At 38.6% G+C, this 144,179-nt stretch overlaps 4 protein-coding genes and 3 long non-coding RNA genes across 10 annotated transcripts in view; 5 read left to right on the top strand and 2 right to left on the bottom strand.

Moving 5' to 3' along the window:
• LOC141596437 (uncharacterized) overlaps window positions 1-34,855 on the top strand; it is a 47,080-nt gene extending 12,225 nt beyond the window's left edge. The window contains exons 2-6 of the mRNA XM_074416594.1: window positions 1-1,307; window positions 5,432-5,880; window positions 20,400-20,853; window positions 34,098-34,265; window positions 34,349-34,855. The exon at window positions 1-1,307 is cut by the window's left edge and continues 513 nt beyond it. Of these exons, the coding sequence (XP_074272695.1) occupies window positions 20,629-20,853; window positions 34,098-34,265; window positions 34,349-34,621 (666 nt within the window). The 5' untranslated portion in view covers window positions 1-1,307; window positions 5,432-5,880; window positions 20,400-20,628 and the 3' untranslated portion in view covers window positions 34,622-34,855. The remainder of the gene's footprint in view (window positions 1,308-5,431; window positions 5,881-20,399; window positions 20,854-34,097; window positions 34,266-34,348) is intronic.
• LOC141596435 (F-box/FBD/LRR-repeat protein At5g56420-like) lies at window positions 75-37,630 on the top strand. Of its 3 annotated transcripts, none has more exons than XM_074416592.1 (2): window positions 75-1,004; window positions 37,387-37,602. In XM_074416592.1, exons 1-2 carry the CDS (start codon window positions 75-77, stop codon window positions 37,585-37,587), a joined length of 1,131 nt encoding a protein of 376 aa, XP_074272693.1. In that variant the 3' UTR covers window positions 37,588-37,602. The 3 variants fall into 3 exon arrangements, with proteins under 3 accessions (XP_074272693.1, XP_074272694.1, XP_074272692.1); XM_074416593.1 differs by lacking the exon at window positions 37,387-37,602 and adding an exon at window positions 1,188-1,308; XM_074416591.1 differs by lacking the exon at window positions 75-1,004 and adding an exon at window positions 36,080-37,267 and having other exon boundaries at window positions 37,387-37,630.
• On the top strand, window positions 31,846-32,931 carry LOC141597465 (F-box/FBD/LRR-repeat protein At5g56420-like). The gene is made up of 2 exons (XM_074417930.1): window positions 31,846-32,417; window positions 32,562-32,931. Exons 1-2 carry the CDS (start codon window positions 32,236-32,238, stop codon window positions 32,929-32,931), a joined length of 552 nt encoding a protein of 183 aa, XP_074274031.1. The 5' UTR covers window positions 31,846-32,235.
• A 26,077-nt stretch (window positions 37,631-63,707) lies between the features above and the next one.
• On the top strand, window positions 63,708-142,896 carry LOC141596433 (uncharacterized). 2 transcript variants are annotated; one of them, XR_012522486.1, is made up of 3 exons: window positions 63,708-63,885; window positions 64,017-64,372; window positions 142,789-142,896. It is a non-coding gene; the product is annotated as an uncharacterized LOC141596433 (long non-coding RNA). The 2 variants fall into 2 exon arrangements; XR_012522485.1 differs by lacking the exon at window positions 142,789-142,896 and adding an exon at window positions 66,221-66,537.
• Window positions 77,611-79,044, bottom strand: LOC141596432 (uncharacterized). Its single transcript, XR_012522484.1, has 2 exons — window positions 78,891-79,044; window positions 77,611-77,982 (listed from the first exon to the last, which is right to left on the bottom strand). It is a non-coding gene; the product is annotated as an uncharacterized LOC141596432 (long non-coding RNA).
• Window positions 106,425-110,979, top strand: LOC141596429 (F-box/FBD/LRR-repeat protein At5g56420-like). The gene is made up of 4 exons (XM_074416585.1): window positions 106,425-106,630; window positions 108,346-109,317; window positions 110,046-110,207; window positions 110,291-110,979. The coding sequence occupies exons 2-4, from the start codon at window positions 108,475-108,477 to the stop codon at window positions 110,432-110,434; spliced, it is 1,149 nt and encodes a 382-aa protein (XP_074272686.1). The 5' UTR covers window positions 106,425-106,630; window positions 108,346-108,474; the 3' UTR covers window positions 110,435-110,979.
• LOC141594148 (uncharacterized) lies at window positions 119,999-121,581 on the bottom strand. The gene is made up of 4 exons (XR_012522023.1): window positions 121,521-121,581; window positions 121,332-121,429; window positions 120,784-120,835; window positions 119,999-120,022 (listed from the first exon to the last, which is right to left on the bottom strand). It is a non-coding gene; the product is annotated as an uncharacterized LOC141594148 (long non-coding RNA).
• Window positions 142,897-144,179: the final 1,283 nt, after the last annotated feature.

Genomic DNA, 144,179 nt, shown 5'->3' with positions numbered 1-144,179 from the left:
TTGAGACGGGTTTTCTCGGAAATTTGAGCTAAGTTTTTGTTATACAATTATTGTTAGGATAAAAATCGAAAACCATGGAATCAATGTCCAAGAATAGTACCAGTTGTGAAAGTAATGATGGTATTGAAGATAGGTTGAGTGGTTTGCCTGATGAATTGATTGTGCATATACTTTCATTTATGCCTACTCTAGATGCTGTTAGAACAATGTTACTTCGCCGATTTCAAAACCTGTGGACTTTTGTTCCTGCTCTTAGATTTGATTTTCATGAAATGATTTGTATCGATGATAAACCACCAAGCACTCATGTGGCTTTTTCGAGTTTCACCTGCTTTGTCCGAAATGCGCTGTTGCTTAATAGAAGGTCCACCATTGATACTTTTCGCCTTTGTATTGGCGAATTGGGAGAAAAGTCGAAAGATACGAAGATAATTGGTGATGTTCGAATGTTGCTGAGATATGCTGTTGAAAGAGAAGTCAAAGATCTCTATTTCCATTATAATGCTCCTTTTTTCGATCCACCTGGTTGCGTTTTCACAAGTCAATATCTTGTTACGCTTACACTTGCTGGCTGTACGCTTAAGCATTATGAGCATCAGTCTCAACCTCAAATGGTAAATTTAAGAAAATTATCGCTTCTATATGTTTATGGAAGTACTAAGGCTTTCAATCAGTTGATATCTGGATGCCCTTGTCTACAAGAATTATTTATTAATACCGCTTTTGGTCCAGAGTTGTTGAGTTTGAATATTAATTCTCCAAGTGTTCGTAAGCTGTACCTTCGCGTGTACGAAGGAAGTTATAATCTTAATTGTCCCAGCCTGAAAATTCTGGATATCGCAATATGTGAAACACATGTTATACTGAACATGATTGGTGTCATATCTCTTCAAGAAGTGAATTTCAAGGATTTACCACGGGATTGCAATTCTGGTGGAATTAATGCATATTTTAGGCGAATTCAAAATGCTGAGCTTATTTCATTGTCATCTGTAGCTTTTAAGGTATGATTTACGTATTTGTTCGAAAGTTACTGAACTTCTATACATTTGATTAATCTGTTTCTTTCAGCTAATTAAGCATCATTCATATATTGATTCCATACTGATCGTGAACTTTTATACATTTGACTGGAACAAACAATGGGCGAATCTGAAAAACACGTAGTAACCCTCTTTCATTACCAGTTGTTGAATTCTAGAGTCAAGGTGAAACCCTGGTTTGCATTCTGGGATCAAATTCGGAAATTTTGAGATAATTTGTTCATCATAATCTCTTCCAACAAAAGAATCCCTCTTTTCAATCAGGTATTTGTTGTTACTTAATCACTTCATTCATGATTCTCTTGTTTAATTTTGTTCGTAATCAAGTATTATTATTCATCCTTTGTTAGTTTGCTTCCCCTGTCCCGGTCAATTATTTACGTTTTCATTTATTATTGAGTGGTTTGCCTGATGATGTGATTGTTCATATACTTCCATTGATGCCTACTCTAGATGCTGTTAGAACAATGTTAGTTCGCCGATTTCAAAACCTGTGGACTTTTGTTCCTGCTCTTAGATTTGATTTTGATGAATACTCTGATGAAATGATTTGTATCGATGATAAACCACCAAGCACTCATGTGTCTTCTTCGAGTTTCGCATGCTTTGTCCGAAATGCGCTGTTGCTTAATAGAAGGTCCACCATTGATAATTTTCGCCTTTGTACTGGCAACTTGGAAAAAATGTCGAAATATGTGAAGATAATTGATGATGTTCAAAGTCGAAAGAGATGTCAAAGATCTCTTTTTCCATTATAATGCTCTTTATTATTTCGATCCACCCTGTTGCGTTTTCACAAGTCAATATCTTGCTACGCTTACACTGCTTGGCTGTACGCTCAAGCATTATGAGCATCAGTCTCGACCTCAAATGGTAAATTTAAGAAAATTATCGCTTCTACATGTTTATGGAAGTACCAAGGCTTTCGATCAGTTGATATCTGGATGCCCTTGTCTACAAGAATTATTTATAAATATCCCTTTAGGTCTAGGGTTGTCGGGTTTGAATATTAATTCTCCGAGTGTTCGTAAGCTGTACCTTCACATGTACAACAGAAGTTACCAATCGTTGGTTGGCGCAGTGGTAGCATGGGGCTGCGCTTGGTAGGGAGGTCTGCCGATCGATCCCCACAACTGCGATTGAGAGGGGTTTAAATACCGTAATCCTTGGACACGCCCCGAAATCCGGATTAGTCGGCCCAATATGGTTCGGATTACCGGATGGTTTAGACCAAAAAAAAAAAAAATGTACAACACAAGTTGTACTCTTAATTGTCCCAGCCTGAAAAATCTGGATATCTCAATATGTGCAATATCACCTCGACCTATTCAGCTGAACGTGATTTTGGTGTCGTATCTCTTCAAGAAGTGAATTTCAAGTATTTACCATGCGACTTCAACTCTTGTCAAATCAATGCATATTTTAGGCAAATTCAAAATTGGATGAATAAAATCTTGTATTAACTAAAATTGGATGAATAAAACTGAATACAAACTCCTCTATTTTTAGTAGATTAGGCCGACTAAAATCTCCTTACATCTCTCTTGTGATTAGGAAACCGACTTCTATATGGCATAATTGCCTTATTTTGCCCTCTACTAAAATTAGGAAAGAAACAACAATTACCTTAAACTAATTAGGAAACTAATTTTAGGAAACTAAATTATGAACACAAAACTTGACGTAATTTCTAATACACGGTTTAGGAAACCGTATGGACAGCTCTAGGTTCCTTGCTCTCTCTAAGTAACCTGTGTTGCTTGCTCTTTCCGAGTATGCTCATGCATCAACATAAATAAATTATAGAATAAGAGATTGTCCACTTTTGAAAAAAAAAAAAATTAATTCATATTCTCTAATAAATAAGTTGTTCTTTATAAAATAGTTGGTTTTACTTTAGATGGACCATTTTGGTCTAAAGTAATAAGACGGAATTTTGTAACCATTTTACAGCTAAATGTGACCACTATTGAAAAACAAGAAACCATAAACTGTAACACTTATTAATTATTATACCACTAGTTTAGATCCCGTGCAGTGTATGCACGGTATATATAGAGTTTTACTTTTTTTAATATATTATTCATGAAATTTATATTAACTACTTTTTTTTTATGTTTCTGGTCGTTATATTTTGATTTGAAAAATCAAAATCAAAATCGTATCAATCATGAAATGAGTATTTCAATTAAAGGTTTTTTTTTTTTTTTTTTTTTTTTTTTTTTTTTTTTTTTTTTTACTGAGATATTAATGGTGTGATTTTATAAAATTGTACTGATAATATATTTTTAGTCGTAACTTTTTATCATAAAAAATCAATGAATTTTTATCGTATGATTCTTTAAAAAAAATCCTTTTTATATCTTAAAAAAACTGGAGATAAATTTGTATAGAACGTGAAATACTAAATGACATAAATATATAAATCTAAAAGATTATGTATATTATAATTTATAGCCCATCATACTTATAGAATATGATAAAAAAACTAAACCTTATTTTAGGAAATATGTTTAGGCTGGAAAATTTAGAGTTTCACCTATTCTTTTAGTAATTAGGGGATTGTGGTTACATTTAATCATAAAATGATCACATATGCTCGTAGTCGTCTAAAACAAGAAATTTGCGTTTATAAAATGGGTGAGAGTCTCGTGGGCCAAATAACCAAATTGGTAAAAAAAAAAAAGGGGATAAGTGATAAATTGGTAAAAAAAAACTAAGCAAATTGACAAATTGGTAAAAAAAAAAGGATGATAAGTGACAAATTGGTAAAAAAACGTTTCTGAGGATAATTTAACTGAAAATAAAACACGGTAATATTACAAATATTTTTTATTTAACGTGAATTTTGGTTTCCAAATAAGTAAACATTTTCTATCAAATATTTTTATGTAAAAGCAACTTTATCATTGTTTGTCAAATTATTTGCGTTTATTCGACAAAAAACATGATGAAATATTTTTATGTAAAAGCAATTTTATCATTAGGCCAAGTTTAAACTTTTTTTTCCATTCCTCCTTGCCAATCCGCCATGTCCTTCCTCTTTGTCTAGCCAAACAAACTACGGAGTATTAGACTTTGGAAAGGTTAACATGACCCGAAAGTTAACTCTAAAGTTGATCTGATTCGAAAGAGAATTTTTTAAAAAAAATGTTAAAATGAGGTCATAAATCAACCTAAGTATTTAGCGAAATGGAATTTACGGAGGAATTAGAATAAGAAACAGTAGATGGATCCATTCGGAAAGTTTTATAAGATGGTTTTATGGTAGGAACAATCCGGTAATAAGTTAGTCTAAATAATGTTTTATTTTTCGTCAAATTGTCCTCCGAAATGTTTATTTTACCAATTTTCCGTCAAATTGTCCTCGGAAATATTTTTTTACCAGTTTGACGCTTACCATCATCAACTTTTTTTACCAATATGTCACTTTGCTAAGTTTTTTTTTTACCAATTTATCACTTAGCCCATACTTTTTTTACCAATTTGCTCATTTGGCCGAGTCTCGTGCAATAATTACGTAAGACACGAAGACGTGACCTTTTCGTAAAATGTCCATCAAAATATTTTGTTACGGAGTACTTCCTCCATTCAACTCCACTCTACCATATTTCTATTTTCATCCATTCAACTCCACTCTACCACTTTCCAAAAAAAGAATGCCAAATAACCCTTTTGTCCTAATGACAACATCTTATTTACACAAATTGCCACTAAATAGCCCACTAAGTTTAGCCAATAAGATTTAATAAAGCAATTTGCACAAATCCATTTGTACTTTAATTACTTGTTTATTGTTACCTTAATACTTGTGCATTTTACAAATTGGTAGAGTGAAGTTGAATGGAGGAAGTATTACTGAAGAGTCTGAAGTCAAGTGTTTAAAGACTGTTGATTTGTGACTTGACAGTTGACAGTGTAATTAGACTCTTAACTTTCCTCCCTCTTAAAAATGACCTTTTTACCCTAATTTGTCATCAAAAACACCAATCTCCATTAACGATAGTTCCCATCTCCATTTTTCTTATATCTATAATCTACAGGTATGTCACTTATCTTTAATTTGATTAATTTTGCCCTTTTTTATTGTTTGTTCATAACTTTGCATGTTGATTTTGAATTTCATCCCTTACTCCCTTTGTCCCGGTCAATCATCTACGTATTTAAGTCAATTATTTAGGTTGTGTTATATAGTGTACTCCGTAGTATTTTTCCCATATAACAAACCAAAGAGAGTCTCTCACAACCCATGTTCAATTTGTTTCGTACTTGGTCTTTGTGCGAAAAGCAAACTAAAGAATTCACCGGGACTGAGTGAGTAACTAACAATAAATTTGAGATGGGTGTTCTCCGGAATTTGAGGTAAGTTTATGTTTTACAGTTGTTAGGATAAACTTGAGAACCATGGAATCAGTTTCCAGGAAGAGAAGTTGTGAAAGCAATGAGGATAGGTTGAGGGGCTTGCCTGATGAAGTGATTCTCCATATACTATCATTTATGCCGACTCTAGATGCTGTTAGAACAATGTTACTTCGGCGATTTCAAAACCTTTGGACTCTGGTTCCTGCTCTTAGGTTTGATTTCAATGAATACTATGGTAGAATGGTTGATAAACCGCCAAGCATTCATGTGGCTTTTACGAGTTCTGCCCGCTTTGTTCGAAATGTGCTAATGCTTCATAGAAGGCCCACCCTTGATACTTTTCACCTCACTATCGATGATTTCCATGAAGAGTTTCGAGATCCAAAGATAAATGGCGATGTTCAGATGTGGCTGAGATTTGCTACTGATGAACAAGTCAAACATCTCTATTTCCGCTGTGTCTCTTATTATTTAGGTCTGTTCCGGGTGTAATTCCGGAGCAGGATTGTGACCACTTGAGCTTGTAGAATGATGTCGTCGCTCGTCTCTTCCTTTCACTCTTTCCTCTAAAGATGAACAAACTGAGGGCTCGGCTTGGGGCCGAGCGTACTCACTCCGACGCTCAAGTCAGTAAACTTAGAGAGATAAGTTGTATGTTTAACTTGGCAAAGTATATTGTAGAGAGATAAGAGAGTTTTATACTAGATTTTCCAGTTGATTTCTCAATGAGAGATGTGGAGTATTTATAAACTTTCACCTTTTGTCACGTAGTGGCCAAGTGGCGTAGCAGGTGGAAAGACTGTCTTACCCTCGGCCGAGGGACCCATGATAGGCCGGCAGGCCTGGTTGACTCCATGCCGAGGGGACTGGATGTGAGTATACGGATATGCCTCTCGGCCGGTTAGTTGCCGAGCCGAGACCCAAGTGACAGGCCGACAGGCTTTGTCGGTTAGGCCGTTTTTCTTTTGACTTGTTGTCTTTTAGCTTTGACCTTGGTCAATATGTTGACTTGGTCAGCGGGTGCAGAATATGCCCCATCAATTTGCCCCCAGCGTAGTCTATGCCGTGGTATGGACCTTCGATGCGTGTTGAGCGTATTCTGCGCATGTCGAACTTCTTCCTCGGCTTGGTCCTGTTCAGGCCGTACCATATCCCCCCTTCACATTGTTGTGTAATGGACATCGAATGTGGAAAAGGAAATGGCGCTGGCCGAGACCAAGGTTGGGGGTGCCGTTTGCTTTTGATTGCCCCCGGCCGATGCTGCCAAGCTTGGTTGATCAGCTGGCCGTTGGCAAGTAGATACCAAGGAGCGTGTCGAAGAAGATGGGTCACTGTATGTCGATTGACATTCTGCGGCTGCATGCTTGACACGTGGCCTGGTGTTGATTGGTGGACGCTTCATGGGCTGTGCTCTGATTGGTCCACCGAATGGGCTTTGCTCTATAAATAGAGCAGTATGCCCCTCATTTTGCTGCGCAAACTTCTTTTTCAAGAAAAATTTCCTCTCTAGTTTTCGAAGAGTTTTCTCTCTATAATTTTCGAAGCGTTACTCGGCGTAACACTTTCTTTCAAGGTAAAAACAAATTCTTCCCCAACTTTTATTTGTTAAGTATTCGTTGCCACCATGTCTGCTGCTGACGCTCCGCCTAGTACCTCAACCCCGGGGGACGAACCGTCGCGTCCCGCTGAACAGGAGCCACTAGTTGTCTGCCCGGTAGGGTTCGGGGGTCGCAAGTCGTCTTCTCCTGAAATCGACGAGAAATCTCTCGAGGATTTTGATGATGATGAGGAGGAAAAGACCCAATCTGATTCAGAGAGGCCGCATTACTTGTGGCACGGCGAAGCCTGCTCGATTAAACCTGATCTCGTTTGGACGAACAAGTTCGCTCGTGCCTCCGGGCCTGAACTTTTCGAAGACCACTACAACTTCGGCAGGGGGTATAGAATTATTGTCCCTGTGGGTGATCAGCGATCTGTTGCCCTCTCCCGAAGGTTGTATAGGCGTGTATATTAGACATCTGGAGTATGGGCTCCGTTTTCCTCTTAATGAACACGTCTCGGCCATAATCAAAGCCATGAATGTCGCCGTGGCACAACTGCACCCGTTGGCCATTAGGACGATTATTGGCTTCGTATGGTTTTGTCTCTTTAAGGGGGAGGCCCCAACGGTGAACCTTTTCCGCCGGCTCCACCATCTTCGGCTGTCTACCCAAGGCGTCATGGGGTGGTACAGCGTGCAGACCGAGCCGGGTTACAAGACCGTCTCCAAGCTGACATCCTGCAAAGACTGGAAGGGGCGGTGGGTATATGTCGAGGTTCCGGAGGACTATCCCATCGCCCGGTCCTTCGGCGCCGCGTCAATTTGCGTTGTGAGAGTCGGGGGAGCATGAAAGATATGTCTCCCGTAATAAGATTAAGATGGACGCCAAGAAGGTTTATCTTAATGACGGCGAAGTGCGGGCAATGAGCATGTTCGAGGCTGAGAAGGATGGCACGCCGAAGGGATGGATGCCTCCGACGCAGATCGTCCTTCAAGACGAGCCGCTTTGTCACGTCGGCCTCATACCGACCCTCAGCCAGGGTGAGTGGGGTCGGTATGAGGCCCCCTTTGCTTTTATGCTTCGATATTTGAGCCTCGGTTTACTTCTTTTGCTTAACTCCTGCTTTGTTTCTTGCAGATCGATTTGGCCGGGATCTCTCTGTCTCCATCCTAAGCAAGTTGGGACTTGACCAGGACGGGAGAGTTGTTGAAGCGCACCCTAAGGCGCGTCGCGTGATCGCAGCGGGCGCCGCACGAACTCATGGAGCGGCGTTGAAAGCAATGGACGTGGGGGCGACTCAGCGAGAGATTGGCGGTAACGTGCGCGCCGGAGACCAAAAGCAACGTCTTCGGCGGCTACGACGTCAACTCCAACTCGATCTCCAATCCCCATAGTCCTAAAAGATAAGGAGGTCGTCAATGTTGACGAGGACCTCACCGTTCTGGGGGTCCTCTTCCTTCACATAAGAGGAAAGAAACAACGCCTGCTGCTGCTGTTACCGAGGCAGGGAAAGAGAAGGGGTCAGCCAGCCCTCTATCCAAGAAGGCTAGGACTGGTACGGATCTAACCCATGGCTCGGATTTAGCAGGTTCCTTATGCATTCCTGATGACAGGCTTTCTGATATGTCGATGAATGTTGACATGAACGCTTTGTCTGGGTTTTTTCTAGATCAGCCGTTGCCAGCTGTTGCTTTCACTGAACGGCAATTGGGGAAGCAGCCTGTGCATATGGGCGACAAAAATGTCGCCGTCGACACCTCGTCCAATAAGGCTTCCTTCGTTCAGCTCAGGGCGGACGGCATGAGGTTGGCCAAAAGGCTGGTGAAGTGGGCTGACGTTGCCGACACTCATCTTATCGAGCAAGAAAAGCTCGTGGCTCAAACTGCCCCTACGCTCAAACGGCTTAAGCTTGAGCTTGCCGCTTCTAGGGAGAAGGCCGAGAAGGCGAAGCAGGACTTCCTCGCTGAGCGAAAGCTTAAGGAGGACGCTGAGAAGGTGGTCCTGGCCGAGAGAGCTAAGGTTGAGTCCGCGTTGGCTGATGCCGCTAAGTTGCGGGAGGAGAGAAACAAACTTGAGGGCGGTTATAAGGCCATGGTTGAGCAGAGGGAAAGATGGAAGACCCTGCATTTGGCCGAGGCGAAGGAACATAAGGGCACAAAGGCTATCCTTGCTCAGAGGGAGAAGGATATTGAGCTGCTGAAAACCGTCATCATCCCTGAAATGTGTGCCGTCACGGGACCAAGTCGAAGATGCTACAAGGGATGCGATTAAGGAGCTCCTTCTGAAGGCACTTTTCCGTGGCAAGATTTTGACAAACTTCGGATGAGAAGGCGGTGCGAGGAGGCCAAGGCCGCGGCCGAGGCGAAGACTGCTCAGGAAGCTGCGGCCAAGGCGGCCCATGATGCTAAGGTGAAGGAGGCTAGAGAGGAGGTTGAGAAGGCAAAGGCACGTGAAGCTGCCAAGTCGTCCTCTGGTCCGTCCACCGACGGTGATGCTGCTGCTGCTGCCGGTGGCGAGCGACAACAAGCATAGGGAGACGGGCGGTCGTCACCAGATTCACCTGGCCCTTCGGACAGCTTCAGCTGTTTGGGGGCCAACTTTTGAGCCTTTCCTCCCTGCCATCCTTTTGGCGCTTCATGTCTTAATGTTGTAATTTTTGTTGTTCCTTCTTTTTTGTTAAACTTTTGTAGGTTGAGCTTAGGCTATCCCTATGGGGACGGCCGTCGACTTTATTTTGTCTCACTTGTAAACATTTTCAATGAAGTTTGTTTATTTGTCCTCGGCTTGGCCGAGGCTTTGATCTCATCCTCCATTCAGTTGTCTTCTTACGTTTTTAAACATATTGAGCGCTTTTTTCTTTTTACCTTCGGCTTAGCCGAGGCAATTAGATTGCGTATCTCAACTGTACTTAAACGTTTTTAGCATATTGGTCGTGCCCTCTGCTGCACCTGAACAGGCCGAGGTAGCAAGATTCACGTTTCCCAATTTGCTCAGCAACATGTCGGCATGTCGGTCGCTTCCTCCTCCGCTCTCGGTCTGGCCGAGGCGGTCAGATTTGCGCTTCCCAACTGCTGTTGTAAACATGTTAGCATATCGGTCGTTTCCCCCGTCACTCCCGGCTTTGGTCGAGGCAATCGAGGTTACGGCTCGACTGCATTCGTATCTATAGATATATTGATCGCTTCTCTGCCACTCCCGGATTGGCCGAGGCAGTCAGATTTGCGTTTCTCAACTGTACTTATACGTTCTTAAGCATGTTGGTCGCTTTCGCGAGTATCAACTGCATTTGTAGTGACTGCCCGTCTTTGGCCGTGGCGTCTACTTTGGTACGACTACGGAGGGGACAAGCATTTCGATGGAAAACTTGGATCACTTTTCATAAGATATAATCACGCGTTGGGGTGCCCACAACAGTCTCGGACACCTCCGCCGCTATACGAAATATTTCCTAAGGTTGTCTGTGTTCCAATGGCTCATTAGAGGCACACCCTCCATGTCTGTCAGCCGGTATGTCCCCGGCCCCATTTCTTCAACCACCCTGTAGGGTCCCTCCCAGTTGGCCGTCATCTTACCATGAATGTTTCCTTTGTTGGTTGCGACCGACTTTCTCAGGACTAGATCTCCTACTCTCAAGTCCCTTTTGTGGACCCTACGGTTGTAGGCTCTTCTCATTCGGTTTTGATATACTGCCAAGTTGAGCCGTGCCGTATCTCGACTTTCTTCGACCAGGTCTAGGGAGGCTCTCAGGCCTTCTTCATTTTCGACTGGGTTAAAGGTTTGCGTTCTGAATGTCGGCACCGCTGCTTCAATTGGCAGGACGGCCTCAGACCCATAGACTAGGTGGAATGGACTGTACCCTGTTGCTTCTTTCTCCGTGGTTCGAAGGGACCACAGGACGCCGGGTAGTTCATCAGCCCATCTTCCCTTTAGATCTTCAACCTTCTTCTTCAACCCGTTCAGTATTGTTTTATTAGCTGCCTCCGCCTGCCCGTTGCTCTGAGGGTGGCAGACGGAGGAGTATGCAAATTTGATACCGAGCTCTTCCAACCAATTCATCACCGTGTCGCTCCAAAACTCTCGGCCGTGGTCAAATACAATGACTTGGGGTAACCCAAAACGAGTTATGATGTTCTCCCAAATCACCTTTCTTACGGCCGCCGTGGTTTTGGCAGGTACCGCGACAGCCTCGACCCATTTGCTGAAGTAGTCAACGGCGACAATCAAGTACTTCCTTCCTCCGGAGGCCGTCGGAAATGGTCCTAATAAATCCATCCCCCACTGTGCAAATGGTAGGGGATTAAGTACCGGTTGCAGGTCTCGGGAAGGTGCATGTATTACCGGAGCATGCATCTGACAATTCTTGCACTTCTTGGTTTTTGCCCTGGAATCTTTCAGCATGGTAGGCCAGAAGTAGCCGGCTCGGAGAGCTTTGTGGGCTAGCGTTCTCGCCCCATGTGATGTCCGCAGATGCCTTCGTAAATCTCTGTCAAGTATAAGCTCGCGTCGGGCCGAGCCGACACATTTCAAGAGTGGTCTTATTACGGACCTTCTGTACAATTCTCCTTCGAACACTAAGTACCTTGCAGCGATCCTTCTTATCTTCTGAGACAGACTGCGGTCCTCCGGCAACTCTTTTGTCAGCTTGTATTTCATTATCGGAGTCATCCACGTCGTCTCGGCTTCGATGTCGCCCACCATGCCGACGGTCTCAGTGATGCTTTTAGCATTTCTGATATCCACCAGACGATTCGACCGACATTTTTGATGCTTGAACGGGCAAGCTTTGAGAGAGCGTCGGCTCGGTTATTCTCGGACACTGGGATGCACTTTGTATTTGGAAAGATTTCAATTTTGAGGTGTCGCTTTTACCCTCTCTAGGTACTTTACCATCCCATCGTCTCGAGTCTCATACTCTCCTCGGATTTGATTAGTCACTAAGAGCGAGTCTGTTTTCAACACAATATGCTCCCGGCAGCGCAAGCTAACTCGACTCCGATTATCACCGCCTCATATTCGGATTCGTTATTTGAGGCCGAGAAGGTAAACTTCAAGGCGTACTCAAACTCGTTTCCGTTAGGGATGATGATAAGGATGCCGGCTCCTGAGCCGTTCGCCGTGGAGGACCCGTCGGTATACACTTCCCACACGCCGGGATGTGATTCTTCTTGATACGTGCACTCGGCCGGGGAAGTCCGCAAGCACTTGCCCCTTTATCGAAGGCCTCGGCTTGTCTTGAATGCCAAAGCCGGAGAGCTCCACCGCCCATTTGATAAGTCTGCCGGATTTTTCGAATTTTTCTAATGCTTTCTCCAATGGCTGGTCGGTTAAGACCGTCACGGGATGTGCGTCGAAGTAGGGTTTCAGCTTCCTTGCGGCAACGACGACGGCGAGGGCTGCCTTTTCGATTAGTGGGTAATTTTTTTTCGGCCGGCGCAGTGTATGGTGATAAAGTAAATTGGGTATTCTTTGCTTATTTTCTTCCCCGACGATTATAAGACGACCGTGGCCGAGGTAAGCGCTAAGTATAGATATAGCGTCTCCCCGGCGTCGGCACTGGACAGGGTCGGCGTGTCGAAGGTGGGCTTTCGATTTGCCCGAAAGCCGTGCTCTGTTCCTCCCCCCAGCTAAGGTTTTTATTCCCCTTCAGCACTTTAAAGAACGAAGTGCTGTTGTCGGCCGACCGAGAGATGAAGCGGGCGAGAGCCGCCATCCTTCCGGTCAGCGTCATAACCTCTTTTCGATTTCTCGGCTCCGGTAGGTCTAGTATTGCTTTGACTTTCTCCGGATTGGCATCAATTTCCCTGGCGCTGACAAGCACGCCGAGGAACTTGCCGGCCCGGACACCGAAGTTACATTTCTTTGGGTTAAGCTTCATTTTATATTTCCTTAGTGAACAAAATGTCTCGCCTAAATCGGCTAAGTGCTCGCTGTCAGATGATGCGTGTCTTTTATATAAGGTTTTTACCTCATTTTTACACGCATTTCTGTACTATTTATGTAGCATCTAGCTACAAATACCCCCGAATATCCTACTTTGGTTCTTTTTATGTAATTTGCAGGAATTAACCGAAGAGGAGCTAAATCGAGCCTTTTACCGTCCGTTTAGCATGCATTTGGAGGAAGAGTGAATTTGGAGCGGGAATGTAGCTATTTTGGGATGCGCAAAGAAGTAAAATAGCTAGGCGAGCAAAGAAAGAACTTCAAATTGCTAGTGCCTACTTTGAAGAGCCATATCTCGAGTTCTACAACTGATATTCAGGTGATTCCAATTGGAGATGAAAGTTTGTCCTTTTAACTTTCCAACGCCACCGGAATCGCCCTATTTGCCCAAGTAACGAAGAAATGGCAGCCATTTGAAGTTCAGTGCGCAAAGCAGGAAAAGTACTCGATCGAGTAGATATATGGTCGATCGAGCACTAGCTACAACGAGGATAATAGTGTCGAGTATAATTAGATTATATCTTATGTTTATTTTATATTTAGTTAATAATAATGATACTACTTAGTATAAATAAGAGTAGTTTAGACCTAATAGCATATCATTCATTCCCTGGACTTGGTGGAGGCAGAGTAACGACGCTTCTTCTTTTCCCTCTATTTTTCGGATTAATTGTAATTTCTCCTCCCTTATTTCTCATTCATAATTAGTTTGTTCTTAATCTTTCTTACACTCTTATTTAATTTATGCATCTTAGATTAATTCTCTCTCTTATAATGCCTCTTTCAATTAATTGCTTATTTATCCTTATTAGTTTCATCATCATGTCTAGTTTTAATTATCTATTTGTTGTTATTGATAATTCAATGATCATGAGTAGCTAATTTTCTTATGCTAAGACTATAGGGGATCCATAATATGAAGGGAGAGTAATCGATTTATTAGGTTAATCTTTGTCTTGTCTTTGTTGGTTAAATGCTACAATTAATTGTAACTGCCTAATTGAGTCGACGCAATTAGACCTTTAATTCTTAGTGATCCTTGACCTGGACCGAAAGGTTGGAAAAAGGCTAGACTAGTAGCGAACAATAGAGTATTGCAGTGAGGGCGAAAGTTGAGCTGTTTACACTTTAGGGTGAATTAAGGACCGAAAGGTGACGTTCGCTACCCCTTAGACCGCATTTGCATTGACCTGAGACCTAGATTACTTGACCGGATGATTATGGTGAACCGTTGTCTTAGCTGTTCTTCTCTATCTGTTATTTCCTCCCTTTTATTTCTCTTCTCCTTATTCTCTTTAGTTTAGAAAATCATATTTAAAAACCCCCATTTCGTGACATCTGACAGATCGAGTTAAACAGATAATTAGCAAAATAGCCTCCCTGTGGAGATCGACCCTACTTGTTGCTAGCTTCTGTTAGTTGTATTTAGGTTTATTTTTGGTACGAAACGACAGTATCAAATTTTGGCGCCGTTGCCGGGGAGGCGACGCTCTTTATCTGTTTTAATTTTGTCTGTTTTTCGCCTCAAGGGAAGACTGAGTACCTTGAGGCCGTTCTAATCTTTTTCTTCAGCGCTGTTTTGATAGGCCTTACAGGTTTATTAGACAGATTTTAGGAAGAGATTGTCGAAGGGAAGGCTTGAGTACCTTCGATTCTTTTGCCAAGATGACGTCCGTCTCTCAACTTATTGCTCAGTTTGAAGCTCAAACTGAAAGATCTACTAATTGGGAGAGGAAAGAATCTTGGGGTTGTGGTAATTACTATGATGCTGCTCCTCCACCGAGGCCTAGACCACAACCGTTGCTGCAACAAGGCTACCCACTGCCTTGTTATTCTTTCTCACAGCAGCCAATTCCCCCACTTGCTAGGAATGATGAGGCTGAAGAAGTTAAGTCAATGATAAGGGCACTTGCACTACAGTATCGACAGTATCAAATTTTGGCGCCGTTGCCGGGGATTCGTTGTTGCTAGCCTGGCTATTAACCCCACATATCCAAATTCATTTTAGCCCCTTCTTACCCATTACCTCACTTACCCAAATGTAAGTCCTCGGCGTGTGTCTTGGTCATTAGTATGGTTGGAATGCATATGTACGGTTGTAGAGACTTTATTCATGTTAACTGCATGCATGTTCTTATAGGTCGAGTTAGGTGAGTGTCTTACTTATTCCTATCTTTTACATATATACTCACCTTGTTCCTGATATTGAGTGATGAGCGACCCGTGAGAGTCCGATATCTTTTGAGTCTTGCAAGGTCGACGGTTCAGTAAGTTTGAAACATTGAGTTAACTCGTTTGTACTTCTCATTTGCCACTTTGTCATTATTGCATTAAATTGGTTTTAGTGGGTGATTTGTAGCTGATGCGTTGGTCCCGTTCCACTGTTGTTTCTTAGTTGCATTCATATTTGCTTTGGGACAAGCAAATGTTTGGTTTGGGGAGATTTGATGCGTGTCTTTTATATAAGGTTTTTACCTCATTTTTACACGCATTTCTGTACTATTTATGTAGCATCTAGCTACAAATACCCCCGAATATCCTACTTTGGTTCTTTTTATGTAATTTACAGGAATTAACCGAAGAGGAGCTAAATCGAGCCTTTTACCGTCCGTTTAGCATGCATTTGGAGGAAGAGTGAATTTGGAGCGGGAATGTAGCTATTTTGGGATGCGCAAAGAAGTAAAATAGCTAGGCGAACAAAGGAAGAACTTCAAATTGCTATTGCCTACTTTGAAGAGCCATATCTCGAGTTCTACAACTGATATTCAGGTGATTCCAATTGGAGATGAAAGTTTGTCCTTTTAGCTTTCCAACGCCACTGGAATCGCCCTATTTTCCCAAGTAACGAAGAAATGGCAGCCATTTGAAGTTCAGTGCGCAAAGCAGGAAAAGTACTCGATCGAGTAGATATATGGTCGATCGAGCACTAGCTACAGCGAGGATAATAGTGTCGAGTATAATTAGATTATATCTTATGTTTATTTTATATTTAGTTAATAATAATGATACTACTTAGTATAAATAAGAGTAGTTTAGACCTAATAGCATATCATTCATTCCCTGGACTTGGTGGAGGCAGAGTAACGACGCTTCTTCTTTTCCCTCTATTTTTCGGATTAATTGTAATTTCTCCTCCCTTATTTCTCATTCATAATTAGTTTGTTCTTAATCTTTCTTACACTCTTATTTAATTTATGCATCTTAGATTAATTCTCTCTCTTATAATGCCTTTTTCAATTAATTGCTTATTTATCCTTATTAGTTTCATCATCATGTCTAGTTTTAATTATCTATTTGTTGTTATTGATAATTCAATGATCATGAGTAGCTAATTTTCTTATGCTAAGACTATAGGGGATCCATAATATGAAGGGAGAGTAATCGATTTATTAGGTTAATCTTTGATCTTGTCTTTGTTGGTTAAATTCTACAATTAATTGTAACTGCCTAATTGAGTCGACGCAATTAGACCTTTAATTCTTAGTGATCCTTGACCTGGACCGAAAGGTTGGAAAAGGCTAGACTAGTAGCGAACAATAGAGTATTGCAGTGAGGGCGAAAGTTGAGCTGTTTACACTTTAGGGTGAATTAAGGACCGAAAGGTGACGTTCGCTACCCCTTAGACCGCATTTGCATTGACCTGAGACCTAGATTACTTGACCGGATGATTATGGTGAACCGTTGTCTTAGCTGTTCTTCTCTATCTGTTATTTCCTCCCTTTTATTTCTCTTCTCCTTATTCTCTTTAGTTTAAAAAATCATATTTAAAAACCCCCATTTCTGTGACATCCTGACAGACTGAGTTAAACAGATAATTAGCAAAATAGCCTCCCTGTGGAGATCGACCCTACTTGCTGCTAGCTTCTGTTAGTTGTATTTAGGTTTATTTTTGGTACGAAACGACAGTATCATCAGACTTGCTTTTTACAATAGCATCGTCGACGTAAGCCTCGATGTTTCGCCCTTTTTTATTTTGGAACACTTTGTCCACCAACCTAGTGTAAGTTGCGCCAGCGTTCTTCAAACCGAACGACATCATTTTATACATGAATGTGCCGTGACTGGTGATGAATGCGCATTTAGGCATATCTTCCTTGGCCATAAATAGCTGATGATACCCTGAGAAGGCGTCTAGCAGGCTTAGCATAGTGTAGCCTGCCGTGGCGTCAATTAAACTATCTATTCGAGGCAAAGGATAACAATCTTTAGGGCACGCTTTATTAAGATTGGTAAAATCAACACACATTCTCTACGCCCCTGACGATTTCCTCACCATTACCACATTTGTTAGCCACTCAGGGTAAGTACAAGGCATGATAAAGCCTGCCGCTAATAATTTGTCTATTTCAGCTTTGATGGCCTCATCCTTCTCGGCCGAGGAGTTCCTCATCTTCTGCTTGACCGGCCGAGCGGTGGAGAGTACGTTCAGCTTGTGAACGATCACCTCCCGGCTTACGCCTGACATCTCGGCAGCTGAGTATGCGAAGACATCTTTGTTCTTCCTCAGTAGGTCTAGGAGATCGGCTACGAATTTTGGCTCGGTCGACAAACCGATTCGGTGCGCCCTGGGTCAATTTCCACTTACTCGGTCTCGGCTTCTTCGACCATGCCGACATTAGTATTCATCGGTTCGCCCTCCTACTGCAAGGATGGGCTCTTCCCCTTCTCCGATTTCTTCGCCACTTTGAGGGATTGCATGTTGCACCCCCTGGCAGACACTTCGATATTGACTATTTCATCTTTCTCGTCCTTTGAGACGAGCTTTTGTGCTTCCCCCCGGTCCGAGACGTACATCAATGTCAGGGCCCGGATGGACATCACTGCATCGGCCTCGCTCAAAGTGACCCGGCCTATGAGAACATTGTAGGCAGACGAACCATCGATAACCACGTACTCAGATAAAACATTTTTAGCCGCATCCGCTTGACCGAACATCACCGGCGATCCCCGATTGACCCCTGGGGGTACCGGCCGGCCCCAGAGAAGCTGTATAGCGGGTTAATGCGGGGCTCGGGTCTCCAATCTTGAGGACCGAGATTAAGAAAGCACTCCCCGAACATGATGTTCGTGTAGGCGCCTGTGTCAATCGGGCACCTTTTGACCAAGTGGTTGGCTATATCCAGGTGGACTACAAGCGGTCATTTGTGCGTGGGCGACGACTCCCTCGTAGTCCTTCTTTCCAATGGTTATATCGGGGATGGTGGAAGCGGGGATCGTTGTTTTAGGCACAAAGTTGATGGCTTGGTATAACTCATTTAGGTGCCGTTTGTGCCCATTAGCTGACCCACCGTTCTCGTTTCCCCCGATGACAACCTGGATTACTTCCATCCGTTGGAAAAGCGATTTTCTATTCGCCCGTCGGCGCTTGTTCTGGGCCTCCGGCTACATACTTGCCGAGGCCCCCTTTCGGATTAGCTCTTCGATGGCGTTCCTTAGATGTCGACAGTTGTCGGTTTATGGCGGTGTGGCGTGGTACTCGCAAAAAGCGGCTTGTGTCACCGTCCCCCTCGCCTTGGGGGCCTTGCCCACTCTGTCCATCATTCTTGCTTAGGGTAAAGACCTCGGTGGAGAGGCGACCGGGGGGTGAGACTACTGTACCGTTTCTGGTAGTATGGTCCCGAACTCCCCCCGGCGCCCGCCGAGTGCTGTTTCCTAGTAGATCTCTCAGGCCGTGACCTATTCCCGTCACGGCGACCTTCATCTACGTTGTCCCGGCGGCTCTTCCTCTCTGGGTGCCCAGCTTCACTGTGGCCTACCCAGGTTTTGTGATAGTCTTCCACCTTTACGGCTCGGTCGGCCATCTTTCTGGCGGAGTCTAAGTTGAGGTCTTCGCACTTGATCAGCTCGTTTTTGAACTCGCCTTTCGGGAGGCCTTTCATCAGCACGAAGGCCGCCAGTTCGGTGTTCAGCTCACGGATCTGCTGAACCTTAGCGTCGAATCTTTTCACGTAGCTTCGGAGGGACTCGTCTTCCCCCTGTCGGATAGTTAGGAGATCTGATGTTTCCACGGCCCTTCTCTTGTTGCAAGCATACTTGGCTATGAAATTATCTCTCAGGTCGGCATAACAGTATACCAAGCCATTAGGTAGCCCCTTGTACCAACTCTGAGCCATCCCATGCAGGGTCGTTGGGAAGACTCGGCACCACACCTTATCAGGCTGCTCCCATACCGACATGTACGACTCGAAAGCCTCGGCATGGTCGGTCGGGTCGCTATCCCCTTTGTATGATAAGGGCGGCATCTTCAACTTAGTCGGCACAGGGATCTCGAGGACATAGGTATTGAGGGGCTGTCTGACCACGTGTCGAATGACACGCGGCGATCGACTCCTCGCAACCTTAGTCCGGCTTATCTCCCTCTGGCGGGAAGGGCTTCTTGTCCGACTTTGGTGAGTCGGATTTTTTTCATTCCTTCGGGGCTGGCCTCGTTGTTGTTGTGGCGCGCATTTTGTCCTCCCGCGAGTGGGGGAAGGACTCAGGTCTGCCACTGGCACCACGGGCTCTGCTGGCGCTCTAGCACGCCCAACTCCTTGTATCGCTCCGGACAAGTTGTTCGGAGTCACTCTATGGGCCCTGGTCACCTGTGGATGCGCTGCCGTCCCCGTCGTCGTGACAGGGGTAATCAGCGTACTACCCATCAGGTCCAGGAATAGCTTTAATTTGGCCGCATCGACCACATGTCCCATGACAGTGACTTGGTCGGTAGGCAGCGGTGTTTCCGGCTCTTTCGGCATCCCGAGCGCCGTGTTAGTGACTCGGCCGGTGGAGGATCGCCGATCTCGGGAGTACGGAACGTGTCATCCTGGAAGAATGCGGTTCCTTCACTCACGATTTCTTGTTGCTTTGACATCTTCTTAGCTCATTTGAATGGTTTTTTTTTTTTTTTTTTTTTTTTTTTGGTAATGTAGGTGACTAGCTTTTAGTACGTATCCCCACAGACGGCGCCAATTGTTCCGGGTGTAATTCCGAAGCAGGATTGTGACCACTTGAGCTTGTAGAATGATGTCGTCGCTCGTCTCTTCCTTTCACTCTTTCCTGTAAAGATGAACAAACTGAGGGCTCGGCTTGGGGCCGAGCGTACTCACTCCGATGCTCAAGTCAGTAAACTTAGAGAGATAAGTTGTATGTTTAACTTGGCAAAGTATATTGTAGAGAGATAAAGAAGTTTTATACTAGATTTTCCAGTTGATTTCTCAATGAGAGATGTGGAGTATTTATAGACTTTCACCTTTTGTCACGTAGTGGCCAAGTGGCGTAGCAGGTGAAAAGACTGTCTTACCCTCGGCCGAGGGACCCATGACAGGCAGGCAGGCCTGGTTGACTCCATGCCGAGGGGACTGGATGTGAGTATACGGATATGCCTCTTGGCCGGCTAGTTGTCGAGCCGAGACCCAAGTGACAGGCCGACAGGCTTTGTCTGTTAGGCCGTTTTTCTTTTGACTTGTTGTCTTTTAGCTTTGACCTTGGTCAATATGTTGACTTGGTCAGCGGGTGCAGAATATGCCCCATCAAGGTCCACCTCGTTTCGTTTTCACAAGTCAATCTCTTGTAACGCTTACACTCTCTGGATGTATGATCGAGGAGTATGAGCAACAATCTCAACTCTACATGGGAACGTTGAGAAAATTATCACTTATATGCGTTAGTGGAAGTACCGAGGACTGGTTATAGATCGTGCTTTAGTATCAGGGTTATTGTGGTTAGATATTAATGCTCCAAGTATTCATAAGCTGTACCTTTGCATGTTCAACCACCACTGTACCCTTAATTGCCCCAGCCTCAAAATTCTGGATTTTGCTGCAGTTGAAACAACACCCGACTTTCAGCTGCGTGTGATTGGTGTTATAACTCTTCAAGAAGTGAATGTGAAGCTTTTTCCATTGATAGGCTGTTTGGGTCTTGTTCACACATTGTATCGACTAATTATAACTGCTGAGCTTTTTACGCAGTCATGTGAAGCTTTTAAGGTACGATTTACTCATTTTTTTTAAAGTTACTGACCTTGTATGTATTTGATTAATCTTTTTCTTTCAGCGAAACACTTTGCATACAATTTACCACATAGTTAGTTAAAATACGCAATCAAAAACATCTTTCATTATATAGTATTTTGATGTTTTAACCTTAATGAATCGTTTATTTATTTGGTTGACTGAAACAAAAACAAAGGACGAATCCGGAAAAGACATAGGCAGCCTCTTCCAATACCAGTTTTTTTTGCATGGGAAGTCTGTAATGCAGATTAATTGTTAGACTCATCCCCTTTTCAGTTTAAAGATTTTTATTACTATGCGAAATTTTAGAGCTGAAAATATCGTGTGCTAAAAATATATATAATCAAGTTTAATTGCAATCCAACCTCCTTTGCCTTTTCTACGTTTAAAAGAGCTGAAAATATCGTGTGCTAAAAATATATTATCTGTGTATAATCTTATGCAGGACACTACGAAGGCGAGTAGCCAAAATATTTGAAATAATTTTATAAAATGTTGAATAAAGACTAATAGGGCGAAAATGGTTTGATGTTTGAGGATTATCAATTTTAGGAATCAAAGTTGTGAACGTGTGATTTATTTCTTTTAGTAATTTACTAAAATGGAAAAAAGCTAAAACTGCTTTAGTCAAAGAAATTTCTAATGTATTCCAATATTTTTGAAAGAACTGTGCAGCAAATCTATCGGTAACTGAACTTCTATTTGCAGCCAAATTAAACACAGTTTGTTTAACCTCTTCCACACTAATATTACTTGTAAAAAAATATATTATCTTCGTCTGTAATTAATCCACTAATAGACTTAAAATCCTCATCTTCGTCGAAAAATAAACCTGATTTTTTGTAAATCTAAGTTTAAACTTGTCAGATATTTCATTCTTAATAAGGGCTTGGTCAGTAATACAAGAACCAGTCTTTATAAACTGCATAATGCCATTTCTGTAACACCCCACATAACAAGGTGCCTTACCAAGGACAACCCTAGCATATGAAGTTGCTACCATCTCGGTTGCCCGAGGTAAATATATCAAAAGTAACCATTCAAGAACAATTATTAAAGTATAAAGTTTAGTGAATACATCGTTTCAACTGAAAACCAAAGTAACAGTATATAAATCCCAATACATCAAAACAAGGTATCTAAACTCGTGACAGCGAAAGCTAGACTCAAAGTGATGACATCCCATTCTCGTCCATGCAGCTAAATGTAATCATCACCTGTCACAATCTTCTCACCATCCCCGAATGGATAACCACAGTTTTATAAAACACAACGGGGTTAGTTCTCTAAATAATCAAGATAAGCCAATCGCAAAAAAAACAACCAAGGCAAAAAACTGTCCAACCATTCTCCAACTCCAATCATATCTCATATCCAGCTACACACTTAAGCGTGTAGCCCTGTCAGATTACCCACCGCAACAGGTAATCCATACCGCCAGTGGGGGAGCGCAGCCATGCCCACCTAAGCCCCGCTCATCGCAACGAGCAGCAACCCATGTCCATTAATGTGCACATCTCCTTTGTGACGGGAACCACAAGAGGCGAATCAAGGGCGTAAAGCCATTCCCGAAAATGACTCTACTCAGCCGAGGACGCACCTCGCAAACATCGAAAAACAACAACAATTCCAACAACCGAAAGGATAATGCCAACAACGATACTAATCATGCCAATACCACAATAAACCATCTTAAATTAGTTAAACAGACAACTGAGTAGGGAAACCGTAGTTTATCACGAATCCGAATCACAAGTACACAACAAAAGCTAGAATTTTTCTTCTACGAATCTTTCACCTAATAACAATCACAACAATTCTAATCATAAACATGCCAATCTACCTTTTCCCCAAATCTAATCATTAAGGCAAAACCCTAAAAGACAAATCTAATCAAAAGGCACAATACTAGTGACTTACCGACGAAACTTATGCGAAAGAGATGAACGAAAGCCTCACGAATGATCAATTGCCTTGAAAGTGATTAAGGGTGATTAGAGGAGTGAAAAACGTAGTTAGGTTTTGGTAAAAATTAATAGAAACTTTTAAATGCGATTTATATAATCTTTAATCACCCTTAATCAAATCACGGAAATTAATCCTGTCAGACCGATTATTCGGTCGAATATCCTAGACAGTAACCTGACCAGACAACACACGACAGACTACTCGGCAATGGGCGAATCTGAAAAACACATAGTAACCCTCTTCGTGGTCAGTGATATGAACTTTGTATTTCCGTCAATTGCGCTTTGTTGTGTTGTTAGTTTATTGCAAAATTTATTCAGCAAATATCTATATGTTGATGGATATTTGTTGTCTTCTTATTCAGAAAATATCTTCCATAGAGAAAATGGAATTCTTACAAAATAGATGGAAGCGTATAGTTTCGCATCCGTAGTGAAGTCATGAAAGATGCCTCCAAGTTATCTATATGTTGATCAAAAGTTGGATCAACTTGGAAGAGCTCATAATATAATATACGCAGAAGAATCATCGGTAGGTGAGTTTCGTAAAATTGGTTCTCCTACTCCAATTAATGGACTTGTAGCATTGAGCCTTGTTATCAAATGTATGGCAGGGTAATTGTGAGTTATTTAGCCCGGGGTTATCTACTTGTGTGCTGCCACTAATTAGGACGGTCACCATTTATGGGAATCATGGCTATGAAAAATGGTGTGAAAGTCAGCTCCAAGTAATAGAATTTTTGCTGACAAACGCAGTATGACGAGAGAAATTAGTAATTACCTTTGGGGAGAATAAATTAACAACGGTCGAGAAGGTTGATTTGGTTAAGCAAGTATCAACATTCAGGAGAGCCTCCGCAAATGAAGCTGTCATCTTTTACATGAAAATTGTAGAAAGGCTGCATATGAATTAGGAAATTGGGGCCTCGATGAAAAAGTAAATGCTCTAAAGGGTTTATGAAATTAGTTGCGGATCTTAGGCTTAGTAAGGCCGGGAATCCGGGATGAAGTCTCCAACCATTTTGATTTTCATATATATATGATGATGATAGTATGATACTTGTATTAGAAGCAGGTCTTGCTTGCTTTAATGGTTGTGCAATTACGCAACTGTTGTATGTAAGAAGTTCCAGGTTCAAACCTACGCAAAAGTTATCTTATGATTTGCCTTTGGTAATATTGGCATTTGCAGTTAATGAGAAATGATATTCGGCTATGCACCCATGGCTTCCAACGATTAGATCTCAAACACGTTTGATGACAGGCCAAACAAATGCATTGTGTACTAAATAAAATGTATATTTAACATAATTAGATTCCACGAAAAAACAGAAGCTTATATAAAATGACCGTCTTTTGTCTTACACAGAGTACATCAAAAGTTACCTATGTTATTTACTGGAACAGTCATCTTTTTTGAGGGGCATATGCTATACTTGTTAGGAAAAGATTACCCTGGCAGTTGGCGAGGCCCCCGGGAAGCTCGAGACATACTTAACAAATTCGAGCTCCTCTTCTTCCTCTAATCGATCATTCATGGGGACAATTATCAATTTGTCCAAGGCAGCTGCACTTTTGAGCAAAATTTCTACAAGTTGAACCTGACTCTTCCATGATTCCCGATAGCCATGCAGAGTGATGGTCTTAAGTTGTGGCTTCACATAAGGGGAAGGAAGGTTGATATGGAGCAAATCAGCACTACTGGCTTTGAAATCCTGATATTTATTATTTATAAGAGAAAAGACTAGCCGTTAATAATTGCAGGCAAATGAATCAATTTAAACTCGCATGTTTTTACAAATGAATCAATTTAAACTCGCATGTTTTTATATATTTTAATTACAATGGTGAAGCGGCCATACAGTACTTACCTGTGTGGTGTATATAATGAGTTCCTCCAAGTGTTGTAAACTATTCATCAAATGGTAAATTCCTAAGAGGCAGCTTTCGCAGAAATCCTGTAATTCAAGAACTATACGCGTCCATTTACATTGCAAGAGCTGCAAATTTTGTATTGAATGGAGGAATTCCTGAAATATATAGAAGAAAATGAACATTATGAGGTAACAAGCAACACAGAAAGATTGACAGTTTATGTTCAGTTTAACTTAGATCCGGCTCTTTTGGGGTCACTTGACTTTATGTTGTTGGGCTTTAATTAGTCGGTGAGTATTCCGAGAAAAAACTAACAGTTTTTAGGAAGGTATGAGTTCAAAGAAGGAATCCTAATGCCCTTAAAGAATGAAAGGCGTCATAAATCGAGTTCAAACATACCTTAGAAGCATCACTTGACAGTCGAAAAACTAGAATACCTTGAAACTTTCCAACTAATACTTGATTTATTGTACGTAAAAGACCGTTACTATCCGTAAAAAAGTTTAAATATTTGATGTAGATATTGTTGACAGCTGAAACATCAACGATATCTAATTGCCATGTCTTAATTTCCAAATACAAATTTTTAAGGTTGGGAAAGTAAAGCAACAGAGGATTTCCCCATTTACGGTCGTCATTCGTAAGAACAAGAGATAATTTATCAATATTTGGAGCACTTAAACTTAGATGATGTTCCATTGGATTCGAAATAACAAGTTCCTGTAATATAGGGCATCCACATATAAATCTTTGGAAAGTTTCATCACTCATCCAAACACGGTTAAGTGACAACTTCTTTAGGGATCCTAACTCGACTTGAAATTCTCCCTCGAATTTGCAAAAACCGAGTTCAAGTGTAACAAGAAATTGACTTGTGAAGTTCGGCAAGATGGAATTATACTTGTATTTATTATGAGATATACTGATTTCCTTGGCTTGTCGACACAATGCAAACCTCGACCATATTCTTCTATCAAGATCAGCCCTTTCTCTTTCACAAGACTTGAAATCTACATCTATGTTAAGATGAAATCTGTCAATAGAGAAGTTTTGGTGAAGCATCAGTACATTGCGGACGAAACGATAAAACCACCGAATATGTTTGCCACAGCTTTTCTCACAACAAAAGTTGTTAAGATATTCAGCCATGTCAAACTCAAGGGTGTGAATAAAGGTCCAAAGGTTTCCGAAACGACGAAGTAAAACTGTTCTAACAGCATCAATGATAGGCATACATGACAGAATGTGTAGAATTAAATCATCTGGCATCTCACTTAGCCTATCTCGGTCGACATTAATATTATCCTCTGACGAACATATACGATTTTGGATCCCTGATGTCATGGTTTTTAAGTGATAACCTGATAACAATTTCAATTTCAATCTCAATAAAAGAAATTTATAGTCAGTCATTCAGATATACAATTGGCCTTATGATCTGACACGGTTTTATATAATAATATATAGAACAATTTGTCATTAGGAAACACAATATTTCTTAGTTTGGGTATAGATAGGTATTAGGATTAATATTAAGATATCTACGTATAAAAGCCAGGTTTTTTAAAGGCTTCTGATTGGCCGATAAAATTCAGAAAAGTAGCTTTGTATGGGTCCCTCCATGTTTTACATCTCATTTAATTCGCAAAATCTTATTTCAGACGGACACTTTTCCCGTCTGAAATAAGACCAATAAAATGTTGTCGTTTTTTTAATAAAATGTAAGCAGCGAATCACAAAATGTTATCACTAGAGGTGTCACTTTTTACCCTGAAAATAGTGGGAAAAATAATGGTAACATGTTATCAGAAAAATACAAACATTTTACTATCAAATGATAACATGTTGTCCGTCTTATTTCAAACCAAAAGCAATGATCTGAAGCAAGACGCACTGCATTTAATTACCCTCACCCCTCTCTAATAAATTCCTACTCTTATTCTGATTATTCAATTGTCAATTCTTAATTACTCAAATTCAATAATTAGTGAGATAATAATTGTAAACCAATTATCACTCTCCAACCCATTTTAAATAATCTTCGTGACTTTAATTTCAACAAGTCACCTGTTACATAAAAAAAACAAATTAAAAAAAAATATAGTTTTATATTCAAAAGAAAATGATGTTTAAAAAATAGTACGGAGTATAGTTATAAATATAAATTTCTTAAAAAATAATATCTTAATAAAAAAAATATCAGTTATCTAAAAATATTATGTGTATAATATTTTTCTTTGTTTTTTATATCAATTTAAATGTATTAAAATCATGTTATATTCACTAGATACTTTTATTCAATTTAATTGATCATGAATTTAAAATTTATTTTATAAACATATACTTACATTTTGCTTTTATCTTTACGGCTGACAAAAAAAAAAAACTTATATTTTGCTTGAATATATTCTCATTGTTGTTTGTTTTGCGATGTCAATATCATACTCATTTAAGTGCTCTTATATACAATGATAAATTAATAACGCATGTTATTAATTACGACCCGTGCATTTTCTGCACGGGTTTAAAACTAGTTATTATGTAATCTCGACCCACATATTGTGAGCCCGTCTATTTTATTAGTAATATGGTTTCTATACAATTTTCCAAAACAATAAAAATTGTGTGAAGTGATAATGGAAATAAGTTTAATTGTATGGCGGGATATTTTTTTACCTATGGGATTCATTTTCAAAAATCGTGTGTCGGCACTCCTCAACAAAATGGACGTGCTAAGTGTCACGGTCCGCTACTTTTGCCGGACCGTGGCGCGCACCTTTGCCTTCTCTCAAGGCAAGATGCAAGCGACAAGGCTCTACGTACTAGTGAGGGATCGCCCACTAGCACGATACACGGGTCTCGGGGTGTGAGTCGGGATCCTAGTGTCGATCCCACAAACACGGCTTGTTAGTAAAGTGAAGGCTAAGAGTCGTTCACAACAAAGCAACAACAAGCAATACGAAGGCACAAGGTAGGAAGTAGATTTTCATTCACTAGTACTCCCTAAAGAGGGAAATTTGATATTTACATCCTGGTAGCAAGGAAACATTGATTTTACAAGTTTAGTTAGAATAGCGATATACCTATTTATGGAAACCTATTCTAAAACTACTAAGAAAATACTTACTACAAATGTACAAGGAAAATGAAATTACATAAGCATAAAATAAATCTAAGGGCTCAAGTGTGCGGATCGTCACACTCTCCCCCACCTAATCTGTTGCCGCCCTCGGCAACACAAAAAATCTTGAAACGGTGCTTGGTGAGACATCCTCGGTGAGCTACGACTGTCCATGCGGTGTTGGGGATTGGCTTGTACAACTCGGCTTGAATGTGCGCTTCGTCCCAAACAATGACTGGCCTCTTCGTCCCTTCAAGGATAGGCTGGAGTTCCTTGACATAGAAGCTGCCGAACATCATGTTCTCCAAGTCCACCACGTGCTCCTTGTCTCTCGGGAACGCCCACTTTGCCGCTGCTTGAAAAGTGCTCTCTCGGGCTTTCTCCAAGTACTGGCCCCAACGGACCTTCGTCTTGTCTCTCGTCACTTCAGCACCTGCATTCAAGGGAATGTGAGATCTCCAGGACGCCGAATCAGCATTTCGGCGCGGCCCCCTGATGGTACGAGGCCTTCTCTCTTGGGTCGACTGACCCGCAAACCAGGACGTCGATTCAGCACATCGACGCGGCCCCCTGATGGTACGAGGCCTTATCTCTTGGGTCGACTGACCCGCAAACCAGGACGTCGATTCAGCACATCGACGCGGCCCCCTGATGGTACGAGGCCTACTTCTTTGGGCATCTCGGCCCTCATTGTCTACTCCTCGGTGAGAGGGTAGACTCTTCTTTCGTCCCCCAGGCCACTTAGCATCGTAGTTAGCCTGGGTCTTGTTCGCCCTCGGCTCCACCGAACCTTTAGGGAATCTCCAAGGTCGCATCCCTTGTTTCGGCGTCGGTATCACCCTCATAGCCGAAATTCGATACTGCCCCTTGTCTTCGTCGCCGTCTACCGTATTCACTACGATAGACCCCATTAGTAGCATCGATCCGTCACTTGGTTTCAATACTACCAATGCTTTCTCGGAAGAAGCGCATCCCGAGTACTAACTTGAAGTCATCCAGTGGAACGGTGGTGAAGTCGAGCTCCCCTGCCCACTCACCCACTTGAACCGCGACCTTCTTAGCCACTCCTTGGACGCGTCTCATTTTCCCATTGACCGGCTTCAGGCAGCTGTTAGCATCCCGCATAACTAGCCCTAACCGATCCGCTTCCTCTTTCGTAACAAAGTTATGGGAGGCGCCCGAGTCGATCAAGGCTCGTGCTTGCTTCCCATTCACCATCAAGTCCACGTACATGAGCCCGTTGGATTTCTTGGCGGAGGAATCTTCGTATTTCCCCATCGCGCTGATCCGTTGGAGTGAGCCCATCCGTGGTTGGTCTTCACCATCACTCGAGTCTTCGTTACACTCTTGGTGATAGTCGGCCAACGCCCCATCAAGACGTTCTTGAGCCCCTTTCGGCATTTCCTTGAACATGGCATTGAACTCCGCTTTGCTCGGACAATCGGCCATCTTGTGAGGACCCTTGCACACAAAACACGCGAACGGTCTCTTCGTCGTGGAAGCAGTAGAGTTTCCCGCCTTAGAAGACGAGCTTGAGGGCGAGTTTGTAGTGCTCGCCGATTGGGCTTGACTTCCTTGCGAGCGGAACCGACTGTTCCCAACTGAAATGGCGCTGTTTTGTGGCCTTTGTCCATTGTACCCACTTTGTAATGCGCCCATATTCCCCGTTGGTGCCACAACTCTTGGTGTCTCTCGCTCTCCGTGAAAGTCGAGTAGGCGCTCCGCAGCCGAAATGGCCGAAGACAGAGTTTTGGGATTCTGCCTCATGACCTCTTGTTGTGCCCACCTCTTCAACCCGTCAATGAACTCGAATGTCCTATCCGTCTCGGACATTTCACTAATCTCGAGCATGCACGCTGAGAATTCCCTCACATATTCCCGGATTGATTTGGTGTGCTTGATTTCCTTCAACTTCTTCCGAGCAACAAACTCCGTGTTCTCGGGGTAGAAGTGATCCTTCAAGATCCTCTTGAAGTCGGCCCACGATGTCACCGTAATCGTGCCCGCATCGATTTCCTTGTACCTAGCCCTCCACCACATCTTGGCATCGTCGACTAGATACATGCTTGCCGTGACAACTTCCGCGTCTTCGTCGAGCCCACTTACTCGGAAGTATTGCTCCATATCGAAGATAAAGTTATCCACCGCTTTCGAATCCCTCGCCCCATCGTAGGCACGAGGTGGAGGGGCCTTCACCTTATGGTTCCCCACAGATTTCCCGTCATTGGCCACCGCTTTCACGAGCGTGGCACACGTGTTCTCTAACATCTCAACCTTCCGATGCAGATGATTGATCTCTTCCTCCCGATCCTCGGGGATCGCACCACTGATCGCTTGGATGCGGGTATCCATCCCGTCTACCTTCATCTCAAGGTCACAAACCGTCTTTTGCAACTCCTCGAGGCTCGCAGCCATCCGCATCACGATGTCCTCGAGTTTGGGAAGCTTGACGTCGATTGCGTCCTCTAAGGCATCCACTCGGTCCTCGATTGTTTCGCCCATTTTCTCGATCTCGATAAACAAATGCGGCTCGCAGACGCCCGTCCGAAGACCAGGCTCTGATACCAAATGTCACGGTCCGCTACTTTTGCCGGACCGTGGCGCGCACCTTTGCCTTCTCTCAAGGCAAGATGCAAGCGACAAGGCTCTACGTACTAGTGAGGGATCGCCCACTAGCACGATACACGGGTCTCGGGGTGTGAGTCGGGATCCTAGTGTCGATACCACAAACACGGCTTGTTAGTAAAGTGAAGGCTAAGAGTCGTTCACAACAAAGCAACAACAAGCAATACGAAGGCACAAGGTAGGAAGTAGATTTTCATTCACTAGTACTCCCTAAAGAGGGAAATTTGATATTTACATCCTGGTAGCAGGAAACATTGATTTTACAAGTTTAGTTCAGAATAGCGATATACCTATTTATGGAAACCTATTCTAAAACTACTAAGAAAATACTTACTACAAATGTACAAGGAAAATGAAATTACATAAGCATAAAATAAATCTAAGGGCTCAAGTGTGCGGATCGTCACACTAAGCGCAAACACTGTGAGCTCCATTCTCTGCTTGTGCAAGCAGAGAAGGACATGAGATTGAGTGGGAGTACAAGGAAAGATGTGCTTGCGATTAATGTGAAGGGGAAAAAGCAGTTTAAGAGGAATGCAGGTAAGAAGCCCGTTCAGGTGGAGGGCAAAGGTAAAGCAATTGCGAATTGCTCTACCAAGCCAAAATCCATAAAGGGTAATCCTCTTAAAGATACTTGTAATTATTGTAATAACAAGGGACATTGGAGACGTAATTGTACAAAGTACCTGGATGACATAAAAGCTGGCATTGTGAAGCCGACATTCTTAATTCTTAATGTTGCCCGGGCCCTTCGTTTTCAGGGCAATTTGCCAAAGTCCTATTGCGGTGAATGTATCCTTATAGTTGTCTGTCTAATTAATCGTACTCCGTCCCCTTTAATTGACAATAAGACCCCGCATGAATGCTTGATTGGTGTGAGCCCGTCCTACGACAATTTACGAGTCTTTGGTTGTCTTGCTTTTGCACATAATCAAGCCACTCGGGGTGATAAATTTGAAAAACGGGGTCGTAAGTATATTTTTGTTGGTTATCCACACGATAAGAAGGATTGGAAGTTATTTGATCTTGAGACGGAATCCTTTTTTTGTCTCGCGTGACGTTGTTTTTCACGAGTCAGTCTTTTCATTTGCCTCTAAATTCTTTTAATTTCCTTCCTCTTCATTTTTTATCCATTTTCATTAATGGCTTGAGTATTACTAGTTTAGACCCTGTGCACTACATGCACGGTATATAGAGTTTTCTATATTTATAAAATCTTATATAAAATAGGTTAGCTCATAATTTTTTCACATTTCTCATCAATTTTGTTTTGAGGAAAAAAAAATTGGAACTGGAAATTAATCAACAGAATTGAGTAATAAGCCGAAATATATTTAAAGAAAATCCCTCTTTCAATCAGGTACCGCATTTCTTTCTCAATTCAAGTAAATTGATTCATTTTGTTCATTCTAGCTTATGCTTTAATCACTGCATTCATGATTCTCTCCTCTGATTTTGTTCGAAACCAAGAATTACTGTTCATGCTTTACTCCCTTTGTTCCGGTCAATTGTTTACGTATTTCATTTTTGGGTGTCTTATTCAATTATTTAGGTTGCGGTATTTAGTGGGCTATGCTTTTCCCTTATAACATTACCAAATAGAGTCTCGTACAACCCATTTGCAATTTGTTTCATACTTGTTATTTATGTAAAAAGCAAACGTAAAGAATTCACTGGGACGGAGGGAGTGACAATTTGAGATGGGTTTTTCTCTTAAATTTGAGTTGGGTTTTTTGGTTCACAGTTGTTGGAATAAAACCAGAAAATATGGAATCAATGTCAAAGAAGAGAAGAAGTTGTGAAAGTAATGATGGTATGGAAGATAGGTTGAGTGGTTTGCCTGATGAAGTGATTGTGCATATACTTTCATTTATGCCTACTCTAGATGCTGTTCGAACAATGTTAATTCGGCAATTGCGAAACCTCTGGACTTTGGTTCCTGCTCTTAGGTTTGATTTCAATGAATACTGTGGTAGAATGGTTGATAAACCACCAAGCACTCATGTAGCTTTTTCGAGTTTCGCCTGCTTTGTCCGAAATGTGTTGTTGCTTTATAGAAGATCCACCATTGATACTTTTCACCTTTCTATCAGGAACTTGGGAAATATCTCGAAAGATGCAAAGATAATTGGTGATGTTAGAATGTGGCTGAGATATGCTATTGAAAAAGAAGTCAGAGTTCTCTATTTCCGTTATTCTGCTCCTTTTGATCCACCTCGTTGCATTTTCACTAGTCAATCTCTTGCTACACTTGCACTCCTTGGATGTACAATCGAGCACTATGTGCACCAATCTCAAATCCACCTGGGAATGTTAAGAAAATTATCGCTTATAGGTGTTAAGGGAAGTACTAAGAGTTACGATCAGTTGATTTCTGGATGTCCTTCTCTACAAGAATTGGTTGTATCTGCCAGTTCAGGGTTTGAAATCTTGAATATTAATGCTCCAAGTGTTAGTAATTAAGCTGCGCATTTGCGTGTTAAACAACCGTTGTTGTTGTACCCTTAATTGTCCCAGCCTGAAAATTCTGGATATTGGTGTATCTGAGAAATCACCGTGTTTTCAACTAAGCGTGACTGGTGTTATCTCTCTTCAAGAAGTGAATGTTCACAGTTTACCAACAAGATACTATTCTGGTGAAGTTCAGCCATTTTTCAAGCTACTTCAAAATGCTGAGGTTTTTACATTGTCATGTAAAGCTTTTAGGGTCCGTTTGGATTGAAGGAATTGGAGAGAAGGGGAGGGGAGGGAAAGGGAGAGATTTAATTTCCTCTGTTTGGATAAAAAATATGGGAGAAAGGAAAAATGGAAGGGGAGAGAAATGAGAGGACTTATTTTCCCTCCTATAAAACAAATTATAATCTTTCCAAGGGTGGCAAGATTTGGAAAGAAAACATTATTTGGACTCTAATTATACCACCACCATCCTTCAATCCTCCATCCATTCTTCATCTCCCTCCTTCCTCCCCTTCCATTTCCCTTCATAATTTTTGTTATCCACACCCACATTCCATTTGCCCTCCCCTTCTCTCCCCTCCCTTCACCTCCCCTCACTCCCCCTCCCCTCCCTTTCCCTCCTAAAATTGTATCCAAACGGACCCTTAAGGTACTATTTACTCGTTCGTTCAGGGTGTGTTTGGATTGAGAGAATTGGAGGGAAAAAGAGGGGAGGGAAATGAAGGGGTTCAATTTCCTTTGTTTGGTTACAATATATGGAAGGAGGGAAATGGAGGATTTAATTTCCCTCCTTTAGACCAAATTGGAAATAGTGTAGTTCAGATCAATTAAAAAAGACACTCTGTATTCGGGCCATAGACACCCGTTGTTGTTGTTGTTGTTGTTGTTGTTGTTGATCACTACTGTTGCATTATCACCTATTTGCCTAGTGTTTTGCACAAGTAGATTGAGTTGTGTACCATGCTTGTTTTTTTCAACTACCATTTGCTCTTAGCAAAGTCCTATACATACGAAGTGCTTAGAAATTCAATTAGGCGACTGTGCTCTGTTGCCTGTGACAAAAATTGTGCTTCCGCCAATGAGCTGCTTGTGGTGTTAGTTTATTCCAAAATCAATGTAAGAATTGCAGAGAATAAAGCAACACGATCAGCACTTGTTGTCTGCTTATTCAGGAATTGTCGAATTCTTCCACAGAGAAAATGGAGTTCTCACTAAATACATGGAGGCGGATAGTTTTGCACCTAGAGTGGAATGTTGAAAGATGTCTGGAAGTTATCGTTAAGTTGATGAAAAAGTCGGTCAACTTGAAAGAACTCATAATATATGCAGGAGAATCTTCGGTAAGTGACTTCTAGTGTAATTGGTTTCCCGACTCCAATTAAGAGACTTGTAACATTGAGCCTTCTTATCTAAACAATGGCAGGGTGACGACTGTGAGTTACTTTGCCCAGAGTTAACTGCTTGTGTGCTGCCACTACTTAAGACGGTCACCATTCATGGGAATCATGGCTACAAAAAATGGTGTGAAGCTCAGCTCCAAGTAATAGAGTTTTTGCTGAAAATTGGTGTCGTATTGGAGAAATTGGTAATTACCTTTGGGAAGAATAAATTAACAACGGTCGAGAAGTTTGATTTGGTCAAGCAAATATCAACTTTCAGGAGAGCCTCCTCAAATGCAACTGTGATCTTTGCTTGAAGAACTAAGAAAGGTCACTTAGGAATTAGGATAGCTTGGACAAGGAAAAATGAACTGTCGTAATGATGTCTGAAATTAGTGGCGGATCTTAGGCTTAGTAGGGCTACAGTGAATACCCGGCCATTTTGTTTTCTATATATATCTTGATGATGCTTGTATGCGCAGCAGATATTGCTTGCTTAAATGGTTGTAAAGCTATGCAACTTTTTGTATGTAAGAAGTTTCAAGTTCAAATCTCGTTCTAGTATGTTTTGCTGAAATTCCGCCACTGCCTGAAGGTACTGCATGCCTTGGGTATCCTGGGATTTGCATTTGGTAAAATTGGCATTGCGGTTAATGAGAAATGAAAATCAGCAAAAGCTGGTACTTTTGAAAACATGTAACGACCACAGCTCTGCACCCATTGCTGCAAATTTGAGCACTTAGTTTTACGAGTACTTGTATAGTTGTATACACAATTTTTTGGATGATTATTCCACTAATGGCAGATGGGTTCTTATATAACAAAGGAATATGAGTCACTATAGGGAGAACTACGGAACTGCCCTCTAGCTAAAATTTGGTGTGTATGACTATAGATTTGACAAAATTAACATGAACCAGAGAAACCAATCAAAAATATTTGAATTGATAACCAAAGGAACACCCGATATGAGTAACCTGAACTGTATCCGAAAACCCGACTCCATCCAAATGGAACCAATATTGGACTTAATTCGACAATACTCGAATCATAATATATCTGAACTGATAAAAACTAAATCATAATATTTTAATTGTTTTTCATTAATTTTTTATTTATTACGTAATATTATTATGAATAATTACATTCAAATACTTCGTAGAAGAGAGAAGTTACATTTAAGTTAATTTTTTGACCCTCATCTCAAGAAAATTATGACAGTAAAGTTATCGATCCGGTTTGAACCATACCCGACTATAACTAGAAAAACCTGATTAAAGTTACTAACCGAAATAAACCCGATCAAAATTGAAATTGAACTGAAACAGAAACTAAGGTTAACCCGAGTTAAATCGCTCAAATTGGTTCGGTGTATAACCTGATCTGAAAACCCAAAGTTGTTGTGTTGTTGAGTTCTAGTGCCAAGGTGAAACCCTAAACGTTGGTCTGCATTCGGGGCTCAAAATTCAGAAATTTAGCAACTTTGTCCATCGTAATTCATAATTGCTCTTCTCAATCAATCGGTGTTGGAGTATAAATCCACTTGTGAGTCCCACATCGGTGAAAAAAGAGAGAGATTATCTATCTTATAAGGCCTAGGGGTGTTTCTCCCATTGCCAATTGGTTTTGGGAGATAAGAGCATTCTTGGGCTTGTGATCTCGTGTTTATTAATCGGGTATTCGTTGCATTAATCCTCAATTCATGATTCTCTATTTCTCTTGTTTTTATTTTGTTTTTAACCAAGTATTATAGTTCAACATTGACTCCGTTTGTACCGGTTAATTATTTACGTATTTCATTTATGGGTGTTTAGTCAATCGCTATCTTCGTCCAAATCATTTGTTTACCTTTGAATTAAAATACCCCTCTCAAACCATGTGCAATTTGTTTCGTATTTAGTCTTTGTGCAAAAAGCAAACGTAAAGAATTCATTGTGACATGGGGAGTAACAATTTGAGATGGGTTCTCATGGAAATTTGAGTTAAGTTTAAAATTTACAGTTGTTTTTAGGAAAAAAAACTTGAGAAGCATGGAATCAATGTCAAAGAAGAGCAGAAGTTGTGAAAGTAATGATGGTATCGAGGACCGGTTGAGTGGGTTGCCTGATGAAGTGATTGTGCATATACTTTCATTAATGCCTACTCTAGATGCTGTTCGAACAATGTTACTTCGGCGATTCCGAAATCTCTGGACTTTGGTTCCTGCTCTTAGTTTTGAATATTATGGATACTATAGTAGACTGGCTGATAAACCACCCAGCACTCATGTGTCTTCTTCGAGTTTCGCCTGGTTTGGCCGATATGCGATGTTGCTTAATAGAAGGTCCACCATTGATACTTTTCGCCTTTGCATTGGCAACTTGGATAAAAAGTCGACAGATGCAATAATTGGTGATGTTCGAATGTGGCTGAGATATGCTATTGAAAGAGAAGTTAAAGATCTCTATTTCCGTTATGAAGCTCCTAATTTCGATCTACCTGGTTGTGTTTTCACAAGTCAATATCTTGTTACGCTAACACTCGCTCGCTGTATGCTCAAGCATTATGAGCATCAATCTCAACTTGAAATGATAAATTTAAGAAAATTATCGCTTCTACATGTTTATGGAAGTACCAAGGCTTTCGATCAGTTGATATCTGGATGCCCTTGTCTACAAGAATTATTTATAATTACCACTTTCGGTCAAAGGTTGTCGAGTTTGAATATTAATTCTCCGAGTGTTCGTAAGCTGTACCTTCACATGTACAACACAAGTTGTACTCTTAATTGTCCCAGCCTGAAAAATCTGGATATCTCAATATGGGGAATATTACCTATTCAGCTGAACATGATTGGTGTCATATCTCTTCAAGAAGTGATTTTCAAGGATTTACCATGGTATTGCGATTCTGGTGAAATTAATGCATATTTTAGCCTAAGTCAAAATGCTGAGCTTATTTCATTGTCATCGGTAGCTTTTAAGGTATGATTTACGTATTTGTTCGAAAGTTACTGAACTTCTATGCATTTGATTAATCTGTTTCTTGAATTTATTCAGCAAATATCTATATGTTGATGGATATTTGTTGTCTTCTTATTCAGAAAATATGTTCCATAAAGAAAATGGAACTCCCACAAAATAGATGGAAGCGTATAGTTTTGCACCCACAGTGGAACCGTGAAAGATGCCTCGAAGTTATCTGTATGTTGATCAAAAGTTCGATCAACTTGGAAGAGCTCGTAATATACGCAGGAGAATTGTGGGTAAGTGAGTTTAGTATGATTGGTATTCTCCTACTTTGATTAATAGACTTGTAACATTGAGCCTTGGCATCTAATGTATGGCAGGGTAAACGTGAGTTAGTTGGGCCAATGTTATATACTTGTGTGCTGCCACCACTTAAGACGGTCACCATTCACGGGAATCATGGCTATGAGAAATGGTGCAAAGGTCAGTTCCAAGTAATAGAATTTTTGCTGAGAAACGCTGTCGTACTGGATAAAATGGTAATTACTCTTGGGAAGAGTGAGCTAACAACCGCCGAGGAGCTCGATTTGATTAAGCAAGTATCATCATTCGGAAGAGCCTCCGCAGATGCAACTGTAATCTTTGCTTGAAGAATATAGATTTGCTTAGTATGAATTAGGATAGCGGGGCCCGATGGAAAAATGAACTCTCCATTTTGATTTTCATATATATATTTATATATATATATATATATATATATGACAATATGGTGGTATAAGGCTAATAGCCAAGAATTTATGTGATAATATCATAAAAGAAGAATTTGATGAATTCCAAATATGGAAACAAAAAGAACTTAATATAAGTTCTCCATCTTTCAGAAAAATTATGGAAGATTCTCTTGATGAAAAAGAGAAAATGGTGAAATCACCAGAGGAAAGGGAGATAATTATACTCCAAAATTCTGACAAAAAATGGGAAGATAATCCCTGGTTATTATATAACCGTTATTTAACAAATAATCAGTATCCTATGGAGACTTATAAAAGTCAAAGTTTTTATGAAGGAATCCTCACTGAAAATGAATGCAATTTTAAGCATTTTGAGGATCCAGGAAATCTCTGGAAATTTTCAAAAATTAATATCAAAAGGATAATATCCATTGAAGAATGGGGAATAACTCCATCTACTTCCAAAACTTTGATAAACAAAAATAATATCAAAATTGAGTACAATTACTGGGATTATATCCAGGCTTTTGACAAAGTTTTCTTATATGAAAACCCTACAAAATGGCTAATAAAAATTTACCCTGAAGTTTTTGATCAAAATCTACCAACTTGGTTAATTAAATGGTGGCAATTTTATGGAACTAATGAAAATATCCTGCCACAAATGTTTAAAGATCTTTATGATGAATGGAAAGAATTACTTCCAAAAACTAGTCAGGATGATATCCCTGGCATTATTCAAATGAATTTCTTTATTGAATTTTCTATTCCCTGGATTTGGAAGTTCATCCCCAAAACGGGTTAGACTGAACACAAATTATTTTGTTTAAAAAGAGAATCATATTCTCGTTTTTGGGATGCAATGTTAAGACAAGATAAAGACACCATGAGTTAAAGTGTATATACACAATAAATTTAATTCAAGACAAGATAGATAGTCTAATTATCTTTAATGCTGAAGAATCTGGAGAATTGGAAGAACGCCAACCATCTGGAGAATTATTTCAAATAGAAGACAAAACTAAAGCTGAAATTATTAGCCATTATTCCAAATTGGCAAAACAGGCTTTAGCTCAAAAACAAATACATGAGGATAATAAATCCCAGACAAGTGATATATCAATGACAACGTCTACAACATCCAATAGCAAGAACAAATTTGACATTCTTCAAGATGCTCAAGAAATGGAAGCAGAGACAGAAGTCCAATTATCAATAGAAAAAGAAATAATCAATAAGCATTCAAAAGCCAAATCAAAAGATGCCAAATCAAAAGACAAAGAAAAGATAGTGGAATAATATGTCACTCAGAAGACGCATGCAATAATAATGGATCATTATCAATAGTTCTAGCACTAATAAAGTGAATAGTTCTAGCACTGATAAAGTGTGGATATAATTCAAAGCTTTTATAAAGCTTACCGTATAATTACTGTTTGTGAATATTTTTACTTTAATGTTTTGCCTATAAAAAGAGGCATAGGTTTTAGTTGAAGGTAGGCTTCTCCTACCCCTCTCTCTAAGCTTTCTTTCTCCCCCTTGTAAATCTTCTTTCTTAATTAATAAAATATCGTCAACCGTTCGTCTTCTATTCTGAGCACAATCTAAGTTTGTAAGTTTTCTTGTTTTTAATTTTGTTTTTAATTTATATATTTTTACTCTAAGGATGAGCCTAATAGGCTAAATCCTTTGTTGAATTATGACAACACTTGATTAAGTTATATATGTAACCATGGATGTGACATTATCTTAAGATAGTTTTATTACCTATCAACATAAAATAAGAAGGTTTAGTGAGGGTACACATTTTGTTAAATCTGAATTGATAACTGTGAAAGGAGAGGCACCGTTTTGCCGTTATGCCGTGGTTAGGCGCTAGGCGTTTTTTTTTGTCATCTCCGAGTTGTTACCAGTTCAGATTAAACACTTTCGTGGTAATATCCCAATCACTTATAATGAGCACTTGGGTGTGCGTCCTCGTTCTTATACTATGTTGGTACCAGTCAAAGATCCTCCTAATTTGGTATCAGAGCCATGGAAGTATATATAATTTATGATAGTTAAGTCATAATTCAACTTTCTTATCTTATGAGTTTACAAGTTTTTAATACGAATAAGTCTACTGTAAAGAACAGTATGACTGAAGAGGTTGAATATCCTCAGAATTTAGATTTGCTAAATAAATGGACTATTCCAGAAGTTAGCAAAAGAACTATTTATAATTATGGATTTTTTGAATATATTGGGTTAAAATACAGAGTTAAAACCACAGAGGAATCTATTTCTCTGAATAATGAAGAAATGTATCTCCAACTTTTAAATAATAATGACCTAAAACCGCTTAGAAAATCTAAACATCAATTTATTCATATTGGTTTAGTTCAAGTGGCTTTTAAACCTTTAACTCTGGAAGGATTACCAGAAAGTTTTATTGCAGCCTTAAGAGATGGCAGAAATTTGAATTGGCAAAAGTCAATTATTGGAGTTGTTAAATCTAGTTTGGCTCATGGTCCAGTCTATTTTGACGTTTATCCAAATTTACAATTATCCTTAACAGATACTAATATATTAGATGCTTTAACTTTGAATGTTAAAACTCATGGTTACAATTATGCTAAAGGATCTGAATTAATTTGTATTTGTTACAGGATTTATTATAAACCTTTATATACGTTAAATCCTCACTGTAGATTAACTGATAAAGCTATAAATGAAACTATTATTATTGAAACCAATTGTAACAGATCTAATATCACTACTAGAAAGGCTATTAAATGGGAAGAAATATCTTTTCCTGGAAAATGGACAATTACTCAGGCTATGCCTCCTCAACCGATTATGAAGACTAATTTACTTGATGTACAGCAAACTCTTGAAGGAGCTGTTACTTTAAATTTTGGTAACAATCATATTCGACCAAGAAGTAGTACTTCAAGAATGACTAGATCTTTTTCTAATAGGACTTTTATTTCAGCCCTTGATCAAGATTTAGATATGCCTAGTACATCTAGGTGTTCAACTTCTCAATTAAGAGATGATGAAGATCTTATTGAAACAAATGAAGATGTTTTAAGAATGCATTCTGATAAAATTATAAGACGACATCCTAAAAAGGAAGCAGACACATTGTCTCAAATGAGTTATACTGATGATTAATACAACCTTACTAGATTTTTCTTCTGGTTCAACAACCAGAAAATTAATTAGTAATGAATTTCAATCTCCTATTTGGGAAAAATTTAGAACTTGGTTTTTTCATAATTTTGATGAAGAACAGCAAGATATCTTACAAGATGAGTTTTATGAATACTGCAGGTCAGTAAATGAAATTATTTATTTTGTCCCTTGGTATTGTTCAACTTATTTATATAATCATTTGACTATCCTTGAAAGAAATTTTGAACTTCTCAATGGGAATGAAGTTAAGGGGGTCTATCCTCCCCTTAAAAAGTTTAAATTAGATGGGTGTTCTTACATGCCCCTTTCAAAAATTTATGAAAATGGAACTATTACAACAACTACTAATCATTTAAATTCTTTAATTGAGCAGAATAATTATGCTAATATATCTTTAAAAATTTTTGGTGAACATATTACAAATTTACATCATAAAACTAATAAAGTCATTAATCTTCTTAATCAAGTTATCCAGAATACCAAAGCTGAAGATCATTCTTCTTCTTCTTCACAAGAGCTGGTTCCTATTATCAAAAGTCCTCCTGAAATAAAAAATTTTAAATTTCAATCTGATATTAAAAATGAACAGCTAATAAGTAAGTTAGCTGAAAAGATTTCACAATTAAGTTTAAATACTTTAAATGAAGAATTATATCCAGATTTCAAAAATAATTTGAATATTGTCACAAGAAATAAATGGGGTCAAAAACCTTTTAATACTTTGTATTATAATAAACGACTTTCACCTGTAGATATTATGCAGGAAGAAAACGCTGAAATAATCGGTAACAGTTATCGGGGAACTGATATTTACGAATGGAATATAGATTATTTTGCTGAAAAACAAATTCATAACCATTGTCATAGAATGCTTATGTATTCTCAATGTTGTAAAAATGCAAATAATAGTGATTCTAATGTTGCTAAAATGATAATATCAAGATTTACAAGTCAACTTAAAGGATGGTGGGATAATTACCTCACTGACGATCAAAAATTAGCTATTCTTACAACCACAGAAATTAAAAATGAAACGGTCATAGAAACTACGGTTTACACTTTACTGGTCAATACACTTGAACATTTTACTGGTCAATATGGGAATAATTATGATTCAACAAGAACTCTTTTACAAAATTTTAGATGTAAAACTTTAACTGATTTTAGGTGGTACAAAGACACCTTTCTTAGCAGAGTTATGCTTTTACCTGAATGTAATAACTCTCATTGGAAAGCCAAATTTATTGATGGTTTACCACATTTATTTGCAGAAAGAATCAGAAAGATTCTTCGAGGATATAATCCTTCTATTTATTATGAACAATATAATTATGGTCACCTTATTAAAGCTTGTACGGCAGAAGGTATAAACCTTTGTAATGAGATTAAATTAAACCAACAACTCAAGCACCAAAATATTATTGAAAGAAACCAATTAGGTGAATTTTGTGAACAATTTGGTATGGATATGCCTTCTACTTCTCGTAGAAAACAACACAAAGGTAATGATAAAACTTATTATCCTAGATATAAAAAGAAAAGGTATTCTAAAGAAAAATTAGAAGAAAAAACTCATCGAAAAAATCAGAGAAAATTTCATAAAAAACATTACAGAAAAAGAGATTATGTACCTCCAAAGGAAATAAGATGTTACAAATGTAATAAAAAGGGTCATATGGCAAACAATTGCTGGACTAAAAAACAAATCAATAATTTGGATATAAATGATGACCTTAAAGATAAGATTTCAAAATTATTACTTAATGAACAAGATCTACAAAGTGGAACTGAAACTTTGTCAGATGATTCTAGTAATTCTAGTAATAATTTAAAAATTCTTAAAGATGATTCTTTTTATACAGATAGTAGTTCTGCAACTACCAGTTCGGAATGTGAACCATGTGGACAGGGAAAAATTTGTATTAATCCCAAAAAAGATGAATTCTTTAATCTTTTATCCAATTTTCAAGATGCAAAAATTCAAGTTCTCACCAATAATAATTGGTTGGATATGTTAAAAGCTATCCCAAATGCAGAATTAAGATCTCAAATTATTAAAAATATACCTAGCACTTCTCATAATAATTTTGAAAATGACAAGAATAAGAATATTACAGAGGAAAAACCTTATTCCTTAAATGAAGTTTATAAACGTCTCCAAAATAAAAATACAACTTCTAGTCCTTCTTCTTTACAAGATATTTTGAAAGAGATGGATAATTTAAAATCTGAAATTAAACATCTTAAAACTGAAGAACAAAGAAATGATATAAGAATTTCTAATCTTGAAAAACTTTTTATTTTTCAACATAATTTGATAAATAATGATCAGGAATCTAAAGGTAAAAAGGTTGATAACCATGATATTCCTATCCCTGACTTTATCCCTAACTTAGATGGTAAAGATCAAGCTATGCAACTTGTTGATACACCCCCAGAAATAGAGAGAAATAAAAAATTTCTCCAAACCATAAATATGGTTGCTGGCCAAAAATGGTATGTTAAGATCTTACTCAGGATTAATAATCAATTTTCTAAAGAATTTATTGCTTTAATTGACACTGGAGCAGACTTAAATGTTATACAAGAAGGAGAAATTGACTCTAGATATTTTGTTAAAACTACTCATAGTTTATCCCAGGCAGGAGGAGATAAATTAGATATTGAATTTAAACTACCAAAAGCTGATATATGTGTTAATAACACTTGCATTCCTTTAAGCTTTCTTTTAGTCAAAAATAAACTCTCAGTTCCTATTATTCTTGGAACACCTTTTATAACAAAAATTTATCCTTTTACTGCAGATAATAAGAATTTAACTGCCAATTATCAAGGAAAAACTATTACTTTTAATTTCATCATGAAACCTTTTATGAAGGCTATAAATGAAATTTATAGTAAAATTTCTTTAAAAGAGAATCAATTAAGTTTTTTAAAACATGAAGTTAATATTTTGACTATAGATCAAAAGCTTAATAATCCTAAATTAAAACAAAAAATTATCGATATTGAAAACCAATTTTCTCTATCTATTTGCAATGATCATCCTAATGCTTTTTGGAATAGAAAGAAGCATATAGTAAATCTTCCTTATGAAGAAGATTTTAGGGAAGAAAATGTTCCTACCAAGGCTAGACCTTGTCAAATGAATTCCGAATATTTGGAATTTTGCAAAAAAGAAATAAGTTCTCTTATAGAGAAAAAACTTATTGGACCATCCAAATCACCATGGTCATGTACAGCTTTTTATGTTAATAAAAATGCTGAAAAGGAACGAGGAGTTCCTAGATTGGTTATTAATTATAAACCTTTAAATAAAGTGTTAAAATGGATTAGATATCCAATACCTAATAAAAAAGATTTATTAGATCGTTTGTATAAAGCTCTCATATTTTCTAAATTTGATTTAAAATCTGGTTATTAGCAGATTCAAATTGACCCAGCAGACAGATATAAAACTGCTTTTAATGTTCCTTTTGGACAATATGAATGGCATGTTATGCCTTTTGGATTAAAAAATGCTCCATCGGAATTCCAAAAAATTATGAATGATATTTTTAACAATTATAGTCATTTTATCATAGTTTATATTGATGACATTCTCGTCTTCTCTATGAATATAGAAGAAAATTTTAAGCATTTAGATATTTTCAAAAAAATTGTCATATCTAATGGTTTAGTAATTTCTAAAACTAAAATGTCTTTATTTCAGACTAAAATAAGATTTTTGGGTCATAATATTGAGAAAGGCCAAATTATTCCAATCAATAGAAGTATTGAATTTGGGTCTAAATTCCCAGATGAAATCACTGATAAAACTCAACTTCAAAGATTTTTAGGAAGTCTGAATTATATTTCACCATATTATGATGATTTGGCAAAAGATACAGCTATTTTATATGACAGGTTGAAGAAGAATCCTTGTGCTTGGTCTAATGATCACACTAAAGCTGTCAGGAAAATTAAGAGTAAAGTTATATCTTTACCATGCCTTAGTTTGGCAAATCCTCATTGGGAAAAAATAGTGGAAACTGATGCTTCAGACATTGGTTATGGAGGGATTCTTAAACAAATTAATCCCAATAATAAACAAGAATTTTTAGTCCGATTCTATTCAGGAAAATGGAATTCTGCACAATCTCATTATGCAACTGTTGCTAAAGAAGTTTTAGCCATAGTCAGATGTGTTTTAAAATTTCAAAATGATTTATATAACCAAAAATTTACAATTAGAACTGATTGTAATTCTGCGAAATTTATGTTTCAAAAAGATTTTAAACATGATGTTTCCAAACAAATGTTTGCAAGGTGGCAAGCTCATTTAGCCCTTTTTGATTTTGAGATACATTATAAAAAAGGATCTGATAATCACCTCCCTGATTTTTTAACAAGGGAGTATTTAACTCTATAAGAGTTTGTTATTTGTTTTAGGAATGGATTTTGGTCGAGGCCGTGGCCGTGGCCGCTTTTCTTATCCTTCTAATAGAGGGAGAGGAAGACAATCATCCGAAATTATCAGATATGGGAATAACCCAGGACAATCATCCGAAATTATCAGATATGGGAATAACCCAGGACCAGGTTCATCATCTGGTTATATAAGACCAAGTAATACTTTGGCACAATATGGTGGTATAAGGCTAATAGTCAAGAATTTATGTGATAATATCACAAAAGAAGAATTCCTCCAATATATATATATATATATGACTAGTAGATACATTTGGATTACTATTGGATACATGTGTATCCACTACTATTACCAAATGTATCTAATAGTACTAGCAAATGTATCCACTACACCAACCACCACCACTGCCCCACCACCGCCGCAGCCACCGCCAGCCCACCACGCCACCATCACAGCCACCACACCTACACCTAGACTACCTATAAATGTATCCACCAAACCAATCCCACCATGCCACCATCACTGCCGCCACCACCCCTACCATTGACGCCGCCACCACCAGGACCACCGTCGAGCACCCGTGACTACCACCAAACCCACCACGTCAAAACTTATCACCATAGACAACACCTCTCCCCACCGCCGCTCAACAACCACAAACCTTTTCGCACTGACACGTTACACCATCAATGCTAACCAACGCCACAATCGACACTCAACATAGGCGCGACCACCGCAGAACACCACCATAACCACCAGTGAAAATCACGAAACTGCCATATAAAACGCCATATCTTGCGCGCACTCTTGTCGTTCAAGTTACACGCCCTCGTCTCATAACGTCGTCGTTGAGAAAAAAATTCCAGATTTAAACTCCAGATCGGAGAATGAGTGATTTGGGGTTGATTGGGTAAGAGAAAAAATCTCCGTCGTCAACCCGAATTCTTTTGCACCAGAAACATTCTTTTGGTATTCCATTTAAGTTGATTTCGTGCGAGAGGTAGAGAGATAGAAGGTAAAGTTGGGGCCGGTGCCGGTGATGATGACGGATCTCTGTACTCCGGCGGTGTCACCGGTGACGTGGGTCCACCGGCAGCAAGAGTGGTGTTGATGGGAGATATTATAGGAGATCGATGTAAAGGGTAGGCATGACTTATGGGTTTGTTTTTCAAATGTAATCAGAGCCACTCATTTAGTCTATCTGGTGGTTTTTATTGAGTTCGTACAGTTCGCACCATAAAATAGTTAAACGATATATATATATATATATATATATATATATATATATATATATATATATATATATATATATATATATATATATATATATATATATCAACTAGTGGTCTTCATGGATATCCGGTTTTCTAGTTTCACTATTCCTGATCTTGGGTTACGGGCAAAATCGCCAATTTTATGCATTTTAATATTTGTTTGTATATCAATGCAGGTAAAGGATATGTCAGAGAAGATTTAGAATGCAGCCATTACATGAAAAACTTTGATGTTGGACATGTGCCATTGCGGTTACCTAGAGCAAAGCAACTGTTGGTTACTATCAATAAGAACTTCTCCACATTAGCTTTCTGTAGGCGATATTTAGATCGTATTGGGGAGACTAAATATTTGATGGCACTGAAGAATTTGTGTGATGCTGGCATTGTTCAGGTATTAAGATTTGATGTCCTCCTAACTTTCTGATAGTAGTATACTTGCTTTCTTTGTCAAGAATGCATACATCATTTGGTGGCACATCATAATTGCCATCGATGGTACCGCCAAATTCCACAAAAATTATTTATCATCTTTGCATTTTAATTTGAATATTGATGTTTGTCATACGAGATCCACTTTGGCAAGTAAAAGAGAAAAAGGGTCCGATCAATAACGCGTATGAGAAATTGCTTCCGCCCCGACATACCGGTACATGGAAAGCAATGGAGGGTCTTTATGATTACGGCAAGGTTCGAGCTATTGAGTCGCAATTTCTCAACGAAGAAACGGCAAGACCTTTTGGAAGTGGCGCGTGTTCCCCTTCAGTAAACCAGGTTGAATGCCATCCAATGTGGCGGCAGGAGAAGCCTGCACAAATTTTGTCAATCAAAAGGCATTCATTTATCGGAAGAAAAAGCGCCCGCCATCGATATTTATCCTGCAGAGATACGTCACTCTTTGAAGATTTTTGTCAATCAATAGGCATTCCTTTTCACTTTCGAGAGCCAATTAGCTCAAACGGGAGAGCATTGTGCAGTGCACAAGATGTGGGTTCAATTCCCACATTGGCTAGCAAATACCGGTGTTTCTTTTACATTCTTTTACATTGTAATTGCCATGGACTGGTAGTTTCTATGCATAAGCCTAAAATGCCTTGAAAAGGCCGATAAATATATTAAATCTCCTTCACAGACATTTTCCTTGTTTCATGCACATAGAACCTTATTTCATGCACATATAATCAAAATTAATGTCCTTACCCATGAGTAATTAGTAATATAATATAACCAATGGTGCAATCAAGAACTTTTTAATGCACATAGAACCTTATTTCATGCATATAGAACCTTATTTCATACACTTATAATCTTATTTCATACCCATTAAAATTAATGTCCCTAACCAATTATAATTAGTATCATAATAAGAACTTTTTCATGCACATATAACCTTATTTCATGCACATAGAACCTTATTTCATGCACATATAATGAAAATTAATGTCCTTAACCAACAATAATTAGTAACATAATATAACCAACTAGTGCAATGAAAAACTTTTAATGCACATAAAACCTTATTTCATGCATATAGAACCTTATTTCATGCACTTATAATCTTATTTCACGGCCATGTAAAATTAATGTCCTTAACCAACAATAATTAGTATCATAATAAGAACTTTTTCATGCACATAGAACCTTATTTCATGCACATATAACACTTATTTCATGCATGTACACTGACACTATCCTAAAATCACGGGATTTTTTATTTATTAGGTTATATGGGATTCGAACCCATACCTTTGTGCAAAATAAGCACATCGCTCTACCATTGAGCTAATAACCTTTACAATATAGATAACTTTTAAAAATGAAGATATGAAAACAGTTATTTTGATAAATCAAACATGACAATTCTACATTACATTATTACATGAAGTATCTTAAGAAAATAATGATCAAAGTGAAATCGTAGCGCTATGTAAGAAATTCGGATCATGTTGCATCAGGTCTAAAGGGCCATTCTTCTTCACTAAGTTCCGGGTTATCTTGCTCAATTCTCTTTCGACTAGACCTATGACCTCGCATTGTCATGGACATATCTTTTATTGTTGAAGAACTACTTCCATTCATCTTATCGGCCAATATCTCTATCTTATCCAAAATTCCCCATCCTATCAGTCGATTCCTCAATAACTCGAGAGTCGAAGGGTAAGGTGGGATTCCTTCATCAATCATAATCTCGAAATATTTACACGCTTCTTCTAACTTGTTTTTCTTCTTAAGAAAGCCATGAATCATGACAGCATATGTCGAAACTGAAGGATAAAAGCCCCTCACTGGCATACTATCCCAAACTTTTTCGACCTTGTCAAATCTTCCTATCCTAATCAACATTTTCAGCAGCATGTTATATGTATGCCTATCTAGCTTACAATTTTCCTTTTCCATCTTAGAATACAATTTCAGAGCTCTATTGACCTCGGTTCGATCACAGGGTAGCAGGAGAGGATCGTGGTCCTTGTGGGAACATATAGGACCACTGCAATTGTGGTCTACGTTTGCATTTACAAAGACATTTAAATGATCAATCCAACTACTGAATGATTTTGGAATAATAACTGAGCTTATCCTGTGCCTGTTTGTACTTGGGACATGGATGCCTTTGAAATGATCAATCCAACTACTGAATAACTTAAATTCATAGTTATTCTTGTCCACAAATTTAGGCATAAACAAGCACAATACAAAAAATCAACGCCATATATATGAATGTCTTTGTTTTTGATAAGGCCTCATTGAGCCTTGAAAGTTGCACAGGTTAATGAATTCAAAAGTTTGTCAAGCTACAGTCAGTTCTTACCCAACGTAAACTCGGGTGGCCTCGGGGGTATTTAGAACTTTTCTAAGTGACCACATCAAAGCTCCATAGATTCTCATCTACTGAATCAACCAGAAAGAACAATAAGCTATTCCATTCGCTAAGCAACTGAAAAAAAAAAAAAAAAAAAGCAATAAGCCAGAAATTGCTGCAATTTATTACAAGATGCCCGCCGAGTATCAACCTGATCCGCCTTGTTCAAAACAACCCGTATCTTGTCATCGTGACCACGTAAAGATGATATTACCCGCTTAAATTCATCAGCGGCGTCAAGCTTATGAGGATCAAACAGAGCGAGGATAAGGTCACATTTTGCAGCAAACCAGGACGTTATCCCAGTGAAGTCGTAACTCCTCTGTGTTCGCTGTTTCTCTCCAGACAGCACACCAGGAGTATCCACCAATGTAATATGCTCCAGAAGCTTTAAAAAGCAGAAGAAATAGAGACGGTAGACAACCGCACGGTGGTGCACTTATCACTCCTATCCTTCTTGCTCCTAGATTATATAATTCCTGAGATATATATAACAGTCGATATTATATAAACACAATAATACCGCGATTATAAAACAAATGTTATTGTTACGATGTTACCTGAACAAAAGTAGACGCCCAATTAACCATCGAAATAGTGTAGGACGAGAAATAATTGGAACGAGATTTTTGGAGGCGTGACGTCAAATAGGTGTTGGTGATGTCATTGCTTCCAAAGACAAACTAAATACACGCTTCGCGAAATGATTGAAGATGTCGTATTTTCTCCGATCGTCGCTTGCCTTAAGCTTGTTTATATATTCTCGAACAATTATAAACAAAGCATAAAAAAAACGCAACAATTCCGCTCTCCACAATCAACAATCATTTTGTGACAATACTATGATTTTCACAACATTTCTTAAAATAAAATAAAAAAATTAAAATGTTAAGGAAGAAGAATTCTTCGAGCAAAAAAAAGAAGAAGATCGCCTTCAGTAAGATCATAAGGGATGCCGCCGACGAAAACATAAGTCGAATCTTTGTAATTAGCATGCCATGAAGCTTCATCGGAAATCCCCATTCTCGCTTCTTTTGCATTTATGTTTTGTGTTCTTCGTACTAGGGTTAACGGATTCATTTAATTGAATACCAGACGATTCAATTCCAGGGATTGAGTGAGAGTGAGGAGTAGTAATCACGGATTTTAAGGAAATCTAGGGTTTTCGATTTGGGATTTTGGGGGAGAAATGGGGGGTATTTTAAACCCTAGAAATCGCGCGGGTGTGTTGAAGGAATTGTTAATCAACAATGTTCACCGCGTATCTAATTTAGTTAGATCTAAGGGCTGTGAGTGGTTTTCACAGTTCTCATTATCTTGATGGTTCTCACAGGATCCCGAATCTATATATATATATATATATATATATATATATATATATATATATATATATATATATATATATATAGAGAGAGAGAGAGAGAGAGAGAGAGAGAGAGAGAGAGAGAGGAGTTCTTATAAGTCCACAAATTTGGTTGAGTCCCTAAGTCCTAATCTTAGCCACTCATTTTTTGGATGTAACTTCAGTACTTTATAAGTGTAACTTTAATCATTTAAGGCTATTTTTTATATAAAATTTGAATTTATGGTTATTTTTTTATACAAAATTTTGAATTTATGGCTATCTTTTTAATATTTTGAATATATAAATTTGAATTTATGTAATTTTAACGATTTATGTAATTTCCACATTTTATGAGTGTAACTTTACTGTGTTATGTAATTTCAACACTTTTGAGTGTAACTTTACTGTTTTACAAGTGTAACTTTACTGTTTTAAGAGTGTAACTGTAGTAGTTTACGAATCATTTTTTATGTTAAAATTTAAAGTTATGTAATTTTTATTATAGGTTGAATTTATATAATTTTAACACTAAGTTTAATGTAATCTTTGAGTCCATTTTGAGTGTAACTTCAGTTCATTACGAGCGTAATTTCAGTCTGTTACGAGTGTAATTTCAATTCGTTTAGAGTGTAACTTCAGTTTGTTTAGAGTGTAACTTCAGTTTGTTACGCGTGTAACTCTAGTCCGTCAAGCGTGTAACTCTAGTCCGTCAAGCGTGTAACTTTAGTCAACCACCGACAATACCACCACCATCATCCATCCCGTCACCTTTTACCACCACCACCAACAGCCAAAAAAAAAAAAAAAAAAAACAGATCTAAACCATTGTCGCGGTCCCACCCACGACCCACCACTACAACCTCGGTCCACCTCTTACCACCACCAACAACAACCCAACAAAAAAAAGCAAATCTGAAAAGGAAAAAAAACAACTGCACCACCATATCATTACATTCAAAAACCACAACCACCAACAACAATAATAGCAACAGCAATACCCACCACCCAAAAAAATTCCAGATCTGAAAATAATCTCACCAAAAAAACAAGAAGAAAGGCGGAATTTCAGACGAAAGAGTGGCGGTGTCGGCGTGAGGGAGAAGGGGGTGGTGGTGTGGCTTATCAGATCTGAAAAAAAATAAATAAATAAAAAGAGATGAGGGAGGCGGCAACGTGGAGGAGACCGTGGTGGGAGAGTGGTCTAGGAGAAAGGAGAAGGGTTTGTCGGAGTTGCTGCGGCTGGGGTGGCGGCGGCAGGTGGCAGCGTGGTGGTGGTGGCATAGGAATGGTGGTGGCGGCAGTGAAGTTTAGAGAGAGATGAGAGGAAGAGAGAGAAGTGGGAAATTTGTGTTGTGAGGGAATGAAATGAGAGATTAGGGTTTTGTGGTATTTATATCACAGCCCTTTATTTTAATCTAATCCTAGCCATCCATTATTTAGATCTAAGGGTTTGGATGAGGACTCAAGGACTCACCTAAATAAGGTGGACTTATAGGATCCCTTTTCTATATATATATATATATATATATATATATATATATATATATATATATATATATATATATATATATATATATATATATATATATCAAAGGGAGCTCAGCATACACCGATATCCAGCCAGATAGATTAAGGTTTCTACTAAACAAAGAGTATACTATCATTTATTATAACTCAATGTCCACTTCACAACACCCCAAACGCCTATCTTGTGGCATAGCGGGCAAACAGAACGGACCTAAGAGAATATAATAAATGGTAGTAACAAAAGTTTAAACTATCAGCTGGACCAAATAAGAGTATCAAAGCACCAACACCATTTGTAATATTATTACCATGGTGCTTTTAATTAATTGGTTTAGTAAGACATAGTGCAACACAAAGGATTTAGCCTATAAGGCTCATCCTTAAAATAAATAAGATAGATAAAAAGAAAATAAAAGTACAGAATTAAAATACTTACAAAATCAAAGGTTGTGCTCAGAACGATATTTTATTGATTAACAGAGATGGTTTTTTACAAGAGAGAGGGAGAGAGCTAGAGAGAGGAGAGCTAGAGAGAGGGGTTGGAAGAACCTGCCTCTGTAAGAAAACTAGAGCCCCCTTATATAGGAAAGTGGGGGTACAAACAAACAAAAACGCAAACGTAAGCGCTTACGTCATAAACTACATAATTATACAATAGGGTGATAGCATTATAAAAATGCCTTACAGTAGAAAGACTATAGCATTATAAAAATGCCTACAGTAGAGCTAAGTCTTTTAACAACTGGTTTAGATAATTAATTAATTTCCTCCTTGTAAAAAGGCTGTGATTTTCTCAATTTGAGAATTGTCATCTGGGTCTTGAGCATCTTGTAAAAGAGTGCTGAGAGAATTATGGCTATTGTTTGAAGCCATTGATGTGTCACTTTTTGAGGATCTCTTATCCCCTTCTTTCTTCAGTTTAAGGGTCTTTTTTAGACCATCCATATATGCTTTGATAATTTCTTCCTCGGAAGCTTCATGGATATCCATGGATTCATCATCATCCAAAATCTCAAGGAATCGAGCTTTTTCCTTTTCCCTAAATTCTTTATCTTCAATTTCTTTTAAACTCGTATAAGAGCTAATTCTTTCTTTAAGAAGTTCTATGGTAGGAGTGCAGTTTAACTGTCCTTGGTCATTTTCTCTTATCATTGTTTCCCAAAACCGAGAATATGATCTCCGTTTGAGGCAAAAGAATCCTTGGTTATAACCTGTTACGGGTCTGGTTCTCCAGATCCATGGAATAGAGAATTCTATGAAAAATCTCATATTCTCAGGAACCATATTGTGCTTATCTTGTGCTGATGGTATTACCATCATCCATTTATCAAAATATTCTCTTAGAACGGATGGTAGAATATTTTCTGAGGTGCCATAAAAACGCCACCAATTAACCAACCATATTGGAAGGTCATGATTATAAATATCAGAATTAATTTTAATAAACCAAGTATGACTTCGTTTATCGTTTTCATAAAGAAATACCTTATCAAAGGCCTGGATATAATCCCAATAGTTATATTTAACTGGTGCATTTCTTATCACAACTGTTTTTTCTGTTAATGGAGATATTCCCCAGTCGCTCATGGATATTACCTGTCTTATAATGATTTTAGAGAAATTATAAATTTCCTTATTTGTCCCAGTAAAATGGGTGAAGGTGCAACCATTACTAGAGAGTATTGTCTCATAGAAATGTCGGGGTTTATAGGTTTCCATAGTATAACCATGTCCTCCTAAATATCTATCATAGAGTATCCATGGCTTGTCTTCCCATTTTTTATCCGATCATTGAGTAAGAGTATTACTCTTTCATTTTCATTTTGAAGCATTTCATCCTCCTTTTGGGTAGTGTTTTGAACAACTGAAGAAAATGAGGGGTTGGAAGAAGAGCTGGGAATATCAGTCTCTCTTCTTTGAATTTGCCTCCATTTTGTGAATTCTTCGAGCTCAGTTTGACTGGCTCCAGATAAGTCTGCTGCTATTAGCCTCTTATTACCATATTGAGCTATGGTATGTCGAGAACTATTTCCTCCTTTATTTGAATAGGTACCACGTCCTCTACCACCTCTATTAGAGGGGTCGCCTTTACTACGAGTAAGCATTCCTGAAAAGAAAAGAATATTATAAATATTCTCTTGTCAAAAAATCAGGGAGGTGATTATCTTCACCTTTCTTGTAAATAATTGTAAAATCGAAAGGGGCTAAATGGGCCTGCCATCTGGCATACATTTGTTTAGAAACATCATGTTTAAAGTCTTTTAGAAACATAAACTTAGCTGCTTTGCAGTCAGTTTTAATAATAAAATGTTTATTATATAAATCATCTTGGAATTTTAAAACACATTTGACTATAGCAAGAATTTCTTTTGCTATAGTAGCATAATTCTTTTGAGCATTATTCCATTTGCCAGAATAAAATCTGACTAGAACTTCTTGCTTGCTGGTGGGATCAACCTGTTTTAAAATACCCCCATAACCTATATCAGAGGCATCTGTTTCAATTATTTTATCCCAGTGGGGATTTGCAAGAGATAGACAAGGTAAAGAAACAATTTTCCTTTTAATTAATTTGACAGCATTAGAATGTTCTTCAGTCCAAGGCTGGGCATTTTTCTTTAACCTTTCATAAAGGATTGCCGTGTCCTGGGCAATGTTCTTGTAATAGGGAGAAATATAGTTTAAGCTTCCTAGAAATCTTTGTAACTGAGTTTTATCAGTTATTTCGTCAGGAAATTTTGACCCGAACTCTATACTACGATTGATAGGGATTATATTTCCCTTTTCAATATTATGACCTAGAAACCTGATTTTCGTTTGAAATAAAATCATTTTTTGCTTGGATATTACTAACCCGTTATTTATAACAATCTTTTTAAAGATCTCTAAATGCTTAAAATGCATCTCAATAGTTTTTGAGAAAACCAGGATATCATCAATATAGACTATAATAAAATCACTGTAACTATTGAATATTTCATTCATAATTTTCATAAATTCTGATGGAGCATTTTTAAGTCCAAAAGGCATAACATGCCATTCATATTGTCCAAAAGGGACATTAAAAGCTGTTTTATAACGATCAGCAGGATCAATCTGAATCTGCCAATAACCAGATTTTAAATCAAATTTAGAGAATATGATAGAATCATATAGTCTATCTAAAAGATCTTTTTTGTTAGGTATTGGATATCTAATCCATTTTAAAACTTTGTTCAAGGGTTTGTAATTGATCACAAGTCTAGGAACTCCTCATTCCTGTTCAGAATGTTTATTAACATAAAAAGCAGTACACGACCATGGAGATTTTGATGGCCCAACTAATTTTTTCTCTAATAAAGAGGTTATCTCATTCTTACAGAGTATTAAATACTCTGAGTTCATTTGACATGGTCTAGCCTTGGTAGGGATATTATCTTCTTTAAAATCATCCTCATAAGGTAAATTCACCACATGTTTCTTTCTATTCCAAAAAGTATTAGGGTGTTCTCCACAAATATCCGCGGAAAAAGAATCAGATAAGATTTTAATCTTGTCCTTTAATTTAGGATTTTGAAGACGTTCTTCAATAGTTAGTATATTAACTTCTTGTTTTAAAAACCCCAATTGGCTTTCTTTTAAGACCAAATGATCATACATTTGATGCAAAATCTTTAGATGAGGTTTTGTTATAAATTTAAAAGTTATTGTAGCATCATCATAAGTTGCAACAATTTTTTCCTTGTCTACACAAGTAAAAGGATAAATTTTATTGAGAAATGGGGTTCCAAGAATAACTTGGGTAGATAATTTGTTTTTGACTAAAAGAAAACTCAATGGAATACATTTTCCATCAACACAAATAGAAGCTCTGGGAAGTTTAAATTTAATATTCAATTTTTCTCCTCCTGCATGAGACAGAGTATGGGATGTTTTTTCAAAATACCTTGTAGGAATTAATCCTTCTTGAATAACATTTAAATCTGCACCGCTATCTATGAGAGCAATAAACTCTTTTGAAAAATAATTATCAATTTTTAAGATAATTTTGATATACCATTTTTGGCTAACAATAGTCTCAAGGGTTTGAAGAAATTCATTATTAAGATTTAAAGAGTTCATAGTCTCTTTATTCTCAATAATTTTGTTAGGTATGTCAGTATTCTTATTAATTCTTTCGGAATTTATCTCACTTTCTGGAGTCTCTTTATTTTTGGGAGCTTGGTCTAAAAGACTAAGAATTTCAAGATTAGATATTCTGGTATCCTGACTTTTAGACTCCTTCTTTAAATTTTTTATCTCTAGTTTAAGATTTTCAATTTCAGATAAAATATCTTTTAAAGAAGTAGGGTGAGAATTTATTTGTCATGTTTTTAAAAGATTATAAACTTCAGACATAGTATAAGGTTCTTTATAATCTGTTTCCGTACGAAGACTAATCTCAGTATTAGAAGTACTAGGTTCATTACCTATTTGGTCTATTATCTTAGACCTCATTTCAGGGTCTTTGATGGTTCTAAGTAATTCAACCCATTGATTATTATCAAGAACATTTATCTGATTTTCTTGAAACTGAGATACTAGATTATAGTAATCATGATTACTAATGTTATTTTTGTTACAAGATTCTCCCTTTAAACAAGGTTCACATTCTGAGCTTTCAGATTCAGAGAGATAAGAATCATTATCCATAATCTTAACCTCATTATCAGAGCTGGAACTAGATTCGTCAAATTCCTCATCAGAAACTAGAAAAAGTTTATATAGCTTGTCTTTTATTCCATTATCAATATCAAGACTAGCAATTTTATTTTTGGTCCAACAGTCTTTAGCAAAGTGGCCAATCTTATTGCATTTATAATGCATAACTGTGTCTGTCTTTTTTATTTTTCTTATAAGATTTTCTCAAGGCTTTTCTTTCAGCCTTTTTATCCAGCTTGTCTTTAGAGTAATATCTCTTTTTTCTTTTTTTATAAGTATTGTAAGAATTATTCAAATGTTTTTTCTTCTTATGGAAAGAAACTGGCATATCCATGCCAAACTGGTTACAAAATTCACCTAGTTGGTTTCTTTCAATCAAATTCTGGCGTTTTAACTGCTGATTTAATTTGATCTCATTATAGAGATTCAAGCCTTCTTGGGTACAAGTACCTATAAGTTTACCATAAGTATAACTATCATAAGGAATAGAGGTCATATTACCTCTGAGGGATTTTTTAACTTTTTCAGCAAATAAATTGGGTAAACCATCCACAAATTTAGCTTTCCAATGGGTACTATTAGATTCGGGGAGTTCCATAACCCTGCTAAGGAAAGTATCTTTATACCACCTAAAGTCAGTAAGTGTTTTACACCTAAGATTTTGTAATAAAGTTCGGATATTTTCATGATTATCAGAATATCTTCCAGTAAAGTGTTCAACAATATTTATGGCTAGCGTATAAACTGCGTTTTCTTTTTCTTTACCATCAACATGGGTTGTAGTACTAAGAATAGCATTCCTTCCTGTGGAAGATAAATAATTGTCCCACCAACCTTTAAGTTGGCCAGTGAATCCTGCAGCTATCCTCTTGGCTATATTGACATCAGTATTACCAGAACTTTTGCAAATTGTTGAATACATAAGCATTCTATGAATTTGATTATAAATTTGTTTATCAGTATAACCATCGATATTCCATTCATAGATACATTTACCACTGTAACTATTATTTAACTGGTATTCTTGTTCTTCATGAAGAACATCTATGGGGGAAGGACGATTATAGTAATACAATCTCTGAGTAGGTTTATCAGCCCACTTTGTATCAAGTTTATTGAACTCATCCTTTATGACCTCTTTGTGGTCAGAGTTGTTATAAAAATGACTAGTAAAATCGTCACTAAGAGTTTTTAAAGATAAGCTTTCCATTTTTTCTTTAAGAAAATTTTGAACTTGTTCGCTTAATTTTACTTGTTCTGTTAATTTGGTCTCCCATTCTGGCTTTTGTTTTAACACGAAGTCCTTGATTTCAGGAGGACCTTGGATACTAACAGTTGAAGAAGATGAATAAGAGGATTACGATGAAATGTCTCCTTCAGACGTAGTTTTTTTATTTAAGAGAGAAATGATATTATCTATTTTTTCATGTAGAGAACCAATTTGTTCCCCTACTATTTTTAAAAATAGATTAGAATAGTTTTGTTGTTGTATCAAAATATTTAGATGAGAAGCTGTCATAACAGTATCTTTATTTTCAAATAATTTTGCCAGAGCAATAAAATTACAATTTTCCATCCTAAAAGATTTTAAAGGAGGGTAAATATCATTTACCTCTTCTCCATTAGACAAAATATAATTTCTTTCTAAAACAGAAATGTATTGTTCTACATACGTAGCACAAAACCAGGGTACAAAATATGTAATTTGGTTATGAAAAGTACAAAAGTCATAAAATTCCTTTTGTATAGTTGCTTTTTGATTATCATCAAAATTTTTTAGGAACCAGGTCCTAAAAATCTCCCATCTGGGTAACTTAAATTCTTCTTTAATCTCATATCTAGCTTCAGATCCGAAACTAAAATCTATTATAGAAGTTTTTCTATTCATTACCAAAACTAAAACTCATTTGGGACATAGTCTCAACATTCTCTTCATTAGAATGTCCCCTTAATATGTTATCTCTATGGAGTTTAAATTCATCCATTCTAGGTTCCTTAAGATCATCAAGAGATGAATCATCATCTCTAATTTCTTCTCTTATTTGAGAAGTCGAGTGTCTAGATGTACTTGGGTGATCTAGTATATAGTCACATGGAGATATATAAGATCTCGCAGAATTATACCTGGTAAGCCTGGAAGAGTTGTTATTAGTTCTTCCTAGTAATCTATTAGTTTGGTTATTACCAAAGTTTAGAGTATCAGATCCATCACCTGTCTGTGTTACATCTAAAAGATCTGTGTAAATAACAGGTTTAGGTGTCATAGCCCTTTCAATTTTCCAATTTTCAGGAAAGGATATTTCTTCCCATTTAATCCTTCTTCTGGTCGTTATATCAGACTTATGAAAATTAGTTTCTATGACAATAGTTTTATTAATTGGTTTGTCAGCCAATTTACAACAAGGGTTCAGAGTATATAAAGGTTTAAAATATATTCTATAACATATACAAATAATTTCAGATCCTTGAGCATAGTTATAACCATGCGTTTTAACGTTTAATGTTAACGCATCTAGAATATTATCATCACTTAAAGATAGAGTTAAATTTGGATAGACATCAAAATAAACTGGTCCATGAGCCAGACTTGATTTTATGATACCCATGATTGATTTTTTCCAATCCAAATTTCTTCCATCTCTTAGAGCTGCTATAAAGCTCTCAGGTAGGCCTTCTAAGGTTAGTGGTTTAAAAGCCACTTGAACCAGGCCAATATGAATAAATTTGTGATCTGACTTTTTATAAGGTTCTAAATCATGGTTGTTTAGTAATTGTAAAAACATCTCTTCATTATTAAGTGAGACTGCTTCTTCTGTAGTTTTGACTATCTGTTTTAAACCCAACTTTTCAAAGGTGCCTAATTTATAAATTGTTTTAGCACTTACTCTAGGAATAGTCCATTTATTAAGTAAATCCAGATCTTGAGGTATATCAACTTCGTGACTAATACTGTTTTTAACAGTGGTTTTATTGCCAAGAAAGTGTTTAACTATACTCATAAAGTTTAGAGCAGCATTGTGTTGAACTATATCTAACTATTCCAATTAATTATCACCACCATGGCTCTGATACCACAAAGGGAGCTCAGCATACACCGATATCCAGCCAGATAGATTAAGGTTTTTACTAAACAAAGAGTATACTATCATTTATTATAACTCAATGTCCACTTCACAACACCCCAATCGCCTATCTTGTGTGTGTGTGTATATATATATATATATATATATATATATATATATATATATATATATATATATATATATATATATATATATATATATATATAATGATGATACATACTTGTATGAGCAGCAGATATTGCTTGCCTTAATGGTTGTGAAGTTATGCAACTTTTGTATGTCAGAAGCTCTTAGTTCAACTTCAAACCTTGCTCGTATTTTTTTTGATGAAAATCCGCCACTGCCGGGGTACAAACTTGCGTATCCTGTGATTAGTCTTTGGTAAATTTGGCATTGCAGTTGATGAGAAATGATATTCGGAGGCTGGTGTTATTATTATCATTAGAAAAATTCTTAGTATCCTCCGAGAGGGTGGTCCTTCTTACACCTAAAGACAATCCACCAAATGAAATATTATAAAGGTTTAGGTGTAAGGAGTATCATTCTCCCGGAGGACACAAGAATTTTTCAGTCCGTTCAGTTCACTTCCGTTTAATTTAGTTTTTAGACGATTAAAAATCTTTTAATCACTAAAATTCTAATCCTTACTCTTATAAACGTGGGAACTTCATAGCACTGTAGCAATGAATAGTACCTCCCAAAACCCCCCTCTGCCTTTGGATTTCCACACTTAATATCCACCTTCCATCTCTGCTATATAGTCTCATCTACAAATTTAGGTCATCACTCCCAAGATCCGCTTATTTCCATCCATCTCCCTCTAAAAATAAACCCTCCTCAATCCTTTTACTCCATAGCTCCATCTCAGTGTTCTGTGCCCCTTCAATATCATCACACAACAATGACAATGGCGTGATGACGATGAGCATGCTGATGGTGAGTAGACGACGGCGGGACAACCCCAGATGATGCCGATGAGAACGCTTTAAGGTTACATCGTCTTTCTGCTCCTCGTTGTTCATTATTGTTGACTTTGTTTTATGAGTTCTTTTTGTTTAGCACTTTCAATTTGATCATCATTTTCCGGGTTTTTTTGGTGTCGGTGTCTTTCTTTTAGGCTTCCCATATCTTATTTTTTTAGAATAACTACCATTTTGAGTGATTTTTGGTGTGTATTCCAATGTGAGTATTGATCTTATATTTTGTTCTTACATTACAGCTTTTAGCTCGTTCTTATTGTTTATTATTTTGTTATTTCTCGGGGTAGGAATTAGATTGCCTAAAATTTAATTGGTGAGGTTTTCACTGTAGTACTGTTCTGTTTATATGGTTCTTTACGAGGTTATATGCTTATTTAATTGAATTGTGTTTTTGGTGATTCAGCCTTCCATTGGCCGGTGATTGATTTTGAATGGTATGTTAGATTTTCAGCAAAAAACATGTCAGTACGCTAGTATTGGTATCAATGTCTTCCTTTTAGGCTTCCCTTATCTATTGTTGTGTTCTTGTTGATTCAGCTTTCCATTGGTAGTAAGTTAATTCACTGTTTTGATTTGCGTTTTAATTGAATTGTGTTTTTGGTGATTTTAGGTATTGAGAAATATGGTTGCCGTTTGGTTTTGGGGGATTCTGGTTATGCTTTGATTCTTGTTACAGCACAGTTAGTGCGTCTTAAACTGTAGTGCAGTGGTCGTCATAATCTGTTATTGTGTCTCTAGGTACTCATGGCGCCCGAGCTTTAAGCGCCTGATCACCTGTGGTGGATTCAGACCCTTGGCTATCTGTGTTAGCTCGTCGCTGAATGTGATTCTTTAGTTTGTTCGACTGTTACTGTATGTGAACCTTTTTGTTTGCTCCCTTATTTCCTTTACATCACCTTCCTCGGCTTGCGTTTACATCTGGTTATTGTTGCAGTTACAGCGCGATTTGGGGTTACCCGTTTTGTTTTTGTCAATCGGCCAGGATTGCCGATCCTGCTGGCTGTTGCAATACCCAGGTACCGTATCTGTTCGTTTCATAATTATGAGGTGTTGTTTAAGTGTTTAGTTCTCCCTTTAAAGGATTTCTTTTATAGTTACAATAATCGTTTTGAATGATGGATTCAAAGGCGGTGCAGATGTCATAGGCTCACGGGTGATCACCTCTTACTCTAGAGGTGAGGCTCTCTATTTAAGCTGTGATATGTTACAGGGTTTTAAATCAATCATTTGACTACTTTTTCATTTCGTCTCAGGTTTATTCAAACAGGATTTTAGATATGGTCATTCAATTTCTCCTGCATAGATATCATTTACATGTCCCTTGGTTGTTGAATGTGGTCCTAGGCTCTTTGCTACTTTTACGTCTGTGTTTTAGGGCTTCTTTAGCTTAGTTCTTGAGTTTGTTCGGGTGGCGTGTCGAGAATTATGTGGGTTTTAAAGAGATATTGGTTGCGTGATATGTTTGGGTTTATCTCGAGTCTGTTATTATTCGAGGGTTTCCTTGGATTGGATTTGTACTTATTTTGGGGGAGTGGTTGTTATTCTTCCGTTGGTGTTTGTTTGAAGTGGGAGTGGGGTTTACTGAAATTTTGTGTTTAGTTTATGCTTCTTTTGCCTGCAATATATATAGTTGACCGTCGCTTTAGAAAGTAGCGTGGGAGATAGTTTGGGTGTTTCGGGAAGACTACAGCCTGCGTCTGTATTATAGAACGGGATAGTTGTTTGGCAATACGAATACAAATATTTCTGGCCCGTTTGACTAGCTGAGTATCCTTTGTTTGTTACTTACCTTTATTGTTGTTTTGTGTAATACTTATCACCTTGGTTTGACTCATCCGGCCAAAAGCTTGATAATGGTGATAAGCACGGTCGTTCGGAGTATTCAATACCTCGACAAATTTGAGTTTGATAGTGAGAATCCAATGTGTAATTGATATGAATAATGTGGAATTTTTCATGAAAACTCAGAAATGCAGAGACATGTGGTCTGACCGTGTCTTCGGTTTTTTTCCACATGATTTGTTTCGGTTCTTATTAATGCTCGACTTTTAGAGTGTTATATTTATGTGCTGGCCCTGTCCATAAAATAAGTAGTATCTTTCCTGCGTGCTCACTCGATCAGTTTTAGCTTTACAATCGGTTTCCTCTGAAAAGAAAAAGGAAGAGAGAAGTTGAAGCTTATAAGATAAACATTAACATTTTTTTTTTTCGCATTATGTTTAAAATTTCAGTGTTGGCAAGTGCCAAATTGTTGATTGGAGACAAGGTCACAAGGATGAATGTTATCCATCGCCGGCCAACTCTGAGATAAATGATGAAGCCAGTAGTTTCTCAGGAAATGCTTTAAACCAGCCTTACTCTGATGAAAATGCAACCCAAATAGGTGATGAGCACGGCGAAACTATTGCATTCTCTTCTCCATACATATCTGCAAAGGATGGGGAGCTGCAATTGACATTAATGCACGTGTAGAGGAATCCCATCCATTCTCAGTACATCACAACAAAGCAGTATCATTTTGGCTGCCTCCTGCTTTCCCTGGTCATGACACATGCATCACAACTGGTAAGTTATCCTTTCCCCATATGATTCTAATTACCATATTTACATTTAGTGATGAATATCTTCCTATTCAGAGACGAGTATTGTTTTTGTTTCCTATTCTAATGCTTATTCACTCTGGTTTTAATTTGCAGCCCGTCGTCATATCCCGTCAAAGTGAGAGACAGTTATCAAAAACTGTTAAAAGTGTTTTTTTGCTGAAGGAGCAGCATCATAGACCCCCTGAAACATAGAATGTAACTAATTGAGGCTTTGAATGATCGGTTATATTTTCCTAATCCGGTATCTCGTTCCCCGCGTCATATAAATGTTGACCCGAGCTTTCTTTCCATTTTTACCAGTTTTTTCTGGGAACATGGATTATTGCTTCAGAGAACTAGCAGGAGAGTCATTTCCAGATGACCATGATATTCATCAATGCCCCTTTTTATGGAATATCGACGAGCCAACAAATTTTTCCTTCGCATCTTCGCTGGACTTTTCTCTACCCGTAAGTCATGTCTTTTCGAGAAATCTGCTGGAATGATTTCGCCTTTAAAATGTTTCTTCTTATTTTGACATTGATCTAACTTAAATTGTTTCACTCATTTTGTTGCTTCCTTTGTACTCCCTTTGTCCCGGTCATTTGTTGTCCTTTTCCATTTTGGGGTGTCTCAGTCATTTGTTGTCCTTTCTATTTTAAGAATGAATTTGATGAGTAATTTGCTCCATTCACACTCAATTTATACCACTTGTCATTTAGTAATTGGCCCCCTCCCCCTTTCCTTGGTCTTTGTGTCAAAACCAAAGGACAACAAATGATCGGGACGGAGGGAGTATAATACTCCGATGCAACTTGCTTCTTACATAGTGCTAACTTGTTTCACTCATTTTTTTATTTATGACGCATTTCATTTGTTATGTTTGCGTAGGTAGGTGGAGCTTAAGGTCCGATTTTTTAAGCTGGCCCAATTTTGACGGCGTTCAGGTTATTTTATGGACATGATGAAGTTGTTCTGCTTTCTGAGAGATCATTTGTGAGGTATGAGAATCTTGAACATGGCCCAACTGCTCCTCAGTTTAAGCCATTAGCTGCCTCTCAGGTTTTGAGGTCTGTTTGGTTTTGATGCAGTCTTTGCTCTCTTTCACCAACCTTCTTAATGTGAAACTTGTTGCGGAATTTCATACTACTTGTTTGCTCTGACGCTCCTTTATTTATTGACGCTTTCCAGAAATATTGTGCATTAGGACCATGTAACTATGTTCCTATATTTTATCTGTAACACCCCGGCCCAAACCGGGTCGGGAGCGGTTACTTATGATAGCTCTCCAGGCTGTGTACATGGCCCACAGATCAACACGGGTCCTTTATAGCGCATTTTGTCCTCACTCATACGCATCCCGGGAACCTTCCCAGGAGGTCACCCATCCTAAGACTACTCCCAGTCAAGCACGCTTAACTTTGGAGTTCTTTCGCATGGATGACGATGAAAGAAAGTGCACTTTGTTGATATGAGTAGTACTTCCAATCCCTTTAAGCACTAGTCATTTAAGCCTATCACTGGACCTCTTCAATTACCGTGGGGTGTTACATTATCGTTCTTTGTTATTCTTAAACTCTGAAATGGTTCCTTTGCATTGTTGAGCGATTGAAAGACTGGTAGTACTTGATGGGATTGTGAACTGAGTTTTGTTTATTTTGATATGGGTGGATCAATTTGTTCATCAAAATTTCAGATTCTTTTTTTAAAGAGTGTGAGTGTCATGTTGTTGATGCCCATGTCTATACTCGGCTGACTAATTATTAGATTTATAGACTGTGTTAGGTAGGCTTATAACATGTCTTTAAGTTTATATATTTAGTTGGAGTTTCACTTATTAAGCTGGCGCAAGGGAAATATTAATCGATGAGTTTAATACTTTAATGGTAGTAAGTTGGTGTATAGGATGTCATTCATTTGAATATCTTGATACAGTTAAATAATTTAACAAGATAGTACTGTCCTTATTGCTTGTGTCTCTTATTTCTATTTGGTTTTGTATGTATCAGGTGAGAGGGAGTTTTGATGTTATCCTTTGTCACACTAAATATATCAACATGGATAAAGAGTATGACACTGGTTAGATAGAGGGAGGGAGGGAGGGGGACCATTCGAGTCCATTTGAAGCCTTATACTACTGCCATTTTCTCGGGAAATATTTATGCAATTTCGGTTACACGTACCTCAAAAGATAAAAAATGCTTCATATCCATTTGCGAAACTCAGGTCCATTTAAAGCTTCATACTGATATTTTTAAGGCATTGATGTAATGTTTATATCTTCTGTTAGATCTGATATTTTTCTGGTGGTAATGCAGGAGAGTTTACAGCTTGTGTGTTAATCTATAATGTCAATCAACTATGCTCGACTTCCCCATGAAGCCAGGCATGAAGGCCAAATGCTTATGGTTGTATGCGCCTACTGCTGTTCGTCTCTCCATGTGCGCTCTGCACTCAAGTCTCAAACTATTGTAATCACCTACCATAAGAACTCAAAGAGTAACTTTTTAAGCATATCATGTACTCTGGTTCGCACAATGTACTTTATTTTTTAGAGGAAGCAAGTCTCCTTTACTGGCCATGTGTTTTCGATTTATGTTTATTCTAAAGCCGGGCTTAAAGTATTTTACATAAATGTCTTTCTTTTACGCGCTTGTCTTACATGTAGTATAATAATTACTATGTTCTACCATCGTTTACACCGAGGTGAAACAGAATTATCGTTTTAATTTTGATGCCTCACAACAACGTTCTGTAAACAAATAACCAAATTGGGGTTCCGCGCCCGGTAGGGCGCGGAGCAACAACTAGTATAAATAAAGTTTACATAGTCAAACCAGTTAGTCTTCCTAACGACTAGGGCTGTTCACTCGGAGGTCCGGACCAAAGACCAGACCGAACCGGACCATTTGGTCCGATCAGACCGGACCAAATTTTATTTGGTCTGGTCCACGATCCACCTATTTACTCTACCTTCGGTGCGGTCCTAAATCAAATGGACCGCGGACCGGACCATGGACCGAACTTATATGAGAAAATAATCTTTAAAATTGTAATATTATTGATTTTATTTTCTACTTTGTTTACACGTATTATAAGATGTGTAATTATGTACTCAAATGATCAAATCTAGTAAGAAGAAAATGTTGCTTATTTTTATCGTTATGAACTTTTCAAGTTTTAATTTATATGCTAAACCATGTTAATGGCAATCATATTTGGTCCACTTTGGTCCATTCGGTCCGGTCCACACGTTTTTATGGTCCAGACCGGACCGGACCAATATTAATATGGTCCGGTCCGCGGTCCACCTTTTAGCCGTTATTTGGTCTTCGGTCCTAAGAGTTTGGTCCGGTCCGGACCAATGAACACCCCTACTTACGACGATTTTAACTTAAAACGAAAAAAAATTGCCGTTTTTATAATAAAAAATGATCATTTAATAATAAAAAGTTATAATTAAAACTGATGATAACTTTTTATCGCGGGAATCTTTACATGATGGTAATATTAACGCTATTACAATTATTCAATCCATGTACCAAAAAAAAAAACAATTATTCAATCCATTTATTTGTGCTGTTGTATTTACTCTAAAATTCAGCAATTTAGCTACTTGTTTCATCATAATCTCTTTCCACTCCAGTCAGGTCAGCAGATTCTTCATTTTGTTTACTCTAACTTATGCATGCTTAAATCTTAATCACTAGTATATCGGTTTTTCTAACGTGTGACCTGAGGACACATGTTAATGAGCTAATTAAAGAAAGATTGTTGAGAATATATCGTGAAAAATTGATGTACAAACTCATATTTACGATAATAAATGAAATAATTTCAAGAATTTTTCTCTAATTAGCTTATTAACATGATTGTATTATCTTATTTTGCTCTTAACCAAGTATAGTTCACCCTTTAACAACCACAAATGCTTATATAAGGCGGTCTAACACAGATATCCTAAAACTGTTCATTTGATAACTACTTATACAATAATATGGGTTCCGATATCCTTTTGATTGGTATCCGTTTTATACAATATTTGTGTAAGGCGGTCTTAGACAAGACTAAGACTTTCTCTGAGATTTGAGTTAGGGTCTTTTGTTTTACAGTTCTTGTTGAAATAAAACTTGAGAACCATGCAATCAATGTCCAAGAAGAGCAGAAATTGTGAAAGTAATGATGGTATTGAGGATAGGTTGAATGGCTTGCCTGATGAAGTCATTGTGCATATCCTTTTGTGAAATTCTATTGAACGAAGGAGAGGAATGAGAAGTTATTTCACATTGCATACAAGTATACAACCATCGATACATCCTAACATATATTCTCAGTTATATAAGATACAATCTTTGACTATCTATATTAGCTCCTACAAATATGGTAACCATATTATATGTTATACCTAAAATACAAATATTACATATCACAATATAAGAATAATATCAAGCATAATATAAAGTATATTCTAGATATTATTCTTTCACTCCCTCTCAAGTTGGAGAACTTGGTAAACCGAGTCCCAACTTGAATAGTAGATGGTCATATGATTCTCCTCCTAGCGCCTTGGTAAACAAGTCCGCTATTTGTTCTCTGCTTCGAACGTGAAACACGTTTATTTCGTTTGAAACCAAATGTTGTCGCACAAAATGATCAATGTGCTTTATTCTATCATGAAATACCGGGTTCCTCGCTATATGAATTGCAGCTTGATTGTCACAATACAAGCTCATTGGTTTCGTGTGGAATATCCCCAATGATGCTAAGAAAGCTTTTGATGGTGGGGTCGAACCACAAGAAGATCAAGGTCGAGTACTAGTTTATCTCAAATTATAAGTTAGCTACGTGAATCATGAAATTGGTTGATATATATTAAACTAATTAACTAAATTAATAACTAACTATGACAACTAAAATAAGAAAGCAAGTAATAGAAATAATAATGGTCTAAACAATAAAGAAAGGCCTATGATCCGATTTTGTCCACTGACACGTTCATTTACTATCATAAATCCGTCAATTAGTCGTTAGATGAAGTGTAATGGGGAAAACACCTCTAATTCAGCTACTAACTCCATCTCGGGCTCATAATAGGACACTAGTATCCCCGACTCACCTCCCTCCCGAGTTCATGACTCGGAACTCTAATTCAATACCCAAATACCCGAGCATTGATCAAGGTTATTAAACCCGCGTTGGTTTCCAAGTCATCCCACTCCCTTTCTCGAGGGTCGATTTCAAACTCGAGATTGAAGGCACCCTCCCTCGGTTCTCTCTCTCTCGGGTTAAACCTAGGTCGACAACTAGTCTAAATGAGGTGGTTTCACTCCCAACCTAATTGGTTCTCACTAATGGTCAAGGGTCAAAAGTCAATCACCAACAACAAATAAGACTATAAAAAGTCAAATCCTTCAATTTTCCCTAACCAACACTCCAACAACTAATTAAAATGAGATTTAATCAAATAACTTACACATGTCGGGGTTAAATCGAATCCTAGTGAAAATACTACTCGCTAGTCATATTTAATCTAATATAAGACACACTTATAGTTATTCTAAACATAAAATTAAGCATAATTAATAATAAAGGTGACAACTTTTAACTATTACTAATCTAATTCAAAACACATTTATAATCATTCTAAACATGAAACCAAATATGATATGACAATAAAGACATGAACTTTAAACTAATCTAATAAATATAACAATAATTGAAATAACAATGAGAAAAGAGAGAGTTAAGAAATTAATAGCAGTATTATCAATAATTGAGAGAAATGTGGATAAAAAAGTAGATTTACTCTTATATGTCCAAAAAATTAAAACTTGAACACTAATTAAACAACTACTACCTAATTTAAAGAGAGATTTTATGGAGAGAAATAAGACTAGAACTTTAAATAAATTCTGAAAATTGAGGGTCTCCCTTAATTATTGGGGTTACATTATTTACACGTCAACCATCACCCGAGCAAACCCTAATCGAGTTTTCTCAGTGGTGGCTTCGTGTGACGATCCGCACACTTGAACCCTTAGATTTATTTATGCTTATGTAATTTCATTTCCCTTGTACATTTGTAGTAAGTATTTTCTTAGTAGTTTTAGAATAGGTTTCCATAAATAGGTATATCGCTATTCTGAACTAAACTTATAAATTCAATGTATCCTGCTACCAGGACCAAACTATCAAATTTGCCTCTATGAGAGGTGCTAGTCAATGAAAAACCGCTTCTCATCCAAAAGCTTGTTGTTGCTTGTTGCTTGCTTTCAATAATCGTATTGCTTACTTTTATTGCTTTCGTGTGCCGGACTTGATAATCGTGACTAGGATTCCCGACACACACCGACCCGAGACCCGAGTATCGTGCTAGTGGGCGATCCCTCACTAGCACGAAGATCCTTGTCGCTTGCATCTTGCCTTGAGACGGGCAAGGGTGCGCGCCACGGTCCGGCAAAAGTAGCGGACCGTGACATTTGGTATCAGAGCCCGGTCTTCGGACGGGTTTCTGCAAGCCGCATTTGTTCATCGAGATCGAGAAAATGGGCGAAACAATCGAGGACCGAGTGGATGCCTTAATGGACACAATCGACGTCAAGCTTCCAAAACTCGAGAGCATCGTTATGCGGATGGCTGCGAGCCTCGAGGAGTTGCAAAAGACGGTTTGTGACCTTGAGACGAAGGTGGACGGGATGGACACCCGCATCCAAGTGATCAGTGGTGCGATCCCCGACAATCGGGAGGAAGAGATCAATCATCTGCATCGAAAGGTCGAGATGCTAGAGAACACTTACGCCACGCTCGTGAAAGCGGTGGCCAATGACGGGAAATCTGTGGGGAGCCATAAGGTGAAGGCACCTCCACCTCGTGCCTACGATGGGGCGAGGGATTCGAAAGCGGTCGATAACTTTATCTTCGATATGGAGCAATACTTCCGAGTAAGTGGGCTCGACGAAGACGCGGAAGTTGTCACGGCAAGCATGTATCTAGTCGACGATGCCAAGATGTGGTGGAGGGCTAGGTACAAGGAAATCGATGCGGGCACGATTACGGTGACATCGTGGGCCGACTTCAAGAGGATCTTGAAGGATCACTTCTACCCCGAGAACACGGAGTTTGTTGCTCGGAAGAAGTTGAAGGAAATCAAGCACACCAAATCAATTCGGGAATATGTGAGGGAATTCTCAGCGTGCATGCTCGAGATTAGCGAAATATCCGAGACGGATAGGACATTCGAGTTCATTGACGGGTTGAAGAGGTGGGCACAACAAGAGGTCATGAGGCAGAATCCCAAAACTCTGTCTTCGGCCATATCGGCTACGGAGCGCCTGCTCGACTTTCACGGGGAGCGAGAGGCACCAAGAGTTGTGGCACCAACGGGGAATGCTGGTACGTCACAAAGTGGGTATAATGGACAAAGGCCACAAAACAGCGCCATTTCAGTTGGGAACAGTCGGTTCCGCTCGCAAGGAAGTCAAGCCCAATCGGTGAGCACTACAAACTCGCCCTCAAGCTCGTCTTCGAAGGTGGGAAACTCTACTGCTTCCACAACGAAGAGACCGTTCGCGTGTTTTGTGTGCAAGGGTCCTCACAAGATGGCTGATTGTCCGAACCAAGCGGAGTTCAATGCCATGTTCAAGAAGATGCCGAAAGGGGCTCAAGAACGTCTTGATGGGGCGTTGGCCGACTATCACCAAGAGTGTAACGAAGACTCGAGTGATGGTGAAGACCAACCACGGATGGGCTCACTTCAAAGGATTAGCGCGATGGGGAAGTACGAAGATTCCTCCGCCAAGAAATCCAACGGGCTCATGTACGTGGACTTGATGGTGAATGGGAAGAAAGCACGAGCCTTGATCGACTCGGGCGCCTCCCACAACTTTGTTACGAAAGAGGAAGCTGATCGGTTGGGGCTAGTTCTGCGGGATGCTAACAGCTGCCTAAAGCCGGTCAATGGGAAAGTGAGACGCGTCCAAGGAGTAGCTAAGAAGGTCGCGGTCCAAGTGGGTGAGTGGGCAGGGGAGCTCGACTTCACCACCGTTCCGCTGGATGACTTCAAGTTAGTACTCGGGATGCAGTTCTTTCAGAAAGCATTGGTGGTATTGAAACCGAGTGACGGATCGATGCTACTAATGGGGTCTATCGTAGTGAAGACGGTAGACAGCGACGAAGACAAGGGGCAGCATCGAATTTCGGCTATGAGGGTGATACCGACGCCGAAACAAGGGGTGCGACCTTGGAGAATGCCTAAAGGTTCGGTGGAGCCGAGGGCGAACAAGACCCAGGCTAACTACGATGCTAAGTGGCCTGGGGGACGAAAGAAGAGTCTACCTCCTCACCGAGGAGTAGACAATGAGGGCCGAGATGCCCAAAGAAGTAGGCCTCGTAGCATCAGGGGGCCGCGTCGATGTGCTGAATCGACGTCCTGGTTTGCGGGTCAGTCGACCCAAGAGATAAGGCCTCGTACCATCAGGGGGCCGCGTCGATGTGCTGAATCGACGTCCTGGTTTGCGGGTCAGTCGACCCAAGAGAGAAGGCCTCGTACCATCAGGGGGCCGCGCCGAAATGCTGATTCGGCGTCCTGGAGATCTCACATTCCCTTGAATGCAGGTGCTGAAGTGACGAGAGACAAGATGAAGGTCCGTTGGGGCCAGTACTTGAAGGAATCCCGAGAGAGGACTTTTCAAGCAGCGGCAAAGTGGACTTTCCCGAGAGACAAGGAGCACGTGGTGGACTTGGAGAACATGATGTTCGGTAGCTTCTATGTCAAGGAACTCCAGCCTATCCTTGAAGGGACGAAGAGGCCAGTCATTGTTTGGGACGAAGCGCACATTCAAGCCGAGTTGTACAAGCCAATCCCCAACACTGCGTGGACAGTCAGAGCTCACCGAGGATGTCTCACTGAAACACCATTCAAGATTTTTTGTGTTGCCGAGGGCGGCAATAGATTAGGTGGAGGAGAGTGTGACGATCCGCACACTTGAACACTTAGATTTATTTATGCTTATGTAATTTCATTTCCATTGTACATTTGTAGTAAGTATTTTCTTAGTAGTTTTAGAATAGGTTTCCATAAATAGGTATATCGCTATTCTGAACTAAACTTGTAAATTCAATGTATCCTGCTACCAGGACCAAACTATCAAATTTGCCTCTATGAGAGGTGCTAGTCAATGAAAAACCGCTTCTCATCCAAAAGCTTGTTGTTGCTTGTTGCTTGCTTTCAATAATCGTATTGCTTACTTTTATTGCTTTCGTGTGCCGGACTTGATAATCGTGACTAGGATTCCCGACACACACCGACCCGAGACCCGAGTATCGTGCTAGTGGGCGATCCCTCACTAGCACGAAGATCCTTGTCGCTTGCATCTTGCCTTGAGACGGGCAAGGGTGCGCGCCACGGTCCGGCAAAAGTAGCGGACCGTGACACTTCGTCACATCTGACATATGTTCCCAACAACCCATCAATCCTAAGGAGGCATTTACCCCATAATTTTAGGTGCAAATCATAAATCCTTACCCAAGCTGGCACGTCCTTAATCTCAGACTTCACCAGTTCAACATCTTCACTCCATGGTCTCACAATGAGGGGTTTTTTGTCGAATAGAAAGTGACCCTGCTAGAGGACTTGTTGTTGAATGGCACTCGATCTGAATCTCACCATAAACACACCCTTTGGACAAAATGCTATTTTATCCATGGGAAATTTCGCCCAAAGGCGCTTATGGAAACCCTCCACAACATCCACAGAAGGAATTGCGCCCAAGACAAATCCATAGACCGCATTCTTCCAATAATCCAACTCTTCTTTCACATCTTCCGCTGTAAAACGAAGCATATCTGTAGATTCTTCTAAGATGCTAACTAAGCCTGGCAAATGGGTCCTTTGGGCCGGGTTCGGGTCGGGTCACATTGGGTCGGGTCATTTTCGGATCAATAACTTATCGGGTCACTTTCGGGTCGGGTCAGTTTTGGGTCAAGTCACTTAGGATCTGGTCATTTTGAGTCGGGTCAATCTGGGTCATTTGGGTCGTTTCGGGTCATGATTTTGCCTTAATTAAGTCATTTCTTGTCATTTCGGGTCATAATGGGTCAATCGAGTCATTTTGGATCACTTAAATCGGATGAATTTAGGTCGGGTCACTTTCGAGTGGTGCATTTGGGGTCATTTTCGGGTCTCGGGTCGAGTCATTCGGGTCGGGTTAGCTTTGCCAAGTCTAATGCTAACCATAAGACTGTTTTTTTTTTTCAACGTTGTACAGTCCATTCAGTAGTTTCATGATTTCATCCGTAATCATAGAATCCAAATCATAGGGTGTTATCGTCACTATTTGATTAACATCCGCAGTTTTCTGATTATCGCAACTTCCCGAACCTCCAATAACCACCATAGGAGCAGTGGAAGAAGAAGGAACCACTGAAGGTTCGACAATTGGAACATTAATTTATTGAAGATTGATTAGAGATTAGAGGGGGAAACTGAGTATGATCTGATGTTCGAACCTCCTTCCATACCATTTTTATGGTATTCTTTTTCTTGCTTTTGCATATATTTTATTTAGTCTAAAATTCATCCATTATCATAATTTTTTTTTAAAATTTCGAGTAAATGCCTCCCGTTGTAATAATCTTATGTTATAAGAGAAAAAACCTTGTATCTAAAACTTCGTAATGGGGCGAGTAAAATAATTCAAATTTTACCTGCGTCTAATAATTATATTGAAAAATTAACAAAACTAAAATATATGCCGTTTATAAACCGGCCCCCGTTGCCTTTTCGTTCTAGTTTCGTCCCTGTTGTTATACCGAATTTTTTTCAAGTGCACCTTATAAAATTACCCATTCGCCCTCTAAAATTTCGCCCCCTAAGTTCAAATCCTGGCTTCACCGCTAGTACAACTCATCGCCTTTAGTAGACTGTCATAAACTATGATCGTCAAGCAAAGATTACCCTGGCACTTGGTGAGGCCTTCGGGAAGCTTGACAAATGCTTAACAAAGTCGAGCTCATCTGTTTCCTTCAATCTCCTTTTCATGGGGACAATTACTAATTTATCCAAGGCAGCTGCGTTTTTGAGCAAGAGTTCTACAAGTTGAAGCTGACTCTTCCAAGATTTCTCATAGCCATGAAGAGTGATGGTCTTAAGTTGTGGTGTCACATACGAGGAAGGACGTTCAACTCGGAGCAAATCGGCACTGGCTTTGAAATCCTAACATTATAGAATAGAAAAGACGAACCATTAATTTGAGTAGGCTAATAAGTCATCTACATAATCTCGCGCATTATTATATGAAACGATATGAGAGAAAACTATCATTCGATATGTGGAATGGTCACACAATAAGTTACGGAGTATTACACTTACTTCTGTGGTGTATATAACGAGTTCTTCCAAGTGTTTTAAACTATTCATCAAATGATAAACGCCTAAGAGGCAGCTTTCGCAGAAGTCCTGCAATTCAAGAACAATACGCCTCCATCTACATTCCAACAGCTGCAAATTCTGTATCGTATGGAGGAATTCCTGAAACGGAAGAAAATGGACATTGGTAATCTCAGTAATTTCTCAATTTCAATTCACATTCAATTCAGTTCAATTCGGTTCAGATACTTTTGATTCATCAAAATAACTACGCTTAGAAGAACATACCTTAGAAGCATCACATGACAGTCGAAAAACTTCAATACCTTCAAACCTTCCTACCAACACTTGATTTATCGTAGCTACATAATCGTCATGATCCATGGAAAAGTTCAAATTATTGATGTAGATGTTGCGGACAGATGACACATCAACGATGTCTAGTAGCCAAGCCGTAATTTCCAAATACAAATTTTTAACATTAGGAAAGTAAAGCAACGTAGGATGATACCCTCCTTGTTTACCATACGTAAGAACAAGCGATAATTTCACAATATTTGGAGCACTTAAACGTAGCTTGTTCATCCCATAAGGATTCACAATAACGAGTTCCTGTAACGAAGGGCATCCAGATATAAATCTTTGAAAATTTTCATCATTCATAAAAACATGATTAAGTGATAACTTCTTTAGGGATCCTAACTCGACCTTATATTCTCCCTCGAATTCCCAAGAATCAAGTTGAAGTGTAACAAGAAACTGACTTGTGAACTCAGACAATTTCGAACTACAACAATAGCCATAGTTGTATTCATCAACTAAACTGATTTCCTTGGCTTGTCTATCCAACGCAAACCTCAACCATTCAGTTATCTCGTCAATAGCCTTTAGTCTTTCTATACAACAGTCAAACTCTATAAGAAGACGAAAACTATCAATGGAGAGATTTTGGTGAAGCAATAACACATTGTGAACGAAACGACAGAACCACCTAGTTTGATTTCTATTCCGCCTTTCCCGCTGACTAAACTTGTTAAGGTATTCGCTCATGTCAAAGTCAAGGGTATGAATCCAGGTCCAAAGGGTTCCGAAACGTCGAAGTAAAACAGTTCTAACAGCATCTATTGTAGGCATACATGACAGAATGCGCACAATTACATCATCTGGCAATTCACTCAACCTATCTCGATCTATATTATCGTCTGAACGTAAACGCTTTTCCGCCCTTGATGTCATGGTTTCCAAGTGTTAATAATTTCTAGATGAGAGATTTATATTCAGATTTACATGGTATTTTATTATTATACTAATTATAAGTAAAACTATTAGGAAACTATTAGGAGTATTTTATTTCCTAGTTTGGGTATAGATATGAGTCGAAACTCCAACCTATACTATAATTAAGAAGTCATGTATTATGTGTATTTATGTTTGCTAATTAGAAACAAAACCAAATTACAAAATATGGTTAAGGGAAGAAAAAAAAGTTACCATAACACCGTTTTTAATTGTAGGCATATACACACACACACACAAGTTTTTAATTCCGAACTGTAATGGCAGTCCAGGAATTGGCATCTGCAGTGGCAGGAGTACAATAAGTAGTTCACAAAATATCATTATAGACGGCATATATCCGTTTATAATTAAAGGCGGGTCAAATACACTACCACATTCCTAATAGAACAAGCAATAAGTGGGGTGGTGGGGGCCAAAAATGTCACCAATTTCAAGCTATTTGACCCGTTTTTAGCTATAGACGGATATATCCGTCTATAGCAAGACTAGCTGGTAGTAGTTGCACCAAACACCTAGTGCAAAGATTCACATCAAGAGATGCAGATTTATCACAGAAATCTGAAATCGCGAATTCACGATACTGTGTGATGACCAAAAGTTAATAAATGAGGAGACCATGGATTTGATTACTAATCTACTCATATCGGTAGTACTTAATCCGTCGCAAGCTTGTAATGGATATACCCGTCACAAATGAAAATTTGTGCTTAAATAAAAGTGTCTTATACAGCAAGACTTACCCTTGTCATTTCTTGGAGAAGTTTTCTTTTTTTGGGAAAAGATTACCCTGCCAGCTGGCAAGGCCCTTAGGAATCTTGAGATAAGCTTAACAAATTACTTGACCCATTTTAAGGTTAAGACAGATATGCCTGTAAGAATTTGTGAACTTTTGGTTGGGTCAAAGGATCGTTTTGTCGGATATCTTCAAGCACTTGATCAATAGAATGTGACAGACGCTTGAAGGTTCATTGGCGCATTTAATCCAAAGATTATCATGAGCTGTGACTAAAGAGCCTATTCAGGCACCAAAAAATACCGTGTAGATTATACTTCCAACAATCATGCATTCAATTACCGACTTTTAACATAATGCAGTCACACGGACTCTAAAACTCAATCCAACATCATCCACCATGTATCCATACAAGTACGATCCCATAATCTAAAGATATTCGATAAAACGTTCATTAATCATCAGCATTCCGATTATAGACAAATCTAAAAGCACGTTAGGCGTGAGAGTGTTCCACTTCCAAAAAAGTTTGTTTAGCTGTCTCTAATGCTCAAGGTGGAAGACATATTCAGTCAAGCGCTGTAGTTTGCTGGCATCTAGTTTCTGCTCTGATACAATTGATTGCTTCTTCACAGCAAACATTTGCGAAGCCGCATCCAAACTCCAACCCTCGTTCAAAACATCTAAAGATTAAGAAATATTGTAAGAAAACAAAAAGGAATCAAGAGACTGCAGCATACTTAATTGCCAAACAACCAAACAATAATCCCGACCAAAAGCAACTTTTAACCATGAACTGTAACCAAAAGCAACTTGATCCCTCTAAACAAGCTGATTGATGAAAATATAATAGTGGGATGAAATAAAATGTTCAAATGAACAATGGTAATTAATCAATACGACAGCCAGAGAAAATCCTACAAGGACTAGCACACTTGCCAAGACCTAGATCGCACAAGAAATTAATCAACAAGGATCTAACCATAAAGGTGATGTAACAACAACACAATAAGGAATCAGCTTTGATTCATCAGATTACATCTTTAGAGTCATATGGATATAAGATAAATTGACTGCACTACACAAGAATAATAAGATCTGGATGAATGGTAGTAAGGTTGTGTGGAACATACTGTAAAATTTAATAGCTATTCATCCACTAAAAGGGATATCAAATTGGATAGATACAAGATGAAGTGTCAACACAGTAAGATCATCCTTAAATGAGGATATTAGGTGTACGGCCACGTATAGAAAAAAAGAACAATATATTTGAAATATTCAAGAGTAAGTGAACCAGAAAGATATTTTGAAACTATGGATTTTAGATATTTTGAAACTATGGATTTTACAGGCCTTGTTGTGTTCACGTTCACTATGGATTTTAGAATTCTCATTCATGACTCAGTTTTTATGTTTTCATAAGTGAGGCATAAATAAAACATCATGATAGAAAGTCAATGGGGCTTACGTACACTACACTTTTAAACGAAATTGCTTCTAGCGATATTATGAAAATGGTCAAAATTCTTGTTCCATATGCCTTATAAGCTTAAGACACTGCAAGCCTTATAGGATAGGATGAACTTACATTTTGTTGCCTCATTCTCATTCATTCCCAGGAACAGTGAAGTATCCTTAACACTTATGGTTGAGTAAGCAGCAAGCAGCAGTTGAAACATCTTCTTGGTGTAGCTTTCTGCAAGAAAAAAACAAACGGTTTTATTAATAACTAAGAAGCTTGCATATAAGCTAAGAGAAAAGCTCATATGAAACAAGAATTCAGCAAATGACTTAAATATGAGGTCGTGTTAAACCATGCTTAACTGATCATGCATATAAAAAGATATGGGCCAAGATCTCCAGGTAACTTGCATGCATTCAACAGTAACTCATTCAAGGGTTATTAAATTCCTGTGTAGACCGCCCTCACTGAGACCACTAAGCAGGCTTCCCCAACTGACCATGTTAATCTCAGTACAGGCTGAAATACAGTCTGAATTACCCGAGATACAACCCCTCCATTAGTTCATTTGAGTGGAGCTGGGTTTACTTCTGAGTCAAGTTAACCTACAAATTTCTCCCTTAGATTCTGTTTTACTTAATAAGAAGGAGCTTCTGGAGATGTATATTAAACTTAAAATGCTGAAATTAGAGTCCTGCAGCAAAAGGGCAAGATTCAGGACATCAAATGCAATGATACCAACGCTAACTTCTTTTTTGCAAAGCTGCTGATAGGAAACTCAGGAATTCCATTGGGTCTACTTTAGACTCTAACGGTAATATTTGCTCTGGTCAACAGGAGGTAGCTACTGCCTTTGTGTCCTATTAAATTCGTCCTAGTGTCTAACTCTTATGTCTCCCCTCTGCCTACAGAGTACTTTACTACTGGTACGGTTCCTAGTGATATGGAGTCCTGGTTTGAAAGACCTGTTACTATTGATGAAATCAGAGAGCGCTTTTCTCTATTGACAAGAATATATGGCCTTTCCTCTGGTTTTTCCCTGATGTCTGTCTTGCTGTGACGGAGTTTTTGAAGCATGAAAATATGCTTAAGCAGTTGTCTTCTACTCTCATATTCTCATTTCATTGATTCCTAGTTCCCACCCACCTTGTGTGAGCAATTTCAGACCCCTCTATTGTTGTACTCTACCACATTTTATAAGATCATTAGCAAAATTTGACTGAAAGGATGAAGGTTGTTTTACCTGGTTTGGTGGGTGTTAGGGATAAAAATTGAATTTTATCCTTTACACGTGGCACCGCTTTACTGAGGAAAAGGGAGACAAGTCAAGGATAACGTGGCACACAACGATTGGTAAAGGGAAAGACAGATGGATCACTGAGGTGACAAATTTTGGACCGCTGGATTAAATAAAGTACAAACACAATTTGGCCCAAAGGAAAGAAGCCCACGCGCGAGAAAGAGTAAAAGACCCAGTCAATTAACAAACCCCTACTTTGCAGCATGTTGACCTGATATTCCGCAACAGAAGCAGAGGAGACTTTCAAACCCTAGATTTCGTCTTGAACAGCTATAAAAGCGAGGGTAAAGCAACGTACAAGGGCATTCACCAGTTGATCAAGCAACACATTACTCAAAAGAATTCATCAGCAATTGGCAACAATTATTTAGTTACATAAAATTGTATTTCCTTACTTGGGCGTTTGATACGTCGATTATAGTGCAAAATTGGCGGGATTCCGACTCCCCCCGCGGTTGTTCCCACACCGGGTTTTCCGCGTCACCAAAAATCTCTCGTGTCATATTTTTTGTCTACCTTCTCCTTCTTTACTTCATCACCTATTCATTCGATAATTTATAATCAAACATTGGCATTAAGGATAATCACTATCACTCACGTAAGTAATTCATAGTCGGTAAATTTTTACCAAAACAGTTTGGCGCCCACCGTGGGGCATAGTGATCATTTCCTATAGCCAAGCCTCGCAAAACCGAACCAGCTATCACAATGTCTGGAACCAGCCAGAATCCTTCCAGCAGCCAGAGTATGTCAGCCTTATCTTCCGCGGGGAGTTACGCATCGCATCTGAGACGATCGGTGCATCCCAAAGATCGGCCAAATGATCCTGCCAAAGATGTCGACCAGAGCCATGCCCCAGCCTCAGAAACCACCGCAGATTCCCAAGGCAACAGGTGCATCCAGTCAGTCCAAATCTAGCAGAGAGAAAGCGACCCCGTGAGAGGAGGCGAAGCGGCTTAAGTCCGACCCAGGAAAGCTCAGGCGCAGAAGTTCTCCGAAGCAGAGGATCTCAAGCACTCGATCCGATGCAGGTGATGATTCAGGGGATGGACATTCTGCGTCGGGCCGTTGAGGATCTGAGGAAAGACAACCTGAATATGATGGCTCAAATCGTGACGGCAGTCCAGTCCAAACCAACATCAGCACCAGAGGCTCCAGCCAGAACCAGCAGTGGAGGATCGGGTCGACCAATCCCGTCAGAGCTAGTTACCAGGCTGGATCTTGCAGGGATAGCACCTAGCGAACCAATCGAGCCAAGAGGATTGGGATGTCTGTCATTCGATAATCCACCCAGCCTGCAGCAGACAAAAGGTAATGCTTTGTTTAGCACCCCTTCTGGATCTGACCATCCACCCTTTTCAGGTACCCCCACACACCAGACACCAGGATGGCAATCTGGATCTGTTCCCAATACAGCAATTCCATCCTGCAACCAGTTCACCAGTGGAGCCTGGATCGGAGAATTACAGCAGACACCAGGATGGCAGCCTGGATCCATAGTCCACGCAACGCCAGTAACCAATCACCCAGCAACAGGCCAGCTATCAGGAGCACCCTGGCTAGGAAGTTCACCTGCTGGTTCTCTTCTGCCTGTCTCTAACCCTCTTGCAGGAGCAGGAAACTCGCTGGAGCAGCAATACCAGGAGCTGAGAGAGCTAATGTACAGAATACCAGGCGTAACCCGCCCGTTGGAGAAAGCAGCCAAAGATAGCTACGCAGACTCACCTTTCGTGGATGACATAGCTCTAATCGGTGTTCCTAAAGGATGTGTGCCGCCAGCTATGACACTCTATGATGGGACCTCAGATCCACTTGACCATATCAACCATTACAAGCAGAAAATGATGGTGATAACCGCAACTGGATCTCTAAAGGAAGTTTGCATGTGCAAGGGTTTCGGATCAACACTGTCAGGAGCAGCCCTGCAGTGGCTCGTGGGCTTACCAAACAAAAGCATATCCAGCTTCGCCGACCTAGTCAATGCCTTCAACCAGCAGTTCGCCAGCAGCAGAAAGCCAGAGAAGCAGACCAGTGACCTCTATCGGCTGGTGCAAGGATTTGAGGAATCCACCCGTGATTACTTAAACCGGTTCAACAAAGAGAAGGTGTCAATTCCGAGGTGTGATATAGCAACCGCTATACAAGCCTTCCGCCGAGGGCTGCACCAGGATTCACAATTATACAAGGAGTTAACCATGCACCCATGCACTACCTTTGAGGAGGTACAATCGAAAGCAATCGCTGTCATGAGGCTAGAAGAAGACGCTGCACCCGTAAGAGGCACCTACGACTCAGACCCAGTATCCAGAAAGGCTCCTGTAGAAAAGAAAAGCGAAAGATCCAAACCCTACAGCAGGAACGTGAATAAAGTTTCTGGAAGCTCAGAAGGAAAGTCAGAAGCAGATCAGCCTCCGAAAATAAGTGAGTACGGTTTCACTACCAATCTTGCAGGACTATTCAAAGCCTTGAAGGAGCTGGGACGCAGAGTCAGATGGCCAAAACTTCCAGAAGGAAACCCCAGCAGCAGAGACACAGGCAAAAAGTGTGAGTTCCACGGCAGCAACACTCACAACACCGATGAATGCCACTCCCTCAGAAAAGAAGTCAAATTCCACTATGACCAAGGAAACCTGGATCACCTCCTACCCAGAAACACGACAAGAGTAAATTCAGCGGACCAGGTTCTGCCCTCTCCTCCTCCTCATTGCTCTAGAACTGTGAATGTCATTACAGGTGGATCGGAGTTGTGCGGACTGACCTACTCAGCAGCTAAGAGGCACGCAACCAGGGCTAAAGGAGACAGACCAGAGAGCTCCTGCAGAGTCAACCACCAAAATCTGCCGTCAGTCACCTTCGACGAAACAGACGCAGGATCTGCTCCTGAACTGCACCACGACGCCCTAATCATCACGCTTCCCATAGGAAATTGCAAAGTAAAAAAGATCCTAGTGGACACCGGAAGCTCCGTCAACTTGATCATGATGGAAACACTAAAAGGAATGGGATTCACCGACAAAGATCTAGCAAAGAAGGCAATTCCCTTGGTTGGTTTCAGCGGCGAAACAAAGCACTCCTTGGGAGAAATCATCATACCGACCTACGCCGGAGGGGTAAACAAACAGGTAAGGTATCTGGTTATTGATGGGCCCTCTACTTACAATGTAATCCTTGGCAGGCCCTGGATCCATGAGATGAAAGCAATCCCCTCAACATACCACCAGTGCCTGAAGTTTCCAACACCTTGGGGGGTGCAAGAAATACGTGGGGACCAGGAAGAAGCTAAGGATTGCTACAAGGTGGCTCTGAAGCCGACAACAAATTCGCCTGCATAGCAATTACAGAGCCAGCGCATCCGGGACGAGTACATTGAGCCCAAAGCCCAGTGCAACTAGACGAAGTCATCCTGGACTCGCTGCATCCAGAACGAACTATTCTCATTGGATCTGAATGTAGAGGTAAAATTCGTGAAGAACTCGTTCGGTTGTTGAGAACTAACATAGATTGCTTTGCCTGGTCACATGATGATATGATAGGGATAGACCCAAGTGTGATAACTCACAAGCTAAGTGTGGATCCAAGCCACAAACCCGTGCAGCAGAAAAGAAGAAAGTTTGCTTCTGAAAGAAACCAGGTCATAAATCAGGAAGTAGATAACACCTTGCGGCGGGGAAAGATTCGTGAAGTAAAATACCCAGAGTGGTTATCTAATGTGGTAGTGGTCCCAAAGAAAAATGGCAAGTGGAGGGTCTGCGTCGATTTCACGGATTTAAATAAAGCTTGCCCGAAGGATCCATTCCCTCTGCCACATATAGATGCCATGGTGGATGCCCTGCAGCCACGAGATGCGACATTCTGGATGCCTGGAGCGGATATAACCAGATAAAGATGCACCCGAGTGACCAGGAAAAAGACAGCGTTCAGATCCGAGAGAGGTATCTATTGTTACAATGTAATGCCTTTTGGACTGAAAAATGCAGGATCTACCTATCAGAGGCTGGTAAACATGATGTTTAAAGAACAAATAGGTAAAACTATGGAAGTATATATAGACGATATGGTCGTCAAATCAAAGCAGGCTTCACAGCACCACCAGCAACTGGAAGAAACTTTCAATACCCTTAGGAAGTACCAAATGAAGCTGAATCCTACGAAGTGCACCTTCGCAGTATCCAGTGGAAAGTTCCTAGGGTACATGGTGACCCAGAGGGGAATAGAGGCCAAAGACCGAGCAAATAAGAGCAATCCCCGGCACGGAGTCACCGCGAGAAACCAAAAGACGTCCAAATACCGATTTGGAAGAGTGGCGGCCTTAAGCAGATTCATATCCGGATCCTCGGACGGATGCAGGCTATTCTATGATATACTCGGGAAAAGCCAAAAATTTGAATGGACGAACGACCACGAAAAAGCATTTCGGGAGAGTCAAACGTTATCTCAAAGACCCCGCCTCTCTGTCGAAACCGAGCCAAAGGAGCCACTTTGTTCCTATATATCATCGATCCATGAAGCGGCGATCGGTGCGGTGTTAGTGCGAGAGCAGGAAGGATCACAACATCCGGTATACTACATCAGTAAGTCTCTGCTTTCGGCAGAGACCAGGTACACATCACTAGAAAAACTTGTCCTTGCACTTGTTACTGCATCCTATAAACTGCGTCCCTACTTTGAATCTCATACAATTTCTGTGATAACTAATTATCCCCTTAAAACTATCATGAGAAAACCAGAATTGTCAGGACGAATGGCTAAATGGTCCGTACATTTGAGCGGGTACGATCTGAAATTTGAACCACGTACGGCCATAAAGTCACAGGCTCTGGCAGACTTTGTGTCTGACTTCTGCCCAGCACTCCAGACCCAGGCCGAACAGGATATCCTGAGTCTGGAAGAAGACAAAGGAGAACAAGTGTGGGAGTTACATGTGGACGGAGCCTCAAACGCCAAAGGAGCAGGAGTAGGGCTGGTCCTCAAATCACCCCAAGGAGACCTCATAGTCCAGGCCGTACGATGTGAATTCAAAGCCACAAACAACGAAGCAGAATACGAGGCACTAATCCGGGTCCGAAGGCGCTCGGATCGAAAATCAGACACCTTCAGGTTTGCAGTGATTCTAAGCTTATAGTTAACCATGTGAATGACTGCTATGAAGCCAGGGACCCCAGGATGATGGCATATTTAGATATAGCAAAGGAGCTGAAAATCAAATTCGTCTCATTCAACATCAAGCAAATCCCCAGGGAGCAGAATGCAGAAGCAGACGCACTAGCCACCCTGGGAGCAACCTTCAAGACAGGAACTATTTCAACAATACCAATTGTCCACGTGCTGGAGCCAGCAACACTAAAATCTCAGCAGGAAGCAGAAAAAGTGTGCAGCACCAGCAGCGAAGAAAGTACAACAGACTGGAGGAAACCCTACCTAGACTGGTTGCAGAATGACGTCCTACCAGCAGATAAAAAGGAGGTAAGGGGCTTTAAAATGAGAGCATCCAGATTCCTACTAATCGATAATGTTCTTTTCAGGAAGTCCCACGCTGGACCCTACCTCAGGTGCCTGGATCGGGAAGAGTCTCAGGCTGTTTTGCATGCTATCCACAGTGGAGAATGTGGAAACCATGCAGGGGGCAGGAGCCTGTCCAACAAGGCACTGAGGCAGGGGTACTTCTGGCCCACAATGCGCAAAGATGCCATGGAATTCGCAAAAAAATGCGACGCTTGCAGAGACACGCCCCCATGTTAGCCACCACGTGAGCCTCGCACCAGGTTATCTCACCATGGCCTTTCATGAAATGGGGAATGGATATTGTAGGACCATTACCCGAGCACCGAGGAAACAAAGTCTACATGCTCGCCATGACGGATTACTTTTCCAAATGGATAGAAGCAGAATCATCCTCCCGGTTACGAAAACCCAGGTGATATCTTTCATTAAACGCAATATCATATGCAGGTTTGGCATTCCATCCGAGATTATATGTGATAATGGGTCCCAATTCATTGGAAATAAGATGAAGCTTTTTGTGCTAGGTGGAACATCTCGTTGTTAAATCTACTCCCAGAACCCCGGTCCAACGGACAAGTGAATCCAAAGAATAAGATTATCATAGAAAACTTGAAAAAGAAACTAGAAGAGATTGGGGGCAAATGGGCGGAAGAGCTACCTCGGTTCTGGGGGTGAGAACCACACCAAAGGTTGCAACGGGGCAAACCCCTTTCAGCCTAGTGTTCGGGAGTGAACGGTCATCCCATCCAAGTCGGGTCCCAACCCACATATATGGATGCATCACGAAGATCGGAACAGGTGGAAATGGCAAGCGGCTGGACACGATAGATGAACTCGAACAGCGCCCAAATCGGGATGGCTTCCTACCGCGTGATGTGGCTAAAAGCTACAACAAGAACGTAAAAGTAAGAACTCTGCGCGGTGGGAGATCTGGTCCTAAGGAAAGTCTTCAGAATACCAAGAACCAAAGCAAGGGGAAATTTGCCTACAACCGGGAGGGGCCATACCAAGTAGAAAGCACAGTTGGAAATGGAGCCTACCGACTCATGACTATGGAAGGGCAAATGGTTCCCAGATCCTGGAATATCACCCACTTAAAAAAATATTTTATTTAAAGTCACCAGCAAGGTCAACAACCGGTACTCGGCCTACGATGACACAAATCTGACCCGACCGGACCAGTTCTAGATATTGCCTTACATATTTTACGGCTCTCGAACATTTTTCTGTCTCTCTCGAATACTTTTACGCCTCCAAAAATTCTTCCGGCCCTAAAAAGATATTTTCTGCTTCTAAAATGTTTTTCTATTTTTTATATATATTTCTCTGGGTCTAAGTATCTCCCGAGTCGAATGTTTTTACGGATCTAAAAACGTTATTTCTAATCCAACATTTCGGATCTAAAAGCCTTGTTCGTATTTTAAATCCTAACAAACTTTAATTGCAAAACCACCGTGAATAATTTGAAATATTTTCAAGTAAGCCAAGAAAATAAAATGCAAACTAATGCGCAGAGCTTGTATTCACTACGAAGGCGTGTGTACGTGGCTAAGCACGTACAACCGGGACAAGCGGCCTCCGCGATGCATTAGCACCCACGCAAGCCTGGCTCCTGACGGGACGAGTGGGCATACTAGACCCCTTAGCCAGCAATCTATCAGCGATGGCCAAACAAACGACGTGCATGCACAAATCAAAGCACCAGAAACGGTACGACACAAAAAGATAATCAGTAGGAAATACTTAAGTCAACAAGCAAAGCATGTCTGGCACCAGAGCCAGACCAAAAGTACATAAACTGTTTAAAACAAAGATGTTATGCCCCGTAGGGCCAAAAACTAACTAAGCACAGCATAAGTCTTTCAGATGCAGAAAAATACTAATCTACGTTAATATGCACCACATCTTGGAGAGCGGCTGGCGTCGGGAGGAGGAGAATTCACCTCTTCCTCGGCGCACTGGGTCATCAGAAAGCTTGATGCAGGCTCCACCAAGCCAGACAAAGATGCGTCAGATTCAGACCATCTGGAAAAGTAGCAGCAAGCCTCCCCTCTTCAGCTCCTAAATCCCAGGCCAAATGCTCCCCCTTCTGGAACATCTTTATACAGTCGATCTTTGTTTCCAGAGCGGCATAAGACAAAGCATCCACCAGAGTCCTTTTCAATTCCTGCACCTCAGAAACCCTCTCCTCCTGAATCTGGGCAACACGGGTTTCTGCATCAGAAGCACGTTTCTCCACCTCTGAAGTGCGCCTTTCAGCATCAGCAGCCTTCTCCTTAGCATCAGCAGCCTCTTTCTTGGCATCAATGACCTCCTTCTCAAAGATCGCAGACTTTCCTCTCAAAGATCAAGCAATCTTCTTCTCAAAGACTAAATCCGCCCCTCGGCAAGAAGAGAAAGCGTTCAGAAGTCCGCTCCGAGTGGCCTCCTCCAACAGCAAATCCTGGGACTTGTTTAGATCAGCCTGAGTTTTCAGCCTATCCTCGTTGGCCTCCTTCGCCGACTAGCTCCGAAGCTTCGCATTTTTCTGCTACCGGGAGAGACACCTTCTCCCGCAAATACGGGGCCATCTCGAAAGGATTTGGTAGACCGAACAAAGTGTCAAAAAAAAAAAAAAAAAAAAAAACCAATGATTGTTTACCTCGAAAGAATGCTCAGTAGCACGATCCACCAAGTCTGACAAAGGAGCGCTATCCAACGCAGACCTAGGAGCTGGAAGAAGCATCTGGCTCATTAAGTCCAAGCTACTTGTAGACTTATTCTTACCAAAGTTATCCGGAAGTGAAAAAACAATAACCCCCGGAGCAGATTTAGAGCCGGAAGAAGCCCCAGAAGCAGGAGCAGCTTTAGAAGCGGAAACAGACCCGGAAGCAGAAGTAGCTCCAGAGGCAGGAATGGTTACAGGCGTTGGAATCCCATCAGACGCAGGCTTAGCTGGACCCGAGCCAGGAACAGCTTTGGAGGTCAAAGCATCTCCAGAAGCAGACAGTCCGTGCCCAGGCAATGGAGGCCTCACAGCCAGAGGTGTAGCTTCAATAGGGACCTGCTCCTGAGTCCGCTCGCGCAGAGAGATCTCCTTTTGGGACGAGGTCCAGAACCAGGGGCAGGAGTAGACTTCCTCTTCTCAGCAGGCTTGGGGGCAGCCGTAACTTGCTCTTTCACTCTCTGAGCCAGGACATCTTGCAATGAAATCTTAGATTTTGCAGAATCTGGAAGCGGCAAAGATCAAGTTAGAACCAAATACACGAAGAATCCAGAAACAAAGCCAAGTCAAAGAAGGAAGAACAAACGCACTAGTCGACATTGAATCTTTCTCCTCAGCAGATGTTTTCTTCACCACAGCAGCAGAATCCTGGACCAAGTTGGGGAAAGTCCTATTTTCTGGAGGTGGACTGAACAACTTGGAAAGGGAAGCAGTTTTGTCAGGAGACAAGGGCAGGGGGCACAAACCTGCACAAAAAACCAAGTAAGGAAATATGAGCATCAAGGAAAATGTACAAGAATAAAGGCATGCAAGTACCGTCTGTTGATCGCCAAACACTGACAATATAGTCAGTCGGAGCAGGAAGGGTGTCAATTTTCACGAAAATAAAGCGGGAGAACCACTTGCTGTCATCCGGCTTCACAGGGAAGATGATGCAATTCTTCTCCCCGTCTCGAACACGAATGGTCACTTGACCCCGAGCAAGGGACCTAACCGAGAACAAGTGTGCAAGGTCCGGAAGACCAATCTCGTAACCAAAACGGTTATTCATGGCATCAATCGCAAGCAAGATCCGCCAAGTGTATGGGGCCACTTGGCAAATAGCCAACTGATTCAAGTTTAGATACTCTTGAACCAAGGGGGGGAAAGGAAATCGCAGACCCAAACGAAAGGCATACTCATACAAGCAAATCCACCCTACCCTCACTGAGTCTGCCTTCTGACCAGGAGTCGGAATGTGGAACACCACATCATCAGAAAAACCAAAGGTTTTCTTGATGTGATCAAGATCCTCAGAAGTAAAATCGGAATCACAAGAGTGTTTGTCGGAAAGGACGCCGCCGGAGAGAAAGTCATCAGACGGCATCACCAGATCCGAGGTCGAAGAAACGGATTTTTGCGACATTATGTGCAAAGAAATGAAAGAAACGAGTGGGAAATAAAATACCTGAAGAATAGCGGCCGGCAGAAAGGTGGGTTTAGGAGAAAAGAAGATGAAGATGATTGATAGTGATGGGAAGGTGAAAAAATAGAGGGAGGGAGGATACCGAGGGAGTTAAATAAAGGAGAGTTTGAGGGCAAGTGGGAATTAGTGGGCGGTTGAGAGACATTAAGTGGAGGAAGTTGAAGAAGCCAAGGTAACTGCTAGAACTTCATCAGTTTTCCGCATCGCAACTGAAATTCCCGCCTAAAAAGTATTTGAGACGGAAATTTGGGGGCAATTGTTAGGGATAAAAATTGAATTTTATCCTTTACACGTGGCACCGCTTTACTGAGGAAAAGGGAGACAAGTCAAGGATAACGTGGCACACAACGATTGGTAAAGGGAAAGACAGATGGATCACTGAGGTGACAAATTTTGGACCGCTGGATTAAATAAAGTACAAACACAATTTGGCCCAAAGGAAAGAAGCCCACGCGCGAGAAAGAGTAAAAGACCCAGTCAATTAACAAACCCCTACTTTGCAGCATGTTGACCTGATATTCCGCAACAGAAGCAGAGGAGACTTTCAAACCCTAGATTTCGTCTTGAACAGCTATAAAAGCGAGGGTAAAGCAACGTACAAGGGCATTCACCAGTTGATCAAGCAACACATTACTCAAAAGAATTCATCAGCAATTGGCAACAATTATTTAGTTACATAAAATTGTATTTCCTTACTTGGGCGTTTGATACGTCGATTATAGTGCAAAATTGGCGGGATTCCGACTCCCCCCGCGGTTGTTCCCACACCGGGTTTTCCGCGTCACCAAAAATCTCTCGTGTCATATTTTTTGTCTACCTTCTCCTTCTTTACTTCATCACCTATTCATTCGATAATTTATAATCAAACATTGGCATTAAGGATAATCACTATCACTCACGTAAGTAATTCATAGTCGGTAAATTTTTACCAAAACAGTGGGTATCGAGCAAGCAGCTTTTGTGCAAAATAGAGACATTTTTTTATAACTCTATGCTTGCTCACGAGCTTGCAGAAATTATAATCAAACTCACTTAGTATTCGCTGATGATCTCCTGGTGTTTACTCGTGGGGATATCAATTCAATTAGAGTTGTGGCTAAAGCACTTAGATAAATTTGCTTCTTTCTCAGGTCTCCAAGCTAATCCACTCAAGACAAATATCTACTTTGGAGGTGCTTCACTGCTTCCCCCAATACAAAGCTTTGATTGTCCAGAGTACTGTTTGTTGAGGGATCTTTCTAGTTTAAGTATCTTGGTCTTCCTCTCTTTAATGCTCGTCTTTGTTGAGTTTATGGATTCAAGTACCTAAGAGGGGGAGGGGGTGAATTAGGTACTATTTAAAAAAATTTAACTTCAACTTTATTGATTTAAAGTGAGTTAAGAGAACAAAAGAGAAGAAAGAATACTTCGAGTAATATTGCGAGATTACACGAGTACTAAAATGAATGCCTGCTGAAGTATGAAAGTAACAACTGTTCGAACTGTATCTATTTGTCTCAGTTTATGGAATACAGACTGCAGACCAAATGTGGCAGTATGATGAACTGTTACTTCGAAATGTAAGCAAAGCAAGACAAACAAAAATAAAAGAGCAGCGGAAATAAACAAGAAGATTGAACACGTGATTTTTGAATTGGTTCGGCAATAAACTCAAGTGCCTACGTCCAATCTACTTTTTATTGATTTCTTTTAGTGATCTACTCCGACAACTAAAAGACCCGTACAATAAAAACATCAACCTACTCCGGTTGTAAAGCTAGTCCAAGAACTACTCCGTTCTTATGACAAGCCAACTCACAACCTACTCCGGTTGCCAAGAGTTGAAGACTACTCCGTCCTAAACTCTACTAACACACTTAGAATGTTATAAGGATCAAGTTTCCACTAACATATTCTTAACAAAGAATAGAGATGGACAACTTTTACAAGATCAACAATTCATAAGCAAGAGAGTTTAGTATGTTAAAGTAACAGTAGCCACGACTGTAACAACTTGAATACTCTTAGAAGTTTTGCAAAGGACACACGGTTTAAAGCTTTGAAAAACAATTTTGCAAACTTGAAATTAATTTCAGAAAGAAGTCTTGGAATTTTTATGGAGGAATGGCTCGCCTTTTATAGAGGAAGTGAGTAAGGGGGTTGCTAGGATTTTGAAGGGTCAAAGACAACACATGTGAAGAGCTTCAACAACCACCCAATACTTGCACCAAAGAAGGTTCTTTTGCAAAGGTAAGAATAGAGAAAGAGTGTTTGAAAGTTATACAAAAAAGCTCATGCAAATTCAGAAAACAAAGAGGGAAAAAACAAGTCACATGATGACAAGTTTACACAAATATGGCAAAAAGCATTTCTTGTTTTCTAAAGGACCAAAGGGTCAAATTTGCACAAAGAGGGAATATTTTGAAAATGATAATTATTCAAACCACTCTTTATTGAAGACCAAATCCTAATAAAAATCTGAAGTTTATCTTTCAAAAAAATAAGAGACGCGTGAAAGACTTTAGAAAGATAAAAAGGGGCTTCAAGTGTTACGAATTGAGGCAACAGTCCAGGCAACTGTTACTTGTAAAAGTAACAGTCGTCTTGACTGTTTCTATTACTCTAGGATACTCTACTTTCTCACTTGTACATTAGATGACACATAAGACTCAATACAATGGGATGATTAACAACTTCAACACTTCTAATCCATGCTTGATTTAATCATTAATCCTGAAAAGGTAAACTAAGATAACACAAATCAAATGGGCATGTTATCATCAATATAAGGAACCCAACAAATTCCCCCTTTGATGATGACAAGCCTCAAACGAATGTATAAGCAATGTAAACACCTTAATTCAAGATTTTAAACAAGCAAGATCGAATGAGAGAAGGGACTATATTACCTTACATAAAGCAAAAGCTAGAATCAAGCTAACCTTGACAATTTTACATTGCCCCAAAACAAGATTCAAAGCTAAGAAGGTTAGGCCTAGACATTAGTTAATCAAGATGCAAAGAGATTAAGAGCATGAGTTTACCTTTTCCCCCTCTTGACATCATCAAAAAGGATAGGGATGTCAAAGGCATTAGAGTGCAAATAACCACAAGAAAACACAAAAAGACACATATAAGCGTGACAAGGTAGCAAAGTCAACATAAACATACGGATTAAACAGAAGTTAACCATAGTTCACCATGGCTAAATAAGGTTTAAGATGCACCACCAAGCATCAAAATAACGAGTAAAAAAAATAGTCTTAGGAGGGCACAACATGGTGGGACAAAAGAAAAGGCAAGGATAAAAGTCAAGGGGCCGAAATAGATGGGATAGGCTAAGGGGAGGAAGCTTGTTCACCATCAGAGCCACTACCCAAGGGATCATCATCCAATTGAGCATCATCGCCATTTTCCTTTGTTGAGACGAGAGTGGAGATGATATCCACCTCACCACGAATGAGGTCCACGGTGGAAGCAAGAGTCGAGATGGCCAAATCCTTTTGATTAGCATCGTGCTTAATCCAAGCACTCAACTCAGCCACGGCTTGAAGAACTTCCCGCATACTACCCGTATTCACTTGACTAGACGACCCACCCTCAGGATCCGTCTTAATTGTCACAGAAATCAATTCATCATTTTCCACTTTGATAAGCATTTTCCCCATTTGACCGTTACTCATGATGTCGCACATGTCTAATGAACCCAAACTAGAACTCACTAATACCCCATGTGCCTTGAGCACAACCGACAACCACATTCCATAGGGTAAGTGTAGCATGCTAGAAGAGGGTTTACGGAGTTTGGTCGAAATAAGATGAAATCGCTTAAACATTAACCCAACTAAGTTCACCTTCTTGTGAGTTGCAATGTGATAAATTAGGTATTGTTGGGCTATGGAGAGTTTTCCCCGGTCACCCGAAGGGTAAATGGAACGACACAACATGTTAAAGACAATTCGAAGAGGATGGGGTATTTGGGTGTTGCTAACTGGACCACAAGAGACTGCTTTAGGACACACGACTTGAGCAACGCCGAGGGGTGAGGCGTAAGGTAAAGCAACCCAGGTTTCGGAGGGGAGTTTGTCATAACCTCCGGTTGGGATACCAAGGGCGGTAGAAAAATCAGATTGAGTAAGTTTCAGAGGCTTACCATTCACCTTAACCGTGAGGAATTCACCCGATTTGTCAACTCGGACGGATGCAAAGAATTGAATCACTTCACTAACAAAGACCGGTTCACGTAATTCCAACAATTTTTCTCAACCTTGAGCCAAAATCATGTCACGGACAGTGTGAAAGGCGGGAGGCTCGAACCAAGACTGATTGTAAACCCGAGGAGAATGGATGGCTTTGGGATTCATCAACCTCTCACAATTTTTGTAGATGGAGGTAGGAAGATCTAGACTTTCGAGATGATCCCAAACAAGAGCTAAATCCCATTTAGAGACTAGGGATACCGAATCAGAGGGTGAGAGGTACACTAATTTCTTCTTTGTTGGTTTCGATTTTTTCAAGGGTGGTTCACTGGGTGTTTCAACAGGAGGATTAACAGGTGCGGTTTCGACTTCACTTTGTTCAACACTTTCAGAAATAGGGGGTAATTGGGATGAAGAGGCTTTATCCTTTCTTTTGTTACCTTTCTTTGCCGGAGCCGGAACCGAATCAGCAAATATGGTCGGATTTTCATTCAAATCAATAGGAGTTTCTTCAATATCGTCGACATTCACCATCACAGTTTCAGAGGAAGAGCTTGGAACAGTAGTACTCTTCTTCCGACCTCCTCGAGTACGACGCCCGACCATGGTGGAGATGGGGATGTCGTCAGATGGGACCGATGATGGTGGGACAGTGGAGAGAGGTGTTGAATGAGGGTTTGGTAGATCCGGGTTCGGTGATGGGGTTGGAGTCGTGGTTGAGGTTTGTGGAGGAAAGGCAAGGGAGATTTTGTGTGAAGGCAGGGTTTGAGTTGTTGTTGGTGGTGGGGCGGATGTGACAGGTGGAGATGTCATTGTCACGGGTTTGATGGGTATGGTAGTATTGAAAGATGTTTTTACCATGGTGGGTTAAAAGGGTAGGTGAGATGGAGGGATTTGGGAGATGAATAGATGGATTGGTTGGAAATTTCTGTGGGTTGAGGGAGTTGGGACGATGGATTGTAGGTAGGAAGTGGCCCAAACATTAAATGAGGCTAATGAGGTAGTTGACCCAACTAATCAAATTTAATCACTCGAGATAAGAACGCAAGGTAGTATATTATAAACGTAAATTTAGATATGAGGTTGAGTGATTACCGACTCACGAATACGGTGTCAATTTTTGGTCTAAAAATGATGTCAATGCACTTAGAATACTTAATAACATATATCCAATTTTAATTTAATCAATTAAGGAAATTTGTAAAACTCATAATAAAAATCACAAGCAATTAATTAACCCAATTTCTAGTCTAAATTTCTCAAAATGTTCTCTTGCAAGTGGCTTAGTGAAAATATCGGCAATTTGATTTTCGGTTTTGCAAAAGATAAGTTTAACATGTCCTTTTTCCACATGATCATGAATAAAATGGTGGCGAATATCAATATGTTTGGTTTTAGAGTGTTGAATAGGATTTTTGGAAATATTTATTGTACTCGTATTATCACACATTATGGGAACAAAGTCAAAAATAATACCAAAATCCACGAGTTGTTGTCTTACACAAAGTAATTGAGAACAACAATGTGCGGCACTAACGTACTCACTTTCGGCCGTTGAAAGAGCTACCGTGTTTTGTTTCTTTGAGCCCCAAGAGATCAAACAAGGACCCAAGAATGTTGCAATTTCGGAGGTGTTCTTTCTATCAACCGTACATCCCGCATAGTCCGCATCCGAAAAGCCTATGAGATCAAAAGGACAATGTAAGGGATACCATAAGTAAAGATTTTGTGTTCCAATCAAATACCGAAGAATTCGTTTAACGGCTTTAAAATGCGATTCTTTCGGATTTGCTTGGAACCTAGCACATAAACAAACGCTAAAGAGAATGTCGGGACGACTTGCGGTCAAGTAGAGAAGTGAGCCTATCATACCTCTATACACCTTATCACTAACATTCTTACCGAGTTCATCTTTGTCCAATTTGGACCCGGCTACCATAGGTGTATCATGAGACTTACCATTAGTCATCCCAAATTTCTTAAGCATTTCCTTAATATACTTTTATTGATGGATCATGATTCCATCCTTTGATTGCTTAATTTGGAGCCCAAGGAAAAATCCTAACTCACCCATCATGCTCATTTTAAACTCCGATTTCATTAGTTCCGAAAAATACAAGTAAAGGAGTTCATTTGTTGCACCAAATATAATGTTATCAACATATACTTGTACAACCAACAGTTCGTCTGACTGTGACTTTAAGAACAATGTTTTGTCAACGGAGCCTCTTTTAAAACCATTTTCAATAAGAAACTTAGACAATCTATCATACCAACACCTTGTTGCTTGTTTTAAACCATAAAGAACTTTGTCTAATTTGAAAACATGGTTAGGCAAGTCATTGTTCTCAAAACCCGGTGGTTGCTCTACAAAGACATCTTCTTCCAAATATCCATTTAAGAAAGCGGTTTTAACATCCATTTGGAAGAGTTTAATGCCTTTGTGAGCCGCAAAAGCTATAAGCAATCGTATGGCCTCAAGTCTAGCTACCGGTGCATAGGTTTCATCGTAATCAATACCCTCTTATTGGTTATAACCTTGCACCACTAGCCTAGCCTTGTTCCTTACAATTTCTCCCGAGTCATCAAGCTTATTGCGAAAGACCCACCTAGTACCAATGACGGTACGATTAGGCGGTCTAGGGACTAAGTGCCATACCTCGTTTCTTTTGAATTGATTGAGTTCTTCTTGTATGGCAAGCAACCAATCTGCATCAGTCAAGGCGGCTGTTACATTTGAAGGTTCAATTTGAGAAAGGAAGGCATTGTGGGCACAATACTCATTGAGATGAGCGAGATTGTTGAGGGATGATCTTGTTCGAATTCCCGAGTTGAGATCACTTGTGAGATTAGTAAGTGGATGAGAGCTTTGATGTTTCCACTTCTTTGGAACAATGGTTTCTTGTTCCCCCTCAGCAGCATCAGTCACAGAGACTGTTTCTTTTGGCCTGGATTGATCTTCATCATCACTGTTTTGGGTTACTTTAGTTCTGGAGGTGAAGGCAACAGTCGTTGGGTCTGTTGCTTCCAGAGAAGAAACAGTAGCAGATGTACTACGTGTTCCCCCTGAGTTGTTGATTTCCTTTGAAGGTGACAGTCTCTGTGTTTGTTGCAAGTCAGTGTTGGGAGCTTCTTCATTCTCGAACACGAAGTCTTTTCGAACAAGACCAATCTCAAACTCATCGTCATCATCGTCTTCATCATCCACGTTTTGTACCTGTCCAAGCACACTAGATTCATCAAAAATGACATGGATGCTTTCTTCAATTAACAAGGTTCGTTTATTGTAAACTTTATAGGCCTTGCTATGATCGGAGTAACCAATAAATACTCCTTCATCACTACGTGGATCGAACTTACCCAAGTTATTTTTACCATTGTTATGAACAAAACATTTGCTTCCAAAACATCTAAAATATGAAATGTTGGGTTTTCTTCCACGTAGCAATTCATAGGGAGTTTTATTCAATATACTCCTTATCATAACACGATTATGAATGTAGCAAGCGGTATTTACCGCTTTGGCCCAAAAGTTTTTAGGCAACTTACTAGTTAATAACATTGTTCTAGCCATTCCTTCAAGAGTTCTATTCATCCTTTCAACCACACCATTTTGTTGTGGTGTTCTAGGAGCCGAGAAGTTATGGTCTACACCATTGTCATCACAATAAGCACCAAATGATGAGTTTTTGAATTCGGTTCCGTGATCGGTTCTCATTGAAACAAGTTTTAAGCCAAGTTAATTTTGAATCTTTCTTAACCAAATTAGAAACTCATCAAATGTCTCATCCTTAGAGCTTTGGAAGAGTGCCCAAACGAACCTAGAGTAATCATCAACAATGACACACACATAACGACTACCACCTCTACTTCTAGTTCTCATTGGTCCACACAAGTCGATATGTAAAAGTTGCAAAGGTTGAGATGTACTCATAATTCTTTTGGACTTAAAGGAACTTCTAACATGTTTGCCTCTAGCACATTCATCACATACTTTATCAAAATCAAACTTTATGTTGGTAATACCTTCAACTAAGTCAAGTCTTTTAAGAGTATTAAGAGTTTTTGTACTAACATGACCAAACCTTTTATGCCATAACCAAGGATCATTGTTCATTACACTCATGCAAGACATGGTGTGACCGGATAGAGTGTTCAAATTAGTTAAGTACACGTCTTTGACACGTCTTCCTTCGAGTATTAGTTCATTAGTAGTGGCATCAAATATTCAACACATATTAGCACTAAATTCTACAATATTACCCTTATCACAAAGTTGAGAGATACTAAGGAGATTATGCTTCAAACCTTTGACAAGCCGCACGTTGTCGACACAAAGTAATGGTGACTTACTAACCTTTCCAATGCCAATTACTTCACCTTTCTTGTTGTCACCAAACCTTACCGTGCCACCATTGTATGCTTTAAGTGAGAGGAATTGGTTTCTATCACCCGTCATGTGACGAGAGCATCCACTATCCAAGTACCAATTGCAGCCGCCTCTCACCAAGCCCTACACAAGATTAGACTTTGAGTTTAGAAACCCAAACAAACTTGGGTCCCCTTTTGTGATCCACATATCTTATGGTATCTTTCCTAATCCATATTTGCTTTATTGTTTTGATATTCTTGTTAATGTCATCAAACCGTTTTGTACACCCATTGAAAACATGACCATTGTTACCACAATAATTGCAAATGATGTATTCGGGAAGACCCACGTATTTTCTCCTTCTAAAATCAGTTTTAGGCTTCTGGATGCAACAGTCAGTCTGACTGTTCCATTTGAACCCCAAACCAGCAGTTTTGTTACACCTCTCGGTTTGATTCGTGAGGAAGTTTAACACAGTTTGACTTCCTTCCCATTTTTCAGTGATGTTTTTAGCATTAACAAGTTCATTGGTCAAGTTATTGACACGTGAGAGGAGATGTAAGTTCTTTTCTTTTTCTCTCTTGAGTTCATCATTGTTAACACTTTCAATAGACAACCTTTTCTCTACTATGAAGTCATGGGTGTGGTTGTTGAGTTTAGACACGAAATACATGATCCTTTCTTTGGACTCTTCATATTTAGATGTCATCTCGTCAAGTCTTTTGTTTAGATCAACGATTTCATCGGATCTATGATGAGGAGAAGACCTAGAAGTGCTACATTCGGGCATGATTTTCTCCTTCTAAAATCATGAAGAGCTTCTATTTCATTCTTGAGACAAACAACCTCACCTTTTAGACACTTGTTTTCATTTTCCAAACATTCAATCTTTTCTTTAGACTTGTCTAAATCTTTGTCAGAAGCAACAGTCTTAGACACTGTTTCTCTTAGGTCTACAACTTCAACTACAAAGTCATAGATTTCATTCTCAAGAGCATCTTTGTCCTTCAAAAGATCATCACGTTCCTTGGTTAATGAGGAAACTTGCATCACCAAGGTAGTGTTGACGTTTTTAAGGTCAGAGACGTCCGTGGGGGTCAACCTAAGACGTTCTAGTTCTTTAGTCAAATGTTTGTTTAACTTGTTGACTCTTTTAACTTCATCATAAACCTCAGAGGTGACAGTGACGCTGTCTGTTGCTTTTAGTTCATTTTTAAGATTAAAGTTCTCTTGAGCAATTTCCTCAATCTCATTTTGCATTACCTCAAGCTTATCATTTTAAAACCGGCACTTATCAAAAAGTTGGTCAAGAAGCTTACATACTTTCTCTTTGGAGTAAGTTCTAGCCTTGGCCTTTAGATGATTTACCTCGTTGTCGGAATCGGAGTCGGAATCGTCGGGGTTAGCCATGAGGCATCTTAAGTGTTCAAGTTTTGAGGTTTTTGAGACTTTTTTCTTTACCATGATTTGTAAGACACATTTTAACCTCTAGTTCCTCCTCGATGAGTTCCTCATCTTCCTCGGAGTCGAACATTCTCCAAATAACACTCATGACTCTATGTTTATAGTCCTTTTTAACCTTTTCTCTTCTTTCCTTTGATTTGATTTCATCCCACTTGGGACATTCTTTAATTTGGTGAGTTTTATCACCACATTTAAAGCATCCCACGGTGGAGTTAGGTCGTTTCTTAGGAAAGCGTTTTTTCGAGTAATTGTTAGTGAACCTTTTGTTTCCTTGGCCATTGACCAACCCGGCTAGATTCCTTGTGAACATAGCAAACTCGTCTTCCTCCTCATCTTCTCCATCACTTGGAGAGGATGTGAGGGCGAGACTGTGAGGGCGAGACTCTTTCCCTTTGAAGACTCACTAGAATGCTTATCGAGATTAAACTCGTGAGCCATTAGTGATCCCATTAGTTCATGAAGAGATAGGGTTGACAAGTCTTTAGCTTCCTCTATGGCGGTGACTTTGGGTTGCCACTTAGAGGTTAGACTACGAAGGATTTTTCGAATGATGTCCTCGGACTCGAAATTCCTTCCTAGACTTTTAAGCTCATTAATAATACAAGAAAAACGTGAAGAGAAACTATTTAAGGACTCGTCTTTTGACATTCTAAACATCTCATATTGTTGCATGAGAAGGTCAATACGGTGTTTTCTTACTTGGGACGTCCCTTCATAGGCAAGTACAAGGGAATCCCAAATAGATTTTGTCGTAGGACATCCGGAGATCCGACTAACTTCCCCCTCACCAACACAACGTTGAAGAATCGACATTGCTTTGGAATTCTTTTCGGCGAGTTTGAAGTCATTTTCATTGTAATTTCTTTCCTCTTTTGTCTTGGTGAAACCGTTTAAGATATCGGTTTCCTTAATGGCAAGAGGTCCATTTTGGAGGATGTTCCAACATTGATAATCGCTACTTTTGATGTAATGTTCCATTTTGAGTTTCCACCATCCAAAATTCGAACTGGTAAAGACCGGGATCTTGGAGTGTTTCTCGGAATCCATTACCCACGAATCAAACTCTAAGGCGATTAGCCTCGATCAAGAGCACGAGGCTCTGATACCAATTGTTGAGTTTATGGATTCAAGTACCTAAGAGGGGGAGGGGGTGAATTAGGTACTATTTAAAAAATTTTAACTTCAACTTTATTGATTTAAAGTGAGTTAAGAGAACAAAAGAGAAGAAAGAATACTTCGAGTAATATTGCGAGATTACACGAGTACTAAAATGAATGCCTGCTGAAGTATGAAAGTAACAACTGTTCGGACTGTATCTATTTGTCTCAGTTTATGGAATACAGACTGCAGACCAAATGTGACAATATGATGAACTGTTACTTCGAAATGTAAGCAAAGCAAGACAAACAAAAATAAAAGAGCAGCGGAAATAAACAAGAAGATTGAACACGTGATTTTTGAATTGGTTCGGCAATAAACTCAAGTGCCTACGTCCAATCTACTTTTTATTGATTTCTTTTAGTGATCTACTCCGACAACTAAAAGACCCGTACAATAAAAACACCAACCTACTCCGGTTGTAAAGCTAGTCCAAGAACTACTCCGTTCTTATGACAAGCCAACTCGCAACCTACTCCGGTTGCCAAGAGTTGAAGACTACTCCGTCCTAAACTCTACTAACACACTTAGAATGTTATAAGGATCAAGTTTCCACTAACATATTCTTAACAAAGAATAGAGATGGACAACTTTTACAAGATCAACAATTCATAAGCAAGAGAGTTTAGTATGTTAAAGTAACAGTAGCCACGACTGTAACAACTTGAATACTCTTAGAAGTTTTGCAAAGGACACACGGTTTAAAGCTTTAAAAAACAATTTTGCAAACTTGAAATTAATTTCAGAAAGAAGTCTTGGAATTTTTATGGAGGAATGACTCGCCTTTTATAGAGGAAGTGAGTAAGGGGGTTGCTAGGGTTTTGAAGGGTCAAAGACCACATATGTGAAGAGCTTCAACAACCACCCAATACTTGCACCAAAGAAGGTTCTTTTGCAAAGGCAAGAATAGAAAAAGAGTGTTTGAAAGTTATCCATAAAAACTCATGCAAATTCAGAAAACAAAGAGAAAAAAAACAAGTCACATAATGACAAGTTTACACAAATATGGCAAAAAGCATTTCTTGTTTTCTAAAGGACCAAAGGGTCAAATTTGCACAAAGAGGAAACATTTTGAAAATGATAATTATTCAAACCACTCTTTATTGAAGACCAAATCCTAATAAAAATCTGAAGTTTATCTTTCAAAAAAATAAGAGACACGTGAAAGACTTTAGAAAGATAAAAAGGGGCTTCAAGTGTTACGAATTGAGGCAACAGTCCAGGCAACTGTTACTTGTAAATGTAACAGTCGTCTTGACTGTTTCTATTACTCTAGGATACTCTACTTTCTCACTTGTACATTAAATGACACATAAGACTCAATACAATGGGATGATTAACAACTCAACACTTCTTAATGCATGCTTGATTTAATCATTAATCCTCAAAAGGTAAACTAAGATAACACAAATCAAATGGGCATGTTATCATCAATATAAGGAACCCAACAGTCTTTCGAAGGAAATGTATTTTCCTTCAACTGGGAGAATTAGAAATAAAGTTTCACATTGGGGTAATAACTACCCGGGTTACGCTGGCAAGGCTCGGATTATTAACTCTATTGTCTTTGATATTGAGAGCTTTTGGGGCGCTAATACTCTTCTTCCCAAGGGTGTTATTAAGACAACTAACAAGATGTGCAAGGATTTCTTATGCGGCATGAAGGAAGGCCACCACAGAATGGTATTCATTAGTTGGACTAACTGTTGTTTGCCTAGAGAAGAGGATGGTCTCAACATCAACACAAATTCTCATTGAAGACATGACATATCCGTCACAAGTTGAAGACGGATATCATTTTACCTCACAATGTACCCACTTTTTCTCTCTCTGCAACACTATTCATGTGGTCCCCTTTCTCCACTAACCCATTTTGTTACCATTTTATCTCACAAAATATCCGTCACAAATGGTAACCCGTCACAAGGGAGATCAATTGCAACATCAAATAGGTGCAAAGTTAGAATATAACCATCATGCTTAAATGGTTTTGAAAGTTGCTCTATAGGGATGAGTGTATCTGGCCCAAGTGGATAAGGCACTACATCCTTAAAAGTGAGGATCCTTGGACTATTACCTGCAAGCATGACCAATCTTGGTCCCCATACTTGCCATCAGGGACCTGTTTTTGTGTATGGCCGGTTCACTGAAGGCTACTACTGGTTTATTATGTAATGCTTACGGAAGATTTGACACTGGACCTGTTTACCAGCTGTTCAGACCCACCAGGACATTTCAAGAACGAGGTTATAATTGTTTTGATAATTTTGTTGAGGAAATTGTATATTTAAGTAAAAGATGAGTAATTGACGTGTTATAATGAGCAGGTGGTCATAATGAGTAGACGATGTCATGAACAGTAGCGGGGTTATCCTCGGTAGTTTTGCGTTGTGTGACTATGAATCAGATATTGTTGAATCTGTGATAAGATCGTTTGTTGCATGTGGTGATCGTTTATTGCATGTGGTGTGTTCGGTAACTCAAGTAGTGGTTTTCAGAGGCTTGAATATGTGGTGTGTCTGGACGGTTGATGATGATGACTTAGTGGGATAATGCCTTAAGAGAGTTGTGGACCTGTGACGGGTAAACGGTGATGTCGACCTTAGTTTCTTGCCGTGTGGTTTGGGGGAGGGTGAGTCGAACTTCAGGGACGAAGTTCTTTTTAAGGGGGAAAGACTGTAATACCCGTCCTTTTAGGGACCCGTTGACCGACCTTGGGGGCATGTGATAGCCTTTAGGAATGCGTGCAAGAGCTGCCTTGTGTCGTGATAGACTTTGGGGGATGTGTGGTACTCGATAGAGTAGAGGCTACTCAATCGAGTAGTTTGGGTACTCGATCGAGTAGGGGCCACTCGATCGAGTAGGTTGGTTACTCGATCGAGTAGCATCTTTCCAGCGGGGATTTATAATCGTGTTTTGATAAAACCGCAAATCATTTTCGCCTCCTTCCTTCAGACCTAGATGTCGCCTTCCTCCTTTCCCTTCACCATATTTCCTTCCATGAGAGCCTTTGAGGATGCTAGTGCCTTGAGGATGTGTTGCTTGAGTCGGGTAGCGGTCTTAACGCTGATATGTGATGTGTAGGTATGTCATCATCATCATCTTTGTCTTTGTTGTTCCTTGTAGGATTGTGGTGGTAGTAATAGGTCTTTGTACTGTTGGTATACGGGTTTTGCTTGCTTGGTTTATGTCATGTGGTTGAGCAAGGAATCGCTGCGATTGGCTAAAGGTAGGTTCACCTACTCAGTTTCTGTTGGTTGTTTAGTGTGACGGTCATTGTATTACTTGTAGCGTCGATGTGATTGATTGTGGTAATCGGTTGGTGTTGTGCTGTTTCGTTGATTGTTGTTGTAGTGCAGCTGATTGTGACTGATTGTCTGTGGTTCTCGAGGTGCGTCCTCGGCTGAGTGGAGTCACTTGCGGGAGTGGCTTCACGCCCTAGTTTTGCCCTCTGTGGAACCCGCCACAGGGGGGGGATGTGCACATTAATGGGACAGGGTTGTCGCTCAGTATGATGAACGGGGCTTAGGTGGGAACGGCTGCGGTCCCCCACTAGCAGGGCTGGTCCAGTGGACAGTCGGTGACGGTATTGATTGGAGGAGATATGGCTTGTGTGTACGTTTATTGTTGTTTCCGTATTGTTATGTCAGTGGTTGGTGTGTTTCTTCAGTTACTGACCTTGTGTGGTTGTTTCTTGTTTGTTTCTGTTGTGTCTGCCGTGATCCCTTATGGTGAGCAGTCAGTCTTAGCAAGTGTTGTCTTGGATGGTAGCTGGAGTTTTGGCGGGTTGAGTCTTCACGAGTAATGACAGAAGTAATTTATATAGTTTTGACGAGATGTATCTTTTGTATTAGTAGTTTGGTTATATCACTTGTAAAATAATTATAAATGTTCTTTTATCGACTTTTGATGATTACTTTTCTCGGGAAACCAAGATGGTAATGCCCTTATATGCTAGGGAAGGTCTGGTTAAGGCTCCTTGGTATATGAGGGTGTTACAGATGCACCCAAGTCGATCATAGCTCGTGCTTTCCTCCCATTCATCGTCAAGTCCACGTAGATGAGCCTGGTGGATTTCTTGGCGAGAGGTTCTTCCAACTTCCCCATCGCGCTTATCCTCTGTAGTGAGCTCATACGCGGCTTGTCCTCCTCATCACCCGAGTCTTCATCATATTATTCGTGATAGTCGACCAGCTCCCCGTAAAGACGCTCTTGAGCCCCCTTCGACATATTCTAAATCATCGCGTTGAACTCTGTGTGTGGCGGTGTCCACATTACTTAACAAAAATTTTAAATGATACGTAGTAATAAATATACTGAAAAACATCTTACCTTTTTTTTTTATATAAATACAATAATAATATTATTACATTTAACAATTATAATCCAATCTGATTTCTTGACTCCGTTTCAAGTAAATCGTCACCACCGCTAATGACCACCACTAATGTCTGATGTCACCGCCTCGTGCCGCCACGAGCGCATCTTTTCTATTCTAATAATAATCAAAATAACGGATTTTTATAATGTTAAAATGAGTTTGTTAATCAGTTTGCTTTGGGTTGAAAAGCTAGATAACAATTCGTTTTTTTTTTCTCTCCAAGGGCTGATAGGCTTGAAATCTAGAAGACATAGCCCCTAACCATTTTACCGTCTAAGATTACTCTTGGTGAGGCTTGAACCTGAGATCCTTGGGAATATGACCCTAAACCATTTAATCCGTTTTTTTAATTTGGTCTTATTTTGCGCTTATTAGGCCCCTTAAGTCCGACTTTCACGAGTCAAATAAGCAGATTAACGGAAAAACTAATGGAGTCAAAGAGATAACGGACTGGATATTGAGGGTCACAAATTTTTGTGTTGGAGTTCATGATTGACATATAAATTTTGAAAAGAAAAGGAGGATTATTAGCTACTCCCTCCCAACACCTATGTTTGCCTCATTTCAATAAAATACTACTCATATATATTAGAGAAATTGGGCAAACATTGTTATTCGGAGGGAGTACAATTTCGTGTTTTAAAAAACACGGGTTAGTACCTAGAATAACAACCTTCTCTTCTACCTTCCCATTTTCCCTCTCACAATTGATTAATTTAGTATACTCCCTCCTATTCACCATTTTGTTTCCCTTTGTTGTGGGCACAATGTTTTAGGAGAGTAATAAAGTATGAATTGTGGGTTGGGTGGGGTTTGGTGATAGGAGAGAAGAATGAATAATTGAGAATTAAATAAGAAAGAAATTGTGGGTTGGGTGGGGTTTGGTGATGGGAGAGAGGAATGAATAAAATAAAAGTAAAAGTTTTCAAAAAAAGAAAATGGAAAGAAAACCTGAATAATTCATTTAAGAAAATAAGGAAAAAAATGGTGAACAAGAGGGACTATATTAAAACAAGTAGATGAAGCAGAAGAAATCATATTTTAATCGGTTGTGAGAGAAAAAGATAGAAGACCGAAGGTTGATAGAAATTCTCAAAAATAAAAATTGACCCATATTCTTGCCTCACCTCATTTACATCGTTATTTATTTACCTTGGACTTGTCATTTCCCATCTGGTCCATCTCCCTCTCTCTCCTTTCTAGTCCTCAAGCCCTCAACAGTCAAAACTACTCACTTTCGCTTTCAAGTTTTCATCGTTAATTACCTTCAAATTCTAAACTAAATCAAATTTGAGGCATGAACAACATTGATTTCTGATCATCTCACAACTTCAAAATTCAGGTTAGGTAACAATTTTATTTTCGTTTTGTTGAGGTTTATATAAGCTTAATCTCTTTACTGATATTTGTGAAAAATAAAAATTGATCTTTATAATGTTTATTTGATGTCCTTAATTATTGTTTGTTATCATTATTTAATGTTCAAGTTCCCAAATTGCCCATTTTTAATTAGGGTTTCATTTTTTTTAATGGGCATTGTTTCGTGTGTGTGATTAAATTATTGTTAAATTTGTAATTCATCATGATATCTGTGTTTATTAGATTAATTGTGCTGTTATACCACAACAGGTAATTTTAGAACTCGTTTATGTAACTAAACAATGCTCACATTTTAAGTTCATTTAAGACGGATACTCCCGTCAAGCAGGAATATGCAGAGGCGTTTCTCATGGGGGTGCAGGGGTTCATCTGCACCCCTTTTCCGAAAATAATTACAATTTTGTTTAGTATAGGAGCATATAAATTAGGAATTATTCCCTTGGTTTTGCACTTTTTCCCCAAATCGCCCTACTTTTGTCAAAAAAAACGTTTGAGTGGTCATATCTCTTAGTTACGAGATTGAAAAGTCGCGATTATTTTTCCTAAATTGATCGTCTTTACGAGATGTTCGATTTGAAAAACAAATTGTGTTTTTATGATATCTTAGAACGGAGTTACGACTTGTAAAAGTTTATTCGTTCGAGAAACTTTGACTAGCTTTTATTTTCGATCACACATACAAAAAATAAACTTTTTTTTTTCAAAATAATTGTCTTTCCGAGATCTACATGTTTAAAAAAAATCGGGACTATATGAAGTCGTGACTAAGAGATATGAGCGTTTAAAGTAATTTTTGTGAAAACTAGGGGTATTTCGAGAAAAAATGCGAACTTCATGGGTACCATGGGAATTATCCCTATAAATTATGTGGGTCTAGTGGTTGTTAAGACTATTTTTTAGTTAGAAGTCATGGGTTCAATTCTTGTATTGAACAATTTTTATCCAATACCATATCACCATACATTTTGTCCAACTAAACAAAATTTTATTCATAACTCGATATTTTCATTTGTTAGAAAATTTTACGCACCCCCTTACATAAAATCCTAGAATCGCCTCTGGGAATATGTGTTAATGATTATGTACTAGTTGATGTTAATTAGATTTTTCATATCTAGTTCAAATCATAGATTACATAAACTAACCTTTTAAAAGGTAGTGTCTTGCGAAAGTAAGAAAAACTTGTAAGTTTTCATGTGTCAAGAGTGGTCAAGTGCCGGAAAGTTGACTTTTTTGGCCGGAAACCACTTGGGAAGTGTTCCACAAAAAGATAGATTTAAAAGGGGTTAGTTTGCAAGAAAAAAAGGTAAGGGACTAGTTCACAAGTTGACCATTTCAAAAGGTAGTGTCTCGCAATTGATCCTTGAGAGAATCCCTCTTTCCAATTAGGTCAGTAGATTATTCTTCATTTTTGTCGCTTTAACTTATGCCTGCTTAATAATCACTATAGCTCACCCTTTTACAATTTGAGCACAAATACTTTGTGTAAGATGGTATTACAGAGGTATATCGTAAAACGGTTATCATAAAACGGTTCTTTTGATAACCACTTCTACATTAATGTAGTTAATGATTTCCTTATGATTGGTTTCTGTTTTACACAATCTTTGTGTAAGGCGGCCTTAGACAAGACTAACATTTTCTCTGAAATTTGAGTTAGGGTTTTTTATTTTACAGTTATTGTTGGAATAAAACCTGAGAATATGCAATCAATGTCAAAGAAGAGCAAAAGTTGTGAAAGTAATGATGGTATTGAGGATAGGTTTAGTGGCATGCCTGATGAAGTGATTCTACATACTTTCATTAATGCCTACTCTAGATGCTGTTAGAACAATGTTACATCGACGATTCCAAAACCTCTGGGCCATGGTTCCATCTCTTAGTTTTGATTTCGAAGATTACTCTGATGAAATGATTTGGATTGATGGTAAACCACCAAACAATGATGTGGCCTTTTCAAGTTTTGCCTGCTTTGTCCGAAATGTGTTGATGCTTTATAGAAGGTCCACGATTGATAATTTTTGCCTTACTATCAGCAACTTGGGTGAAAAGGCAAACGATGCAAAGATAATTGGTGATGTTCGAATGTGGCTGAGGTATGCTATTGAAAAAGAAGTCAAAGATCTCCATTTCAATTATTGTGGTGTTTCTTTCGATCTACCTCCTTGCGTTTTCACAAGTCAATCTCTTGGTACACTTATGCTCTCTGGATGTACAATCAAGCACTATGAGCACCAATCTCACATCCACATGGGAATGTTGACAAAATTATCGCTTTTTTGCGTTATGGGAAGTACTAAGACTTTCAATCAGTTGATTTCTGGATGCACTTCCCTTAAGGAATTGATTATGAGTTTTGCTGCCGATCCAGGGTCTGAAATCTTGAATATTAATGCTCCAAGTCTTAGTAAGTTGTACCTTCGCCATTTAAACTACCCTTGTACCCTCAATTGTCCCAGCCTGAAAATGCTAGATATTGGTGCATATGAAAGATCACCGTATTTTCAACTAAGCGTGGTTGGTGTTTTATCTCTTCATAAAGTGAATCTGGAGTATTTACCGACGAGATGCTTTTCTGGTGAAGTTCAGCCATTTTTTAAGCTAGTTCAAAATGCTGAGGTCTTTACATTGTCATGTAAAGCTTTTGAGGTACTATTTACTCATTTGTTCAAAGTTTGCAGGGGTTTTATATTCTTGATTAATCTGTTTCTTTCAGCTAAATAAACTGAAAACTCTATACGGTTTACCACATTGGGTTGAGTAAAAAAAAATGTTCAATTAACAAGCATTATTCATTATATAGGTTTGATGTTTTAATCTTCACGAAGTTAGACTTGACAACTTCGATGTGGGCTGGTTTGCTTGCAGCAGATTCATTTGTGAATAATCTATTTAGGTAGTTAAGTGGAAACAATCGGCAAAAAAACATATGGTAACCTCTTCCAACGCCAATTTGTTTGTGCATGGGAATAGTGTAGTTCAGATCAATGATAAACACATTTCGTGTTCGGGACATAGATTTGTATTTAATGCTAAAACACAGTGTCAAGCTTAAGACTAACTAAACCCACCTCCCTTAGTCCCTTTTGCGTGAGCCCTTGAGGCACCGGTGGTGGTTGTTACCTATTTGCCTAGTGCTTTGCACAAGTAGATTGAGTTGTATACCATGCCTTTTTTTTTCCAACTACCATTTGCTCTTAGCAAAGTCCCATACATACGAAGTGGCTTAGAAATTCAATTAGGCGACTGTGTTCTGTTGCCAGTGACAAAAAATGTGCTTCTGTCAATGTGGTACTTGTGCTGTTACTTTATTCCGAAATCAATTTATGAACTGCAGAGAATGAAGTAACACGATCAACACTTGTCTGCTTATTCAGGAAATATCTTCTGTAGAGAAAATAGAGTTCCCACAAAATAGATGGAGGCGGATAGTTTTGAACCTAGAGTGGACTGGTGAAAGATGTCTGGAAGTTATCTTTGAGTTGATGAAAAAGTCGGTCAACTTGGAAGAGCTCAAAATATATGCAGGAGAATCTTCGGTAAGTGACTTCTAGTGTAATTGGTTTCCCAACTCCAATTAAGAGACTTGTTACATTGAGCCTTCTTATCTAAATAATGGCAGGGTGACTCTCAGCTGCTTTGCTCAGAGTTAACTGCTTGTGTGCTGCCACTACTTAAGACGGTCACCATTCATGGGAATCATGGCTATAAAAAATGGTGTGAAGGTCAGCTCCAAGAAATTGGTAATTACCTTTGGGAAGAATAAATTAACAACAGTCGAGAAGTTTGATTTGGTCAAGCAAATATCAACATTCAGGAGAGCCTCCTCAAATGCAACTGTGATCTTTGCTTGAAGAACAAAGAAAGGTCACTTAGGAATTCGGAAAAATGAACTGTTGAAATGACGTATGCAGTTAGTGGCGGATCTTAGGCTTAGTAGGGCTACAGTGAATCCCCCGGCCATTTTGTTATTTATATATATCTTGATGATGCTTGTATGAGCAGCAGATATTGCTTGCTTAAATGGTTTCAAGTTCAAATCTCGTTCTAGTATGTTTTGCTGAAATTCCGCCACTGCCTGAAGGTACTGCATGCCTTGGGTATCCTGGGATTTGCATTTGGTAAAATTGGCATTGCGGTTAATGAGAAATGAAAATCAGCAAAAGCTGGTACATTTGAAAACCTGTAACGACCACAGCTCTGCACCCATTGCTGCAAATTTGAGCACTTAATTTTACGAGTACTTGTATAGTTGTATACACAATTTTTTTGGATGATTATTCCACTAATAGGAGATGGGTTCTTATATAACTAAGGAATATGAGTCACTATAGAGAGAACTACGGAACTGCCCTCTAGCTAAAATTTGGTGTGTATGAACCCGAAAAACCAATCGAAAATATTTGAATTGATAACCAAACGAACACCCGATATGAGTAACCTGAACTATACCCGAAAACCCGACTCTTTCCAAATCGAACCAATATTGGACTTAATTCAACAATACTCGAATCATAATATATCTGAACTGATAAAAACTGAATCAATTGACATGAATTAGAAATACTTATTTTCTCATAAAAACACTTCTATATTTTAATTGTTTATCATTAATTCTTTTTATTAATATTATTATGTAATTACGTTCAAATACTTCGTACAGTTATTGATCCGGTTTGAACCATACCCGACTATAACTAGAAAAACCCAATTAAAGTTACTAACCGAAATGAACCCGATCAAAATCAAACTGAAACAGAAACTAAGGCTAACCCGAGTTAAATCGATCAAATCGATTTGGTGTATAACCTGATCTGAAACCGCACCGAATGACTAAAAGAAAATGAAGAGAGGAGAAAATTGGGAGGATCACAAAACCTAAAGTTGTTGTCTTGTTGAGAGTTCTAGTGCCAAGGTGAAACCCTAAACCTTGATCTGCATTCGGGGTTCAAAATTCATAAATTTAGCAACTTTCTCCATCATAATTGCTCTTCTCAATCGTGTATTTGTTGCATTACTCCTCAATTCATGATTCTCTATTTCTCTTGTTTTTATTTTGTTTTTAACCAAGTATTATAGTTCAACATTGACTCCGTTTGTACCGGTTAATTATTTACGTATTTCATTTATGGATGTTTACTGTTTAGTCAATTGCTACCTTCGTCCAATTTATTTGTTTACCTTTGAATTAAAATACCCCTGTTACATGAATTGGGACAGAGAGAGTATTTAGGTTGCGTTATTTAGTGGAGTCTCACACAAACCATGTGCAATTTGTTTCGTATTTAGTCTTTGTGCAAAAAGCAAACGTAAAGAATTCATTGTGACAGGGGAGTAACAATTTGAGATGGGTTCTCATGGAAATTTGAGTTATGTTTAAAATTTACAGTTGTTTTTAGGAAAAAAAACTTGAGAACCATGGAATCAATGTCAAAGAAGAGCAGAAGTTGTGAAAGTAATGATGGTATCGAGGACCGGTTGAGTGGGTTGCCTGATGAATTGATTGTGCATATACTTTCATTAATGCCTACTCTAGATGCTGTTCGAACAATGTTACTTCGGCGATTCCGAAATCTCTGGACTTTGGTTCCTGCTCTTAGTTTTGAATATTATGGATACTATAGTAGAATGGCTGATAAACCACCCAGCACTCATGTGTCTTCTTCGAGTTTCGCCTGGTTTGGCCGATATGCGATGTTGCTTAATAGAAGGTCCACCATTGATACTTTTCGCCTTTGCATTGGCAACTTGGATAAAAAGTCGACTGATGCAATAATTGGTGATGTTCGAATGTGGCTGAGATATGCTATTGAAAGACAAGTTAAAGATCTCAATTTTAGTTATGAAGATCCTAATTTCGATCTACCTGGTTGTGTTTTCACAAGTCAATATCTTGTTACTCTTACACTCGCTCGCTGTATGCTCAAGCATTATGAGCATCAATCTCAACTTCAAATGACAAATTTAAGAAAATTATCGCTTCTACATGTTTATGGAAGTACCAAGGCTTTCGAGCAGTTGATATCTGGATGCCCTTGTCTACAAGAATTATTTATATTTACCACTTGCGGTCAAAGTTTGTCGAGTTTGAATATTAATTCTCCGAGTGTTCGTAAGGCACAACTTTACATGTACAACACAAGTTGTACTCTTAATTGTCCCAGCCTGAATAATCTGGATATCTCAATATGTGGAACATAATTGGTGTCATATCTCTTCAAGAAGTGAATTTCAAGGATTTACCATGGGATTGCGATTCTGGTGGAATTAATGCATATTTTAGGCAAATTCAAAATGCTGAGCTTATTTCATTGTCATCTGTAGCTGATGCCTCGAAAATATGTTCAGCAAATATCTATATGTTGATGGATGTTGGTTGTCTTCTTATTCAGAAAATATGTTCCATAGAGAAAATGGAATTCCCACAAAATAGATGGAAGCGTATAGTTTTGCACCCACAGTGGAACCGTGAAAGATGCCTCGAAATTATCTGTATGTTGATCAAAAGTTCGATCAACTTGGAAGAGCTCGTAATATACGCAGCCACGCAGGAGAATCGTGGGTAAGTGAGTTTCGTACGATTGGTATTCTCCTACTTTGTTTAATAGACTTGTAACATTGAACCTTGGCATCTAATGTATGTGTGCTGCCACTACTTAAGACGGTCACCATTCACGGGAATCATGGCTATGAGAAATGGTGCAAAGGTCAGCTCCAAGTAATAGAATTTTTGCTGAGAAACGCTGTCGTACTGGATAAAATGGTAATTACTCTTGGGAAGAGTGAGCTAACAACCGCCGAGGAGCTCGATTTGATTAAGCAAGTATCAACATTCAGAAGAGCCTCCGCAGATGCAACTGTAATCTTTGCTTGAAGAATATAGATTTGCTTCGTATGAATTAGGATAGAGGAGTTCTTATAAGTCCACAAATTTGGTTGAGTCCCTAAGTCCTAATCTTAGCCACTCATTTTTTGGATGTAACTTCAGTACTTTATAAGTGTAACTTTAATCATTTAAGGCTATTTTTTATATAAAATTTGAATTTATGGCTATTTTTTTATACAAAATTTTGAATTTATGGCTATCTTTTTAATATTTTGAATTTATGTAATTTTAACAATTTATGTAATTTTCACATTTTATGAGTGTAACTTTACTGTTTTATGTAATTTCAACACTTTTGAGTGTAACTTTACTGTTTTACAAGTGTAACTTTACTGTTTTAAGAGTGTAACTGTAGTAGTTTAAGAATCACTAGTTTTCAACCCGTGCAAAATTGCACGGGTCTGTTTTTAAGATCATTGATATAATTATTAACATTTTAAAATGTAAATCAAAATACGTGAATATTTTATACTCTATTTCTTTTATAATCATAATAGGTTAAAATACGTGCAAAACATGCAAAAGTTTGAAACTTGCACATGTTTTAAATCCGTGATATTAATGTACGAATTCGGTGTTATAACATGATATATAATATATTAAAATTATATGTTAAAAGTTTATACATAATAATTATTATGTACAAATTCAATTATTGACTAACACAAAAAACCGAAGAAAATATTTAAAATATATTTACCGTCATTAATTAAGTCAACGGATGAGTTTTCTTGAGTTCGTGAACATTCTCCACGTAAATAGGATGAGTTCATTACATAACGACCTCGTCTTTCTTCATTTGGAGTTATAGAAGGAAGAACTTCATTTAAAGGTTCACCATACTTGACACATAGATCTCTTACCAATCGCTCAACCATGTCGGTTAGACTACATATACCTCCTAAATCACGTTATTAATAACAATTATGAATGAAAATGTTAACGTGCATGAATAACTATGATATATAACAAATAGAGATAGATATATATACATGTAGTGGTGGAGCTAAGTGGTCTAGTAGGGGGACTCAATTGAAAAAAGACATTACTAACATTATCAATGCGTTTGAATAAGAGCATCGATATTTAATGCTCTCAATACTCCGATCTGAGTTATTATTGTTGATTGGTAATTGTTTTTTTTTCCACATATGGAATTTTAAATTAATTAATTTAAGTAAATATGGTTTTTTACTTGTAATTTTAATAAATTAATTTATGAAATGTTATAATTTCATAAAGTGATAAGTGAAATTAATTAATCTCGGGTTGTACTTGACCTGAAACAATTGAGTCAACCTAAATCGAGTCGAAACTAATGGCTCTAACCCTAATATATGCTTCTGACCCGACTTAAACCACATAGGTCTGACCCGAATTGATCCACGTGTGTTTGTCCCCATTTGACCCACATGAATCTGACCCGACCCACATAGGTATGAGCTGACCTGACCAAGTTTGTTTATTTGACTCGAATTTTATCTTATGTAGAATTTATTTCCATAGTAATAAATTTTTTAATCGCATTTTAACTACAACAGATTTTTTCTGGACTTGCACGATTGTTGATTGGTAATTATGAGAAAGTGTAGGCTCATTCAAATCTGTCGTGAATGGATGTTAGTCCATTATTCCAATTCTGAACTTGTTATTATCGTAAATAATTTATTTGGCGATTCGATTCAAGGCTACTAACTATTATGATATTATGATAATAATTTGGCCATAGAAACAGACTTGTGGTAGCGGAAATTAATTGGTAGCCTATCATTGCCACCTTTCGAAAACAGAATGGCGGCCGGTAGATAGTTGCCGGAATTTTTTTGCTCGAAATTAATTCTCGGTGATGATTGGATATCTGTTCAGATCTGCGATAATATTAAAAATTTAAATTTTATTTTTACAAATTATATTGTTAAATGTAACAACTTTTCTTATTTTTAAAAATATAATTTTAGTTTTTTAAAATTGAATTTTAATTTCCTTTTTTCTAAAAAAATTATATAATTTTATTAATCGAGTTTATATCTTCTTAAGATTGTTGCTAGGGCTGAGCAAAAAATCCGATGATCCAAACCGATCCGATATCTGATCCGAATCTGATCCGAATTTTTGGATATCCGATCCGAAAGTTAAGTTTGGTTTGGATATCTGATCCGAAATCTTTGGTTTTGGTTTGGATATGGATATTAGAATTAAAATATTTGGATATCCGATCTGATCTGAAACTACAGTTTTCTAGTATAATTTCGAGAAAATAAAATTTTATTTGATACAACAACTTAACTAATGTTTAAAATATTAGAGAAATATCAAGTGGTACTTAAATTTTATGTCGAGAACATTGTAGTAAGAATACTACAGAAAATCATCATGTAAGACTATGAATATAATCGTGTTTCAAACTTAATTTTAAAGTAAATTTAAAAGTATGGATATCCGATGGATATCCGCATCCGATCCGATTATTTTGGATACCCGAACATTGGATTTCCGAAACATTTGGTTTGGATATTGGTTATCTAACTTCAGGATTTCTAATATGGATATCAGATCCGAACTAACACTTTGGATCGGATACCCGATCCGTGCTCTGCCCTAATTGTTGCAACTATATGAATAATTAAATATAAATCATGATTTAAAATTTATTTTTTAAAAAGGATTTTGTTTTTTTAGTCTCTTTTGTTCATTTATAGCTAATTTATAATTGCATTTTGTATTTAGTATTTAATTTTTTGGTAAATCGACATAAGCGGGGGATTTTTTTTGTGCGTGACTGTTATTTTAATTTATTACTGTAGTAAAAGTTTGTACACAAATTCTCATTTGTGATGGCCATATCCGTCGCAACCTTGCAAATGATCAAATACTACCCAAATGGGGATATAAGAGAAAAACAATTTGCCTAGGGAGTAGCATTCTGTTTTGTCTTATCTACCCATGTGGACAATATTTGACCCGTCGCAAGCTTGTGACGGGTCTGCGATGGGTAAGGAAGACTTATTGTATTTGTATTGTATTTGTATCAATTTTTTTGTAATTTGTTGTTATTTATTGTAATGTAAATTATTGTAATTTGTTGTTATTTATTGTAATATAAATTATTCATAAATAGTTAATTCGTTAAATTATTCATAAATATTTACTTATAAATTATAAATGTAATCATTTACGTACAAAACATCAACAACGACGGTTATTTGTTAATTAATTACTTAATTTTTCTGTGGGTCCCGCATATAATGGTATAAAAGAAAAAAGAAAAAAATTTCAATTTGGTGATGTGGACGCACATAATTGCTCGAAATGTTTCTGTATTTATAAAGATAAGATTTTTTATGTTAAAATTTAAAGTTATGTAATTTTTATTATAGGTTGAATTTATATAATTTTAACACTAAGTTTAATGTAATCTTTGAGTCCATTTTGAGTGTAACTTCAGTTCATTACGAGCGTAATTTCAGTCTGTTACGAGTGTAATTTCAATTCGTTTAGAGTGTAACTTCAGTTCGTTTAGAGTGTAACTTCAGTTTGTTACGCGTGTAACTCTAGTCCGTCAAGTGTGTAACTCTAGTCCGTCAAGCGTGTAACTTTAGTGAACCACCGACAATACCACCACCATCATCCATCCCGTCACCTCTTACCACCACCACCAACAGCCAAAAAAAAAAAAAAAAAAAAAACAGATCTGAACCATTGCCGCGGTCCCACCCACGACCCACCACTACAACCTCGGTCCACCTCTTACCACCACCAACAACAACCCAATAAAAAAAAGCAAATCTGAAAAGGAAAAAAAAAAACAACTCCACCACCATATCATTACATTCAAAAACCACAACCACCAACAACAATAATAGCAACAACAATACCCACCACCCAAAAAAATTCCAGATCTGAAAATAATCTCACCAAAAAAATAAGAAGAAAGGCGGAATTTCAGACGAAAGAGTAGCGGTGTCGGCGTGAGGGAGAAGGGGGTGGTGGTGTGGCTTATCAGATCTGAAAAAAAAATAAAAAAAAAAAAGAGGAGGGAGGCGGCAACGTGGAGGAGACCGTGGTGAGGGAGTGGTCTAGGAGAAAGGAGAAGGGGTCGTCGGAGTTGCTGCGGCTGGGGTGGCGGCGGCAGGTGGCAGCGTGGTGGTGGCGGGATAGGAATGGTGGTGGCGGCAGTGAAGTTTAGAGAGAGATGGGAGGAAGAGAGAGAAGTGGGAAATTTGTGTTGTGAGGGAATGAAATGAGAGATTAGGGTTTTGTGGTATTTATATTACAGCCCTTTATTTTAATCTAATCCTAGCCATCCATTATTTAGATCTAAGGGTTTGGATGAGGACTCAAGAACTCAACTAAATAAGGTGGACTTATAGAATCCCTTTTCTATATATATATATATATATATATATATATATATATATATATATATATATATATATATATATATACAATGACAATGAAGCTATGCCTTGGCCTTTGGGCCATGGCCCGGCAAGACTTATCGAATTTTGTGCATATAGAAAGCATATCTAGTGTTTGGCAGAGTTGGTAAGGTATCATGGGTGCTTATGTTTGTTCTAAGGGGATCAAGTGTTCGACTCTTGTTGCCTTCATTTATTTTATTTTCTTAGTTTTTAGTTTTAAGTTTTCGACTTTACAAACATAAAATGAATCTTGCATTTTTAGACTTTAGTTGCACTAACATTTTTTTGATAATATCCAATTTGGTACTCTTATTAAACATCCATTTATTATTGTAATTTTGTAAACAATCTTTTTTATTTAGAGAAACATTTTAAAATTATAGTAAAGTCTTTACAAATATAGTAATATACTAACCTTTTATTCCCGGTTGGAAAAGATATGTGCGAAGTTACTATAATATAGTTTTACAAGAAACATATTGCTATTCATATTATTTTTTAAAATTTTTTCTCACATAAAGATGATAATAATGTTATAAAAAGATTTTTTTAAAGAAAATAACGAGCTTATATTTCAAAAATTCGAAAATAAGATAAATTTGTAATCCTCGCATAGGAGTTTTAAAATGCACGCGGCAATAAATAAACTCGAATAAATATTAAAAACGCTAAAATAGGGATGTAAGGTTTACTTGAAATTAAACATCTATTCAATCGAAAAAACTAAAATATCGGCTCAGGTTGCTATTTTATCCTAGCTTCGTCCCTATATATATATATATATATATATATATATATATATATATATATATATATATAGAGGCCGGATCCGGTGAGGCACCTCATTATGGCGAGGCGGCCGGTCTCACCAAATTCCTTATTATGGTGAGGCAAGATCCGGTGAGTCCACCTATATATTTGAGTCCATGAGTCCATAAAACAATATCACGCACTATACAATACAATATCACGAATTTTTTTTTTCGAAATTTTTTTTTTTCAAATTTTTTTTTTCGAATTTTTTTTTTTCAATTTTTTTTTTTCGAAATTTTTTTTTTCAAATTTTTTTTTTCAAAATTTTTTTTTTCCGAAAAAGTTTTTTTTTTTTTTTTTTTTTTTTTTAATCTCATACCTATTTTGTGAATCTCATACCTTATTCAGTGAATCTTTAAGGCTTGTTTTGTGAAACTTGATCATCATAATTGGTTAAAATCACCTATTTCGCTCTTTTCTTTATTAGGTGAATCTCAGACTTTGTTTTGTGAATCTCGGACCTTGTTGATGAATCTTAGAACTTGTTTTGTGAAACTTGGTCATCATAAGTGGTTAAAATCACGTTTTTTCCTCTTTTCCTTATTTTGTGAATCTCATACCTTAGTCAGTGAATCTCAAGACTTGTTTTGTGAAACTTGATCATCATAAGTGGTTAAAAATCACCTATTTTGCCCTTTTCTTTATTAGGTGAATCTCAGACTTTGTTTTGTGAATCTCAGACCTTGTTCGGTGAATCTTAGAGCTTATTTTGTGAAACATGGTCATCATAAGTGGTTAAAATCACGTTTTTTGCTCTTTTCCTTATTTGGTGAAGCTCAGACCTTATTTTGTGAATCTCATACTTTATTCAGTGAATCTTAAGGTTTGTTTTGTGAAACTTGATCATCATAAGTGGTTAAAATCACCTATTTTGCTCTTTTCTTTATTAGGTGAATCTCAGACTTTGTTTTGTGAATCTCAGACCTTGTTCAGTGAATCTTAGAGCTTGTTTTGTGAAACTTGGTCATCATAAGTGGTTAAAATCACGTTTCTTGCTCTTTTCCTTATTTGGTGAATCTCAAGCCTTATTTTGTGAATCTCATACCTTATTCAGTGAATCTTAAGGCTTGTTTTGTGAAACTTGATCATCATAAGTGGTTAAAATCATCTATTTTGCTCTTTTCTTTATTAGGTGAATCTGAGACTTTGTTTTGTGAATCTCAGAGCTTGTTCAGTGAATCGTAGAGCTTGTTTTGTGAAACTTGGTCATCATAACCACGTGATGCTCCTGTTACTGCAAAGTGTACAAAAACAAGACCTATACTTTAGGTTGGGTAGCCAGTCGGAAAGGAAAAAATGGTACATTCAATCAAAGTTTGTTTGAAAATTGTAGGAGCTAACACAAATGCATCAAAATGTTGAGAAGAGTTGCCACTGCCAACTCAATGCATTCATTCCCATTGAAACGTATTCCGCTAAAATTATGCAGAAGAAACATCATCATTGATTGACTACCTCTTCCAGACGGACCATTGAGCTAAAAAGAATTCACTAAACAACTGAATCCAAAAAACTCTCGAACAAGCAAAAGACTCTATGATGTCACCACTCACCACATCCATGTAGTTTTTAAACATCTAAATATTCACAAAGCATGATTCATGTTCCATATAAAAATTTTGGAGCACTCACTCAATAACACGCAGCCAATTATACGCAACTATACCACTTGAGAATGAAACGCTATTAACTAGCCTTAAGACGATACTACCCACAAAAGCCATATGTTTTAACACAGAAACACAGGCAGAAAACTTAACTCGCCTAAAGAAAAGGGTGCAATATATGCTATGCTCAATATATAAATATCACTTGGCAGCCAGCAGTCTACTCCATCAAACTACCAAACTAAAAAACCGTAGAGACTCCCCCACATTTCATAACAAAAAAACAGCAATTGATCACAAACTCCAATCCATTATATCTAATTATCGTATAAATCAACATAAATGCACCCGATATCCATAAATTCGAAACCTATAGCTATGTTCTCACCTATGTCCCTTACTAACCGCAGATTCTTCACTTTTCCATACTTGCTCATAGCCTAAACAAAACAACATTCACCATTCAAAATCCCCCTTACAAATTACAACATTTCAACAAATAAAACATATCAAATAATGGAATAACCCAACAAAAAAAACCATTACTCTCCTTCCCCTACACCAATTCAGTAGCGGAATTAGAGGAGCTAGCAAGGACAGTCGCTCCCAAGCAACGAAAAGTTTAGAAATTTTAGTTAATTTACCATATTACATTAAAAATTCGCCCTACAGGTAACTTAATTCCACCTTAACTGCAAATCCTAGTTCCGCCACTGCACCCAGCTTCCCCTACACCATTCAGTGGCGGAACAAAAAGTTTGGAAATTTTACTTAAATTTTTCAAATTCCTTTCCTAGTTTACCATATTGCATTAATAATTCGCGCAACCGGAAATTTAATTTCCCTTAACCGCAAATCCTAGTTCCGCCACTGAACAAAATCAATACATAAAAACCGAAAAACATATCCAATTAAAATCATTAAAACAAAATAAACCTTGAGAAGAGTATCTTCAGTAGTAGAACGCGAAAGATGACCCACAAACAAGGTACAATACGGGTCACCAATTACTTTCGGATCACCAAACGGGTCATCTGAAAATACCCAACAAATAAAAATTGATTAAAATGATTATTAGTAAGAAAAGATTGAAACTTTGAAGGATAAAATGGAAAGAAAGAGTACAAAGGGAAGCAGAAGAACAAAGAAGAGCTCTGTAAATGGCGTTATCATGAGGAAGAATGTCGGTGCCATTGATCTTTTGATGTTGAAGAGAGAGAAAATGAGAGGAGTAAATGATTGTATGAGGGGAAATCTGCTGGTGAGGTATATAAGGAGACACGTGTCAAAATCTAGTGTGTCTCTAATTTTTAGATCCAATGGTTTAGAAGGTGTCCAGCCGCCTTACCCTAAGAAGGGTGCCTCACATGATTCAATCTCTCTATATATATATATATATATATATATATATATATATATATATATAGAGAGAGAGAGAGAGAGAGAAAGAGAGAAGGGATCAATTAAGGTCCTTAGATATAATAAGTCCATAAGTCCTAATGTGGACGGTTGGATCAATCAAACGAATGGCCAAGATTTCGCAGTCAAACCCCACTAAACCCCATTAAACTAATATTTTTGATTTACCTCTCTCCTCTTACCCACTAACCCATGCATGCTACACTGTTTGTCCATCAGTCCATGATCATTTCCCTCCTCATTTTCTAGACAATTCAAAACAACTTGCGGGTATTTTTCCCTCTATTTCCTGTCATTTCGTCTTCCTTTTCTTTCTTCACAATTTCGATAACTCCATTTTCATCACTACCAATTAACTCCATCCTAACAAACGCCATTTTCATCACTACAAATTAATACCAACTCGCGTGCAAACTACTTTGTCTCCATTTTTTTATAAGGTATTTTCTCCATTCCTTATTCAGTGATTTGTAGTTTGTTTTTTGTTAATTATTGCCTTTGTTAAACTATCATAAAAAGAGTTCATTTGATTTTTCAATCTTCAATTATGGGTTTGTTGATGTTGATTTGTCCAATTGTTAATTATGGTTGTGCAGATCAAATTCGAGGTCATTTGATAATTAACAATGGTTTTTGCCAAGAAAAATGCCAAGAAATCTTCCAAGAAATCTGAATCGAAGGTAAAAAATCTCGTCTTGTTGGTATAACTCTTATAGAATGATTTGTAACTTCAATTAAATATCTGTATAACTCTAATCCCAATTGTTTGTCATCTACAGATGGATGTTGTAGAAAGTATTGACACGGGAGTTGATATCCAGGTTAAAAGTTTTGATTTTGATTTATACGTTACTAGATGTCTAACTCTTCTTACTAGATGTATAACTTTAGTACTCAATATGTATAACTCTGGGTAATTAATGTAAAACTCTGGTTAATAGATGTATAACTCTGGGTAATTAATGTAAAAAACTGGTTAATAGATGTACTCAATATGTATAACTCTGGGTAATTAATGTAAAACTCTGGTTAATAGATGTATAACTTTAGTACGCAATATGTATAACTCTGGTTCCTAGATGTATAACTCTGGGTTCTAGATGTATAGCTCTTCCGATTCTCGTGACCAACTCCTTCTTCATAATGTCAAACTCTAATTGTTATATGTATGACTATACTTTTAATTAGTTTCCATTCATAGAGTTATACAATATATGCCTACAGTTATACAATTTATACCTGGATATATACAATATATAGCTAGAGTTATACAATTTATACTTTGGAGTTATACATTAGATGCCTGGACTTATACCTGGAGTTATTCCTGGAGTTATTCATTTATCGTATATGCTTACGATTATACATTGTATGGCCAGAGTTATACATTCTATGACTAGAGTTATACATTACATGACCAGAGTTATACTTTCTATTGCTAGAGTTATACATTTTATCGCAGTCATTTGTTGTATAACTCTGATTACATGTTGAATAACTTCTGCTGTCATAATGTATAACTGGAGTTATACAATATTTGCTTAGAGTTGTACATTTTATTCCTGGAGTTATACAGTATATGCCTAGAGTTACACATTAGATAACTTGTTATTATATGTATAACTGTACTGTTAATCTGAATCCCTTTTTGTTTGTCAGCTACAGATGGATGATGCACCAATGCGAGAAGGAGCGATTCCCAGGTTCAAAGTTTGACCCTTTTATAATGTTGTCATTTGTTGTATAACTCGATTACATTTTGAATAACTTTTCTTTGTCGGAATGTATAACTCTTGATATTTCCTGATTAACTCTATTATCAGAATGTATAACTTTTCTTATATTTTGTATAACTCTGACTATCTATTGTATTACTTTAATTCACAGTATGTCTATTTCTTTGTTCCAAATATCTCTAATTGCAACTATAGTATGTCTAATTTTGTGTGTTGTCCTTGCTTTTCCCCAGATGGTTGAGGCCAAGCCAAGGGTAAAGAGGGTGCATGAAATCACGGTTTCGTGTCGACCTCAAAGACTTGTCTCTCTCATTGAAAAACTTAATGAGGATCGGTGTCATTTGTTAAGAAAATTGGGTTTGGTGGCCTTTTGGAACTCAAGATTAGCAGCTTCCCACTTGCACACGTTCACTGTTCTTGGAGTCCTTCTCGACGGGTCATATGTGTTCGGGGCTTCGCGGAAGAAGGAGTTTATGATCGTAAGTATGCGTGCATGACTGTTTCTTGTTACCTTTCGGACCCAATTCTCTCCCTTTGGTGCCCGTGAGCTCGCAGAAGGGGTCCAACGATCCCGAGAATAAGGAGCTGAAGGACAAATGGCGGCAAGCGTACGGGGTGGCCAAAGGGAATAGTGCAATACCCTTAGGGAAAGTTCACAAGCAACTTCTGGAGTACGAGGAGGCGGACGATCAATTTTGCCGGCTATTTGTTTTGTTCTGCATGTCTTCATTCCTCGCACCCACCCCAAACAACGGGATAGATTGGAAGCTGTTAAGGGCTGTAGAAGATCCTGAAGCCATCCCGCATTTTGACTGGTGCTCTTATATTTTGGACATGACGGTGAAAGCGGGGTCAGACTGTAAAAAGGGGGTAACATTGTTGAACGGGTGTATCCCCTTCCTCATGATAAGCTACTTTCAGCGATATGATTACAAGGGTAAGCCTTGTAAACATGATCTACCTTTGATTAAACATTGGGATGAAACTGCGCTTGTAGAGAGGGTAAAATTTGAGGTGGGTCAAGGGGGATTGGGTACTTTAACCTTGTCTAAGACCAGGTATCCAAGGTGCCTTCAAGACCCCTCTTATGGAAGGAGTGTGGACGAGTAGCATCCTCCCGGCCGCGTGAACCCAAACAATTGCTAATGGGCCCCCCCCCCCCTCTCTCCCGCCCAACTTTCGAGAAGAAGTTCATTCAGATAGAACTACCTACAGTGTCGAGGATGACCAGGAATTGAAAGCTAGGGTCATTTGTCGATGTAAGTGCAAACTATTATATATTTCTGCAGATGGATTCATTTTCACTTAACGTACCCATATATTATAATATAACTAACTTATCGTACTTCTTGGATTCAGTGGTACTCACGAGCTTTATCTACAAATGCAAAGGAACGCTATTGTGTTCTATTCATGGTATGCAGATGCAACCGCACGGATCAAAGCTGTAACTAGTGATCCGACGGGCCTAAATCCTAGTCAGGCCTCTCAAGAATTCTTTGAGGGTGAAAAGATTCAAAAGTACGTCATTTGAAGGAAGCAGTTGCGAGAAAAGGTGAAGGTTTCGTGGGTAACGCTCCTGCATTTGGAGAGGCGATTCATCGAGCCTCCCAAAAAATCTGACGGAATCGATGCATCTACGCGTCAAATAAGTGAAGTTCTGTCTAGTCTCGCCAATGATGACGGTGGCAGGGGTGGTAACCCCCGTGTTGAGCCGCGTCTAGAGTCCGTCAAAGCCGAGACGCCAACGAAATCAGTTGCAGTTTCATGGTCAAAGATTATGGAGGAAGTGGGAGGTGATACAGTCGTTTCTAAGCCGTTGTCACCTGCTAGCCCAGGGTTAGAGGATCAAGTTGTGTGCACCCCCGCCCCAACTTTCAGAGAACTGTTGTTGGAGGCGCGTTACACCGAGGAGGAAATTGACGAAACTATTGGGCCGTCAAAGGACGATGAGGCTCGTCTCTGGACATGTGATGAGGGGCATGAGCACGTTCATGGGGACGGATTGAATGAAAATGCTGAAAATGTTGGAAGATTGTCGGTCGACCATGACCATGAAGGAGCAAAGCAGACATTGTAGGCCAAGCTGACGGACGGTCAGAGAATGCTGAATCTTGGCCCGTGGTAGTTGATGAGGTGCATGAGCAAGTTCATGGGGAGGGATTGCAAGAAAATGTTGAAAGATTGTCAGACAATCAACCGTCAGAAAAGGCGATGGAAAAATCTACGGTCCCAGAATTGGGTTTGGACACACAAGAATTGATGGAGTGTCTGTTTTCTCTCTTTGAAATGAAGGAAGCTGCATGTGGACTTCCAGCGTACGGGAGTGGTCCTAGTGGCGAGGTAAGTTTGTTAATTTGCGATAAATACTTTTTATACAATGGTTTTTTTTTTGTTTATTGGTAGTGTATAACTCTAAGTTGATATAGTATAACCTTGTTGAAACTTATGTTGAGGCCTTAGAATCGTAGTATAATCAGAACGGCCGGTTGGTACAACTCTTAACCAAAGATATCGACTACGATTATACAAAGATATATGACTAGAGTTATACAATATATGCTTTGGAGTTATACATTAGATAGCTGGAGGTATATCTAGAGTTATACAAAGAGAGTTATACATTATAGTGTATATGCTTACGATTATACATTATATGGCCGAGTTATACATTCTATGCTTACGATTATACATTTTATGGCCGAGTTATACGTTTGGCGTTTAATTTTGTTATTTTTCATTCAGGCCACTTTTAAAAAGGATGTAATTGAGAATGTTGAACAACATTCTAACAATGGGGGAGTAAACGTAGATGTTGTCGAGGGTGCGGAGATCACCCGGGGGAATCCTTCAACTGAATGTCTTGGAAATGAAATCCCTCGACTTTCATGAGCACGGCAGAGGTGAATGAGGCATTTGCCGGGGTTGAGGAGCGAACGATCGGTGCTGCCAAAGAAGGTTTGGTAGTTGAAATCGCTGGTGCTAGGGTTGAGCCGGTTGCACCACATCCACCCCCTATTTATGTGCCGCGATGTGACATGATCCACCATCCCTTCTGCTGCATTCAATCGACCCCCTTCCGTGTATGGACATTGTACACGAGAACCTAGGTTGTTCTCGGATTGCGGGCACCGAACCGACCAAAGACGTATGCTCACGAGTGGTTGCGTTTTAACAAGGAACGTTTCGGGGACGGTGTTGGGTGAGGAAGGATGTAATGGATTATGTCTTTGATGAATTCCACGACCATAATAAATCGTAAGTAAAAGATAAGTTTTACCTATATTTCAATACGATGACAAACAAACAGGCCATGAATGCATTCCCTTCTGCGTGTCTCAATTTTGCTAATCCTTTGTAGGGAACAATTGGTCACATATCCTGTCCAAACCGCATAACGCGTATTGATCTCCGGTCGTTGATGCCCGGAAGCAGTTCGGGAAATGTCATCGATCTGGCTGGTCCGTGCTACTCAATCGCTTACGACGCGAACACCGCCGACTGTTTCAAGTTCGCTACTGTTGTTTCTTTGGCCTAAGTCACGCTGTAAGTGTGCTCGAACTCCGCAAGTTATTTTGTGACAACCTGTACGTTGTGATACAAGCTGCCAACCCCCGTCTATCATTTTTATAGGCCCTAGCAATTGACATTTGGCAAGGCAGGAAGAAAAACTTGGTTGTAGATCATTCTGAAGGCTTTTGTTACTCGTGGGACATGTGGCAAGAGTCGTGTCCTAGTCCATTCCAACTGGACTCCGATATGGTGAGCTCAGATATCAATATAGAGACATTTACATACTGGAATTATACATTATTTTCGTAGAGTTTAACAGTATATGCTTAGAGTTGTACAATATATGCTTTAGAGTTAGGCATGGAGTTTTACCTAGAGTAATACCTGGAGTTATACACTACTCTGTATATGCTTACAGTTATAGATTTTATGGCTAGAGTTATACATCCTATTGCAAGAGTTATACAGTATATAACTTTAGCTTTCAGAATTACTAGAGTTATACGTTCTAGGGCTGAAGTTATACATTATTTGTCTAGAGTTATACAGTATATGCTTAGAGTTTTGATGAGTGGCTAACTTCACTCCATAACTCTAGGCATATAATGTATAACTTTAACCATAGAATGTATAACTCATCGCACATAGAGTACAATGTAAGCATATACGAGTATAATGTATAACTCAGGCATCCGCTTAGTGCACATAATGTACAAATCGCAAGAATATCTTTGTATAACTCTGGAAATTAAATGTACAACTCTACACATATAATGTATAACTCTAACCATAGAATGTATAACTCCAACTACGCACAAAATGTATGCCTCTAATCTGCTAATTATTTTTTAAAACTCTTAGATTTTTGGTGCATGTTTGTAGGTTTTCGTCCCGTAAGCAGTTGGCGATGAAGATCATTACTCTTGCATTTGCATAAATTTCCTCTACGAGCGGATCGAGTATCTTGATAACCGTTCTTACGAGGACGATCTTCTGAAATTACCATACGGAGGGATTGCGCGTATTCATTGTAAGACTTATAAAAGCGGTGACTAGATTAATTATCAGCTCCATTTGTTTTGTTAATACGTCTTCCCCTTTTAAACGCCTTGCCTAACTTCCGCCGGTGATGCAATGGGAAAGTATATGGCCTACAAAGGGCTCGACAAAGGCAAGAGAGTTGAAGGGTTCCCTTTTGTCAACATTAAATTCAATGGCGGGGAGCGGGACATACGCCAATGACTGTGGTCTATACGTCATGGTTCATATGTTCTTTGTCACCGTGGAGAGCCATTCGACTGTACCCTAGGGACTGAGGAAAGCAATGACCTCATGTGAGCGAAAATTGCTGCAACCCTTGTCCTCAGTGACATTAACTTGGACAGGGAAGATGTGTTATCCAGGGTATCAGCTTTTAAGGAGCTTAAAGACCGTGAATTGGAGGAGGTGCGTGATAAACAGAGGTCAGCCGGCAACACAAGTGGAAGGAAGAGAGGTGTTGGAAACGCCGGAGAGAACAGTTCTGCTAAACGACCTTGCTCTAAGGTCAGTTCAACCTTCCAGACTCCACCTTCCAAAGTAACCCTGGGCGGGACGGCCGTCCGTCGGGCCCTCTCCATTTGTTAATAACCGCTCCGGGGTAAGGGCGATGGCCTTGGTTGCACCAAATATTGCGGGGAACCAGACGCCAACCTTACCGTGGTCGCCAAGATGCTGAAGATGAACAAGGCATTAACTAGGGATATCCCGGTGTATCGCAAACAAGTGGCTGATTACGTTTTCCTTGATGACTACAAATATCCAAATGAGTAAGCTGTCTAAAATCCTAATGTTTTATCATATTAAGCTATATCAATATAGAGTTACAGTATATGCTCAGAGTTGTACAATTTATACTTTGGAGTTATACATTAGAGGACTGGAGTTATACCTAGAGTAATACATGGAGTTATATGTTTCATCACTGAAGTTATATATATCGTTAATGGAGTTACACATTCCTAAAGCTGCAGATTATACGTTTCATCGGTGAAGTTATGCGGTCATTTTAATAGCGATTACCTTCCCATTTAGTATACGTCATAGCCTGATTAACACTGCCTTTATCGAACTACGGTGAACCACTTGTGAGTTACGGCCGACACGGAACAATTAATAGGTTGCAAATGTTGTCTATGCTCTCTGAGACGCCAATGGATGAAAAAGTGATTGAGTGTTGGTCCTTGTTGCTTAATCGATTGGAGGCAGAGGATTGCGCGATTTTCCGTTCGTCTTTCTTCGGTATCCGTCATATGGTATGGTCCTAATCAATCCTTTAATATGTTATAAGAGTTGCACATACCCTCTTTAAAACTTTCACAGTGGAAAGTAAGTCGACGATTATACATACCCTCCCGGAGTTAAACATTTTGTTTTTAGAAGTTATTAACAACCAGTATATACTTAGGCATTCTTCATTATCTTTGTAAGAGTTCTTGTGAAACTCCAATGCACAACCCCTATAACTCCACTTTGGTATCCTCACACATATCTGCTACTTGAACAGAAACAATCTTGAGCCTTGTACGAAACCCCGTCCAACAAACACCGGACACCGAGCGGGTTGTACAATACGTGGGGACGTCTTCCGAACCGATTGTGGCAAAGATTTCAGCTTGAAGGCTGATTTAATCTTCGTACCCATTAAGATTGAAGCCCATTATGCATGTGTGTGTATCAACTTTAATTCTAGGACGATTGATCTCACTGACGGTAAGTACTATTCAAGTCCACGGCAATCGGAGATATGCAAAGCATGTCACGTTATTGTAAGTGGAATTAAATTGTAATTATGTTCATCTAAAAAGTGTTCTCACCGCTTTTACAAATCTCACTTTTTGACGTTCTGGTCTCTTGCCAGGCGAGCCTCATGAGCGACTACGTGGAGGCTAGGGATGACGGGAAGGATAGAGCGAAAGACATAGTGTCGTTCCAGTTCCGTCAGATCCCGTTTGGATGGCATCAGCAAACGATAAACGACACCGAGTCTGGGTTGTTCTGCATGATGCACATGCTAATGTACGAGGGCGATAGTTTTGGTCACGTTGATCTCGAGAGGAAGGTGAACCGTCGATATTTGGTGATCCAGTTGGCGGACGCTTCTCTAGGCGACATGAACATCATCGGGGAAGGAGTTCGACCAAGGTCAATGGTTTCATTGGCGAGAAATTACAGATCCACGAAGACAGTAGAAAAGACGGAAAGCGGCGCGGAGAGGAGATAAAAAACTGCGAAAAAATAGAATGTATCCCTTTGATTCTGTATTCTCTTTTTTTGCAACTCTAGAATGTTGTCAAGAAACTCCTTAACAACTTAGACAACTTGTTGGAATAGATTGTTACTATATGATCTTGGTCAGTCATAATTAAAATCCAAGTTTTACAGATAAGTGTTAGAGTTATACACTCTGTGAAGTTAAGTTATACAAATTATGTGCAGGAGTTATACAACACATGACTGCAGTTATGATAAAAGGCAAAATTTATTAGACAGCTAAGAGTTATACAAAAAACATCAAGAGTTATACAAACTGTGTACAAGAGTTATACAACATATGACTGCAGTTATTTTAAGGCAAATTTTGAACAAGAGTTATACACTCTGTGAAGTACATTTATCCATATATGGGTAAGAGTTGTACTTAAAGCCACTGAAATTATAATTCTTTCTTAAAACCACTTTTAAATATTGGATATGTTGCCATGAACATAAGTCATCAAAACAATGTAAAAGAGTTGTACAACATTAGCTTCAAATTTCACACACCATATTACTGAAGTTATACAATCTGGAAGGTGCAATCCCCCTTCAAAATAGACAAAAGCTAGCTATTAAATACGCGTTCCGTCTCACCAGATTTTTTACCTTTTAAAGAAATAAAGATTGTAAATAATTTGTTGAGACGGGGGTATTTTTATACTGCCTACTACTACATGTTAAGTTTCTCTATTCTTCTTCTTCGTCGTCTTCGTCTTCTGATTCTTCTTCTTCTTCTTCTTCCTCTTCCTCTTCTTCTTCTTCTTCTTCTTCTACTCCTTCAGATGCTGGTGAAGACGGTGGATGCTCAGAGAATGGGTTAGGGCAGTTCCGTTTATCGTGGTGTGCCATTTGTTTCTGATTATTACACATGCGCTTTGGCTTAGAAGCCAAGGCAATGGCTTTAGCCTTAGCTGACACCATTCTTTTACCGCCGCCTTTGTTTTTCGATTGTTTTGGTGGAAGTATTGTTACCTCGTCATCGGGGCAACCAAGGATTTTCTCAAATTCTGTTGCTTTGTTAAATCCTTCTTGTACGGTAAAAGTTTCTCCTTGAACTCTCTAATTAACGAGCTTAAGTTCACAACTTCAGTCTCACTCGCGCCACGAAGTAAACCAATGGTAGAATGAACTTCTGACCACAACTTCACCATCGCAACTTCTTTTGCATCAGCGCTACTATTTGTTTCCATTTGTTCACCATCACATTCTGATAATCTGAATTGCAATGCATCCTTTTTCCATCTTGTAGAAACGTAATCAATTGGAATTGTCTTCATGCCGTTAGTCAGTCAAAATCCGGACTATATGTAAACGTAAATCCCATCCTTTCAAACATCATACATTTGCACTTTGTGTAGCCTGTGTCCCTGTAATCCAATTAAATTATGCCGTTAGTTGTCTTATACATATAAAATAAGAGTTAAACATTATCACGCAGAGTTATACATATGGCAACAAGAGTTATACATTCTGAAAGTTACAGTTATTCTAACTCTAATCAGAGTTATACTACAAATAGTCATTGTGATTCGTGAAAAATAGAATTCCTAATGTTATTCGAAAGTAGAGTTATACATATGTAATCGAGTTATACTACATATGGCAACAAGAGTTATACATTCTGAAAGCTAAAGTTATTCAAAATGTAATCAGAGTTATACTACATATGGCAACAAGAGTTATACATTCTGAAAGCTAAAGTTATTCAAAATATAATCAGAGTTATACTACATATGGCAACAAGAGTTATACATTCTGAAAGCTAAAGTTATTCAAAATGTAATCAGAGTTATACTACAAATGACAACAGTTCATTGAAAAATTGAATTTCTAATGTTAATCTGAAATTAGAGTTATACATATGACAACAAGAGTTATACATTCTGCAAGTAGAGTTATGCATATAATAAAAAAAGTTATACATTCAGAAATCTTAAGTTATTAAAACTGTTGTTACCTGGGTTGTACTCTACGTTGAAACTTTTTCATCGATTGAATCCTTTACGACAGTCACTTCAACTCCATCGACTTCAGCATAGCCGACACTCTTACATGTATCGATTGAGCAAATGACCTCTAGTTGGAATTCCTTGAAAACCTCACGGGTATAAACAACCGACGCATATTCCTCTATGGGTAAATGCGTCCCCATTGCCGGGGTTGAGTGTCAGTTTTCATGGTCAAGTCTCTTCTGCGTATGCCGTTGATGGTCCATAGTGCTTTCAAAACGCATCCAAAACTCCACTAACGTGCACGACTTTCGCTCGAACTTCTTAAAAAAACTATTAATGCTCTCTGATCTCTGGGTTGTCCTCATTACACCACCCATGTTCAAGTCCCTGCAATGTGCCATCACCCATTGGCTCCTTTTTTTCGTACGCTTCTGTAAACCACTCTTCGTTCACAAGACCATGCGCCACCATTATTTCTGCCCACCTAGCGTCAAAGTAAATGCGCTTCTATGTTGTCGTCCCATAGAATATTGTTCAATTTCTGAACGAACTCCTTATAATCCTCCCTTGTCACCCCGACCTTTGATGGCACCTTGTTCATTATATGCCACATGCAAAATCGGTGGCGTGCAGTCTTGAAGGCAAGGGGTACGGCCTTAATAATGCCCGGACACTGATCTGTGATAATGTACTTGGGTTCCTTTCCTCCCATAGCATTCAAAAACCTACGAAAACCCCTTTGGAAGGATTCATGGTCTTCATGGGCAATCAATGCCCCACAGAATGTCACCGATCGCTTATGGTGATCTATGCCAATGAATGGCGTGAAAATCATATCGTACTTGTTTGTTGAGTATGTTGGGTAAATGCGACACTGCGCATCTCCAAAAACGGAGTAGTTCCTTCTAGTGGTTCATCGGCCCATATTGCGCTTCGAAGGCTGTTATCCTTGTCAACTTCATAATCAAAATAAAACCCCTGCCTATTTTGTGCCATATTCTTGAACCGGTCAATGAACAATTGACCGTCCCGTTTATGGATGAAGCACTTCACATCTCGGTGGAAGTTCTTAAAATCAGTTAAGGATGCACCAATGTTCTCGAACCCGTTTACGAGCTCCTTACACATGTTGTACGTCCTAGTTGCTCCTATCCTCAACTGCAGTGGACAACAAATCCTTATCAGTGCTGATTAATAACCAAGAATTCCTCAACTATAAATCTTTCAGCTATTTTTATAACTTCTTATTATTTATAACTTTTAGGTTTACATAACTCTATCATCTCGGTAAATAACTTTAGAAGTTTGCCATTTAATTAGTGGATGTTTGTTTAATAGTAAACTAACCCTTGAGTTGTACATTATCAAGTACTTGTGAAAATCTTCTATGTTCCGCGACATCTTTTGAAACTGACGATCCTCACTCGATACAAGCTCGTGATTATGCCCATGTGGAATCGGTCAATTACTAGTACTCCATTCTTCATAAATAGCCTGACATGAGCTTTACACCTTACCCTCTTGACGTTATACTTCCTCTGGTTCGCAGTTCTTTTTCCCCATTGCATTCCTTCTTCCCTAATCCCGATCTGATTTTTTTTAATTACTGCCTCTCCTTTTGAGACATATGTGAATCCCTCTCTGTTGCAAACCAGCAACTTTGACCTGATTTCACCGTCGCGCCATTTTTTCGTCGAGTACTTCCGAACATCAAACCCGGTCGCCAATGCATAAACTTTATAGAATGTCACTGCCTCGTCGATTTCAAAAAATTGTTGCCCTACACAAGGTGTAAACTCCGCTGCCAAATGCTTACAATACTCGGTTTCATTTGCCTTGCGACCATCGAGCGAGAATCAATCATCCATGAAATGATTAAGAAATACATAACTCTACGCATATCTTTGTATAACTCTATGCACATACGGTATAACTAACGGGCCTGCATCATCGTATAACTTTGGGTGTATAATGTATAACTTTAGTCATACAATTTATAACTATGGGCATGTGAATGTATAATCGTAGTCGGATAACGTATAACTCTAGTCATACAATGTATAACTCTAGTCACGGTTTGTATAACTCTAGTCATACAATGTATAACTCTAGTCACAGTTTGTATAACTCTAGTCACAGTTTGTATAACTCTAGTCATACAATGTATAACTCTAGTGATTTAATGTCTAACCCTAGTCACACTGTATAACTCTAGTCACAGTTTGTATAACTCTAGTCATACAGTGTATAACTCTAGTCACAGTTTGTATAACTCTACTCATACAATGTATAACTCTAGTCACAGTTTGTATAACTCTAGTCACAGTTTGTATAACTCTAGTCATACAATGTATAACTCTAGTGATTTAATGTCTAACCCTAGTCACACTGTATAACTCTAGTCACAGTTTGTATAACTCTAGTCATACAGTGTATAACTCTAGTCACAGTTTGTATAACTCTAGTCACACTGTATAACTCTGGGCACATAATTTGTATAACTTTAGTCAAATAATGTATAACTCTAGTCGCAGTATTTATAATTCTACTCATACAATGTATAACTCTAGTCACAGTTTGTATAACTCTAGTCATACAATGTATAATTCTAGTCATTCAATGTATAACTCTAGTCACAATGTATAACTCTAGTCGCAGTATTTAGAATTCTAGTCATTCAATGTATAACTCTAGTCACAATGTATAACTCTAGTCATACGATGTATAACTCTAGCTATTTATTGTATAACTCTAGGCAGAGACTGTAAGATGTATAACTCATTCTACACAACGTATAACTCTTAGCAAATAATGTAAAACTCTAGGTATATAATGCATAACTCTAGGCATACTTTATATTCTAAGAGTTATACATTAAATGAAACGGCACAATATATGGAATGCGAAGCGTTATAAGATTTCAAGCAGGGATATGGCACAACTTCTTAAACAAAATTCGTATTAATTAAAAAACAACTCAAAGGACACATTACTAATTATAAATTCATTCCACTATCTAAAAAACCAGTTCATTATATCCCTATCTCCACCCTAAACTCCAAATCCTAAATCGTTAAAACCTAAAATAAATTCCAAACTTCCTTCAACAACAATGAATGATGCCATTCGTAAGACATGCATTATGACCGAGTACAACAAGAGTTTCATACGCCGGTTGCTGGACATCGAGAGGAGGTACAAGACCTACCTTGAGGACGCTCAGATTGCACTCAAGGACGCCAAAGAAAATGGCTTGTCGGAGCGAGATAATGCGGCTATTAGAAGATATTGCATCTGCGGAGCGAAACCTCCAAATAGCAAAGGAGGAGAGGATGAATATCATAGAAGAGAATTCATCCCTATATGAACATCTAAGAACTGTATTTTTAGCAATGCATTAAGTTTATGTATCTATATCTATTAATTAAGTTCATGTATGTTAAATGTGGGTTTGTTTTACTATCCTCTCCATGATCTTCTTTGTTTTATTTTATTTAATTTGTTTTACTAACAAACACAGAAAAACTAAGCGAATAATAATTACATAAAAAACAATGACGGAGAAAAACACATACAAATAACATGTATAACTCTAGGCACAGAATGTATAACTGCAGGCATTTAATGTATAACTCTAATCATACAATGTATAACTTCAGACAAAATGTGTATAACTCTAATCATAGTATGTATAACTCTAGACACAGCTCGTATAACTCTATGCATATAATGTATAACTCTATGAACAGTCTGTATAACTCTAGTCATGCGATGTATAACTCTAGCTACACAATGTATAACTCTTAGCACAGATTGTATAACTCGGGCACAATTATCGTATAACTTTGGGTATATAATGTATAACTCTTACCATATCATGTATAACTATAGTTACACTCTGTATAACTCTAGGTAGATATTTGTATAATTCTAGTCATACAATGTATAACTTGTATAACTCTTACCTATATATGGAGAAGCTGAGTGATGTGTTGTATAACTCTGTAAAAACGTGTATAATCGTAATCATACAATGTATAACTCTATACACAGTATGAATAACTTTAATGATACAATGTATAACTCTAGACACAAACTGTATAACTATATCAAAATTGGTTCTTTAGTAAGATTTGTACGCACAATTTAGGGTTTGAATTCTTGTGTTACGAAGTTGCGGGAAAATGTCAAAGAGTTTTACAAAAACCTCTGGAGTTATAACACGATGAATATAAGAACTGCATGTGTACACTGTATTATTGAAGTTATACATATTTGGGTCAGAGTTATACTAAAACCCCTTTGAAGTTATAATTCCTACTTGATCAAGCTTTTAAATTCCCATCATTTTTTGCGATCAACAACAAGCTACCAACATGAAAGCACAAATCTGATGAACACCATGAAAGTACAACAGTATTAAGAATAATGAACACAAATTATATAACTACAACCTACAATAATGAACATTCGGAACTCACCATCGACAAAGAACTTCAATCATATAATCGTTTTCACGAACACCGATGTCATCTTGATCGTCTCTTTTTGTGATGAACAATGACAAATTATTTATTTTCAACAAAGCGAATGTATTTTATACAGAAAGATGATGTAGTTAAACAGTTGGCATGAAATTTCTTTTCTCTTTTTGATGATTTATAATGGATTTGTAGAATTATTCAGGTTTTTTGGATGATTTTTATGGGTTTTGCTTGTTGAGAGGTTTTGAATGGTGAAAAAGGAGGGGAAGCATGCAAAATGATATAGGAGGCTTTGTTTATTGCTATTGTCCGCGGGATTTGATATGGAGCAAAGACATAAACAAAGTGCAAGTGGTCCCTCTCTCAAACAATCAGCATTTTCTTTTTTTTTACCTCTAAAAAACACGCCCTCTCTCCTCATCTCATCCCTTCAATCCCTTCATCCAAGGGCTCTTATAAAGACTTAGGGCCTTATAAGGTATGAAGGCCTTATAAGAACTGCTCTCTCTCTCTCTCTCTCTCTCTCTCTCTCTATATATATATATATATATATATATATATATATATATATATATATATATATAATGATGATACATACTTGTATGAGCAGCAGATATTGCTTGCCTTATGGTTGTGAAGTTATGCAACTTTTGTATGTCAGAAGTTCCTAGTTCAACTTCAAACCTTGCTCGTATTTTTTTTGATGAAAATCCGCCACTGCCGAAAGGTACAGCCTTGCGTATCCAGTGATTAGTCTTTGGTAAATTTGGCATTGCAGTTGATGAAAAATGATATTCGGAGGCTGGTGTTATTATTATCATTAGAAAAATTCTTAGTATCCTCCGGGAGGGTGGTCCTTCTTACACCTAAAGACAATCCACCAAATGAAATATTATAAAGGTTTAGGTGTAAGGAGTATCATTCTCCCGGAGGACACAAGAATTTTTCAGTCCGTTCAGTTCACTTCCGTTTAATTTAGTTTTTAGACGATTAAAAATCTTTTAATCACTAAAATTCTAATCCTTACTCTTATAAACGTGGGAACTTCATAGCACTGTAGCAATGAATAGTACCTCCCAAAACCCCCCTCTGCTGTTGGATTTCCACACTTAATATCCACCTTCCATCTCTGCTATATACTCTCATCTACAAATTTAGGTCATCACTCCCAAGATCCGCTTATTTCCATCCATCTCCCTCTAAAAATAAACCCTCTTCAATCTTTTTACTCCATAGCTCCATCTCAGTGTTCTGTGCCCCTTCAATATCATCACACAACAATGACAATGGCGTGATAACGACGAGCATGCTGATGGTGAGTAGACGACGGCGGGACAACCCCAGATGATGCCGATGACAACGCTTTAAGGTTACATAGTCTTTCTGCTCCTCGTTGTTCATTATTGTTGACTTTGTTTTATGAGTTCTTTTTGTTTAGCACTTTCAATTTGATCATCATTTTCCGGGTTTTTTTTGGTGTCGGTGTCTTTCTTTTAGGCTTCCCATATCTTGTTTTTTTAGAATAACTACCATTTTGAGTGATTTTTGGTGTGTATTCCAATGTGAGTATTGATCTTATATTTTGTTCTTACATTATAGCTTTTAGCTCGTTCTTATTGTTTATTATTTTGTTATTTCTCGGGGTAGGAATTAGATTGCCTAAAATTTAATTGGTGAGGTTTTCACTGTAGTACTGTTCTGTTTATATGGTTCTTTACGAGGTTATATGCTTATTTAATTGAATTGTGTTTTTGGTGATTCAGTCTTCCATTGGCCGGTGATTGATTTTGAATGGTATGTTAGATTTTCAGCAAAAAACATGTCAGTACGCTAGTATTGGTATCAATGTCTTCCTTTTAGGCTTCCCTTATCTATTGTTGTGTTCTTGTTGATTCAGCTTTCCATTGGTAGTAAGTTAATTCACTGTTTTGATTTGCGTTTTAATTGAATTGTGTTTTTGGTGATTTTAGGTATTGAGAAATATGGTTGCCGTTTGGTTTTGGGGGATTGCAGGTATCACCGAAAGGACATTGATTTTGAATGGTATGTTAGATTTTATTGATTCTGGTTATGCTTTGATTCTTGTTACAGCACAATTAGTGCGTCTTAAACTGTAGTGCAGTGGTCGTCATAATCTGTTATTGTGTCTCTAGGTACTCATCGCGCCCGAGCTTTAAGCGCCTGATCACCTGTGGTGGATTCGGACCCTTGGCTATCTGTGTTAGCCCGTCGCTGAATGTGATTCTTTAGTTTGTTCGAGTGTTACTGTATGTGAACCTTTTTGTTTGCTCCCTTATTTCCTTTACATCACCTTCCTCGGCTTGCGTTTACATCTGGTTACTGTTGCAGTTACAGCGCGATTTGGGGTTACCCGTTTTGTTTTTGTCAATCGGCCAGGATTGCCGATCCTGCTGGCTGTTGCAATACCCAGGTACCGTATCTGTTCGTTTCATAATTATGAGGTGTTGTTTAAGTGTTTAGTTCTCCTTTTAAAGGATTTCTTTTATAGTTACAATAATCGTTTTGAATGATGGATTCAAAGGCGGTGCAGATGTCATAGGCTCACGGGTGATCACCTCTTACACTAGAGGTGAGGCTCTCTATTTAAGCTGTGATATGTTACAGGGTTTTAAATCAATCATTTGACTACTTTTTCATTTCGTCTCAGGTTTATTCAAACAGGATTTTAGATATGGTCATTCAATTTCTCCTGCATAGGTATCATTTACATGTCCCTTGGTTGTTGAATGTGGTCCTAGGCTCTTTGCTACTTTTACGTCTGTGTTTTAGGGCTTCTTTAGCTTAGTTCTTGAGTTTGTTCGGGTGGCGTGTCGAGAATTATGTGGGTTTTAAAGAGATATTGGTTGCGTGATATGTTTGGGTTTATCTCGAGTCTGTTATTATTTGAGGGTTTCCTTGGATTGGATTTGTACTTATTTTGGGCGAGTGGTTGTTATTCTTCCGTTGGTGTTTGTTTGAAGTGGGAGTGGGGTTTACTGAAATTTTGTGTTTAGTTTATGCTTCTTTCGCCTGCAATATATATAGTTAACCGTCGCTTTAGAAAGTAGCGTGGGAGATAGTTTGGGTGTTTCGGGAAGACTACAGCATGCGTCTGTATTATAGAACGGGATAGTTGTTTGGCAATACGAATACAAATATTTCTGGCCTGTTTGACTAGCTGACTATCCTTTGTTTGTTACTTACCTTTATTGTTGTTTTGTGTAATACTTATCACCTTGGTTTGACTCATCCGGCCAAAAGCTTGATAATGGTGATAAGCACGGTCGTTCGGAGTATTCAATACCTCGACAAATTTGAGTTTGATAGTGAGAATCCAATGTGTAATTGATATGAATAATGTGGAATTTTTCATGAAAACTCAGAAATGCAGAGACATGTGGTCTGACCGTGTCTTCGGTTTTTTTCCACATGATTTGTTTCGGTTCTTATTAATGCTCGACTTTTAGAGTGTTATATTTATGTGCTGGCCCTGTCCATAAAATCAGTAGTATCTTTCCTGCGTGCTCACTCGATCAGTTTTAGCTTTACAATCGGTTTCCTCTGAAAAGAAAAAGGAAGAGGGAAGTTTAAGCTTATAAGATAAACATTAACATTTTTTTTCGCATTATGTTTAAAATTTCAGTGTTGGCAAGTGCCAAATTGTTGATTGGAGACAAGGTCACAAGGATGAATGTTATCCATCGCCGGCCAACTCTGAGATAAATGATGAAGCCAGTAGTTTCTCAGAAAATGCTTTAAACCAGCCTTACTCTGATGAAAATGCAACCCAAATAGGTGATGAGCACGGCGAAACTGCTGCATTCTCTTCTCCATACATATCTGCAAAGGATGGGGAGCTGCAATTGACACTAATGCACGTGTAAAGGAATCCCATCCATTCTCAGTACATCACAACAAAGCAGTATCATTTTGGCTGCCTCCTGCTTTCCCTGGTCATGACACATGCATCACAACTGGTAAGTTATCATTTCCCCATATGATTCTAATTACCATATTTACATTTAGTGATGAATATCTTCCTATTCAGAGACGAGTATTGTTTTTGTTTCCTGTTCTAATGCTTATTCACCCTGGTTTTAATTTGCAGCCCGTCGTCATATCCCGTCAAAGTGAGAGACAGTTATCAATAACTGTTAAAAGTGTTTTTTTGCTGAAGGAGCAGCATCATAGATCCCCTGAAACATAGAATGTAACTAATTGAGGCTTTGAATGATTGGTTATATTTTCCTAATCCGGTATCTCGTTCCCCGCGTCATATAAATGTTGACCCGAGCTTTCTTTCCATTTTTACCAGTTTTTTCTGGGCACATGGATTATTGCTTCAGAGAACTAGCAGGAGAGTCACTTCCAGATGACCATGATATTCATCAATGCCCCTTTTTATGGAATATCAACGAGCCAACAAATTTTTCCTTCGCATCTTCGATGTACTTTTCTCTACCCGTAAGTCATGTCTTTTCGAGAAATCTGCTGGAATGATTTCGCCTTTAAAATGTTTCTTCTTATTTTGACATTGATCTAACTTAAATTGTTTCACTCATTTTGTTGCTTCCTTTGTACTCCCTTTGTCCCGGTCATTTGTTGTCCTTTTCCATTTTGGGGTGTCTCAGTCATTTGTTGTCCTTTCTATTTTAAGAATGAATTTGATGAGTAATTTGCTCCATTCACACTCAATTTATACCACTTGTCATTTAGTAATTGGCCCCCTCCTCATTTCCTTGGTCTTTGTGTCAAAACCAAAGGACAACAAATGACCGGGACAGAGGGAGTATAATACTCCGATGCAACTTGCTTCTTACATAGTGCTAACTTGTTTCACTCATTTTTTTATTTATGACGCATTTCATTTGTTATGTTTGCGTAGGTAGGTGGAGCTTAAGGTTCGATTTTTTAAGCTGGCCCAATTTTGACGGCGTTCAGGTTATTTTATGGACATGATGAAGTTGTTCTGTTTTCTGAGAGATCATTTGTGAGGTATGAGAATCTTGAACATGGCCCAACTGCTCCTCAGTTTAAGCCATTAGCTGCCTCTCAGGTTTTGAGGTCTGTTTGGTTTTGATGCAGTCTTTGCTCTCTTTCACCAACCTTCTTAATATGAAACTTGTTGCGGAATTTCATACTACTTGTTTGCTCTGGCGCTCCTTTATTTATTGACGCTTTCCAGAAATATTGTGCATTAGGACCATGTAACTATGTTCCTATATTTTATCGTTCTTTGTTATTCTTAAACTCTGAAATGGTTCCTTTGCATTGTTTAGCGATTGAAAGACTGGTAGTACTTGATGGGATTGTGAACTGAGTTTTGTTTATTTTGATATGGGTGGTTCAATTTGTTCATAAAAATTTCAGATTCTTTTTTTAAAGAGTGTGAGTGTCATGTTGTTGATGCCCATGTCTATACTCGGCTGACTAATTATTAGATTTATAGACTGTGTTAGGTAGGCTTATAACATGTCTTTAAGTTTATATATTTAGTTGGAGTTTCACTTATTAAGTTGGCGCAAGGGAAATATTAATCGATGAGTTTAATACTTTAATGGTAGTAAGTTGGTGTATAGGATGTCATTCATCTGAATATCTTGATACAGTTAAATAATTTAACAAGATAGTACTGTCCTTATTGCTTGTGTCTCTTATTTCTATTTGGTTTTGTATGTATCAGGTGAGAGGGAGTTTTGATGTTATCCTTTGTCACACTAAATATATCAACATGGATAAAGAGTATGACACTGGTTAGATAGAGGGAGGGAGGGAGGGGGACCATTCGAGTCCATTTGAAGCCTTATACTACTGCCATTTTCTCGGGAAATATTTATGCGATTTCGGTTACACGTACCTCAAAAGATAAAAAATGCTTCATATCCATTTGCGAAACTCAGGTCCATTTAAAGCTTCATACTGATATTTTTAAGGCATTGATGTAATGTTTATATCTTCTGTTAGATCTGATATTTTTCTGGTGGTAATGCAGGAGAGTTTACAGCTTGTGTGTTAATCTATAATGTCGATCAACTATGCTCGACTTCCCCATGAAGCCAGGCATGAAGGCCAAATGCTTATGGTTGTATGTGCCTACTGCTGTTCGTCTCTCCATATGCGCTCTGCACTCAAGTCTCAAACTATTGTAATCACCTACCATAAGAACGAAAGAGTAACTTTTTAAGCATATCATGTACTCTGGTTCGCACAATGTACTTTATTTTTTAGAGGAAGCAAGTCTCCTTTACTGGCCATGTGTTTTCGATTTATGTTTATTCTAAAGCCGGGCTTAAAGTATTTTACATAAATGTCTTTCTTTTACGCGCTTGTCTTACATGTAGTATAATAATTATTATGTTCTACCATCGTTTACACCGAGGTGAAACAGAATTATCGTTTTAATTTTGATGCCTCACAACAACGTTCTGTAAACAAATAACCAAATTGGGGTTCCGCGTCCGGTAGGGCGCGGAGGAACAACTAGTATATATAAAGTGTACATAGTCAAACCATTTAGTCTTCCTAACGACTAGGGCTGTTCACTCGGAGGTTCGGACCAAAGACCAGACCGAACCGGACCATTTGGTCCGATCAGACCGGACCAAATTTTATTTGGTCCGGTCCACGATCCACCTATTTACTCTACTTTCGGTGCGGTCCTAAATCAAATGGACCGCGGACCGGACCATGGACCGAACTTATATGAGAAAATAATCTTTAAAATTGTAATATTATTGATTTTATTTTCTACTTTGTTTACACGTATTATAAGATGTGTAATTATGTACTCAAATGATCAAATCTAGTAAGAAGAAAATGTTGCTTATTTTTATCGTTATGAACTTTTCAAGTTTTAATTTATATGCTAAACCATGCTAATGGCAATCATATTTGGTCCACTTTGGTCCATTCGGTCCGGTCCACACGTTTTTCTGGTCCAGACCGGACCGGACCAATTTTAATATGGTCCGGTCCGCGGTCCACCTTTTAGCCGTTATTTGGTCTTCGGTCCTAAGAGTTTGGTCCGGTCCGGACCAATGAACACCCCTACTTACGACGATTTTAACTTAAAACGAAAAAAAAAATTGCCGTTTTTATAATAAAAAATGATCATTTAATAATAAAAAGTTATAATTAAAACTGATGATAACTTTTTATCGCGGGAATCTTTACATGATGGTAATATTAACGCTATTACAATTATTCAATCCATGTACCAAAAAAAAAAAAAAAACAATTATTCAATCCATTTATTTGTGCTGTTGTATTTACTGCTAAAATTCAGCAATTTAGCTACTTGTTTCATCATAATCTCTTTCCACTCCAGTCAGGTCAGCAGATTCTTCATTTTGTTTACTCTAACTTATGCATGCTTAAATCTTA

This window comes from Silene latifolia, chromosome 8 (genome assembly GCF_048544455.1).
Source record: "Silene latifolia isolate original U9 population chromosome 8, ASM4854445v1, whole genome shotgun sequence".
Classification (NCBI taxonomy): domain Eukaryota; kingdom Viridiplantae; phylum Streptophyta; class Magnoliopsida; order Caryophyllales; family Caryophyllaceae; genus Silene; species Silene latifolia.
This window is presented reverse-complemented; position numbering and strand designations above follow the sequence as displayed.

Coding starts and splice junctions, on each gene's coding strand:
- LOC141597465 (XM_074417930.1), top strand. CDS start 32,236: ATGGAATCAATGTCAAAGAAGAGAAGAAGTTGTGAAAGTAATGATGGT. Junction 32,418..32,561: donor ACTTTGGTTCCTGCTCTTAG/GTTTGATTTCAA, acceptor CCTTTCTATCAG/GAACTTGGGAAATATCTCGA.
- LOC141596435 (XM_074416591.1), top strand. CDS start 36,335: ATGGAATCAATGTCAAAGAAGAGCAGAAGTTGTGAAAGTAATGATGGT. Junction 37,268..37,386: donor TGTCATCGGTAGCTTTTAAG/GTATGATTTACG, acceptor CTTCTTATTCAG/AAAATATGTTCCATAAAGAA.
- LOC141596429 (XM_074416585.1), top strand. CDS start 108,475: ATGCCTACTCTAGATGCTGTTAGAACAATGTTACATCGACGATTCCAA. Junction 109,318..110,045: donor TGTCATGTAAAGCTTTTGAG/GTACTATTTACT, acceptor CTGCTTATTCAG/GAAATATCTTCTGTAGAGAA. Junction 110,208..110,290: donor TATATGCAGGAGAATCTTCG/GTAAGTGACTTC, acceptor AAATAATGGCAG/GGTGACTCTCAGCTGCTTTG.